The 144,179-nt window shown below is 41.4% G+C and overlaps 2 protein-coding genes and 1 pseudogene across 3 annotated transcripts; 2 read left to right on the forward strand and 1 right to left on the reverse strand.

Moving 5' to 3' along the window:
• Window positions 1-744: 744 nt before the first annotated feature.
• On the forward strand, window positions 745-59,921 carry SYCP2L (synaptonemal complex protein 2 like; the record flags this gene model as incomplete). Its single annotated transcript, XM_082664792.1, has 25 exons — window positions 745-849; window positions 1,252-1,276; window positions 5,697-5,782; window positions 5,893-5,981; window positions 7,713-7,747; window positions 8,873-9,015; window positions 11,025-11,077; window positions 11,944-11,989; window positions 14,075-14,167; window positions 14,266-14,326; window positions 25,501-25,643; window positions 27,213-27,306; window positions 27,784-27,881; window positions 28,743-28,800; window positions 28,897-28,978; window positions 36,466-36,514; window positions 37,575-37,722; window positions 41,789-41,862; window positions 42,030-42,099; window positions 52,263-52,364; window positions 53,404-53,510; window positions 54,392-54,483; window positions 54,690-54,789; window positions 54,895-54,953; window positions 59,608-59,921. 25 exons carry the CDS (start codon window positions 745-747, stop codon window positions 59,660-59,662), a joined length of 2,067 nt encoding a protein of 688 aa, XP_082520918.1. The 3' UTR covers window positions 59,663-59,921.
• A 7,128-nt stretch (window positions 59,922-67,049) lies between these two features.
• Window positions 67,050-93,678, reverse strand: ELOVL2 (ELOVL fatty acid elongase 2; the record flags this gene model as incomplete). Its single annotated transcript, XM_082663167.1, has 7 exons — window positions 67,050-67,175; window positions 75,809-75,943; window positions 76,352-76,476; window positions 79,493-79,664; window positions 84,556-84,633; window positions 88,821-89,008; window positions 93,663-93,678. 7 exons carry the CDS (start codon window positions 93,676-93,678, stop codon window positions 67,050-67,052), a joined length of 840 nt encoding a protein of 279 aa, XP_082519293.1.
• A 6,292-nt stretch (window positions 93,679-99,970) lies between these two features.
• On the forward strand, window positions 99,971-101,419 carry LOC309828354 (large ribosomal subunit protein uL4-like; annotated as a pseudogene). The gene has a single exon. The product of its transcript is annotated as a large ribosomal subunit protein uL4-like (transcript).
• The last annotated feature ends 42,760 nt before the right edge of the window (window positions 101,420-144,179 follow it).

The raw sequence follows: 144,179 nt of genomic DNA on the forward strand, positions 1-144,179 counted from the left end.
AGTGGACAAAGTTTCCAAGGCCCCACTCCTATAGGAGTTGCTCATCACAAACTCACGTCACTAACTTCTTGGTCAACTGATGACTTCTAACTAGGATTTTTTTTTTTTTTTTTGTTAAGAGTGACTAACCTCAAAAAAGACGGTCCAAAGATGGCCTTCGCTTTATTGAATAAGTATGTTCTAGGAAGGTTTATGTAAGTTAATTTTAAATCACACCAGTTCTAGCAATGTAATATGAACTTGGATATATGTTCCTATGGGGAAAAAATCTCCAGTTAGCTGGAAGCTTTTGACAAAAGGAAGGTGGCCAGGCCTGCGGCATGTGTACTGTACTAGCATACTTCCGGAGCACTTTCTAGAATCTGCACGTCCTTTGGTATTGGATGACTTGTTTTCTACAGCCTCCCAGGTAACAGGAATTTCTCCTGTGTAGACAAGGCTCATTTATCTCTTAACCACTCACTGCCCCCTTTACAAGCCTTTCTAGTGTTGATGATCCTGGCAAAGTCTCCAGTTCTTGCTGGTATCTGAGAACTTGTTGCAACTCTGTAGCAGTCTGATTCCATTCTGGAGTGTTCTAGATGGGGGCCTCAGAACCAGGCCTAAGTAAAATGGAAAAGGCTTTAAAATTATAGAACTCTGTTGTGAATTATATAAATTATAGAACTCTGTTGTGAAATTTTATCGAATGAGCAGTAGCTATTCAGTCATAGAGGTTGCATCAGTGTTTCTTCTCTTGTGTACATGGTTTCCTGGTTTGAAAGAACAACAGGATTTCTGACCATGCCAGACCTAGCCTCGGACATATATCTGATTAATGTGACGGAAGACTTTTTTGACACAGCCTTGGTAAGGATGAGGTTGGATGCTTTACTGAGCAGATACCATTGGTAATTTGTAGGAATCTTCAAGTTGTTCATAAAACTTGTGTTTTTCTAAGATGTGGGTTTTACTAAAAGACTCATATTTTATTATTAGAAATATTATATGAAATAGTAACAAATGTATATAACCAATGTTATAGAAAAATGAGGTGATTTATTTTCAAATATATTGTTCACCTGATTGGAGGTGATAGACTGATTTTAATCAAGTAATTGAAAGTCAAATAGGATTTCTCTAAATTTTTTCTCTACTGTAGTTAGTCAACTCCTGCCTGTTAGAGAATTATCAGCATAGCACATTAATGTTATAGATTATAATGCTTTTTAAAAATAATACGAGCTTCACTTTTTTCTTTCTTTTTATTAGATTATTTCCAGAACTAGTAGTAAAGGTAAGTGTATTATTTACTACTAATTGGCTGTTATTAATAGAATATTAATACCTTTCATTAATAGAATATTCCTGTTTAGAGAAAAGAATATTTATCTAAATGATATATAAAAGTGAAGTGGGTTTAACTATTATATTTGCATTAATTGGCCATCTTATGGTATTCAGATTGTGATGCTGAAATGAATTTTGTTGGAAAGTGTGTCTCATTTGCCTGCGGTGAGTCTTTATTTAGCTGCTCCTGCCACCGTTTGGCCATTTAGCTCCAATCAGGGATGGAGAGCCACTTCCGTCATTCCAAAACAGCAAAAGTTAGCTATTACTGATTTAACTTGGAGCCGATTTTCATGCCTTTCTCTGTCTTTTTCAAGAGCTCAAAACAGACAATTTGGAGGTTAGGGCGATGATGTTGTTCAATGTGGCTCCTGTTAAAGGTAACCCAACAAACACTTTGAATTATGAAACTGTGGATTCAAAGAGGCAGAGAAATCGGGGCCATCTTAAAATGCATATGTCTGCTCCCTATTGTCCATCTTTTTATTTTTCTTTTGAAAAGCTGTTATTAAATTGACACTACATTCTACAGTGGATGGTATCTTGTAAATTGAGGACATTTAGTACTAGAAGCTTAAGTGTGATGGCGCTTGGTTGATTTTTAAAAAGAGGTCTCCATAATCTAAGTCAGCAGATCCAAATACTTGCAAGTCAGTTTTTTCTGGACTTCGTAAGTGATAGTTCCTGTCTCTAAAGTTGGTTGATAAAATACCCAGTGGCAAAAACTACTTTGAATTTTGTAATTTTTAAAAATAAACTTTGATCGATTTACAACAGTGTGTGTACACTGCATATTTGAAAAAAAAATACATATGAGAGAGATCTGTTGAGCCTATAGCTGTTGCTTGGACCACTTAATAGGTTCATATAGTCCCTGCAATCACTTCATTGTCCCAAATGGAGGAAACACGGCTCTAGGTGACTGTATTAGTCAGCTCATGCTGCCATAACAAAATACTATGGGCTGAGTGGCTTAAACAACAAACTTATTTTCTCACAGTTCCTGGCTTGCAGAAAGCCACCTTCTTGCTGTGTCTTCACATGGGTAGAGAGTAGGCTGCTCTCTGGCATCCTGTAAAGGCACTAATCTCATTATGAGGGCTCCACCCTCATGACCTCACCTTACTGTATGTGTTTCATTTTTATGATTCCTTTGTTTTGTGCTTTGCTATATGGATTATATTTTCTTTCACTATTTGCTCCTCTCTAGTGATTTGAATGGCTTATGTCCTAGTTTTATTCTTCTGGTTGTTACTCTTAATTTAATTATCAACATCAACATGAGAGTGCCAAAATGATAGCACCTATTTCTTCTTTATGTATGGCAAGGAATTCAACATGTTTTTATTCCTCCTCCATTTTCTACCCAGATTTATTTAATTTAATCCAGGGTTTTAGTCCTATATTTTATATATATATATGTCTTTGTAAATAGTATTTGCTCTTTGCCTTGTATTGCAACCTTATTTACAGTAGTTATTTAGGGCTCACTACCAGCTTGTTTCTGGCCTGATGTTCTCATTCTTGGGTTCTTTATTCTGCTTTGTCTCCATCTGCTGTAATACATTTTGAAGAGGTTATTAGGGTATGTGGGTGGAACATGGTCAGTGCTTTTTATCATTTAAGAGTGTTCCTGTGGCTTTTATCCAATATAACTCTTGCTTTGCAGGGTCCAGAGTCTCCCCTCAAAACTGTTTCACTGTCTTACATTGAGTGTTGTGAGCACATGTGCACACGTGTTGTTTTATGTGGTTCTTCATGAGTTGTTTTGAAATCAGATCTTACTTTAGCTTGGGAAATTTTATTCTTTGATAATTTTATCAGTTAGAGCAGGGCTTCTCAACTTTGGCAATATTGGCATTTTGGTCGGGTTGGATGATTCTTTGTTTGGGGGGAGTGTCCTATACATTATAGAATGTTTAGCAGCATCCCTGGCCTTGACCCACTAGACGTCAATAGCAGTCCCTACTACTCCCCCAGTTGTGACAACATCTCCAAATATTGCAAGAGTGCCATAGGGGAGCAGAAATCACCTCTAGTTGAAAACTGCTGAGTTAAAGTGCTTTCAGTGTATGTAACAGGATATCTAGTTCAAACAGTCTTAAGTGCTAAAGATGACTTAATTTGCTGAAGGAACTAAAAAGTCAGAGACAGGAAGCTTCAGGAGCAGTTTGGCTGTAGCGAGGCTCTGTTTCCTGCAGTTCTTTCTATTTTGCCTCCTCTGAGTCTTGCCTTTGAGCTCAAGTTGGTCTCCCTTGGTGGTTACAAGATGGCGGCCAGCAACCAGAGCCGTGCTTCCTGGTTCACATCTGGGGGAGAAACGTTCACTTTCCTGAAGCGGCAGAAGAAAGCCCTAGCTTGGCTCTGCTTGTGTCCCCCCACCTCCACCCCCTTAATGAACCGATCACTGTGAAAAGATGAATGGGATGCCCCTGCATCGTTTAAGCCAATGAGGATCCACCCCTGGAGCTAGTTAGTACCACCCAAGAGCATAACTGTTACATCAGAGAGGAGGTGGGAAAGGATGATGACAGTTACTCTTTCTATTCTCTTCTCTTTCTAAGATTATCTATTATTCATCCATTGCATCTTTTTTTTTGTCTTCACATCTTTTTCCCACTCTTTTTTTCCTGTGTATTTTGAGAGCAATTGCTACTTTTTTCTTGGAAGCCGATGCTTTAATTCTGCTCTCGTTGCTTCCACTGTGGACTTCAGTTCTGCTCTCACATCTTTGCTTCCTTGAAACCCGTGGGTGGTGGTGATCTACCTCTGCTCTCAGATTCATTCCTCTCTGCCTTCCTCTCTACTTTGCATAGAACAGTTTCCTGGGCTTTTTAACCAACTGGTTGCCTGCCAGGTTTAGCGAATGACAGGAAATTGGAGGTAGGAAGGCCATTTCTCCCGCTCCCTTCTGCTGAGGTGCTATCTCTGGGAGTGACTGCATAGTTCCTGGGACTCTGGCTTATTTGTGGCTACAGCATTTGCTAGGTGACCTTCATTCCCGGGGTCTGGTAATACCACTTCCTCCCCGTGGCTTTCCAGGGATGTATAGGGGGTGGTAGTGGCTACCTATGTTTTTGTAACTAATTCCCTGTATTAAATTCTCTCAGATTGAAATATCTAGAATGGCTTAGATTTTCCTATTACTTATTTCTTTCTCACTTCTGTGTTCATCTTATACTGTTGCCTTCTCTTACAAATCTAATTTTTTATTTCATAGAATTCACATTCTTTTGAGTTTTGAGATGATAAACTAGATGCTTTTGATTTGGCTTCCCAGCTTTTCTATCATCTTTTATTTCCTGAAGTAAGCATTTTTCAAAGTCACTTTTTTGTTACCTCTTAACTTATTATGCTCCTTCCTTTTGCATAGGGCTATGTTTGTTAGTTTCTCTTTACTACTCTTTAAGTGAAAGGGTCGAATGACATCTGATACTTGCTGGTTAACAGAGTGCATAAATGTCTCTAGGGTCCCCTGCTGTCCACCTGGGTCACCTGGGCTCTGTTACAATCTCTCTCTCAAGTTCTAAGCCGGCAGGCAAGTTTTGGGCTCAGCCCCTGGCCATGTTTCTTGTTTTCAGAAATCATTCAGCAGTATCAGTGTGGCTTTTTTGGACTGAAGAGGGATATTTTTAAAATTTCTACTCTCTGATTTGGATTCCCACAATTTCATGAGTTTTATGGGGATTAAAAAGTATGCAGTGTGTGGTTAAAAGAAAAAAAATTCACATATCCAAATGGCACCTCTGAACCTATCAAAGTAATGTTAGGACTTTACCATGAGTTTTTGCAGTGTACACTACCACTGTCATATCTAAACACAATATGCATAAATGAAATGATAGTTTATTGTTTAATAAGCACAAAGCATTACCACATACATTGTTTTGTTACTACGTTCTGATGTAAGTAGCCATTGAAGTTTCTATGATTAAGCTATTTAACAAAGACCAACGCTTTACTTGAAAATTCTTGCTTCCGTTAGCATAAGACCGTTATAAAATTTTTCTTTCTATAAAATACACAAATGTAAGAAATGCACAGAAACAGTGGGAAAGTTTGTGCAGGAGCTGCCCTTGCACATCGTTCATTCTGGACAAAAAAGTAGCTTTGCCTGAGATGCAGTGATCACAGACAGTCACACTTTGCACGCACTGCTGCTGTTTACCTCAGTGGGCGTCTGTGCCGTGCAAATCGATTGTGGCCTGGGGGTCTGTAGATCTTGAAGCAGGCTGTGATTTGTCCTTTGCTCAGACTACATCATTTCTGAAATGTTTACTGACCATGGCTGTTCTTCCTGCTATGTAGGAGTCCTTTCCTTATTCTTTTTTAGCATCAGTTTGATTCTTTGAAAATTCTGCTTTCAGGGAAAAGTCAGATGTTGGGTTCCTTCATATTTACCTTAGGATTTCTGGTGACAGAAGAGAGTGTAAATCATTTGATCCAGCAGGAGGTGAGTTGCAAATAGTGCTGGTAGCAGTTGCCCTGGACCCCGTGGAGAAGCTCGTGCCCAGGTCTCCGTTTTCTTTCTTCCTTGTGAAAACCTTCCCCAACTCCCAACAGGCACTGAGGACCTTGAACTTCCTTCTGCAAGGTGTACCTCGGGAGGAGAGAAAACAACTTGTCTTGTCGGAAGGCTCGTGTCGTCTTATGTACGTGACCTTGGCCTGATTAGGTGGTGATGTAAGGGCAAAATCTTTCCGGGTTGTGGCACCTCAGTCTTCGTTCTCCTTGGGTGTTTGGGGTTGTTGGGTTGTTTTTTTTTCCCCCATCAAATTTGTGCGGTGAAATGCTTTCTCAGGCTATAGATTATTTTTCATTGTGAATGTGAACCGGATTAGTGACTCCTGGGAGAATGTTAAGAGTACAGACTGTGGTGCCAGACCTCAGGCTTCAAATCCTAGTTTGGCCACTTATGCTGGTTGCTCCTCTAGAGCACAGTCTTAGCTCACTACACCTCAGTCTACTCATCGGTAAAATGGAGTCAACGTTAACGCTGATCAATAGAGTTATTGCACAGGTCGAATCAGGCGATCCATTGAAAGCCATTAGCACATTACCTGGTAGAGAGCGAATGCTCAAAGGTTACCAGCTCTTACCTATATCAATAGGGCATGTATTGCTTTTCAAGGGATGGATTTGGGGGGTTTTGGTGACCCACTCACAATTATGTAGTTCCTGGGACATAGAAATTTGGAGAGAAGGTTGTAGTGTGTGACCATGGGAAGCACAACACCAGCACCCTGTTTTGAAATCTGAACCTAAACCTGTGACCGTGTGCTGACCACCAACCAGCATTGGTGACATCCCTGTGGCACACCGTCATTCGAGGGACATGCAGCCATGACTAGCAAGAGGCAGGGTGACCCAGTTTATCATAGTGTCGACCTGAAAGACGTGATTGGTGAGCATGGAGCTCATCCTGTTTGTCCATTTAATTTGTCTTTGCAGGATGCAGTGTTTTCTCGTAATTTTTCCTACAAAATATTCATTGAATAGATTAGTTAATCATTACCCTTAGTGGTGTACTTAGATCTGGAGAGAAGCCGACCTGATGTTTGCTCCTAAGTCTTCAAACTAATGCAATGGTCCTGCCTTACTGTTTGAGTGTTCTAGTCTAGTTCTTGAGTGTTCTGCACTTCAAGTCAAATGTAAAATCTGCAAACATAAAAGTAAGCAGAACTCTCAGTGGTGCTGTTCTAAGGCTTCTATTTAATTGTGACAAATCAATCCATTCATTATGAGAAACTGAACTACTACAAGATTTCTTAAATCCATTCTTTAGCGTGAGAGTTATTTCAGATATTAAAAAATCAACATCACTTGTTAGCACTTAACTGAAATTCTTAAGTGAATATGCAATATGGGAGTCTGTGTTAATTACAATAATGTGATAACTTAATCCCATTACATCTCTAACTTAAATTTATCAGTTTTTAAAGTAAGTTCCAAAAGCTTATAGGAAAGACCTACAGCACCTACTGTATCATTTCTTCCAGGTGTCAAACTATGTATAAAAAAGAAAAGAAAAAGAAAAAGAGGGTATGCATCCTCACAGGCTGGTGAGGTGACTGTAAAATTCCAGGAGCTTAGCATTTGATGAAGCCTCAGAGATCATCAAATTATAATTCACTTTACAGAGGGAGAAATAGAACCTCAGAATGTATAGTAGCTCTAGCTTCTTTGTAAAAAGTATATGTAAGTCATTAATATATAAACTTGACAGTTTTTCCAAAAAATATATTTGTGACATTGAGGAAATTTTGACAATGAATTTGAAATACTTTCAAAGGTGTACATCTTGGATTAAAATTTTAATGCCAATATAGTAGTGTTTTACTTATGTTCATCTCAGTAAAATGAAATTTATCTAAATGTTTCAGGAAAGACCTTGCAAGGACAATCTTGACTGTGGGTGGTAAGAAGTATTAAAAATTTTAAATGTTAGAATGTTAAATATTGGACATTGGGGGTTTTATGGGCATCTTGGAACTATGGGGAATAAGTTTTGGTCAAATTAAAAATAGAAGTTAGGATTTTTATATTTAATTTATGATGAAAGAGTTAAGCATGCTAACTCCATAAAGAATAATTAATGAATATTCCTTTACTCACCAATGAGCGTAGTCAAATTTGATCCTTTTTCCACATTTGCTTCAAATCCTTTTTTAAATAAATCAGAGTTACAGGTAAAGCCCCTGTGTCCAGATCCCCATCCAATTCCCCTCGCCATTCGTAGAGGTGATCCTTTGACTTGGATTTGTTTTTCATTTCCAAGAATATTTTTGTACTTTTATGCTGTGTATTCACAAGCAACATACGTTATTGTTTTTGCAAATTTAAGTTTGTGTATCCAGCTGCAACCTGCTTTTTACCTTTAAAATTGTTTGAAATCTAAACATGTCGATATGTGTAGTTTTGTTTATCTGCTGTGAAATACTACAGTTTCTTAGGATTTTATTTTTATAGATGTATTTAAGGCTGGATAAAGCTGCTTTTTAAACAATTGAGGTATAGTTGATGTATACTGTTATATAAGTTACAGGTGTACAATATAGTGATTCACAATTTTTAAAGGTTATACTCAGTTTACAGTTATTATAAAATGTTTGCTGTATTCCCCATGTTGTACAATATATCCTTGTAGCTTATTTTATGCCTAATACTTTGTGCCTCTTACTCCCCTACTTCTATCTTGCCCCTCCCCGCTAGGGGTAACCACTAGTTTGTTCTATCTGTGAGTCTTGGACAAAGTTGCTTTTGATGAATGTTTTAATATATCTAAAATATAAATTGCAGAAATATCATTTTTTAAAAATTTGTTGTATACTGACCTATCATTTGGATTTCCCCCTACTATTTCTTACAGATGAATTTAGATGATTGTAATTGCTCCAGGATATGTCTTTCTGCTTATAACTATAAGACACAATCTAGTCTTCTAAGATGGACCTTCTTAGAGCAAATGCTGACCTGTGGAACTCAGTTTTTCTTTTGCTCTGTGCCCAGAATTATCCATGTCTGCCGTATGTTTAATCTCTAGATTATGACCAGCAGGTGGCTCTTTGTGAAGCATTGTGTAGACTGACCATGAAAAAATCAAGGGAAGACTTTGTCCATCAGTGGTTTGAAGATGATACCATTGCTGAGGCTTTCAAAGAAATTAAAGATCGAGAATTTGAGACGGTGAGATTCTTGGTCATGAAAATTCCATTTAATCAATATTTATGAAGCATCCTTTCAGCGCCTTCCTGTATGTTGGGCTCAGGGGAGGATTTTTTTCTTAAATGTGATTAGGTCGCCATTCTTAAACTTCCTGTTTCCCACTTATGTGAAATAACTTGAGGGTAATAGAAACAGAATATTTGTGGACCAGATACCAGCATACAATTAGGACATCTTTACAGGAAACTTAGCCTGGAGCCAGAGCTGTGTGAGTTTGATGGATCCAGTCAGAGACAGTGGTCATGGAGCGGGAAGTGGTTTTCAACAAACCTTGAAGGGTAGGGAGAGTTGGAGAAGAAAAGAATGTGCATTTGGGCCTTGCAGAGAGTAGCTGGCATGATGACAGGAGGCTGAAACTGCAATGGGTGCTCTGGTAGCAGAGGAGTATTATAGGGTGCTTGTGTTGTGAGCCCTCCAGCCTTCACAGTTTGGAAGAACAATAATTTTCGGTGTCTTCCATGCAACCCGGCCTCACTGTGATTGTGTCCTCAGGTAGCAAGACGTAGTTTATGGCTTTGCCATATACTCACCTTTATCCTAAAATAGCTAAAATGTTTTCCCTCTCCTTTAAAAAAAGTTCTTAAGGTGAGGGTGATTCTGTAGGAAAAGCTAACATTATTAGTAACAGTGCTCATGTTGAACAAAGCCTTTCTGGTCAAAACTGCTGAGCACTTGGGATTTTATTAAATCCGAACCTTCAAATATATTATGAAATACGTTAAATTTAACTTTAAGCCCGTTGCCAGATCTGCAGTAGTTGTTTAGCCAGGATGCAGTTTGATCTAAGTGGGAATACCATGAGCTGGGTTTGGGTCCCACCTCCCCGACTGATGTGATGTATACATTTTGGCAAAGTAGTTGACTTTTTTTTTTAAAAAATTTTAATTGAAATATAGTTCATGTACAATGTTATATGTTATAGTGATTCACAATTTTTAGAGGTTACAGCTCCATTTATAGTTATTATAAAATACTGGGTATATATTCCCTGTGTTGTGCAATATGTCCTTGGAGCTGATAGTTGACTCATGAAGCCTGAGTGTTCTTATCTGTAAAATGGGGATAAGACCAACTTCAGAATTGTGGGAATTAAATGAGAGAAACTAAAAGTGCCTGAGATGTTGTAGACACTCCAGTATTAGTTTCCTTTCCCCTCTGTGTGATTCTCTCATCTGCAGGGAAATGAGGGGAACATAAGACAAAAGTAATTATCCCCTTTCTCAAATCACTTTCCCCCTAGAGCCATCAGCTTCTTAGTAGAACTACTTTTAGATGGAAGTTCACATTAATGTCCATTTAGTGCTGAATCTAGACACGGAGTGTGAGGACTGTTTGACTACAACAGACAGTCCTTGCTAACAAAAGGGATAAAAGTCTGGATCGGTATCTCTTTGGTTGTAGAAATTTGGGGGTAACAGTCTGCCTCCCTGGTCTCTGTTGGTTGGGAGAACTATAAATGTATTCTTAATTCTTAGAACCTTTAGCGGGAGAGAGATTCCAGGAAGGAACAGGTTAGAGAACTCCTGATAAGGAAAACCTACAGTGGTTAAGTACACCAGGATAAACCCCAAATTGATAAGTTTCATGGGTTTGTGGTTGGCTTGTGCTGGGGAGATGGTAGGGAGATGGATGCCCTGTGGGTTAGTCGAATATTACAATCCAGGTCATCAGTAAGAGGTATTTCTCTTGCTTGTTCCTGTACATAAAACTGTTGGAGACCTAAGCATTCCTCAGCTGCAAGTCTCATGGCTGGGGGTTCAGAACATGAGTCTGGAACCTCCCCTTTGTGACACAAAGTATTATTTTAGTTGTCGTGATTAATAATGAATCCTTGTGAAGCCTTGTGATGTCACTGGATCCTGGAAATGTAGTAGCAAACACTGGCCTCTACATGCTGCAAAGGGTAGTATTTAAATTAAATATCTTGATTTTTTTTTTTAACAAAAAAGTTTGCATTATTTACTTTGAAGGATTGTAGACGGTTTCTCAATCACCTAAATGACAGACTTGGTGACCAAAGAAGGTAAGATGTTTCTCTGAGCTTTACTTTATTGACTAATTCTATTCTGAAAATGTCTAATATTAAAAAAAAAAATCTAGGCGGCTTCCCTGGTGGCGCAGTGGTTGGGAGTCTGCCTGCCGATGCAGGGGACATGGGTTCGTGCCCCGGTCCGGGAAGATTCCACATGCAGCGGAGCGGCTGGGCCCATGAGCCATGGCTGCTGAGCCTGCGCGTCCTGAGCCTGTGCTCCGCAGCGGGAGGGGCCACAGCGGTGAGAGGCCAGCATACTGCAAAAAAAAAAAAAAAAAAAAAAAAAAGAAAAAAAAAAGAAATCTAGGATCTGTTTTAGGAGAGAATGTAGGATACAGAATTTACTGAGCATTACTAAGTTATCCATTGAGTAGAAACCTCAGAAGATTAGACACATTCTGCCTAGTGATTCATTCGTGTGTGTTTAAAAGTGATTTCTATCAGTCTTTAACATACTTATTTGTGATTTGGAACAGTTGTAACTTTATATCCTCCGGGGAGATTTTATGAAGAATGATTTCCTATAGATCTGAGGTTACTCGGGAAAGCCGTATTATGGACAGTTAAGTCCTTGATGAGAAAATATTGGCTGAATTCACTCCTTTCATTAGGACTTTTGCCAAGCAGCTGGGCTGAGGTATATATGGTACCGGAAAACCTGGCTTGTGGACTGCCAGACGGAGATTTGAATTCTGCCCATGGTAGATCTCCATTTGTAGGTTTGAGAGCCCCTTTCATACTTTGTACCAAGGGACATAATGGCGTACCTAGTTATACGTGCTTGTTTATAGAACATCCGTAGGTCGTGTGTGCGGTCCATATTTTATTTTACTTTTTAATTGTGAGGTGTTTTGCAGGGTCTATTCATTTCCATGCATTGCTGCTTTTGCTGATGATTTTGAGGTATGTGTGTCTCTCTTTCAGGGGCTGTGAGGGTGGGGGGGTGTATAGTGAAACTCATAAGTAGGTTTACATCAGGCCAAACGGCTCTTGCTACACAGAAGGGCTTTTTTAAAAAAGGAAACTTGCTTCTCCTCTTAGGCCTCAACTCTGAAGCTTATATTGAAGAGCCCTAGTGTTACTCCTACGTAAAGGAATTTTAGGTTTATACTGCATTCATGAGGTCAGTTACAGGAACCTTGCCTTATTCTATCCTCTTGAGCAGCATTATTCATGCCCGGATTGGAGGGAATAGGGCAAGTCCATTGCTTCTTTCCACCCGGTAGACGCTTCCCACTCTATCCCCAGCAATTAGGGTCACTCTCCTTTCTCTAGATCATTCTGCCTTGTACTTTATAGTCCAAAATGGAACAGTCTCTTTTCACCCCCTTCTTTGGTTTCTAGAGGCACAAGGTCCTTCCTGTAAAAGTGCCCCAACGTGCAGCATCTCGGTTTCCGGGTAAACTTTTCATAGGTCTCTGAACCTGGACTGTGCTGACGTTTCCTGGATCATGTCTCTAGAATGTTCTAGTTAACCATTTCATTGTTTTGGGTTGAGGGCCCCCTTCTTGGCCTCTGTGAGCTGAGCCGTTAGCTCACGACTACATTGTACATTCTTTCTCTCTAGAACTAATTTTGGAAGCCTGATGCCTATATTTCGAGTCTGTTTTTCTTTCTGGTTGTCTGAGGATTCCAATCTCTGCTTGGAATTTAAATTTCCATCAGCTTCAGTAGGGGTCCTTACACTGGCTTCCCGTGATATAGACTTGTGTTAAAACCTTTGTTTCTATAGATGCCAAGGGGAGAAGGGGGTGGGTGGTGGTGGTGTGATGAATAGGGCGATTGGGATTGCCATGTATACACTAATATGGATAAAACAGATAACTGATAAGAACCTGCTGTATAAAAAATATAATAAAATTTAAAAACCCTTTGTTCAACTCTATGGCTGTTAAAGAGTAGACACGTATGCTGGAACAATGGCCAAGAAATGCTATTTACTGGAAAACAAGTGGAAGAATAGTTAAGTCTAGTGTTTGTTCCATTGCTGAGGAATAAAAGCTTGGTATATACTTCCTGAGTATGTCTAGAACACATCTGGGAGGAAGCAAAGGCATTGTTAATGGTTCCCATGGAAAGGTACCTACGGGAATTTGAGGGACAGAGGAGGAGATATTTATTCTCTCTATTAGCATCATATTGTTTGAATCTGTCTTTCCTTTTTTTCTTTCCGTCTTTCTTTCTTTCCTTCTTTCTTTAAGAGAATATGTTTATTTTATAATGCAGTCATTTCTTGGTACCCATGGGGGACTGGTTCCAGGACCCCTCGTGGATACCAAAAACTGCGTATATTCAAGTCCCATATATAAAACGGCTTAGTATTTGCATATCATGTACACACATCCTCCCGTGTACTTTAAATCGTCTCTAGGTTACATCTGATACCTAACACAGTGTAAATGCTGTGCAAATAGTTGTCAGTACATGGCAAAATCAGGGTTTGCTTTTTAGAACTTTCTGGAATTCTTTTTCCTAAATATTTTAATCCACATTTGGTTGAATCTTTGGATTTGGAACCCGTGGATACAGAGGGCTGACTAATCAATTAAAATAAAGATAATTTGAAATCTTCAGGTCTTAGCCTTATTCTAACACGTGGTAAGTTAGATGGCAAGTCACCATTTATGTTTGATCACAGTACCTCCTTTGCTAGAAGTTTCTATCCATAGGCAGTGTGGATTGTTACTGCTTTAACATAGAAGAGTTTTCTCTGTGATTGGCACCAGAAAAAAAAAGTTTGTGTGGTTAGAGTTATCTGACACATTTAAACATCTATTAAATTGCTAAGTATAGTAGGGTTTTTCCAGAAATAGATTGGTTATATAAAATTGAAACCTTCCTCCTATTTTGCAGAAATGAGTAAGGCAATAAACGGTGACCCTATAATCTTAAAGTAGGGCTGTTCTCAGAAAAGCAGTTCTGTTTTTAATGGAGTAATTTTCACTTGACCCTTTCCTATGATATTAATACTGAAATTATATCTTACAGATGAGAAAACCTGCAGATGAAAAATTAGAGAAATTTTGGATTGATTTCAACCTAGGAACTCAGAGTGTAACTTTTTATATAAACAATCCTGAGGTAATCATGTTCGATTCCGGTTTAGAACTAAGTGCGTAGAGAGTGTTCATATCCAAGTATGTGTTATGTGCTCATGAATTTCACTTATTTTTTCCAAGAGCGCTTTATGGGACTCAGTAAGACTTTTGAAGGAAGCAGCGATTAATTTCAGCATAATAGGTAAGATGTTAATTCTAAACTACCCCGCATTTAGTCCTGAGTATTGTTTCTGTTTACACTTGCAGTGTATGTTTAGTTAATTCCTGAGCAGACTTTGCTTGCACTTGACGTGGAGGGGAGGTGGTGAGTGCTGTGGACAGAAGGCTGTGCTCAGGGCAAAAGATTAGTGAGTCCTCCACTCTGTAACTTTGAGTTTCCATGACTTGCCTGGTTTTCTCGTTGTAAAAATGATTATGGTTCCTCAACAAACTGAAAATAGCATCACCATATGATCCAGCAGTTTCACTTCTGGATATATATCCAGAAGAATTGAAAGCAGGACTCGAAGAGATTTGCATATGAACGTTCATTGCAGCCTATTCACAAGAGTCAAGAGGTAGAAGCAGGGGCTTGCCTGGTGGCACAGTGGTTAAGACTCCGCACTCCCAGTGGAGGGGGCCTGGGTTCCATCTCTGGTCAGGGAACTAGATCCCACATGCATGCCGCAACTAAGAGTTTGCATGCCACAACTAAGGAGCCCGTGAGCCGCAACTAAGGAGCCTGCCTGCTGCAACTAAGACCCGGTGCAACCAAAAAAAAAAAAAAGGGTAGAAGCACCCCAAGTGTCCATCGGCGGTTGAATGGACAAAGCAAATGTGATCTGTACCTACAATGGACTATTATTTAGCTTTAAAAAGGAAGGGCATTCTGACACTTGCTACAACATAGATGAACTTTGAGGACATCATGCTAAGTGGAAAAAGCTAATCACAAAAAGACAAATACTGTATGATTCCACTTACATGAGGTATCTAAAGTAGTCAAATTGATAGAGACAGAAAGTAGAATGGTGGTTAGTTACCAGGGGCTGCAGGGAAGGGGGAATGGGGAGTTGTTTAATGGGTACAGAGTTTCAGATTTGCAAGATGAAAAGGTTCTGGAGATCTCTTCTACAGCAATGTGAATATACTTAGCACTACTGAACCGCACACTTAACATTTACCTTGTTAACCATTTTTATGTTTTGTACCACAATTTTTTATTTTTTGTAATTTTATTTTTTTATTTTATTTAAAATTATTAATTTATTTATTTTTGGCTGCATTGGGTCTTTGTTGCTGTGTGCCGGCTTTCTCTAGTTTTGGCAAGCAGGGGCTGCTCTTCGTTGCGGTGAGTGGGCTTCTCATTGTGGTAGCTTCTCTTGTTGCGGAGCACGGGCTCTAGGCACGAGGGCTTCAGTAGTTGTGGCCTGGACCAGGGCTCATACCCGTGTCCCCTGCATTGGCAGGAGTATTCTTTTTTTTTTTTTTTTGCCGTACACGGGCCTCTCACTGTTGTGGCCTCTCCCGTTGCGGAGCACAGACTCCGGATGCGCAGGCTCGGCGGCCACGGCTCACGGGCCAGCCGCTCCGCGGCATGTGGGATCTTCCCGGACCGGGGCACGAACCCTTGTCCTCTGCATCGGCAGGCGGACTCTCAACCACTGCGCCACCAGGGAAGCCCTGGCAGGAGGATTTTTAACCACTGTGCCACCAGGGAAGTCCTGTACCACCATTTTTAAAAATGGTTATAGTACCTGCCCTCCCTTTCCCACATATTTATACTAATAATTGGGTATGTACAAACTATTTAAATATCAGCCCTGACTCCCCCTTCTTTTTTTAAAAATCAATTAATTTTTATTTTTGGCTGTATTGGGTCTTCATTGCTGCACGCAGGCTTCTCATGGTGGTTTCTCGTTGCAGAGCATGGGCTCTAGGCACGCGGACTTCAGTAGTTGTGGCTCACTGGCTTCAGTAATTGTGGCTCGTGGGCTCTAGAGCACAGGCTCAGTAGTTTTGGTGCATGGGCTTAGTTGCTCCGCGGCATGTGGGATCTTCCCGGACAAGGGATCGAATCTGTGTCGCCTGCATTGGCAGGCGGATTCTTAACCACTGCACCACCAGGGGAACCCTGACTCCCCCTTCTTAAATCTCCGTCACCTTTCTTCTCCTCTCGGTAGGTAGAGTTGAGGGGCATGGAGTCAGGAGTGATCTTTTTCTGGGTGGGTAGAAGAAAGGTATTGGTCCAGTTCAGTATTTCAGATATAGTCACACTTGACCAGGATTCCTGAATTGGGTCTCTTAAAAAATGGATGTTTTGAAAGTAACTCAATACACGTAATCATTTTTTAAGTAATTTGCTTTACTAAAGAGTTAAAACTAAATACTATGCAATTATGTGGATTTTATAGTTCTTTTCACAAAGGATTTAGTGCAGCTTGCATATTTGTAACAAAATAATAGAAATAGAAAATTGGAACCACAAACAAGAATAAAAATGTCTGTCAAGAAGGTTGATCTGGCCACCATGGAGATTCAAATTTGGTGCTTAGCGCTTCCCTGGTGGCTCAGTGGTTAAGAATCCGCCTGCCAGTGCAGGGGACATGGGTTTGTGCCCTGGTCCGGGAAGATCCCACATGCCACAGAGCAACTAAGCCCGTGTGCCACAACTACTGAGCCTGCACTCTGGAGCCCGCGAGTCACAACTGCTCAGCCCACCTGCCACAACTACTGAAGCCCACACACCTAGAGCCTGTGCTCCACAATGAGAAGCCCACCCACTGCAACGAAGAGTAGCTCCCCTCTCCGCAACTAGAGAAAGCCCGTGTGTAGCAATGAAGGCGCATGCAGCCAAGAAGAAAATAAATAAATTTAAATAAAATAAAGTTGTACAATTAAAAAAAAAAACAAATTTGGTGCTTAGCTTCCTGAAGGCCAGGGTGAAAAGTATAATGGATAACATGATTCTCATCATACAAGTCCTGGAAAGAACAAATCCATCCTTCCTGGCCTTGAACTCTTAACTTGAAGGTTCTCCCATGGGACTACTTAGGATAAGGTAATCCTTCCTCAGCCCTGAGCGTTCCTTGCTGGAATTTCCTGTGTACATAAGTTAACTTTGGTGTTTTGTTAAAGGGTAATTTTTGAAAAGGTAAAATCATGACCCGCCTACAAATATAAAATAAATGTGGGTAAAAGATTTCATTAATTAGTGAGCAAATTAATAAGATGTAATAACCAGGAGAATCCAAAGAATCACAGATACAAGCAATGCTGAAATTAATTTACAAACAGATGTACGACTAGACTGTTGCATTTCGCAGACACAATTAATTTGAATTTATATGAACAAGAATCACTTGCGTTATTATTTTTAATTTCCCCTGTTACATACTAGAGAAAGGGAAGTTTGGGCTAGATTAGGCAGTAAAGGAAGTGGCAGAAGAGGAGGAGAGCCTTTCACCGTGAAACTGGGAGAATGAAGGGACAGTGAAGACTGCCCACGCTTCAGATGCTAATTGCGAGTCTCAGGTTGACCCCTGTACTTCTGACCAACTGGCTACCAATCAGAGGTTTTACAAGCTCCTTCTCGGGTTTGAAACTTGCTGTAATGGTTCACGGAACTCTGGGAAGCATGCATTTACATTTACCATTTTATTATAAAGGATATAATAAAGGATACAGATGAACAGCTAGATGAAGAGAATACCCAGGGCAAGATCCAGAAGGATCCCAAGTGCAAGGGCTTTTGTTTCTGAGGAGTTGGGGTGCATCGCCCTCCTGGAACGTTTGTGTTCACCAACCCAGAAGCTCTCTGAACGCCATAGCTTGGCGGTTTTTACGGAAGCTTTATCATGTAGGCATTATGGAATATTAACTCAATCGCTGGCCCTTCTGCCCTCCCTGAAGGTTGGGGAGCTGGAAGTTCCAACCCTCTAACCATACCTTGGTCTTTCTGGCGACCAGTCCCCATCCTTTTTTTTTCTTTTCAAGAAATATCATTGATATGTAAGCAAACCCTTTTTTTTAAATTTAATTTAATTTATTTTTTATACAGTAGGTTCTTATCAGTAATCAGTTTTATGCACATCAGTGTGTACATGTCAATCCCAATCACCCAATTCATCCCACCCCCACCCCCCCGCCGCTTTCCCCCCTTGGTGTCCATGTGTTTGTTCTCTACATCTGTGTCTTGATTTCTGCCCTACAAACCGGTTCATCTGTACCACTTTTCTAGGTTCCACATATATGCGTTAATATACGATATTTGTTTTTCTTTTTCTGACTTAACTTCACTCTGTATGACAGTCTCTAGATCCATCCACAACTCTACAGATGACCCAATTTCATTCTTTTTTATGGCTGAGTATTATTCCCTTGTATATATGTACCACATCTTCTTTATCCATTAGTCTGTTGATGGGCATTCAGGTTGCTTCCATGAACTGGCTATTGTAAATAGTGCTGCAGTGAACACTGGGGTGCATGTGTCTTTTTGAATTATGGTTTTCTCTGGGTATATGCCCAGTAGTGGGATTGCTGGGTCATATGGTAATTCTATTTTTACTTTTTTAAGGAACTTCCATACTGTTTTCCATAGTGGCTGTATCAATTTACATTCCCACCAACAGTGTAAGAGGGTTCCCTTTTCTCCACACCCTCGCCAGCATTTGTTGTTTGTAGATTTTCTGATGATGCCCATTCTAACTGGTGTGAGGTGATACCTCATTGTAGTTTTGATTTGCATTTCTCTAATGATTAGTGATGTTGAGCATTCTTTCATGTGTTTGTTGGCAATCTGTATATCTTCTTTGGAGAAATATTTAGGTCTTCTGCCCATTTTTGGGATTGGGTTGTTTATTTTTTTAATATTGAGTTGCATGAGCTATTTATATACTTTAGAGATTAATCCTTTGTCCGTTGATTCGTTTGCAAATATTTTCTCCCATTTTGAGGGTTGTCTTTTCGTCTTGTTCATGGTTTCCTTTGCTATGCAAAAGCTTTTAAGTTTGTTTAGGTCCCATTTGTTTATATTTGTTTTTATTTCCATTACTCTAGGATGTGGATCAAGAAAGATCTTGCTGTGATTTATGTCAATGAGTGTTCTTATGTTTTCCTCTAAGAGTTTTATAGTATCCAGTCTTACATTTAGGTCTCTTATCCATTTTGAGTTTATTTTTGTGTATGGTGTTAGGGAATGTTCTAATTTCATTTTTTACATGTAGCTGTCCAGTTTTCCCAGCACCACTTATTGAAGAGACTGTCTTTTCTCCATTGTATATCCTTGCCTCCTTTGTCATAGATTAGTTGACCATAGGTGTGTGGGTTTATCTCTGGGCTTTCTGACTTGTTCTATATTTCTGTTTTTGTGCCAGTACTGTGTTGTCTTGATTACTGTAGCTTTGTAGTATAGTCTGAAGTCAGGGAGTCTGATTCCTCCAGCTCCGATTTTTTCCCTCAAGACTGCTTTGGCTATTTGGGGTCTTTTTTGTCTCCATACAAATTTTAAGATGTTTTGTTCTAATTCTGTAAAAAATGCCATTGGTAATTTGAAAGGGATTGCGTTGAATCTGTAGATTGCTTTGGGTAGTATAGTCATTTTCACAATATTGATTCTTCCAATCCAAGAACATGGCATATCTCTCCATCTGTTGGTATCATCTTTAATTTCTTTCATCAGTGTCTTATAGTTTTCTGCATACAGGTCTTTTGTCTCCCTTGGTAGGTTTATTCCTAGGTATTTTATTCTTTTTGTTACACTGGTAAATGGGAGTGTTTCCTTAATTTCTCTTCACATTTTTCATCATTAGTGTATAGGAATGCCAGAGATTTCTGTTCATTAATTTTGTATCCTGCTACTTTACCAAATTCATTGATTAGCTCTAGTAGTTTTCTGGTAGCATCTTTAGGATTCTCTATGTAGAGTATCATGTCATCTGCGAACAGTGACAATTTTACTTCTTTTCCAATTTGTATTCCTTTTATTTCTTTTCCTTCTCTGATTGCCGTGGCTAGGACTTCCAAAGCTATGTTGAATAATAGTGGTGAGAGTGGACATCCTTGTCTTGTTCCTGATCTTAGAGGAAATGCTTTCAGTTTTTCACTATTGAGAATGATGTTTGCTGTGGGTTTGTCATATATGGCCTTTATTGTGTTGAGGTAGGTTCCCTCTATGCCCACTTTCTGGAGAGTTTTTTTTATCATAAATGGGTGTTGAATTTTGTCAAAAGCTTTTTCTGCATCTATTGAGATGATCATATGGTTTTTCTTTTTCAGTTTGTTAATATGGTGTATCACATTGATTGATGTGCATATATTGAGGAATCCTTGCCCTGGGATAAATCCCACTTGATTATGGTATATGATCCTTTTAATGTGTTGTTGGATTCTATGTGCTAGTAATTTGTTGAGGATTTTTTTTTTTTTTTTTTTTTTTTGCGGTACGTGGGCTTCTCACTGTTGTGGCCTCTCCCGTTGCGGAGCACAGGCTCCAGACGCGCAGGCTCATCGGCCATGGCTCACGAGCCCAGCCGCTCCGCGGCATGTGGGATCTTCCCAGACCGGGGCACGAACCCATGTCCCCTGCATCGGCAGGCGGACTCCCAACCACTGTGCCACCAGGGAAGCCCTGTTGAGGATTTTTGCATCTATATTCGTCAGTGATATTGGTCTGTAATTTTCTTTTTTTGTAGTATCTTTGTCTGGTTTTGGTATCAGGGTGATGGTGGCCTCATAGAATGAGTTTGGGAGTGTTCCTTCCTCTGCAACTTTTTGGAAGCATTTGAGAAGGATGGCTGTTAGCTCTTCTCTAAATGTTCGATAGAATTCATCTGTGAAGCCGTCTGGTCCTGGGCTTTTGTTTGTTGGAAGATTTTTAGTCACAGTTTCAATTTCATTACTTGTGATTGGTCTGTTCATATTTTCTATTTCTCCCTGGTTCAGTCTTGGAAGGTTATACCTTTCTAAGAATTTGTCCATTTCTTCCAGGTTGTCCATTTTATTGGCATAGAGTTGCTTGTAGTAGTCTCTTAGGATGCTTTGTATTTCTGCAGTGTCAGTTGTTACTTCTCCTTTTTCATTTCTAATTTTATTGATTTGGGTCCTCTCCCTCTTGCTGAGTCTGGCTAAAGGTTTCTCAATTTGTTTGTCTTCTCAAAGAACCAGTTTTTAGTTTTATTGATGTTTGCTATTGTTTTCTTTGTTTCTATATCATTTATTTCTGCTCTGATCTTTATGATTTCTTTCCTTCTGCTAACTTTGGGGTTTTTTTGTTCTTTTCTAGTTCCTTTAGGTGTAAGGTTAGATTGTTTATTTGAGATTTTTTCTTGTTTCTTGAGGTAGGCTTGTATAAACTTCCCTCTTAGAACTGCTTTTGCTGCATCCTATAGGTTTTGGATTGTTGTGTTTTCATTGTCATTTGTCTCTAGGTATTTTTTGATTTTCTCTTTGAGTTTGTTAGTGATCTCTTGGTTACTTAGTAACGTATTGTTTAGCCTCCATGTGTTTGTGTTTTTTACGTTTTTTTCCCTGTAATTGATTTCTAATCTCATAGCGTTGTGGTCAGAAAAGATGCTTGATATGATTTCAGTCTTCTTAAATTTACTGAGGCTTGATTTGTGACCCAAGATGTGATCTATCCTGGAGAATGTTCCGTGTGCGCTTGAGAAGAAAGTGTAATCTGTTTTGGGATGGAATGTCCTATAAATATCAATTAAATCTATCTGGTCTATTATGTCATTTAAAGCTTGTGTTTCCTTATTAATTTTCTGTTTGGATGATCTGTCCATTGGTGTGAGGTGTTAAAGTCCCCCAGTGTTATTGTGCTACTGTCGATTTCCTCTTTTATAGCTCTTAGCAGTTGCCTTATGCATTGAGGTGCTCCTTTGTTGGGTGCATATATATTTATAATTGTTATATCTTCTTCTTGGGTTGATCCCTTGATCATTTTGTAGTGTCCTTCCTTGTCTCATGTAACATTCTTTATTTTAAAGTCTATTTTATCTGATATGAATATTGCTACTCCAGCTTTCTTTTAATTTCCATTTGCATGGAATATCTTTTTCCATCCCCTCACTTTCAGTCTGTAAGTGTCCCTAGGTCTGAAGTGGGTCTCTTGTAGACAGCATATATATGGGTCTTGTTTTTGTATCCATTCAGCAAGCCTGTGTCTTTTGGTAGGAGCATTTAATCCATTCATGTTTAAGTAATTATCGATATGTATGTTCCTATTACCATTTTCTTAATTGTTTTGGGTTTGTTTTTGTACATCCTTTTCTTCTCTTGTGTTTCCCACTTAGAGAAGTTCCTTTAGCATTTGTTTTAGAGCTGGTTTGGTGGTGCTGAATTCTCTTAGCTTTTGCTTGTCTGTAAAGCTTTTGATTTCTCCATCGAATATGAATGAGATCCTTGCTGGGTAGAGTAATCTTGGTTGTAGGTTCTTCCCTTTCAGCAATTTAAGTATATCATGTCACTCCCTTCTGGCTTGTAGAGTTTCTGCTGAGAAATCAGCTGTTAACCTTATGGGAGTTCCCTTGTATGTTATTTTTCATTTTTCCCTTGCTGCTTTCAATAATTTTTCTTTGTCTTTAATTTTTGCCAATTTGATTACTATGTGTCTTGGAGTGTTTCTCCTTAGGTTTATCCTGTATGGGACTCGCTGCGCTTGCTGGACTTGGGTGGCTATTTCCTTTCCCATGTCAGGGAAGTTTTTGACTATAATCTCTTCAAATATTTTCTCGGGTCCTTTCCCTCTCGTCTCCTTCTAGGACCCCTATAATGCGAATGTTGTTGCATTTAATGTTGTCCCAGAGGTCTCTTAGGCTGACTTCATTTCATTCTTTTTCTTTATTCTGTTCCGCAGCAGTGAATTCCACCATTCTGTCTTCAAGGTCACTTATCCGTTCTTCTGCCTCAGTTATTCTGCTATTGATTCCTTCTAGTATATTTTTCATTTCATTTATTGTATTGTTCATCTCTGTTTGTTCTTTAATTCTTCTAGGTCTTTGTTAAACATTTCTTGTATCTTCTCGATCTTTGCCTCCATTCTTTTTCTGAGGTCCTGGATCATCTTCACTATCATTATTCTGAATTCTTTTTCTGGAAGGTTGCCCTTCTCCACTTCATTTAGTTGTTTTTCTGTTTTAGCTCGTTCCTTCATCTGGTACATAGCCCTCTGCCTTTTCATCTTGTCTGTCTTTCTGTGAATGTGGTTATTGTTCCACAGGGTGCAGGATTGTAGTTCTCCTTGCTTCTGCTGTCTGCCCTCTGGTGGATGAGGCTATCTAAGAGGCTTGTGCAAGTTTTTGACCAGTCCCCATCCTTAAGTCCTCCAACCCCCAGTCCTCTAACCCCCAGTCACCTCATTAACTTATAAAATACTCATCACCCCGGGCATTCCAAGGGTCTTAGAAGCTCTGGTGTCAGGAACCAGGGTCAAAGACCAAATATTAGAACAAAAGATGCTCCCAGCACCCCATCACTTAAAATGAGTTTCAGAAGCTCTGTGTCAGGAACAAAGGCCAAGATCAAATATATATTTCTTATGGTGTCACAGATGGGAAGAAGCACAAACGAGCAGTTTTACAGTCACAACATTGGAAAGATAGTATACGTTGAGTTGGAGGTGTCTCCTATCTGTAGTAAAGGAAAGGGATTTATAAACATCTTACTAGAAATGTAAATTCAATATAATCATAAGTTAAGAGTAACTTAGTTTATATAGTCATTACCTGTTACTGTTCACTTAAGGTATGCAAAATATCATTGGTGTTTATTCTGAAGTTAATATTTTTATAGACTTCCATGGATTTTCTGACTGTGGTACCCCTAACATTACATATTTTAAGTTTCTGAACCTGAACTTTGCTGTTGAGGTGATTTTCAGTAACCAACTTGCCAAACTTAATATTCTACACTTCATAAATATATCACGTTTTGGGGAGACTTTAAAATTCATAAAGTGCCTCACAGTAGCAGGAGGAAGTAGGTGTGATGTTTTAGTTTTATAGCCGAGGCAACTGAGGCTTGTGTAGCAAACACTACAAGCAAGACTTGCCTTTTGTGTGCCGAGCCCTTCCTGCTAAGGGGTTGACTGTTTTAGGAGCCTGTTGAGGGCAGCCCTCGGGCTATTTCTTCTTGCCCTTGTACGGAGCCCCACAGCCCAACTAGCTATTTACATTTTCAGACCTTGTTTAGAATTACTTTTGCTGCAGGGATTTAGAGACGTTCTCTGCAGTGACTGAACGTCCAGTAAGATCAGCATTTGGGGGATTGTTGAACTTTACTAGAGGCCAGCACTGTTGTATAGAAATAGGATCTGAACCATATATAAAAAAATTTCTAGTAGCCTCATTAAAAAGTTTTTTTCAAGTGGACTAATTTTAATAATATATATTTATTTCACTCAGTATGTCCAAAATATTAACAGTTTAACATGTAATCAATATGAACAATTAATGAGATGTTTTACCTTCTCTGTTTTGGTACTGTGTCTTCACAAACTAGTGTGTATTTTATGCTTATAATGCAATTCATGTTGTACTAGCCACATTTCGAGTACCACTGGCCACAGATCTAGACCCAGGTGTGTCTCTTTTTTCCTCTTTTCATGCTCATCAGTTTGGGACCCTGAGCTTTGCCTGCTCTTTCATGGGTTTTACTCTTTTCACCCCTGCTGCTTCCAACACAGCTTGTACTTCCTGTGGCTTATTCTTGGGCTCGCTATGAACTGTGGTCTAAACTATTTTCTCTTCTAAAACCAATTACTATTTGTCAGTAAAGGGCTGATGTCCTGGTAGGAGGCCCTCAAGGAGACTGTTGTCTGAGAATTAGGCCTCTCTGGAGGATGTTTCCATTTCTCTTCTTTAAGTGGAATCTGTTGAGATGAGTGTGGATTATTCCAGTTTGTATATTGAGAACAGTGGATTTTATTTTGAATTTTAGAAAGGATGGGGATCTGAGAGAGACAGATAGAATGAGAATGAGTGTTGTGCTTAATATATTGAGAAGTAAAATACCTGTTACAGATGATAGCTTTGTATTCACAAATGTTCTTTAAAAAATGGATTGAATTTTAGAAGACAAAATATCTCATTTGCTATGCTACTAAGTTACTTCTATCTCTGCTAGATTAACTGCTTAAACATATTTGTGTGTGTGTGTGTGTGTGTGTGTGTGTGTGTGTAAAAACACACATGTGCATCTAATAAAAATAATTTCAGAGTAACTTTATTCAAGTAATTTCTTTTCAACTTCTCATTGTGGAAGAATCTGGACAGTGAACAAATATCCCAGTGCAGTTATTTAAAATTATAAAATTTAAAAATATAACCTTTCAGTATGTTGATCTACATTGGTATACTTTATTTTTGCTAGAAACTGAGATGAAGATGCTCAAAATTTACCTGAAGAAGCCTATTAATATCAGAAACAAAGAAGTGATGAAAATAGAAATTCATTTTGAATTGCAATTCAACATAGCACAAGCTTCCATTAAAGCTTTAGGAGATGACAAACAGGTGGCATGTTTAATTCTTCTTGATTATTTATCAGTAAATATGTTTTAGTATGATTTCCTGTCTCTTACATTTCCATGTTGGGGTTTTAAAAATTGAGATATAATTGACCTAAAACATATTAGTTTCAGGTGTAAATCATGATGATTCCATTTTTGCATATATTGTGAAAAAATCGCCACAATGAGACTAGTTGACAACTATCACCATTGTTAGAAGTCTTTTTTTGAACCAAAAAAATTTAGAGAATTTAGTCTCTGAGCAACTTTCAAAAATGCAATATAGTATTAACTATAGTCACCATGTTGTACCTTACATCCCCGTGACATATTCATTTTATAACAGGAAGTTTGTACCTTTTGACCCCCTTCACCCATTTCGCCTACCCTCAACCCCTTCCTCTGGAACCACCAATCTGCTCTCTGTATCTATGAGCTTGTTTTTGTTGTTGGTTTTGAGATTCCACATACAAGTGAGATCATACGGTATTTGTCTGTCTCTGTCTGACTTATTTCACTTTTCATAATGCCCCCAAGGTCCACCCATGTTGTTGCAAATGGCAGGATTTGCTTCTTTTTTATGGCTGAATAATATGCTGTTTTAAATATAGATGGATAGATACACACACATATATATGTGAATCCAGCTAAATGTTTGTCAATTTTGTTTATATTTTCAAAGAACCAGCTCTTAGTTTCATTGATCTTTTCTATTGTTTTTTCAGTGTCTTTTGTTTATTTCCGTTCTGTTCTTCATTTGCTTCCTTCTACTAACTTTGGGTTCATTTATTTTTCTTTCTAGTTCCTTGAGGTGTAAAGATATGTTGTTTATTTGAGTTATTTCTTTTCTTTATTATTATTATTATTTTGGTCACTCTGCACAGCATGCGGGATCTTAGTTCCCCAACCAGGGATCGAACTTGTGCCCCCTGTATTGGAAGCACAGAATCTTAACCACTGGACCACCAGGGAAGTCCTTCTTTTCTTTTCTGATGTGGGCATTTATCACTATGAACTTCCCTCTTAGAAATGCTTTTGCTGCACCTCATAAGTTTTGGTATGTTGCATTTCCATTTTCATTTGCCAAAAGTTTTTTTTAATCTCTTTTGATTTCTTCATTGACTTGTTGGTTTTTCAGAAGCGTGTTATTTAATCTCCATGGATTCATGAGTTTTCCACTTTTCTTCTTGTAATTGATTTCTGGTTTCATACCACTGTAGTTGGTAAAGATGCTTGATATGATTTCAGTCTTCTTAAATTTATTAAGACTTGTTTCGTGACCTAATATATGATCTATCCTGGATTCCATATGTGCTTGAGAAGAATGTGTAATCTGTTGCTTTCGGGTAGAATGTTATGTATATGTCAAGTCCATTGGATCTAACATGTCATTTAAGGCTGATGTTTCCATATTGATTTTCCATCTGAGTGATGTATCCATTGATGTAAGTGGGGTATTAAAGTCCCTTCCTGTTATTGTATTGCTGTCTATGTCTCTTTAGGTCTGTTAATAATAAATTTTTAAAAGGATTACTGCTTTTAAAAATCATGTGATTTTTGGTTTTCATTTCAGGTGAGGCCTGACCAGACGAAAATCTCCTCAGACCGTTCTGGTGAGTTTGAGAAAGAAGACACTGAGATTCCTAGCAGCCACGAAAGAGAGACAGGTATATTGGGAAATAACAAAATTTCTTACCTAGATTGCATAGAGAAGCAATGATAAAATATTACTTGAAAGAGGTCACTGAAAACCTTTGGTCATATAGGAGTAATTAATGTGTTATTATACCTTTGGAGAAAGAAAAGTTGCTGATTAAACCTTGAATTATTTTCTCCACCTGATACAGTTTGTCTTGGGTCAATTGGAAATGACAAAAGAGAAATTATGATGGGGTGGCAGGAGGCAAGTGTGTAGGGCCCTGTCTACCCATGAAGCTGGCCCTGCACAGGTTACATATCTCTTATGATTTAGACCCAAAAGCAGTTTTCCAAGGTGCCCATAGCAGGTCCTAATTACCAGCTCTTACCAAAAGATGGTGATGTACTTGCAGTATGAATCTCATGAAGAGCATTTGGAGGGTGTACGCAGCATTGTGTATGGTTATTGTTACCATTCTTTATTGCTCTTTTCTTAATGTGTATAGACCAAGCCAAGGAATCTACCGAGCTGGCAGAGTTAACCAGTGCTGAAGATAACAATTGCCCAACAACTCTCCCCTTAAATAACCCGTCTGAGCCTACTGTGAGTACAGGGAACTGGGGACAGGATTCTGAACTGTATCCACCAGGATGCTGGCAGGTGGAGGCTGACTCTCTGGCTTGTTGTCCATTTTCTCCTGGTCAACCATCTCTCTCTTTTTTCACTATCCCCTCCTTTAAATTACTTTTGCCTGCCGTGTTTGTTTTTTCTCGACTTTCACTCATCTTGGCTCTCCCGCGGAATGTGTCACTTGGCTGGCTTTGCCTCATTCCTTCATTTGGGATCTGGAGACTGAGTTTGGGAAAAGCAGCTTAATGTTTGGAATCAGACCTGGTTTTCACTTAGTGATTATGGGAACTTGGGAAAATTACTTAACATCATTGAGCCTGAGGTTTCTCATCTGTAAAGCAAAGGTAATAGCTGGTTTACAGTGTGGCCGTCTTAGGATTAAAAGCATAAATACATAAAGCACCTAACACACTGCTTGGCCTGTATTGGTGTTTAGTCCATTTTCTTATGTTTGATTACATGCACACATTATACAGAAATGTGACAGTGTTATGATTTTTTTAAAAACAAATACACCAAAGATTATTCCTCCAGATAGATTGTCTTTTTGGGAACTCGTACATAACTCGACAATTATGATGCTGTTGAAGACATTTTTGTAAGTCTTCCTTTGATGTTTCCCTTAGTAACTCTGAGACACTCTGTGATTGTCTTTGATGGTGGCAAATCTTCTGAGGGTAGATATTGACGTTTCTGGAACAGCCAACAGTCATTTGGAGCTAAATCTAATGAACAAAGAGCCTGATACCCTACTCTTTAAATGCTTTTCTTTGGAATTGTAAAAAATTTCAAAGACAACATAGTTAAACTTAGGTATATATGTTTTTCCTGCAGCAAACAAATACAGCTGATAATTCACCTGAAAAATCGAAACTGGATGATACACAAAAAGGTCAGATTTTTTTTCTGTCATAAGACTTGAATGGTATATTTAAATGTTTACTTGAGATGCTTAATAATTTTTGTTTTTCATTTTCATGCTTGGAAGTTACTTCAAAACTCGAATATTCTTTAGATTTACAAGAACCACCAGCAAAAATGCAGGTTCCTGAATTAAATGATACATCTAGGTACGTGATTTTCAAAACTCATAAAGCGTGTAGATTGCTGTTAATGTGACTCATTAATTACAATTCAACTGTCTAGGTTTTTCCCCCTTTTTTGCATCTGGTTGTGCTCCACACAAGGAGAGAACATTGTGTGCAGTTTTCTGCAGAATGATTTGAGCAGGGCTGGAAAGTTCTCTTGACCGATGCGTCTCTACCATTATAGTCCCAATGTTATCTTCGGTGATGTAGTTTTCTGTAGCAGAACACTGAATATCCCTCGCCAGAAAACATGTATTACTTGGCATTGTTTTATTGCCACTTTCCATGTAGGCCTCTGAAGAATGGGTCATACCTGTGATTTTTTTTTTACAGCTTTATTGAGATATAACTGAAATAAAATAAAGTGTACATATTTAAAGTGTACAATTGGATGTATACTTTAACATCAAATTTTTGACACAGTTTTTTTTTAACATCTTTATTGGAGTATAATTGCTTTACAATGGTGTGTAGGTTCTGCTTTATAACAAAGTGAATCAGCTATACATATATCCCCATATCGCCTCCCTCTTGTGTCTCCCTCCCACCCTCCCTATCCCACCCCTCTAGGTGGTCCCAAAGCACCGAGCTGGTCTCCCTGTGCTGTGTGGCTGCTTCCCACTAGCTATCTATTTTACCTTTGGTAGTATATATATGTCCATGCCACTCTCTCACTTCATCCCAGCTTACCCTTCCCCCTCCCAGTGTCCTCAAGTCCATTCTCTACATCTGCATCTTTATTCCTGTCCTGCCCCTAGGTTCGTCATAACCATTTTTTTTTTTAGATTCCATATATATGTGTTAGCATACTGTGTTTGTTTTTCTCTTTCTGACTTACTTAACTCTGTATGACAGACTCTAGGTCCATCCACCTCACTACAAATAACTCAATTTCGTTTCTTTTTATGGCTGAGTAATATTCCATTGTATATATGCACCACATCTTCTTTATCCATTCATCTGTCGATGGACACTTAGGTTGCTTCCATGTCCTGGCTATTGTAAATAGTGCTGCAATGAACATTGTGGTACATGACTTTTTTTTAATAATGGTTTTCTCAGGGTATATGCCCAGTAGTGGGATTTCTGGGTTGTATGGTAGTTCTATTTTTAGTTTTTTAAGGAACCTCCATACTGTTCTCCATAGTGGCTGTATCAATGTACATTCCCACCAGCAGTGCAAGAGTGTTCCCTTTTCTCCACACCCTCTCCCACATTTATTGTTTGTAGATTTTTTGATGATGGCCATTCTGACCAGTGTGAGGTGATACCTCATTGTAGTTTTGATTTGCATTTCTTTAATGATTAGTGATGTTGAGCATCCTTTCCTGTGTTTGTTGGCAATCTGTATATCTTCTTTGGAGGACTGTCTGTTTAGGTCTTCTGCCCATTTTTGGATTGGGTTGTTTGTTTTTGTGATGTTGAGCTGCATGAGCTGCTTGTATATTTTGAGATTAATCCTTTGTCAGTTGCATCATTTGCAAATATTTTCTCCCATTCTGAGGGTTGTCTTTTCATCTTATTTATGGTTTCCTTTGCTGTGTAAAAGCTTTGAAGTTTCATTAGGTCCCATTTGTTTATTTTTATTTCCCTTAATCTAGGAGGTGGGTCAAAAAGGATCTTGCTGTGATTTATGCCATAGAGTGTTCTGCCTATGTTTTCCTCTAAGGGTTTTATAGTATCCGGCCTTACATTTAGGTCTTTAATCCATTTTGAGTTTATTTTTGTGTATGGTGTTAGGGAGTGTTCTAATTTCATTCTTTTGCATGTAGCTGTCCAGTTTTCCCAGCACCACTTATTGAAGAGGCTCTCTTCTCTCCACTGTATACTCTTGCCTCCCTTATTAAAAATAAGGTGACCATATGTGCGTGGGTTTATCTCTGGGCTTTCTATCTTGTTCCATTGATTTATATTTCTGTTCTTGTGCCAGTGCCATACTGTCTTGATTACTGTAGCTTTGTAGTATAGTCTGAAGTCAGGGAGCCTTATTCCTCCAGCTCCATTTTTCTTTCTCAAGATTGTTTTGGCTATTCAGGGTCTTTTGTGTTTCCATACAAGTTGTGAAATTTTTTGTTCTAGTTCTGTGAAAAATGCCATTGGTAGTTTGATAGGGATTGCATTGAATCTGTCGATTGCTTTGGGTAGTATAGTCATTTTCACAGTGTTGATTATTCCAATCCAAGAACATGGTATAGCTCTCCATCTGTTTGTATCATCTTTAATTTCTTTCATCAGTGTCTTATAGTTTTCTGCATACAGGTCTTTTGTTTCCTTAGGTAGGTCTGTTCCTAGGTATTTTATTCTTTTTGTTGCAATGGTAAATGGGAGTGTTTCCTTAATTTCTCTTTCAGATTTTTCATCATTAGTGTATAGGAATGCAAGAGATTTCTGTGCATTAATTTTGTATCCTGCTACTTTACCAGATTCATTGATTAGCTATAGTAGTTTTCTGGTAGCATCTTTAGGATTCTCTATGTATAGTATCATGTCATCTGCAAACAGTGACAGCTTTACTTCCTCTTTTCTGATTTGGATTCCTTTTATTTCTTTTTTGTCTCTGATTGCTGTGGCTAAAACTTCCAAAACTATGTGAATAATAGTGGTGAAAGTGGACAGCCTTGTCTTGTTCCTGATCTTAGAGGAAATGGTTTCAGTTTTTCACCACTGAGAACAATGTTAGCTGTGGGTTTTTCATATATGGCCTTTATTATCTTAAGGTACGTTCCCACTATGCCTACTAAATGGGTGTTGGATTTTGTCAAAAGCTGTTTCTGCATCTGTAGAGATGATCATATGGTTTCTCTCCTTCAATTTGTTAATATGGTTTATCACATTGATTGATTTGTGTATATTGAAGAATCCTTGCATCCCTGGGATAAACCCCACTTGATCATGGTGTATGATTCTGTTAATGTGCTGTTGGATTCTGTTTGCTAGTATTTTGTTGAAGATTTTTCCATCTGTGACATACAGTTTTTGACATATGTCTACACCCAGGAACCATCACCACAATCAAGATAAGGACCGTATCCGTCATCTCCGAGAGTTTCTTCCTGCCCCTTTGAAACCCCTCCCTCCTGTCTTTCTGCATTCCCACCCCGACCCTTAGCAATCACTGGTCTGCTTTCTGTCACTATAGATGAGTTTGTAGTTTTAAAAATCTATTTAAATGGAACCAAACAATAAGTACTTTTTTTCTAGCTTCTTTCATTCCGTGTAATTATTTTGAGATTCATCATGTATCAACAGTTTATCCTTTTATATTATTGAGTAGTATGGAGAATAGTGTATCCACTGTATGGATATACCACATTTTGTTTATCCATTCTCCTGCTGATGGACATTTGAGTTTCCAGGTTTTTGTTGTTACAAGTAAAGCCCTGAGGATTCATGTGTAAGTCTTTGTATGGAGATGTGTTTTCTTTTCTCTTGGGTAAATATATAGGAATGGGATAGCTGGATCATGATTGGTATATGTTTAACTTTTTTAAAAAGTGCCAAAATGTTTTCCAAAGTCTTTGCAGCATTTTACATTCCTCCCAGCAGTCTCTGAGGGTTCTATTTGATTTATTTTTCTTTTTGGCTGTGCCATGCAGCATGTGGGATCTTAGTTCCCCAACGAGGGATCGAACCCACACCCCCCTGCATTGGAAGTGCAGAGTCTTAACCACTGGACTGCAGCAAAGTCCCAATCTTTGAGGGTTCTAGTTGCTAGACATTTTTGTCAGGAGGTTCAGTAATACAATTTCATTGATGCATGGACTGATGAATGAATGAACAGATCCAATACTGATGTGGGCTATTTCTTCATTCCTCTGACAGAACCACACAATCCCCCAGAGGGTCCTCAGTGTGTTATAATTTCCTTTATTTACTTCATTAATTTTTATATGTTATTGTGGCTCCACCTCCCCAATACCATTCTTCTTCTGTGAGTTACTAGATATCTCTCCTATTGTTTTTCTGTGTCAGCCTATATTGGTTTTGGGCTTTAAGGGTTTACAATTTATATATGAACAGTGCTGTTTCTCCTTTTATGATGTTAGTTTAAAGCACTCTGTCATACTGTGAAATTTGTTCTTTCTTGACCTTAAAAAAATGAGAGTTTTGGGGCTTCCCTGGTGGCGCAGTGGTTGAGGGTCTGCCTGCCGGTGCGGGGGACATGGGTTCGAGCCCTGGTCTGGGAGGATCCCACATGCTGCAGAGTGACTGGACCCGTGAGCCACAACTACTGAGCCTGTGCGTCTGGAGCCTGTGCTCCACAACAAGAGAGGCCGCGACAGTGAGAGGCCCGTGCACCGCGATGAAGAGTGGCCACCACTTGCCAAAACTAGAGAAAGCTCTCGCACAGAAACGAAGACCCAACAGAGCCAGAAATAAATAAATAAATAAAAGCTGAGCTGATGTCCTTCTGAAAAAAAAAAAAGAAGAGAGAGTTCTAAGCCAGGAATAGAGCCTACATTTCTGTCAGGCCATGAGCCAGGAAAGAAAAAGTAGTGTTTTTATACCATCGCTATAGCTAGCCATTCATTGTTCAAGGATCTCTTTCAACTAGAAGAGGGTAGAAACCTGCCCTACCCCTACACTTCCTTCCCATCACACTTTCTTGTCCAGGCTTTTTTTTTTTTTTTTTTTTTTTTTTTTTTTTTTTTTTTTGCAGTACGCAGGCCTCTCGCTGTTGTGGCCTCTCCCGTTGCGGAGCACAGGCTCCAGACACACAGGCTCAGCTGCCACGGCTCACGGGCCCAGCTGCTCCACGCATGTGGGATCCTCCTGGACCGGGGCACAAACCCGTGTCCCCTGCATTGGCAGGCGGACTCTCAACCACTGCGCCACCAGGGAAGCCCCAGTGTCTCATTTTTTAAGATCCTTGGAGCAATCCAGGTTTCTTCCGACTTCACCTCTTCCTCTCACATCTGCCTCAGAAGGAGTGGGGCGCTGGCAGGGGCTTCCAGCATGGTTTGGATGTGTGCTGCTGTAAGGCAACCCTGCCGGGGCTGTGCCTTCCCAGTAACCTGCTGCCACTCTCTGTGCCTGTCTGATCCTCCGTTCAGCAGTGAGAGAATTCTTCAGCCCCACTTGAATCTGAGAATCCTTTTTCTCATTCTGAGAGGCATGGAACATTGTTGCTCTTGCTCCTGGAGGTCCAGATTCGGCTTTGGGAAAGGGCTGCATGCTTGGTCCTACGGAATATTTCCACATAGAGCAGAAGGGTAGGTCTTGGACTTATGGAGGGTACATAATTCCCCTAGAGCATCTAACAGTAACACCACAGACTCTGAGTTAAAGATTCCTGACTGGAGTAATCTGTTCATCTCCGGGTCTCTGTTTTTTTGTTCTGCAAATGAGTACTTCAATTAAAAGGGACGTTCAGATGCCAGTATTGCAAAGAAATCTTGGGTACTGCTCAGAGCTTTTTAGCTCTTTCATGTTGGAATAAAACAGCACCTGTAGCTGCTTATAAATTCAGACTGAAACCGCAGAATGCATTTCGGGACTCAGTAGAGCATAGGTTCTTAGCACAGAAAGAATTCAGCAAGAGGCAGAGTGACAGGTAAAGAAAGAGTTTATTAGTATAGGAGGCTTGTGAGGGGTACAAGAGGTGCGAGAGGGCTCTGCTCCTAGCACTTAATGGGTTACGTTTTTATAAACAAAGGAAAAGTGGGGAGGGGGAAGAAATCCACTTTCTTCCTCATTCTTGAGTAGACATCAAGCTTCCCTCATCACCTCCTCCTCCATGTCGGACAGGGGAGTTTTCTTGTCCCTAGTGGTCAAACCAGGACGGTCATGGCGCTATTCAAATCAGCAGAAGGATGATAATGTATGCTAAAATATGGTAAGTCATCTCAGGTTTCAGTGTAATGAGGGTCTTCTACTTTGGAATGTCACCTTTCCCTTATATTTTTGTTTTTAGCATGTGCAGAGGAGCATGTCCTAGGGATCATTAACTTACCTCAACCAGCAGGATGCAGACATCATTGACTTGATGTATATTTTTGTTGTTAGTTTCGTTGTTAAGCAAGCCTGCTTTGTTTCATGATTTTCCATTGCTTTCTTGAGTGATCATTAACTTACAATGGTTTCCCAAAGCTCCCTGAAGTTCCCTGTCTATCTATAATCCCCTAGTGGGATTTTTAACTAGCTATTTGATTTTCCTACTGTATCTCTATCAAGACTAAACACACACAAACTAACAGTGTAAGACTAACTTTTTTTTTATAGGCATTTTATTTTATTTTATTTTTTTACATCTTTGTTGGAGTATAATTGCTTTACAATGGCATGTTGGTTTCTGCTTTATAACAAAGTGAATCAGTTATACATATACATATATTCCCATATCTCTTCCCTCTTGCGTCTCCCTCCCTCCCACCCTCCCTATCCCACCCCTCCAGGCGGTCACGAAGCACCGAGCTGATCTCCCTGTGCTATGCGGCTGCTTCCCACTAGCTATCTACCTTACGTTTGGTAGTGTATATATGTCCATGCCTCTCTCTCGCTTTGTCACAGCTCACCCTTCCCCCTCCCCATATCCTCAAGTCCGTTCTCTAGTAGGTCTGTGTCTTTATTCCTGTCTTACCCCTAGGTTCTTCATGACATTTTTTTTTCTTAAATTCCATATATATGTGTTAGCATAACTTTTAAAAAATTGTGATAAAATAGGCATAATGTAAAATTTACCATCTTAACCGTTTTCAAGTGTACCGTTCAGTGGCATTAAGTACCTTCACGTTGTTGTGCAGCCATCACCACCATCCATCTCCTGAGCTTTTTCATCTTCATCTTTCTGAAACTTGGTCCCCATTAAACAACTCCCCTTTAACAAAATCAAAGGATATAAGATTAACGTAAAAAAATCAAGTTTCTTTCTATATGGTAGCAAATAGAAAGACTTGTCTTTTGGTTTTATGACAATAGCAAACTGTATTTGATAAGGGGTAAATATCTGAAGTATAATATATAAGGAACTCCTACAATTCAGTAGCAAAAAAAAAAACACCTGATTAAAAAAAATGGGGAAAGGACTTGAATAGACATTTCTCCAAAGAAGATATACAAATGGCCAATAAGTATATGAAAAGATGCTCAACATCACTAATCATCAAGAAAAGCTTGCCTTTTTAGCACCCAGCTGATTCTAAGGCAGAGCCAGGCGGGAAACACGGCTCTGTATCATTGTCACACTCACTGCTTACTTGCTGACGTTACCCTGCCAGCCTCTTCTTTGGATGCCTGACAGAGAAGGGCTCAATAAAGTTTTGTTTTGTGTTAAATAGCCAGTTGTTGGCAGGCAGAAGATGTATGGAGATGGATTGCAAGGTAGGAAGTTTGTCTCAGAATGGGGTACTTCCCATGAGTTGGGCTCACAATCAAAGGACGTGTAAAAGGAAAGAAAAAGTGCTGTGAAGTTGGGAAAGGAGAAGATGTTGGTGAAACAGTTCCATTAATTCAATGTATTTTGCTTTTAGGGAAGATTCTGCTTTGGAGGGTGACAGAAAGCAAGAAACAAGGATGTCGGTAATGGAATCACTTTCATTGTTTTGGGGCAGTCCTTCCCATGTTTTAGTTATTTGCATACCATCTTCAAACTTTACCATTACTCTGCTCTTTGTTTCTCAGTTAAATTTATCTTAAGCTTGTTTTATTTATTTATTTTTCTTTCCTCACTTCTATTTTTATTTTTTAATAGATCTTTATTGGAGTATAATTGCTTCACAATACTGTGTTAGTTTCTGTTGTACACCAAAGTGAATCACCCATATGCATAAAGCATTTCACTTTGAAATGGAAAGTCAGCATTAGTTGTAACAAATAGTTGGTAAGCCCCCAAATAAATATGACGGAGAATAACAAAGTTATATTGAATTGTACTTTTCCTTGTATTAGGCCTTGAGCCAAAAGTCTGTTCTTGCTTCGTTAAACAAAAAAAAAAGATTATGAAGTAGAAGAGAAATATTAAAGACCTACTAGCAGCTGAGATTTACTCTGAATAGAATCAGAAGTGTTAATGAATTGAAAAGAAATTTTTTGCTCTGAGTCAGTGACGTGGTTTTGTTCCTGTGTGTGCCCGTTTCCATCTCTCCGTTGTTGTTCTTGCTTTGGGAAGCAGAGTTTAAGTCTATTGTCAGTACGTTAAAAAAAAATGTATAGACAGTAAATGAAATTAATTTTTCTAAAATAAGAGATCATGGGCTTCAAACAAATTAAAGCTCTTTCTGACTTTCTTTTAGCGGTGGTTCTCAGTCCTATGGGTTAGTGTTTTGAAGTTAGTGTTGGCCCAGTAGTCAGGTGCATCAGCTTTTGGAAAGTTATCTACCATCTCTACAGCTACAAGTATTTGATGAGAGAGGATTGTGTCTCTTTTACTATAGCCGCTTGGTGGAGAACTAATGAAATAATCATCCTCTTTTTCTCCCTTCTCCTTACTTCTGTGCCCTTTCATTATGGAAGAAAGCCCAGTCTTCTAGAAGAAGGAGTTATTTCTCTTTTGTCTAACTTCATAGTCATATGTTTAATTGCACATAAATGGTACTAACGTCCTTTTAATAGTTCTCATTTATCACTGTGTTTGTAAAAGTCTAATTATAGGAAACACCTCTTCTCGGAGAGTAATGAAGACTCAAGTACTAGTGCCAGTGAACTGTCTTGGACCAGTAACCAAAAAAGGAAATCCCTAAAGTCATATACTAATAGAAAAAAGATAAGAACCAGAAGTAACATAAAAAGTAAGTTTGGGGCTTCCCTGGTGGCGCAGTGGTTGGGAGTCCGCCTGCCGATGCGGGGAACACGGGTTCGTGCCCCTGCCCAGGAGGGAGGATCCCACATGCCGCGGAGCGGCTGGGCCCGTGAGCCATGGCCGCTGAGCCTGCGCGTCCAGAGCCTGTGGTCCGCAACAGAAGAGGCCACGGCAGTGGGAGGCCCGCGTACCACAAAAAAAAAAAAAAAAAAAAAAAGTAAGTTTGGTGTGTGTTTTCTTTCCAGTCACTTTTCAAATAAATTATCAGATATTAATTTTTCAATACGTGATGGGAGCAGTGGGTGCCAAAGAGATGTGATCATGTGGTCCTCCTTCCCTTGTAGATGGGAAAGGGAAAATGTACATATGTAAAACAGTATGAAAGAATATGGAATTGACCAATAATTGTTAAATTTGAGCCGTGGATAAATGGAGTAAGGAGTTCAGATAAGAGGAATCTGGCGTAAGCTGAAATCAGGAAAAGCTTCAAGGAAGAGCTGGGTGGGACCTCAGCTAATCCTTGGGAGAAGAGTAGGATTTGAAGAGGTGTGGAGAAGGGGAAGCATTCTAATTAGGTAAAACTAGAAAGACGTGAGAACAGCATTCAGAACAGGATCTGGAGCAGAGAATTCATGCTGGGTAGTGAGGAACAAAGGTGGGTAATTAGATCATAAGAGCTAGACATTTCAGCAAGCTGTGGGAAGTGGGAATTGCTTCTAGTGTGTATTTGGGTATTTCTTATAAGCAAACTTACCCACTGTACTCTTATTCCCTTCCATTCTAGCCTTGCCACTTTTCCCCCTCAGTAGTGGCAGTGACCTTGAGAAAGATGAAGTAAGTAAATTTTGTCTGGGCTGCCGTGTGCCCTCATGGTGTAAGCTTGAAACAAGCTGATCTCTTTCAACCGCCTTTATTTCTCAAAAAACTCCTTTCTGAAATATGAGAAGAATAAACCAGTGGTTTACTAGTATGTGAACCACTTTCAATAAAAATTTCAAGGACTTCTAAACATTTTATATGAATCTTGGGTAAAAATTTAGGATCTTTTTTCATCGGTTGCAGATTTGTTGCAAGATGTTTATTATGAACTAAGCTTGAAATCTGGGCTCTTCTGACTTCCTGCAAATGTATGCTTTTTTGAATTTATATTTTAAAATAAACTTCCTGGTTTAATTCTTCCATTAGTTCTCAGTTTGTTGACATGTTACTCCCAAAGATTTTAATGATTTAAACATTTAAGTCTTTATTTTGCAAGCAGTTGAAATGCCTTCAGCCATTTCAAATATTGAATAAGCCTTGAAAGTTTCTTAATTCCTCTCACTTATCCTTGTTTTATATCAAAGTAGTTAAGAACATGGACACGAGTGTCCTCCGGGCCAATTCAGAGCTTAATTTATCATGCTTTTAGCTGAATTACCTCTCTAAGCAGTTGGCTTTTGTCCTTTGTCAAATGAAATTAGATAGATAGTATATATAGTAGAGTGTGTGTATATATATACTGTATATATGATATTTTATATAAAACATGTAACATATATAATCATGTATGTATGATATGTATTATATATAATTGTGCACATATACTTTATATGTACAAACTCTATATACTTATATTAAAAATACATATATGTACATATTACACATCTAATATATGTACATACATGTATGTACATATATTTTATATACATGTATCTACACACACACACACACACAAACTGCAGAATATAGTGCGAAGTCTTTAAGAGTTTTCGAAGGGCAGCTGCTGGGATTCTCAGGGCATGAGCAGCGCCCTGCTTGCGTGTACAGAAATAGAATGTTGTTAGTGCCCTAACAGTAGCTCGTCATCTGCCCTCCCTGCCCGACCTGCCTTCTGCCATCAGCCTGGGGGCGCAGGGTGCCGCCTTCTGTGAGGCTAAGGGACACTCATGTTCTGAGGTGACCGAGAGAGTTTATAGCTCAAACCTGTGAGCCAGAGCAACTACCTAAATATTTGTTGAATAGTTCAACCTGAGACAAGGAGTTATCAGTTAGAAATAGGCCAAAAGAACAGTTTTTAGCGATATACAGCTTTTTAGAAAAATAGGTACCAAAGAAGAAACAGGAAAGCTTTGAGAATCCATCAATTTAAGGTGTGCAACTGACAAGAAGTCTGTGCTGATTTTCAGTGAGGGCACTGCTGACTTCATACAGACATTGGTATCTAGAACTCACTTCTCTGTGCTGGAGTTTAAGAGAATAACTTAGAAGCAGGGCTTGGCAAACGTTTTCTGTGAAGGGCCAGATACTAAATATTTCAGTCTTTTCGGGCATATGGTTCCTGTAGCAGCCATTCAACTCTGCCATTGTAGCGTGAAGGCAGCCATGGACGATACTCAGATGAGGGGATGTGTTGTGTTCCAGTAACACTTATATTTACAAGAACTTTATTTACAGTGAGCTGTAGTTTGCTGACTCCTGAATTAGAGCAGTGGTTCTCAGACTTTAGTGTTCAGAATGACCGGGATGGCTTGCGGAAATGCAGATTGCTGGGTCCTGTCCCCAGAGGTTTTGATTGAGCACGTTGTCACTGGGGCTTGAGAATTTGCCCTTCTGTCAAGTTCTCAGGTGTTGCCGAGCCTGTGGTTTGGGAGCACACTTTGAGAACTTTGACTTGCAGTCATCAGTTGATGCCTGACCTAATGTGCTTCCAACCCTGCGATCTTATGGTCTTACTGGTTTTTTCAAATGGAGCATATCCAATACCTAATCATTTAAAAAGGATGTTGGAAATGTCTTGGAATGTTTCGATAACATTCACAACCACTCAAAACAAGTTAACACTTTATAAAAAATACTATATTTCAGGCTAAAATTCTAACACCATTACGGAAAGATACCTCTAGACAAAATAATGTCACACCTCCAAAAATTTCTGGAACGGAATTTCAGAGTAGTTCTGCCTTTTTAACTCCTGAAGATTCTGCCCAGAAGATAGGTATGTGATTTTCTGTCAATCTACGTAGAAAAAATTATATTTTGGGAAAGGTAGTTTGAAAAAGAAAAATGTATTTTAATATCTGTTGAAGAAAGTGTGAAAGTATGATTGATCTTCTCTTTTATGCCCTCATTAACAAAAGACAGAGGACATTGTTTTAATTCTGTTTTAACATTTGAGATCAGCTTGTGCATAAGAATTGCTGGTATTCTTCCACTTTAAAAATAACAAGAAGCTCAAATGATGATTTATTGCAAGGGTTGGTAAACTTTTTCTGTAGAGGACCAGAGTAATTGCTTTTTGCTTTTTGGCCCCTAGAGTTTCTGTTGCATCTATTAAGCTCTGCATTTGTACCTCCAAATGAGCCACAGACAAGATGTAAACCAATGGGCATGGCTGTGTTTCCATAAAACTTTATTTATAAAACCAGGTGGCAGACTGGATATGGCCTGAGGGGCCAGAGTGTGCCAACCCTTGACCTGTAAGGTTTATCTCAGCCCCCGCTGTATTTTATGAAAACAATTCACATCTTTTTTAAGTTGGTAAGAGTAGGGATTTTGTTTTCTTCACCTATCATTTTAGAGCATTGCACGTTGGCAGGCACATGATGGCATTAGCAAGCACGTGACTGCCAGCCTCTTAATTTGGCTGCCACTGGAAGAAAAGAAGTGGGGAAAGGAAAACAGGAGAGAGGGAAATATAGCAGGAGAGAGGGAAATATAACAGAGAGGAAGAGGAGTAAGGGAGTGCATCTAAGAGAGGAAAGAGAAGGACCACGTTGAGGTGGCAGAGTCCTTGCTGTGTGTTTGGGGCCAGATGGGCAGGTACTAAAGGTGCTGCCCTAGTAGGTAACTGGCTATTCATTTTATCTACAGACCTGTAACCCCTAATACCCATGCATGCCCTGCAAGATACAAAGTGGTTTTTGGTTGGGGTTTTTTTTTTTTTTTTTTAGAACTGTGTCCTTTTGCGGGAGGTAGGGCAGTGGATGTTGAAATTTAATTTATAGACTGATAGTGAAATGTTATTGCCTCTCAGTGTGTTTATTCCCTTAAAACTATTCATTCTCTCTAATGCTCAGAACTTCAAAGTCCCCCCGCACCAAGCGATCTCTCTTCCTTGGAGCACTCAGATGTTGAAGAAAATGTATCTGAGGTATTGTACTATTTAATTGTTGGTTATTCATCGGGTTTTCCAGAATTAATATTATATTTGCTTAATGTACTAGCTTATTCCTTCTTAAGGGATAATGTAGCACCATGTGTTTCTTATTTCGACATGAATACATGTATTTGTGGCCTTTTTTTTTTTTTTTTTTAAAGACTGTGACCCAAGAGTCATTGGTGAAAAGTACTGGCTTCAAACATAAACTGCAAAACTTGGAAGACAGAGGTGAGAGAATTCTGAACTTCTTTCTGCAGAATAAAGCAAAATTAATCTGATTTTGGCAGACTGGGCTGTTATTCAAATTGAGGCAGATACAATCACTATACAGAGTGACAGTTGCCAGGCCTTGGAGAGGGCAGTGCCATCTGCTTAACCAGCTCCAAATGTGCCTGAAGGTCAAGGGGAGGAGCAGAGGTTTTCACTCAGGAACAAGAACGTCTGTGTCAAGAAGCATATAGCCTGGGACACAAGTCCCATCAACCGGCATGCCTCCTCTCCCACCCCACAGAAGGCAGTCGCCTACTATTATAGTGTTGTCGCTTTCTCCCTTTAGATCTGTTAGCGTTTGCTTAAAATGCTTAGGTGCTGTGACATTGGGTGCCTATATTTACAGTTGTTACATTCTCTTGATGGGGTGACCCCTTTATCATTATGTAATGAACTTCTTTGTCTCTTGTTAAATTTTTTGACTTTAAAGTCTGTTTTGAATGATATAAGCATAGCTATTCCTGCTTTCTTTTGATTTCCACTTGCATGGAATATCTTTTTCCATTCTTTCACTATGAGCCTGTGTGCATCCTTAAAGCTGAGTTGAGTCTCCAGTAGGCAGCATATAGTTGGGTCATAGTTTATCCATATAGCCACTCTGTGCCATTTGATTGGAGAATTTAATCCATTTACATTTCTTTTCTTTTTTTAAATGAATTTTTATTGCAGTATGGTTGCTTTATAATGTTGCGTTAGCTTCCACTCTCCATTTACATTTAAAGTAATCATTGATTTGTAAGGACTTACTAATGCCTTTGTATTAATTGTTTTCTGGCTGTTTTGTTGTTTCTTTTAATTTCTTCCTCTCTTGCTGTTTTCTTTTGTGGTTGATGATTTTCTATAGTGGTATGCCTTGATTCCCTTTTCTTTATTTTTTATGTATCTACTATAGATTTCTGCTTTGTGTTTACCATGAGGCTCACATAAAACATTTTCGAGATACAGTTTAAGCTGATAACTTCTATTGCATACAAAACTCTACCGTTTTTCTCTCCCCACCCACATTTTATGTTTTAGATGTTATAATTTATCTCTTTTTATATTGTGTATCTATTAGAAATTATAGCTATAATTATTTTAAATATTTTCACCCTTTGACCTTTATTCTAGAGTTCATTAACACACCACTGTATTACAATATTACAGTATTCCAAATTTGAATATATACTTTACCAGTGTGTTTTATATTTTTTAATATATTTTCATATTACTAATTAGTGTTTTTTCATTTCTTTTGATAAACTGCTTTCCACACTATTTGTAAGGCAGATCTAGTGGTGATGACTCCCTAAGCTTTTATTTTTCTGGGAAAGTTTTAATCTTTCCTTCATTTATGAAGGACAGCTTTTCTAGGTAAAGTATTGTTGGTTGGCAGTTTTTTCTTTCAGCACTTTACATGTATACATTATCCCACTCTTTTTTTGCCTGTAAGGTTTCTGCAGAGAAATCTGCTAATAGCGTTATGGGTGTCCCCTTGTATGTGAGAAAATTTTTTTCTTTTGCTCCTTTTAAAATTCTCTCTGTGTGTTTGATTTTACACAGTTTCGTTATAATGTGTCTTGCAAAAGATCTTTGTGGGTGAATCTTTTGGGGGTTTGAGAGCTTCATGAACTTGGATGTCCAAATTTCTCCCCAGATTTTGGAAGTTTTCAGCCATTATTATTATTAAAAAAATAACTAATTGATTAATTTTTGGCTGCGATGGGTCTTCACTGCTGCGCGTGGGCTTTCTCTAGCTGCGGCGAGCGGGGGCTACTCTTCGTTGCTGTGCGCGGACTTCTCATTGCGGTGGCTTCTCTTGTTGCGGAGCATGGGCTCTAGGCACAAGGGCTCACTCAGTAGCTGTGGCTCGTGGGCTCTAGAGCGCAGGCTCAGTAGTTGTGGCTCATGGGCTGTACAGCGCAGGCTCAGTAGTTGTGGCTCACGGGCTTAGTTGCTCCACGGCATGTGGGATCTTCCCGGACCAGGGCTCGAACCCATGTCCCCCTGCATTGGCAGGCAGTTTCTTAACCACTGCGCCATGAGGGAAGTCCCTATTTTTTTTAATTTTTAAATTTTATATTGGGGTATAGCCGATTAACAGTGTTGTGATAATTTCAGGTGCACAGCAAAGCCACTCAGCCATACGTATACATGCATCCATTCTCCCCCATCGGCCATTATTTTTTAAAATAGCTTTCTGCCCCCTTTCCCTCTTTTATCCTTCTGGGACTCCAATAATGTGTAGATTGTTTCCTTTTTTTTAAATTGGGATATCATTGACATGTAGCATATTAATTTCAGGTAGCATATTAATTTCAGGTGTATAACAATGATTTGATATTTGTACATATTGTAAAATGATTACAACAATAAGTCGAGTAACATCTATCCCCACAGGTAGTTACATTTTTTTTTTCTTGAGATGATAGCTTTTAAGATCCACTGTCTCAGAAACTTTCAAATACACAATAAAGTATTAACTACAGTCACCATCCTGTCTGTACATTACAGCCCTAGGACTTATTTTGTAATTGGAGGTTTGTACCTTTTCACCCCCTTCACCCATTTGCACCCCTTCACCCACCTCTGGCAACCACCAGTCTGTTCTCTGTACCTATGAGTTTGGTTTTGTATTTTGTTTTCCTTTTCGATTCCACATATAAGTGAGGTCATACAGTATTTGTCTTTCTGTCTGATTTATTTCACTTAGCATTTTGCCCTCAAGGTCCATCCATGTTGACACAAATGGCAAGATTTTATTCTTTTTTACGACTGAATATTATCCTGTTGTATATATATACCACATTTTCTTTATCCATCATTGGACACATATTGCTTCCATGTCTTGGCTACTATAAATAATACTGCAGTGAACATGGTGGGTACATATATATTTTCAAGTTAGTGTTTTCATTTTCTTCTGTTAAATACAAAGAAGTGGAATTGCTAGATTATATGGTAGTTTCATTTTTTAATTTTTGGAAGAACCTCCATACTGTTTTCCAGAGTAGCTGCACCAATTTACATTCCAACTAACAGTGCACAAGGGTTCTCTTTTCTCCACATTTTCACCAACACTTGTTATCTCTTGTCTTTTTGATAATAGGAATTCTAATAGGTGTGAGTTTATCTCGTTGTGGTTTTGGTTTGCTCCAGTCATCGGTGCACCTGTTGGCTGTCTGTATGTCTTTGGAAAAATGTCTGTTCAGATTCTCTGCTCTCATTTTAATCGATTATTTGTTTTTTTGGCTATTGAATTATATGAGTTCTTTATATATTTTGGATAGTAACCCCTTGTCAGATGTACGATTTGAAAACATTTTCTTCCCTTTTGTAGTTTGATTTTTCATTTTGTTGATGGTTTTCTTTTCTATACAGAAGCTTTTTAGTTTGATGTAGTCCCACTTGTTTATTTTCATTTTCGTTGCCTTTGCTTTTGGTGTCAAATCCAAAAAATGATCATCAAGATGTATGTCAAGGAGCTTACAGCCTGTATTTTCTTCTAGGAATTTTACGATTTCAAGTCTTACATATAAGTCTTTAATCGATTTTGAGTTAACTTTTGTGTTTGGTGTGAGATCGTGGTCCAGTTTCATTCTTTTACACGTGCCTGTCATGTTTTCCTAACACCATCTATTGAAGAGACTTCTTTTTTTCCATCGTATACTCTTGGCTTCTTTGTTGTCAATTAATTTGATTGTATATGCCTGGGTTTATTTCTTGGCTGTCTATTCTATTCCATTGATTTCCCGGTCTCTTTTTTATGCCAGTACCCTACTGTTTTATTACATCTTTGTAACGTAGTTTGACATCAGGAAACATGATGCCTCCAGCTTTGTTCTTCTCTCTCAAGATTGCTTTGGCTATTCGAGGTCTTTTGTTGTTCCATAGAAATTTTAGGATTGTTTGTTGTGTTTCTGTGAATTGTTTCTATTAATGGTATAGTTTGTTTATATTAGTGCTATCACATAGTCCATATAGGCTTTCTTACTCTCTTTTATTCTTTTTCCTTTGTTCTCCTCTGACTGGATAATTTGGATAAATGATCTGCCTTTGACACAGATTCTTCTTCTTCTGGATCAGGTCTGCTGCTCATATTCTCTATTATTGCATTTTTCATTTCACTTTTGTATTCTTTCGCTCCAGAGTTTCTGTTTGGTTCTTTTTCTATTATTTCTATTTCTCTATTACACTTTTCATTTTTTTTTTTTTTTTTCGGTATGTGGGCCTCTCACTGTTGTGGCCTCTCCTGTTGCGGAGCACAGGCTCCCGACGTGCAGGCTCAACGGCCATGGCTCACGGGCCCAGCCGCTCCGCGGCATGTGGGATCTTCCCAGACCGGGGCACGAACCCGTGTCCCCTGCATCGGCAGGCGGACTCTCAACCACTGCGCCACCAGGGAAGCCCCTAAACTTTTCATCTTGTTTGCTTATTGTTTACCTGATTTTATTGAATTGTCTGTGTGTGTTCTTGTAGCCTACTGAGCTTCCTGAAAGCAACTATTTTGCAGTCTTTACTAGGCAAATTGCAGAGCTCCATTTTCTGTGGCGGTCCATGACTATATAATTATTGGGGTTTGGGGGAGGTGTCACGTTTCCTTGAGTTCTCACGTTCCTTGAAGTTTCGCGTTGCTGTCTTCATATTTGAAGAAGCAGTCACCTCCTTTAGTCTTTGCTGACTGGCTTCAGGAGAGAAATACCTTTTGTCTACTAGGGATTCTGAAGCTTTCTCAGACCTTTCCTATGGCTCTGCCTGCTCCACACTTTGCTTTTTCCGGGGTACCTCTGCAGATCTCGCTTTCTCTGGAATCTGCATGGCCAGGCCAGGTGCTCCCAGCCTCCTGCTGCTTTCCCTAGGGCAGTGGTGGATGCTCAAGCATGTGTGCTTAATCCCCATCCTGCTGAATAGGGCTGGCTGTCTACAAACACTCACAGTCATTGCCCCTGGGGTGTGTGTGCAAAGTGAGCCAAGCACAGGCTGGGGCTGTGTATGGGTGAGGCACATGGATTGGTTGCGCTGTCCATGGTCCAGTTGCGGGGGCATCCGTAGCTGAGGCCTCCCCAGCAGCTCATGAGTAGGCTTCCTAATGGAGTCCCTGAAACAGTAGGATCTGCATCCGTTTGATGCTCCGTGAGAACCCTGGATTCTGTTCTCCCAGCCACTCCCCACCCCCGAGCCATGTAGTGTCCCTCAGTATTCTGGATGGGGCAAGCAAGAAACGGTCTTCTTTGGCAGGGTCCCTCACAGCTGGGGAATACGAGCGCTCCCTCAAACCCTCTCACCTTCCCCAGTGGAGAAGTCATGAGCTAAGAGGGTCTCTCTTGGCCCTGAGCTGTGCTGCCTTTGAGCAAGTGGTGACGTGGCTCAAGCGAAAGTGTCCTTGTTACCCTCTTCAGTGCAGCCAATCTTGCATTTTTTTCTTCCTCAGAGAGTGTGCTACATCTTCCCCACTGGACTCTCAGACTTCCACAAAGGCCACTCTGTCAGTAGGTGATTTTCAAAATTGGTGTCCTTTGGGGGAAAACAGTAGAAAACTCCTATTCTGCTATTTTGCTCATAGACTGTTGTTTTAATGTTTACCCTGGAACTTTGGATATGCCGTGCTCCCAGAACTGCAAGCAAACGGGATGATTACTCATGATTTTGCATTTTGCCCTCATGTACCTTCTTGGAGAGGCCTCCAGAATCGGGAAGGAGTCAGGAGGATGGCTTCTTTGTTCCAATGGTGCTATGATTGCCTAGTTTGGTGCCTGGCACATAGAGGCATTCAGTGAATATTTGCCAAGGAACCAGAATAAGAAACTTAGAAAATGCTGTCATTTAGTGACGAACCTCTGCATAATTCCATATTGAATAATCATTTATACATAGTCACAACTAAGTATTATGAATTGATTTACTGATTTTTAAAATGCATTAATCCAGGCAGAAGTTATTTCAGTACTCCCCGTCAGACTGAGGAATTCAGCGATAAAGATTGTCTTTAATTTTTCATATTCTCGGCATAGTACGCATTGGTAGAAAAAACAAAGGAATTGGCGCTAGGAAAGTGCCTCCACAGGAAGGATATTTTGGTAAAGAAGACTATTCTCGCTCCGGTGAAGGTTGTTGGCCTTTTATCATTTTAAGCCACAGGGTGTCACCTCAGAGTAAGATTTTTTTAAATGCCGTAATTTAGGAGAGCTTGGGTATTAATCCTAGGGTTGATTCTGTGTAGCGCTAAAAACCGTTTTATCAGAAGTATGAGTAAATAAATGTAATATAGACACCACATTATTCTCTACAGCCTGTGCCCAAAATAAGTTCAGAAGCTCCTCAGATGGCAAAAGTCTTCAATTCTCATGGCAATGAAGACAGCTGTGTTCAAAAGCAAGCACGCACTCCTTCTACCAGCCACCCACAAACGAGTTAGCATTCATTTGAGATCACTCTAGTTTCAGCCACGGTGTGTTTACTGCTTGTGTTCATTTTTGAAGTGCTGTGTGTACATAGTTTTAACCCCTTTATGAGAATGTCAAAAAGTCCTGGTTATAAGAGGCATGCCGTTACCATGGAAACAAAGCTGAGCCAACTGCATCACTTAGGACCTGCATCCTTTAACGAGTGCACTGATTTCCCTAGGGGAGCCTGTTCTCTCTGGAGAGCCATTCCTTTGTTTCAGGTAAAGTACTTAACAAGATTGCCTCTTCAAAAAGGGTTTTCTGTGCCAGATTATTTCCATGTCCCTGAAGTGGTCCATACGGATGATCCCTGTTTAGTAGGTTCACAAATTCCAAGCAGCTCATTCAGGGGGCAACCAGCTTATTTACACAGTGTTCCTGGATTCGTCTCTCCATTGAAGGTAAACATTGTCTGTTCCAGCAGACGCCCTGCTTTTCCACGGGTGGTGCATTAGCATGATACATCGAAATTCAAGGCCATGCTTTGAGCTCTTGCTACAAATATGTTGTCAGAAGAGAAAAAAAAAAAAAAAAAATCCGGAAGGGACAGAACAGGCAGCAAGGAAAGAAATGTAAAGAAACGTAGTAGTTGTTCATCGGCGCTTCGTTGGGGCCTGGCTGGGATCCTTTCTAAGTGGTTTCTTTGGGCCCTGACTGGGATATGGACACCATGTGAGATTCAAGCATGAGCTCCATTTATTTTGAGGCTGGAAGAGGACAGTGCTGTGTCTGGATTCTTTCTTTGATTTTTAAAAATCATTTAGCCTTGACACAGTGCAACTCCCTAGAAAATATCCACCCATACTTTCAAACAAACACACCTAATCTAAGAGCAGTGAGAAGAGAGAGTGGCACCTCTCAAAGCTGAGAGCTTTTCTTATGCTTTTCATTTTATTTTATTTTATTTTTTATTAGAGGGGCTGATTGTGGGCTCTTTCTTTTCCAAGTGAGAATGTGACCTCTACCGAAGTTTTCAGTTTATGAAAACTCTATTATAGCAAAGCAACTAAGGTGTCCCATGAAGGTCATCATTCATATATGATCATTTTATCTATATATCTGGTATTATTAATTTAGTTCTTTCTGCATTTGGTCATCCTTTTCTCTCAATTAGATATTTATTATCTCTCTTGTTTTACCTCTCATTTTGCTATTTCCTTTTTGTTTCTTTAATAGAAAATAATCTAAGTTGACATTTAAACCTAAGTTACTCATTTTTCTTAAAAATGTATCTTCTGTTTTACCACAGGGCATGAACTATTTTAACATTGACGATTCTCTGTTTTGCATAATTTTAATAGCAAATTTCTTTTTCTTTTCCTTCTGTCACTTTGATGTTTATGACTGGTATTTCCTACTCTGGTGCTATTTCTAAAAATTAGTATTTTACAGTTCCTCCCAAAAGGTAGTTTTAGCAGATCTTAAAATACTAAATTTTATTAATTTCAGTTTGTTATTTATGTAGTAGGTATTTGGGTCTCTAAGGTTTTTGATATTCCTGTATCTCTACCCTCACTGCTAGTATAAGATAATTAGAATACATTCTTGTTTTACTAAGATCCTTTTTTAGGATATAAGATACATCTTATTTTGTAGAATCTTGGATTTCTGGAGCATTTACTCACTTATTCATTCTTTCATTCAGTGAATGTCTACTGATGTCTACTATGCACCAGCCGCTTTCCTACGTGTTAGATATTCTAGTGAACAAAACAGACAGCATACGGGCCCTCACTGGACCTTACCTTCTAGTGGGGGAGACATAATACCCAAGAAAAGTGAAATATGTAGTATATTATATTGTGATAGAGGCTAAGTCAAAATTAAGCAGGGAAGGGGATTTAAGAGCTAGAGGGTTGGGTTGAAATTTTAGTTTGGATGGCCAGGGGGAAACCTTAGTGTAATTATGGGGGGGTGGGGGGAGGATGCAACTCAGAAGATCGGCAGGTGCAAAGGCCCTGAGGTGAGAGTGGCCCAGGGTCTGAGGAGCTGGAAGGAGACCAGGGTAGAGCAGTGGAATGCAGAAGGGGAAACTTGCCTCTTTGCTTTCCTACCATCTGCCCACCATTTTGCCCAGCTCCCTGCACATAGTAACACTCAAATATTCATTGAGCAAATTCATGAAATTAAATTCCAGAACTTTCAGGGGGGAAATCTGTAGTGACTAGCTAGATGTGGGAGGAGAGAGGGAGAGCAGATGTCTTCCCAGTTAAGTGTGTGTGGCGGGGCTGAGTGTATGGTGGGGAAGAAAGAGCAGCTGGGGTGGGGAGGAATGGAAAAGAGTGGGGTTTTTTTTTTGTTTTTTTTTTGCGGTACGCAGGCCTCTCACTGTTGTGGCCTCTCCCGTTGCGGAGCACAGGCTCCGGACGCGCAGGCTCAGCGGCCATGGCTCACGGGCCCAGCCGCTCCGCGGCATGTGGGATCCTCCCGGACCGGGGCACGAACCCGTGTCCCCTGCATCGGCAGGCGGACTCTCAACCACTGCGCCACCAGGGAAGCCCCAAGAGTGGGTTTTGAGCGGAGATGTTGGGTGGGCAGTTGGAAACACAGGTTTGCTGCTCGAGAGAGCTCGGGCAAGAGAGGCATTTGGGGGATGCCAGTTGAAGGGATGGGACTGACGAGCTCCTCCCGGGAGCTGGCCTTGGACAGTCTCCGTGTGGGGATGCAGAGAGGTATGGATGCTTTCTGTAGGCAGAGCCTCAGGCCTTGACGGTGGGAGAGAAGAGGATGGTAAAAAGCAGCAGTCGGGCCTGGTGCTAGTGCACTATTGACAGGGATAAGATGCCACTGATGAGACAGAGGGCCCGGATGGGGTGAGGACATGTTTGGTGTGAACTGAACATCAAAATAAAAGATATTGTACTTTTTATTTCCCTACCCCTATCTTTCCCCTCCCTGCCCCCCTCTCCCCACTGGAACCAGTTTCTTCTCCACATCTGTGAGTCTGTAAGACGTACAAACTATGAGGTATAAAATAAGCTACAAGGATATATTGTACAACATGGGGATATAGCCAATATTTTATAATAACTATAAATGGAGGATAACGTTTAAAAATTGTGAATCATTGTATTGTACACCTGTAGCTTATCTCACCTTGTACAGCAGCTATACTTCAATTTTTTTAAAAAAGAAAATGTTTAGTAAATGCTGAACTGAAAACAGAATCTGTATTTAAATCTCATCCGCGGAGGCTCTCAGTCACTTGAGCTCGCGAGGACCCAAGATGAGCTCCTTATGAGGCAGCTGTCAGTTCGGTGCCGAAGCTCCTGTGTCACCAGCAGGTGGCGCCCTCCGCGGGGTGAACCGATGAGCTTCCAAGGGCCAGTCGGCCTGGAAACCTTGCCCCCTTGCTCTTTAGTCCAGAGCCCTGGAAGTGGGTTTGATGCCAACCATTACTGCTTTTTGTTTGACGCAGGCTGTATCCTGCTCAGGGGAGTGTTCCTGAACGTTACTGAGCTCGTCAAAGGGAGGCACGTTCCCGTGGGTCCTCTTTCAGGCACCGGTAGACTGAGTGCTTTGATACTTGCGTTGTTCTTAGTCAACATGCCACATGATAAGCAATTTGTAACAAGCAGGGAATGAGTTTCGCTTGCTGCTCATCAAGGCTAGATACTAACTGGCAGAAAGAGAGCGAGATAAATTTAGGACCCAAGAAACGTGTGTGTGTGGTTATCAGTGAACTGCGCTTGCCTTCAGACAGAACAGATGGTCATTTCGCTAAGGGGAAACAGTCGCGATTGGAAGAAGGTGATGCTCCAGGATGCCTTTCCTCAGTGGCAGAAGAAACAGACTTGGCAGGTAACGTTGTGCACCCAGCCAGCCGGTCAAGAAAGAATGTGGCAAATGTGTAAGCCCTGAATGTCCCAACGTGAATTACGAGGCAGTTCCAGTTTTAAGATCGTAGTAGCTGCAGGACCCTGAAAACTAAGCACTTTGTCCTTTCAGAGACAAGTGCATTGCTGCACAAATTGTAGATAAAAGCAAGCACTATCTCCTCCTGGCAATTTGATTTCTGCCTCTTAATTCTTAGTGGCGATTTTCAGGGCCTAGGTCTCTGCTTTAGGTGATGATTATTAGCTAAATTTTTGAGTTAAAAATATGCACTCTGTACAAATGAAGGAGACTGATCTGAAAAGGCTGCATATGTGGCGGTGGCCTTCAGGATGAGTGACACTATGATACTTTGAAACAAAAGGCTCCGAGAAGGCAGATTTGGAAGCCCTAAGGTACTAGAGGGCTGTGGCTTAGAGCCAGGCAGCCCGGGTTCCAATCCTGGCGCTGTCGGTGTGAGCTTGCACCGGCTACGTGATATCCGTGTTAAAAGTGGGCATTAACAGTGCCTGTCTCACTTGGATTTTGTGAGAATTAAATGAGTTGATACATACAAATCCCTTAGAACAGTGCCAGACCCCTCATGAGCCCTCGTAAAACTCCTTGGCTCCCAGAAGCTGTTATGCCAGCATTGCCCCTAGAAATGCCCTACCCGTCACATCCTCCTAAAATCCTCTTACCACACCTCAGCCTGCTTCTTAGCCGTACTCTCAGTTGCTCTGATTTAAAGTGCTGGGAAAGTTTGGATGAAATGAGCACTTGCCAGAGAGTGAGTTTTCGTGGGAGCAGCAGGAAGCATCCGCTGAGGACTCTTGCCTCAAGCTGGGCTGGTGGGTCACGGCCAGAGTCAGCCCCGCTGCAGTCACAGCCGGGCAGCCAGTGGGGCGGCTGTGGATCGCATCTGTGCTTCCAGATGACTGTCCACACTCTGGGCAGCGGGGGGACCGAGCACACCTATTTTGAGACCTGTGTTAGTTTTATTTCATGTTCTATTCTTCTTGTTCAGAAGGCATTTCTACCTCATCCTTAAAAGTTATTCCAGAGAACTTGAAAGGTTCTGCAATGATCACCACCTTTGAAAACTTCACTAGAGAACTGAAAAGAAAATACGAGGTAACGGTCCACTAAAAATGAAAAGCTAGCTCGCTATGTGTTTAAAGTAACAGGTTCATATTCATTAATACCATTGTTGTCCTTCCTGTGTGAAGGTGTCCCTGAGTCTCTGGGGAGGTAGGTTTGTCTTAGCTGTGGTCACTGACTTTAGTGCCTTTGTGAATTGTGGAAATAAGACAGCTATTCCACGTCCATTTGCTACCATGGGACCAGATGGACCGATATGGAAAGGTTTGGTTTTGTTGATTGCATTCTCAGAAAACTGGACAACCAGGAAGCAGTGATTTGGTCACAGTGATAGACAAGAGAAGGCAAGGCGGGGGGACCATGTGGATGAGAGAGGTGTCTGGGAGAAAGAAGGAGGTGACCGTGGGCAGGTGGTCAGCTGAGTGGTGGCCAGTTGAGACACCGCACATACAGCCTGTCACAAAACCTTGCCTGCAAGGTGAACTTTGAAACCACTTCCATCCCCTCCATTTTGTCCTACTATTTATAAATCCCTACTGAGTTATTTATTAGCACATTTGAGAAAAGTATCTTACCCTAACATAGATTCATTGAACTAACTTGGAAGATCTCCAATCTTATTCTCTGCGGTACCAGTGTAAGCTAATTTATCATGGAAATTGGTTCATGATATTCAATATGTGTATCAGTAGCTTGAATATAAATTTTACTATTTTTAGCTTATTGTCCTTTATGGGTATCAAACCTGAGGTAATACACGAAGTGTGTGGCATGGTGTCTTATTACAGTTCTTCAGTGATAATGTTTGCTGTGAATGTTATGTGCAGGCAACATCTTTTTAATACAAAGCCCACACCCAATTTGGGTAGTTATGTTTAAGCCAAACATGCTCATTTTGTTATTGTGTGGTTTAGCTTAGGTACAGAAGGAGCCCACTTTATTCAGAAACTGCAAAGCAAGCACCAAATTGCCTAACAAAACTTTTAAACCAGATACATCTGTGCAGGTAAGTGTTGGGTTCAAAACAAATTTATGGATTTGGGATCCCTCACAAACAATATTTCCAAGGGGAAAGAAGAGAAAGGAGACGTATATTTTTCAGACAAGAACCGTCTAGAGAAAAATATGAAGTTATCTTTGCAATAAGAGTAAAAAGGTCTTGTGTCACATCCAAGTGGTCCCAGTGAAATTCGTTGCTTTTGTTTTTTTCAGACTGAATAAACTAGAACAGTTTCACACTTTAGTTCTTCAAGAGCTGAGCAATCTTGAGAAGGATATTGGGGGTCTGCAGCGCCTTGAGGAGGATGTTCTGGTAAGTTCTTTTTGTTTGGAACATTCTCTTTGACTTAAGAGGGTCTGTTCCCGGGTAGGGTAACTGTCAACCGCTTCAACCAACCAACCTTTTGTTCAATTTTAGGAATTTTGGGGGAAACAGTCTGATGATCTGAAATCATTCTGTGAACTGCAGCTGCTGAGGTATTTATTTATTTATTTTTTTAACAAGCATTCTTTCTAGAAGTATCTTAGTTGATACTAACCAGCCACTTCCGTGGTTCTCTCTGGGCACAGGGCGTGCCCTGGGATGTCGCTCAGGAAGTATACATTTTGAAAAGCATAAACAGGACCATCCGAATTTCAGTGTTTTTTGATACAAAGTGTTTTCTTTTTAAGCAATATTTTAAAAAATTAAAATAGATTTTAAGAAAAATATAGAGGTTTCTGTGTGAACAGTTGATTTTCATTTAAACTGAATTGTGTTCTTGAAAGAACATATTCTATACACCTTATATGTATGTAAATATTTTAAACATATATATGTATTTTCAAACAACACATGGGTTTATCTTGCTGCATGTTTTCACTGTGATTAGTCAGTTATAATCTGAGGCTGCTGTTTCTATCCGTTTGGACCACTGTTCCTCTTTCTAGAGTGTAGGGAGTCGGGGAATGGAGAGTGGAGCCCTTCACTCCACTGCCTGTGCCCTGGGAGAAATTCTAGTGTTTTCTTCCTGCTTGAATTAAAAGGGATCCCTATATAAAGTTATAATGGGTAAAGCTTTCTCTACCAGTTGAGCATCCGCTTTTATCACAGAAATGTAAGTCACGTGGTTTTAAAAAGGATATTATTTTTTTCCTTTTAAAATATTTATTTATATTTGATAAATTTATATTTATTTATTTATATTCATATATTTATTATATATGACCAGGGATCGAACCCTCGCCCTCTGCATTGGAAGCTCAGAGTCTTAATCACTGGTCTGCCAGGGAAGTCCCCAAAAGGGTATAATTCTGATCACATCATGTATTTCAAACCAGAACAACAAAAACTGTCAAAATTTGAGTTATCCATTCTGCTATTTACTCCAGTTAACATAATGAATAATAATGGCAGCATAGTCTATAGATTTTCAAAGTTCTTTCATACACACATCGTCTTCCATGTACCATTATACATGATGAAAGTGGATATCCATTTAAAATCTCTTCACTGAATGCCCTTGGTTGGTTATGAATGGTTCTCAAACTGGTTGGAATAAGATCTCCTAACACTTTTAAAATTTATTGAGGATCCCCAGAGAGCTTTTGCTTTGTGGGTTGTATCTGTGAATATTTTCCACATTAAAAATTGAGACTGAGTTTTTTAATGTATTTATTTAAAAATAACAGTAATAAATCATTACATACTGATGTAAATAACAGAGTTTTATGAAAAATAATCAGACTTTTCAAAACAAGAAATTTGAGAAGAGTAGCATTGTTTTATGTTTTTGCAATCTCTTTAATGTCTGGCTTAATAGAAGACTTTATATATGCTCTGGATTCAATCCGTTGTGACACCACACAACACGTGGCCCCTAGAAAACACCACTGAACATTTGTGAGAGGGGAAGAATGAAGAAAGCAAATAATGTCTTAGTACTAGTAACATTATTACCAAAATAGTTTTGACCTCACAGAATCTTTGGAAACATAGTCTCCTTCGGGGTCCCAAAGGTTCACACTAGAACTTTGACATCTTTGAGAAACTGAAAGTTCTTGGATCATAGTAGTATAAGGGGGACAGTTACTTGAAATGAAGCTGGGAGCATGACCGACTCTCTGTGACCATGTTTGTTTGTTTGTTTGTTTGTTTGTTTGTTTATGGCTGTATTGGGTCTTCGTTGTGGTGCGCAGCCTTCGTATTGTGGTGACTTCTCTTGTTGCAGAGCACGGGCTCTAGGCACATGGGCTCAGCAGTTGTGGCTCACGGGCTCTAGGCATGCAGACTTCAGTAGCTGTGGCTCGTGGGCTCTAGAGCGCAGGCTTGGTAGTTGTGGCACATGGGCTTCGTTGCTCTGCGGCATGTGGGATCTTTCCGGACCAGGGCTCGAACCCGTGTCCCCTGCATTGGCAGGCGGAGTGGAGTCTTAACCACTGGGCCACCAGGGAAGCCCTCTGTGACCATGCTGAGGAGTTTGAACTTTATACTAAGGGTGGAGGAAAATATGGATGGGTTTGAGCAAAGGCATTGGGTGTGATGGTGATATAATCTGATTTATATTTTAAGAAAATCTTTCTAGTTGCTATGTTGGAAATCGATTGGAAGAGGGAAGAGTAAAGGAGGAAAGCTTGACTGGAGGCCTTTGGCGAGGGTGAGAAATGGAGAGATTCCAGATACGTTTGGGAGCTGGAATTAGTAAATTACTGACAGATGGAAGCAGTAGGTAAAGGAAGGAGAGTTAGGGATATGCCTCCTAGGTTGCTGTCTTCTAGCAACCAGATCGTGCTGCCACTTAGAGAAGGAAGACTGGGGAGGCTTGTGTGGTTGGAGCAGAACCTAGAGTTCATTTGCTAACATTTTAACTTTCAGTTGTCCACACACCTCCAAGTTTTGATGAGAACCTGGAAAAATGGACAGTTTTCCAGAAAAATACAATTTAATAAAACAGACTTCTAAACAGATGTGAAAACATAGGCAAATATTCATAGAAGAAATAAAGTTGTTAAAGAACTTCCCTACAAACATGTATATGGTCCAGATTGCATCACAGAGGAATTCTACTGGCCCTTTAAAGAGGGATCACTTTAGTGCTGCGGAAAGTATTCTAGCACCTAGGAGAATAAAAATTCTCAATTTTTAAAAAATGAGTCTTGCATTGCAATACCGAAACAAGAAAAATTGCAGAGAGACCCATGGAATAACCTCACTTATGATCACGGGTGGTACCATCAGAAGTCAGTCACATTTTAGTTAAAAGAAGGAGGCAAGGAGATATTTTCTTCCAGGAAGAGGCTGAGGATTTGGGGGAATTTGTTGCCAAGAGATTGAGTTGTAGGGGCTAGAGAGGAAGAGCTCAGGAGGGTGGAGAAGGGTAGATTGGGACAAAGGAGGAGATGTACAACCAGCAGCTGGTGAGAACGGATGACAGTGTGGGTGACAACGGCTGTCTTTTGGCAGTTACGAAGGGAAAGAGGGATTTGAAACCAGACAGGATTGACTCTGAGAGACTTTTAAAGGAGAGAGTTTATAGAATTGCCACTGTGATCCCTAATGCTTCCCAGATCGGCCAGTAGCTCATGGGGCTACCACTCCAAGAGCTTTCTGGCAGTGTTGTCAGGCCCACCGAGTAAATAAATATGGACTGTGTAGAGCAACTGCCACCTCTTCTGTTTTTGGACACAGTCACTTTAAGGACAGCCACCCTCCCACCCAGCTAGATTCTTCGAATACTATCTTGTTCATTCCTACAGCATTTAATAACGGGGCTTGTTGAGCAGATATCAACTTTGAGATTTTCTTCAAGCTAGAGGCTGGAATTAGATTCCCTAAGTGGACCATATCCAAATACATTTTAATAAGAATGCAATTTCATTTATCTTAAAGAATTTAGTATTTCTCTTTTGAAAACGCGTGTTCCGTTTCATTTTATTTGAGAGTAAATGAAGTGGGTGGTTTTCTAAAAACTCCTTCAGTGTCCAAAGTTGTGATTTGAGATTTCTGACACAGCAGTCATTCCACTTCTAGGAAATGACCTTAAAGATGAAATCGGACTGTGCAAAGACATGTAGACCAACATGTATTACAAACTACTCTAATAGGGAGATATTGGAAGGTATCTAGATGCCCAGCTAGTGTTTGGTTAAGTAGATTGATACATTCATGTGATATACCATGTTGCCATCAAAAAGAATGACTTAGATGATATTGACTTGAAAGGTGTTCAACATGAGTAAAAAGTAAAAGCTTGTTGCAAAGCAGCTTCTATAACAAAAGCCCACTTTTTCTTTTAAAGATTGTACCAATTTACACTTGGTACAATGGGGAAGCCCTCCCCTTATTTTTAAAATTAGGGAAACAGTTTTCACGGAAGCCAAACCAATAGACTTTTGTCTCCATCTTGTTGAGTCATGTAAACCTCCCTAGTTACAAGGGAATCTGGAGTGGCAAGAATTTAACTGAGCATATTACTGTCCTCCTGCAAAGTGGGGTTCTGTTAATAAGGAAGAAGGGGAGAACAGATGTTGGATAGGGAACCAGTAATGTCAGTCATGCCTAAATTAAATTATATGTGCTGAACACAGGAAACAATGGAGAAATAAATTGCACAGGTGATTCTGTCTGCCATTCTTCTCAACGAGCATGCGCCCTAGTGTTTGCATGAGGATGGGAGACTGTGTTGCCTCAGTTGACATCAGCTCCTACCTACCTCTTGTGTGAGCATCCAGCTGGGCTCAATGACAATCTGGTTATTAACAACATGCATTTTTTTTCATACAAGGTGGCCCCGAAAGCCAGCCCAGTCACTTTATCTGGTCCTTCACCCAAGAAATAGCTGTCTTTTCTCCAACACCAGAGGGAAAAATAACCTAGTGCATTAGACTATCAGGAGATGGCATGTGTGTCTTGAAAGCAGCACATGTTTAAGAGAATTTTGAGAGCAATTTTGACCGCGGGCAGTTTCCCCCATTGCACTGACTGACCTTAGCTTCCGGTGGCCATGTAAGATGCAACTTCAGTGAATATCTGAGTTAGGGATGGAGAGGATGAAAAGGAGAGACGTTCATTTTGGCGTGCTGAGTTCTAGAGACCAGGAAGGGGCTAGTTCGGGCTCCACTAACTACTGTTCTCCTGTTCCTTTTCCACCAGTCTGAGCCATGGGAAGGAGATAAATCTACCTCAAGCCACAGAAGCGGTGCCTTAATGCTCTGTGCTCATTCACTCCAAACGGAATTCCTGAGACCAGTCAAGTTGGAAGAGTCTGTAATATGTTGGTAGTTTGTCCATTTGTTTACAAAGGTTAAGCTTTTGTATTAAAATTTCGTCAGAAAATAGGAAATTCAGGATGTTTAGCAACTTGGAGTGATTTGCTTTTTTTTTTTTTTTTAATGATTTTTTAAAGGAAAATTGATTTTTGAGAAGTGTCTTCAAGTTATTTGGGGGCAGGGAAACCTCAGCATCTGTATATATACTACTTAGTATATCTCTTTAAGGGAGGGTTTACTTTTATTTTCATAGCTCAGATGAAAATGGTGTTGTATTTTGAAATAGTTACTCTTTCATTTGATCTGCAAATGTTCTAGTTTCTGTAGAACTTTAACAAAACTACCAGCTTTAGAAGAGGAGAAATATTCATCTTTCAGTAATTACTAAATGCTCTAATAAAGTCTGGTGCATGAAGTTGTATATACAGTTGAGTGAATTTATTTTAGGAAAATGAAACCTATATAAGTTCAGGCCATCTGCAAAGTAACTTTGCTCATGATTGGATAAGTACAATTAAAGACTGTAGACTGAAAACCAGCTTATACCTTATATAATTAAGTTACATAATATAGCTTATTTATAGTTTAATCAGCCTAAAGCAATCTTTACAACCCCAATTTGTCATCATCTTTCTTGAAATTTTTTAATGAGCTATGTTATAGTATATTGTTTTAAGCTTTATAGAGTATAAAAGTGTTTAATTAACTTCATTTTTAGATGTGATTAACATTTAACTCAGTGGACTTTGAGTAAAGCAGATTACCCTCCATTAAAGTGGGTGGGCCTCGTTCAATCAGTTGAAGGCCTTAAGAGCAAAGACTGAGGTTGCTGGAAGAAGCAGTTTCTGTTTCAAGATTGCAGCATAGAAATTCTGCCTGAGTTCCAGCCTATTGGCCAGCCCTGCAGATTTCACACGTGCCAACTCCCACAATTTTGGGAGCCAATTGCTGGAAAATATCTCTCCCCCATCTGTAAGTTACTTATACATATATTTTGTAAGTCAGGATATCTACATGTATATCCTATTGGTTCTCTTTCTCTGGAGAATCCTGACTGATACAGGGTGTCTCAAAACCAGTGTAGCTGATACCTCTCCAAGGAGCCTAAGGAATGAAGTGTGTGTGTGTGTGTGTGTGTGTGTGTGTGTGTGTGTGTGAGCAAGGTGGGCAGGGGTCGGAGTGGTTAGAATATGTGGACAGTGTCAGTTCGGAATCTTGGTGCTAGAAAACTAGTATGTTAAGTAAAGCAATAAAACTCCAACAGGAGAAAAACCCAGCTTTGCCTTTGGTCAAGGAGAGCTGGAAAAACTTGTTGCCACGTGGGTTAGGATCTGTTGAGCGGAGGCCCCGCTGTACCTGGTCAGGTTCTTATGTTTCTGGTCATTTAACCGTTTGATTCTCCCATTTATGATATGGTCATTATTACTGACCTGATAACAGAGAAACAAATGCCATCTGCGTTCCAGAGCACTGGTCACTACTGGCTGAACTCCTCTTACCGGGAATTCAGGTAAGCTAGGTGCTTGCCTTTTCCATTGGGTCACTGGATTTCTTTATGTGGCACAGGCATTTTTAATTGTTTATAACGGGACATGGTGGCTGTGTAATGTGTCGGCTAGGCTGACCTGAATTTCCCAGAATCCCTGCTCTTGTACCTTTCTGGTGAGAGTGGACCACAGAGAGAGTCCAGTGGGAAGCTTGCAGGGCAGAGTAGCAGGTTTGCCATTTTGTGTGCACATGCCCTGTGGCCTGTCTGCTGACTCCCCTCAGTGCCCTGAGGCAGATGCTGGGCCTGCAGCTACTCCGCCTTCCCATGATCCTCTGTCAGCTCCTCCTCTGGGCCAGGTGTGTGCATAGCTCTGTGACACAGGCCCTGGCTTTTGCAGGTCACCCTCATCCCCAAGGTCAGAGGCAGCTGGGCTGGCAGTCTGTCCTCGGGAGCTCCAGCTCTGGGCTTGCTCTCGGGTCTTCCCCACTCCATATCTATCCCCTCTTCCTGTCTGCCGTGTAGACTTCAAGCTCCAACATCAGACCTGACGACAACAGCCTTACAGAGGCTGCTTAATCACTTGCACAGCTGTGTAAGGTCAAGTTCTGTAGGGACATATGTGGGTATCACCTAGTGGTTCTGCTTCTCAGCTTGGACACTAATAAACAGTGCAATCGTTTGTCTTTTTTGGTTATCAAAAGAAGAAACAACTTCAAATAGACTTCAAAAGCGTGATTATTCTCACTCGGTGGTGGTGTCTCAGTTGTCTTGGTCATTTTTCTCGAGCCAGGAGTCGTAGCACGGTGTTGTGAGCTGAATCAGGAATAAACAGTGGCCTCGGCATTCATCTTTGGTTCCCCACGTGAATGAGGGGAGACTGAATCCTGACATGTTTAACAGCATAAACAGCACATTCTTACCATTTTGTGATAAGCCCCGTTTTCCCTCTAGGGGGTGCCCACTGGACGAGAGCTCTTTGAGCAGAGACCTTGTCTGATCTCTTCACCATTTTATTCCAAACCCTAGTGCGATGCCTGGCACGTGGGGGGCACTGGAGGAAGTGCCTCAGCATTGCGGAGGGGATCGTGACTCCCATTAGAGTCCTGGGTGTTTAACCTCTGGAGTTTCCTTGGACAAAGTTTCCTCCTTGTCTGTTTGGAGAATTCCTCACCCATCAAGACAGCTCAGGCACTGTCTCCTTTGGGAAAGTTTTCGAGGTAAGCTGTTTTCAGTACTTCCGTTATTGTATAATTAAACGTTTCTCCATCTACATTCCCAGACTATGAGCTCTAAGGGCACGTATTTCATCTGGGTCACTTCTGTATCCCGAGTGTAATATACAGCACGGGAAGGTAAGGGTTGATGAGCTTTGCAATTGAACATTACTATTTCTAGTAGAGTCTATCAAAGCCCATAGGATTAAACTAGCCTTAAAAAAAAAAAAAAGCCTAGTTCTACATGGACTGTCTTTGGTAGACGGCTTAAATCTTTCAGAGAAATTTGCCACTTGTAATATTTATCATTGGGGTCACAGTCAACAGGAAAGTTCATTTCCCTCGAAGTACATGACATCAGTCCAGGCAAAACTGTGCAGAATTTTTTTTCAGTGCTCAGATCTCACGAATTGAGGTGCCTCCCGGGGTCAGCTAGGTTCACAGGCCAAGTGTAAAAGGCTGCGTGGTGGTAATTGGCAAGCCCAAGAGTACCGCCCCATCTCAAGGGAACAGACTGGTGCGTGCAAATGCCATGGTACGTGCCGGAGCTTGGAGAGCGCCCACGAGGGCTGTGCTGTCTCACCCCAGCTGGGCTGCCACAGGGGATTTGGCCTCAGATGGCATCATAATGGGCTCCCAGTGGGTTGCCCGTAAGAGCCATACTGACTGCATTTACAGAGCGCTCAATGAGGGTAGGACTTTCAGACTTACGTGTCCTTAGTGTCATCCCAGGGTTCCCTCAACACAGCTTCTCAAGACAGAAAAATGACCTACAAATCAGTAGTTTTTTCTTTTCCCCCCCATGACTGAAAGTCATGTGTTACTTACTGAAGGTCAAGGGATATTTTAGGTGGAGTGTAGTTTAGGTGTCATGAGAGTGATTATTTCTTTACCTGCCCTGGAGTAGAACTCTTCTTTAATGTGAATGTAATTTGATTTTGAAGAAAACCTAAATAATGAACTTAAGTAGTAATAATAAATTTAATAATAAAAACACACTTAACTTTCCCTTATTCGGAGACACTAAAACTTAGGTGAACCTTTATCATGTATAAGCAGCTGCTAGTTTGCAACCACAGTTACTGTGCTTTAATGAATTGGTTCCACCCGTTGTTTAAAATAATGAAATCCCAGCAGATTAAGGGGAGGCTCTTTAGCCCCATGCAGAGAGGGCTCCACGCCCTTAAGTCTCTGCCAGGCTTCACCAAGGTCAAGCCTCAGCTCACATGCCTCTACTCCTGAGCTGCGGTGGCCTCCCGTCTGCCCGTCTCTGCGACGGGAGAGGCCAGGGCTGCAGAGCATGGTACCATGCTGTTTGTGCCTAATCTTCTCTCTCCAGCCAATCCAGTTTTCCTGCCTGGGTTACCCTGTAAAGCGGTTTTTGTGGTAACCCTTATATCCTCTGCTTAGCTAACTGGCCTTAACTTTTCCTTATGAATGACCATTTTCTGAAACAGTTTAACTTGGTGTATGAATACTATGTAAAGGTAATAACAATGTTACAATAAAAGCCCACTGCTTACTGAATTCAACATCTAAAATTAACTGCTAAAATGTCACTTTAAAAAATTCCTGAGTAATAGGTCACTTGCAACAGCATGTAGAACACATTTTAAACTTCTGTGAACCAAACAAAAAGAATCAGAACATACTTTAGTGTACAAATCAATTTATTATACAACAATTGTACAGAATGCTTTTTATCTACAAAGAAAAATGGCTTCTCTTGCCTCCCCGGCTGCCCCAATCATGATACGTTCTTAACATATAAGTATTTTCAAAGGAAAACCAAAAAAGTGATATCCTTATTTTCCAAATAAGGAAGTCCCCAGAAACATAAAATGATATGGAAATACTAGAAAGAACTAGACTGGTCTCTTACACAAAGAGCTAGTTCTCCATCACAGGAAACAGCATTTTGCCTTAAAAATACTTCTCTAATGGGGAGGACTTCCCCGCTGCACAGTGTGCCTAAATAGTTCAGTATATAATTTCAATGGGTTGAAATTTCTATATTTAACTCCATTAAATAACATTCCATTTTGTTACTTAAAAAAATTGGAATTAGCAACATATATGCTTACAATATTCATTTAAATGTTTTCATACCTATGAGTAAGAGGACATTTGGGGAAAAAACATTTCTTTTTTTAACAAATTATACAGATTTTTTTTAAAGCTGTGCTTTAGGAAAATCATATTAAAAGTAAACGTTTAAAATTGTAACACTTAGAAACAGGTGAAGACATTTACCTGACTCAATTTTTGTGACTACGACTTTATATAGCTCTGTATTTTTTTTTACCAGCCCTTGAATGGTTTAAGGCAATAAGTGTTTCATTAAGCTTCTCTAGAATTAAAGACCAAGCTGGAAATAAGCATCCTGAAACCTCTAGCCAAATTTGAGCTTGAAAGTGTAAACCAAGTTTTTTCCTTTGATCAGAGAGGTTTCCTGCGCTTTCTCCTTCGGCTGAAGGATGCTGCCCTCCGTGTTGTGCAGATATGAAGCCCATCAAAGCATCCAGAACTGCAGGCATGAGGCCAAGTGGTGAGCCCAGGGCCTCACTGACGATTAAACATACGCTGGAGCCAGTGACTGACCAGTGATGTCTGTCTTCTGAGTCTCATTTTTACCTGCGGTGAGTGCACTTTGGTAACAGATTTTAGCTCATGTCTGAGACGTAAAACTGAACTAGAGCCCAGCTGCTCCAGGGTGCTTCGTCCTCAGTCTGTCGCGGGTTCTGTCACAGAGGAGTGCTGAGCCATGCTCGAAGCGAGCCCTTGTTTTAAAGGGAGTTTCTGGGAGAGAACGAGACGTATAACCGTGCAGGTATGATGTGATGGAAGCGGAGATTAAGCACCCTAAAGCAAGTCAGTTTTAAAAAGCTATTTCGAAAGATCCAAGAGTAAGGGGGCATCAGACAGAAGATGTCTGTTCGGTAGAAATGGGTCAACTGGCAGAGAAGGGGCTACAGGGCACGACGCCCTCACCGTGAAGACTGGACTAAGGTCAGTCACCTTTCAGTGCAGCAGAATCCCAAGGGGCTTTTACAGGAAACAGAAGAGTTGGTTTCCTCAGTGTGTGTGTCAGTACCGAAGTGTGTTGTTTTGTTTTCCTGTAGTTTAAAAAACTTTTTTTTCCCAAATACTCATAAAAAAAAAGAAATGCCCCCAAAAGGACAAAGTCGTTCCCAAACAGACTGTAATGTGTTGGGGCAATGGTGAAAATGCCTTTCTGGCACTTAAGCCTCTGATATCCACGTTATGACCTAAAAACTTCTTAAAATAAGGTAGGAAAGAAGATAAAGTGTCAAAGTTGGCAAATCTTGTTTTATAGGGTATAAAAATGTTACAGTATATCAATCTTCATCAGATCTTCAGAAAACATCCTCAGTTTCCATTCTTGGGACAATTTAATAGTAAGTAATAGCCCCACCGCTGGGAGAAGGGAGAGGGTCCTGCTGACCTTCCTCTGCTCCCGTGCTTCCCAGTGGAGCTCGTGTTACTTGGAGCAGGGAAAGGAAGCGCCGAGCTTGCCAAACTGGTGCTTTCCGTTGTGGCTCGTCCCCAGCCCGTGGCTCGGTGCCAGAACCTTCCCATAGCCCTCTTTTCCTATTTTCAATAACGTAACCTGCAAAGAGTGACAGCAAAGTATTTGGGGATAATACTCACAAGGAGGCGCATAAGAAATCATCGGCAAGTTCAATGTCTATTTTGCCCCCAATGCTCATTAATTCTGACTTATTGATAGTCCAGTGACATATTCTAAGAAAAAGGGCCCACTGGACTCGAGTCCTTGTCAGAAAGGAAATGGGCAAGTCAGTTCCTGCTTTTAAAACTGAGTATTGCATCTGTATCCTAACCTGGGGCACCTTAACATCGGAGGTAGATGTGAATATATGAATAATTAAGGAAACCCAATTAAAACTGAGGAACTACTCCTACCCAAGCCCCTGAGCTGTGAAGGTTTGGTAGAAGATTTTTCTTCAAAGTAAAAAAAAAAAAAAATACAAACTTTATTACCATGTCACTAAGTTGAGAATTAGGAGTAGTTGTGGGAATTTGACACTCCAGGGGACCGACGAGACAGAAAAGTTTTGCTGGGTTTTCCATTTATGTGACCATTTGAGTATTTTCTGGGGTTGATTCGTAAAGGAACAAATGGACCTGATTACTTTATGTACTAAGAGTTATTGCTGGAGATATATTAGAGCATACCCTGTATTTAGAAGACAATTAACATTTTGTTTTAAACATTTTAAATCTGAACAAAACTCTAACTTCTTATTTGCAGACTTGCTGTGAGAAACAGTGCTCCCTGGGTCCTGGCTTTGTAGGTGCAGAAGGCTTTATCAAGACAGTGTCTGGTGAGGGGTTAGGTCAGTGCGGGAAGGAGAGAAGTCGCACCAGTTCTGAGGTCTGCAGAGTTGTCACCTCACTGCTGATGGAAGCATTTCAACAGATTAACCTATTAGCAATATATTAATACATTCCCGGTACAAATGATTTATAAACTCAAAAGAAATTAGTTTATGCTAAAACATATATAACTTTCAATTCAGTCTCTGCTTTAAAACAAGCGAATCTGTTAGGCTATTATATATGCTTTGTCTTACTCAGCATTTATTGTGCTTTCTTGTTTGTTATTCCATTTGTCGCAGTGAAGTAGGCTTTGGAAAAGCCATTCTTAACTTCTTGCCCTGCATGTGGGTCTTCCCCATCTTTCTTCATTGGCTTTTTCCGGTATGTCTGTTGGTTGTGTCCATGGTGAAGAGAGAAAGAGAAAAGGATCTTTTAATAAGACCTTGTCTATAATGTGACATATGGTCTAAAACAGTGCATGATCTTCACTGGGTACTGAACTTTCTAGTAAGAATTCTTGTTTGTAACATGACATTTTTTAAGCTTTGGGTTAAAAATAATAGGGTAAAAAACAAGAGGGATGCATGAATTCCAACAATGAAAAGTTGTTTCTTTCGCCTTATCCACATCAGGTTAGTATTTATGTATTAAGTTTTATGGGATTAGCATTCAAATTATTCTGCATTAGTTGCTTACTTGGAAAGAATATGATTTTCTTGAACTTTTTAAAAAATCAAGGTACAGGTGACATACAACATTGTTAGTTCAGGTGTACAACATGATTTGATTTGTATATGTTGTGAAATGATCACAGTATATGTTGTGAAATGATCACAAAGTCTAGTTTACCATCACCACATATAGGTACAGAACTTTTGTTTGAGATGAGAACTTTCAACATCTAATCTCTTAGCAACTTTCAAATATGAACTACAGTATTATTAACCAAAGTCACCATGCTGTATGTTACATCCCCATGACTTATTTAAGGATGTAATTTAAAAAAAATACAATTCAAAGGAAAAAGTGCTGTTACTTTAAAAGTACTAGATGGGGACTTCCGGGAAGATGGTGGAAGAGTAAGACTCGGAGATCACCTTCCTTCCCACAGATACACCAGAAATACATCTACGCGTGGAACAACTCCTACAGAACACCTACTGAACGCTGGCAGAAGACCTCAGACCTCCCAAAAGGCAAGGAACCCCCCACGTACCTGGGTAGGGCAAAAGAAAAAAATAAACAGAGACAAAAGGATAGGGACGGGTCCTGCACCAGTGGGAGGGAGCTGTGAAGGAGGAAAAGTGTCCACACACTAGGAAGCCCCTTCGCGGGCGGAGACGGCGGGTGGCGAAGTGGGGGAGCTTCGGAGCTGCGGAGGAGAGCACAGCAACAGGGGTGTGGAGGGCAAAGCGGAGAGATTCCAGCACAGAGGATCGGGGCTGACCGGCACTCACCAGCCGAGAGGCTTGTCTGCTCGCCCGACGGGGCGGGCGGGGCTGGGAGCTGAGGCTCGGGCTTCGGTCGCAGCGCCGGGAGAGGACTGAGGTTGGCAGCGTGAACACAGCCTGCAGGGCGTTAGTTCACCGCGGCTAGCCGGGAGGGAGTACAGGGAAAAGTCTGGACCTGCCGAAGAGGCAAGAGACTTTTTCTTCCCTCTTTGTTTCCAAGTGCGCGAGGAGAGGGGCTTAAGAACGCTGCTTAAGAGCGCTCCAGAGACGGGCGCGAGCCACGGCTAAAAGTGCGGAGCCCAGAGACAGACATGAGACGCTAAGGCAGCTACTGCCGCCATCACGAAGCCTGTGTGCGAACACAGGTCACTACCACACCCCCTTCCGGGGAGCCTGGGCAGCCCACCACTGCCAGGGTCCCGGGATCCGGGGACAGTAACTCCCCCGGGAGAACGCACAGCACACTTCAGGCTAGCAACGTCACGCCAGCCTCTGCCGCCGCAGGCCCGCCCCGGCACTCTGTGACCCTCCCTACCGCCCCCCCCCGCCTGAGTGAGCCGCATCTGTGGAATACCTGAATAGACAAGGAGTCATCCCAAATTACGGAGCCGTGTGGATGAAAGGCTCTTGGTGCTGCAGCCAGGAGTTAGTGCTGTGCCTCTGAGGTGGGAGAGCCAACTTTAGGACACTGGTCCACAAGAGGCCTCCCAGCTGCACATAATATCAAACGGTGAAAATCTCCCAGAGATCTCCATCTCAACACCAGCACCCAGCTTCACTCAACGACCAGCAAGCTACAGTGCTGGACATCCTATGCCAAACAACTAGCAAAACAGGAACACAACCCCACCCATTAGCAGGGAGGCTGCCCAAAATCATAAGTCTACAGACACACCAAAACACACCACCAGACGTGGACCCGCCCACCAGAGAGACAAGATCCAGCCTCATCCACCAGAACACAGGCACTAGTACCCTCCACCAGGAAGCCTACACAACCCACTGAACCAACCTTAGCCACTGGGGACAGACACAAAAAACAACGGGAACTACGAACCTTCAGCCTGCAAAAAGGAGACCCCAAACACAGTAAGATAAGCAAAATGAAAAGACAGAAAAACACACACACAGCAGATGAAGGAGCAAGATAAAAACCCACCAGACCTAACAAATGAAGAGGAGATAGGCAGTCTACCTGAAAAAGAATTCAGGATAATGATAGTAAAGATGATCCAAAATCTTGGAAATAGAATAGACAAAATGCAAGAATCAGTTAACAAGGACCTAGAAGAACTAAAGATGAAACAAACAATGATGAACACCACAATAAATGAAATTAAAAGTACTCTAGATGGGATCAATAGCAGAATAACTGAGGCAGAAGAACGGATAAGTGACCTGGAAGATAAAATAGTGGAAATAACTACTGCAGAGCAGAATAAAGAAAAAAAGAATGAAATGAACTGAGGACAGTCTCAGAGACCTCTGGGACAACATTAAACGCACCAACATTCGAATTATAGGGGTTCCAGAAGAAGAAGAGAAAAAGAAAGGGACTGAGAAGATATTTGAAGAGATTATAGTTGAAAACTTCCCTAATATGGGAAAGGAAATAGTTAATCAAGTCCAGGAAGCACAGAGAGTCCCATACAGGATAAATCCAAGGAGAAATATGCCAAGACACATATTAATCAAACTGTCAAAAATTAAATACAAAGAAAACATATTAAAAGCAGCAAGGGAAAAACAACAAATAACACACAAGGGAATCCCCATAAGGTTAACAGCTGATCTTTCAGCAGAAACTCTGCAAGCCAGAAGGGAGTGGCTCTACAACAACTGCTAAAGGAACTTCTCTAGGCAAGAAACAAAAAAAGGAAAAGACCTATAATAACGAACCCAAAACAATTAAGAAAATGGGAATGGGAACACACATATCGATAATTACCTTAAATGTAAATGGACTAAATGCTCCCACCAAAAGACACAGATTGGCTGAATGGATACAAAAAGAAGACCCATATATATGCTGTCTACAAGAGACCCACTTCAGACCTAGAGACACATACAGACTGAAAGTAAGGGGATGGAAAAAGGGATTCCATGCAAATGGAAACCAAAAGAAAGCTGGAGTAGCAATTCTCATATCAGACAAAATAGACTTTAAAATAAAGACTATTAGAAGAGACAAAGAAGGACACTACATAATGATCAAGGGATCAATCCAATTAGAAGATATAACAATTGTAAATATTTATGCACCCAACATAGGAGCACCTCAATACATAAGGCAAATACTGACAGCCATAAAAGGGGAAATCGACAGTAACACATTCATAGTAGGGGACTTGAACACCCCACTTTCACCAATGGACAGATCATCCAAAGTGAAAATAAATAAGGAAACACAAGCTTTAAATGATATATTAAACAAGATGGACTTAATTGATATTTATAGGACACTCCATCCAAAAACAACAATACACATTTTTCTCAAGTGCTCATGGAACATTCTCCAGGATAGATCATATCTTGGGTCACAAATCAAGCCTTGGTAAATTTAAGAAAACTGAAATGGTATCAAGTAACTTTTCCGACCACAACACTATGAGACTAGATATCAATTACAGGAAAAGATCTGTAAAAAATACAAACACATGGAGGCTAAACAATACACTACTTAATAACGAAGTGATCACTGAAGAAATCAAAGAGGAAATCAAAAAATACCTAGAAACAAATGACAATGGAGACCCGACGACTCAAAAATCTATGGGATGCAGCAAAAGCAGTTCTAAGAGGGAAGTTTATAGCAATACAATCCTACCTTAAGAAACAGGAAACATCTCGAATAAACAAGCTAACCTTGCACCTAAAGCAATTAGAGAAAGAAGAACAAAAAAACCCCAAAATTAGCAGAAGGAAAGAAATCATAAAAATCAGACCAGAAATAAATGAAAAAGAAATGAAGGAAACGATAGCAAAGATCAATAAAACTAAAAGCTGGTTCTTTGAAAGGATAAACAAAATTGATAAACCATTGGCCAGACTCATCAAGAAAATAAGGGAGAAGACTCAAATCAATAGAATTAGAAATGAAAAAGGAGAAGTAACAACTGACACTGCAGAAATACAAAAGATATTGAGAGATTACTACAAGCAACTCTGTGCCAATAAAATGGACAACCTGAAGAAATGGACAAATTCTTAGAAAGGCACAACCTGCCAAGAATGAATCAGGAAGAAATAGAAAATATGAACAGACCAATCACAAGCACTGAAATTGAAACTGTGATTAAAAATCTTCCAACAAGCAAAAGCCCAGGACCAGATGGCTTCACAGGCGAATTCTATCAAACATTTAGAGAAGAGCTATCACCTATCCTTCTCAGACTCTTCCAAAATATAGCAGAGGGAGGAACATTCCCCAACTCATTCTACGAGGCCACCATCACCCTGATACCAAAACCAGACAAGGATGTCACAAAGAAAGAAAACTACAGGCCAATATCACTGATGAACATAGATGCAAAAATCCTCAACAAAATACTAGCAAACAGAATCCAACAGCACATTAAACGGATCATACACCATGATCAAGTGGGGTTTATTCCAGGAATGCAAGGATTCTTCAATATACGCAAATCAATCAACATGATATACCATATTAACAAATTGAAGGAGAAAAACCATATGATCATCTCAATAGATGCAGAGAAAGCTTTTGACAAAATTCAACACCCATTTATGATAAAAACCCTGCAGAAAGTAGGCATAGAGGGAACTTTCCTCAACATAATAAAGGCCATATATGACAAACCCACAGCCAACATCATCCTCAATGGTGAAAAACTGAAAGCATTTCCACTAAGATCAGGAACAAGACAAGTTTGCCCACTCTCACCACTCTTATTCAACATAGTTTTGGAAGTTTTAGCCACAGCAATCAGAGAATAAAAGGAAATAAAAGGAATCCAAATCGGAAAAGAAGAAGTAAAGCTGTCACTCTTTGCAGATGACATGATACTATACATAGAGAATCCTAAAGATGCTACCAGAAAACTACTAGAGCTAATCAATGAATTTGGTAAAGTAGCAGGATACAAAATTAATGCACAGAAATCTCTGGCATTCCTATACACTAAGGATGAAAAATCTGAAAGTGAAATCAAGAAAACACTCCCATTTACCATTGCAACAAAAAGAATAAAATATCTAGGAATAAACCTACCTAAGGAGACAAAAGACCTGTATGCAGAAAATTATAAGACACTGATGAAAGAAATTAAAGATGATACAAATAGATGGAGAGAGATACCATGTTCTTGGATTGGCAGAATCAACATTGTGAAAATGACTCTACTACCCAAAGCAATCTACAGATTCAATGCAATCCCTATCAAACTACCACTGGCATTTTTCACAGAACTAGAACAAAAAATTTTGCAATTTGTATGGAAACACAAAAGACCCCGAATAGCCAAAGCAATCTTGAGAACGAAAAACGGAGCTGGAGGAATCAGGCTTCCTGACTTCAGACTATAGTACAAAGCTACAGTAATCAAGACAGTATGGTACTGGCACAAAAACAGAAATATAGATCAATGGAACAGGATAGAAAGCCCAGAGATAAACCCACGCACATATGGTCACCTTATCTTTGACAAAGGAGGCAGGAATGTAGAGTGGAGAAAGGACAGCCTCTTCCGTAAGTGGTGCTGGGAAAACTGGACAGCTACATGTAAAAGTATGAGATTAGATCACTCCCTAACACCATACACAAAAATAAGCTCAAAATGGATTAAAAACCTAAATGTAAGGCCAGAAACTATCAAACTCTTAGAGGAAAACATAGGCAGGACACTCTATGACATAAATCACAGCAAGGTCCTTTTTGACCCACCTCCTAGAGAAATGGAAATAAAAACAAAAGTAAACAAATGGGACCTAATGAAACTTAAAAGCTTTTGCGCAGCAAAGGAAAACATAAACAAGACCAAAAGACAACCCTCAGAATGCGAGAAAATATTTGCAAATGAAGCAACTGACAAAGGATTAATCTCCAAAATTTATAAGCAGCTCATGCAGCTTAATAACAAAAAAAACAAACAACCCAATCCAAAAATGGGCAGAAGACCTAAATAGACATTTCTCCAAAGAAGATATACAGACTGCCAACAAACACATGAAAGAATGCTCAACATCACTAATCATTAGAGAAATGCAAATCAAAACTACAATGAGATATCATCTCACACCAGTCAGAATGGCCATCATCAAAAAATCTAGAAACAATAAATGCTGGAGAGGGTGTGGAGAAAATGGAACCCTCTTACACTGTTGGTGGGAATGTAAATTGATACAGCCACTGTGGAGAACAGTATGGAGGTTCCTTAAAAAACTACAAATAGAACTACCATATGACCCAGCAATCCCACTACTGGGCATATACCCTGAGAAAACCATAATTCAAAAAGAGTCATGTACCAAAATGTTCATTGCAGCTCTATTTACAATAGCCCAGAGATGGAAACAACCTAAGTGTCCATCATCGGATGAATGGATAAAGAAGATGTGGCACATATATACAATGCAATATTACTCAGCCATAAAAAGAAATGAAATTGAGCTATTTGTAATGAGGTGGATAGACCTAGAGTCTGTCATACAGAGTGAAGTAAGTCAGAAAGAGAGAGACAAATACCGTATGCTAACACATATATATGGAATTTAAGAAAAAAAGTCATGAAAAATCTAGGGGTGAAACAGGAATAAAGACACAGACTTACTAGAGAATGGACTTGAGGCTCTGGGGAGGGGGAAGGGTAAACGGTGACAAAGCAAGAGAGAGGCATGGACATATATACACTACCAAACGTAAGGTAGATAGCTAGTGGGAAGCAGCCGCATAGCACAGGGAGATCAGCTCGGTGCTTTGTGACCACCTGGAGGGGTAGGATAGGGAGGGGGGGAGGGAGGGAGACGCAAGCGGGAAGAGATATGGGAACATATGTATATATATAACTGATTCATTTTGTTGTGAAGCTGAAACTAACATACCATTGTAAAGCAATTATACTCCAATAAAGATGTTAAAATGAAAAAAAAAATAAAAAAAAATAAAAGTACTAGAACCTGGGATTTTGCCTTGATGTGCGTTCTCTCATATTCCTCCCACTTTTTTTTTTTAAAGCAATGGCATCAACAAGGGTCAACACTGAAAAGCATACACTCAATTTTAAAGGACTATGACTCCGTGTCAACCAGCAGATGGAGCCACAGCTCCAAGCGCCACTGCCCCCTGCCGGGCTACGGATTCCCTTCACGTTTCAACACCAAGATGCCTGATTCCCTTAGCCTTCCTGCAACATTGAGCCATTTTTTGGGGGGGATGGGGGGCAGCAGGGCTGGGTGGTGGCTTTGTTTGGTTCTCTCAATGGTTATTTCTTTGGATATTCTCAAAGGAAACTTTTATCTCTTACAAAAGACAAAGCATTGCCAGTCCAGTTTCAGAAACACAAGAGCTGAAAAGCTGTCAAAAGTTCAGTTCCCACAGTTGTCCTCTGTGTAAAACCACTATGCATTTGCTGAAGGTCAACCCAGACTGAAAAATCAGCAAAGCAAGAGAAAACAGTTGAATACAATTTCAAAAGTACTGTTTTGAATAAACTGTATGTTCTCATTTTTCTTATGAAGCTTTCTATTTCCGCAGCCCACAAAGGAGAGCAATTTAAAATCTACAGCCACGTGAGGCCTGTGCTGTTATCACTGCCATCGGTTCTCTTAAAACAGTCTCTTTGAAATTGCATTTTGAAAATCTCTTCCACTGAAACTGTTAGTTAAAAAGCAAATGACACAAGAAAAAGTCAGTGTGACCTTTCCATGCTGGTTCGCCTTAAAATAATTTTTCCCCCCAAATAAACAGTGAGTCTACAGTGTAGCAGTAGATGACATGGAAACAGTTTTTTAATATTAAGTTCATTTAGTCCATGTGTTCCTCCGTTCATACAGAATTCCTGGATCTGTGTTACTGTACACAGTGTTTAACTTTCAGAGGGCAGACTTCGGTAGCATGGTGCAAATACATGATTCGAATGCATTTTTTTTTTTTTGCGGTACGCAGGCCTCTCACTGTCGCGGCCTCTCCCGTTGCGGAGCACAGGCTCCGGACGCGCAGGCTCAGCGGCCATGGCTCATGGGCCCAGCCGCTCTGCGGCATGTGGGATCTTCCCGGACCGGGGCACGAACCCGTGTCCCCTGCATCGGCAGGCGGACTCTCAACCACTGCGCCACCAGGGAAGCCCTCGAATGCACATTTTTGATAAAACTACATGCATGCATTGAAAAAGGTCTAACAAAAATGCCCACCAGACCATGAACAGTGGTTATCCTGTGAGGAGGACACAGGGAGGGGAGTTGAGAATGCAGGTCTCACTCTGTACTGTGTGCACCTCTGTTATTTGAATTTATCAACAAGCCTGTGCTACCATAATAATCGGTAAAATTAAATACATAATGCAAAAGTGCTCAGTCTAGTGTTTTACAGTTGAATATTTATATTTAACTTACCTGAACATAGAAGTTTAAGAACAGGATGACCAGCGTCAGCATATAAGAAGACTGGAAGATGAGACAGCCGAAGGGGAAGCCGCAGGGCCTCACGACAGCGCTCATGGTGTGGGTGACGGTGAGCACGAACTGCACCTGCAGGGGCGGCAAGGGTGGAACCACTCTGCATTCAGGCAGTTAGCAATCGACTACTCGTACTCCCTACCTCGTGCAGGGGTAAAACAAACAAGACAACGCTGAAGCAGCCCACCGTCCTATCCAGAAATCTTGTTTGAAATTAGGAAGTGTATAAAATTGGCCATGATTAATTTTCTCCTGGAAAAATCACAGTTGAAATCATTTAGGTAAAAATGCTTTAACAGACATTAATTTCAAAAATATTCACACAGACGTTTTAACACACAAGGTTTAGCTCTTAGAAGTCCATTTTTAGAGGAAAATAGGCAGCCTCATCGCACACAGAAAAGCCTCTGACCTCCAGGGCTGGGACTGAGGACATGCAGATGCTTCACATGGAGAAAAGCCGACAGAGGGATGACATACCAGCTGAGCCTGCGTGAGATACTTCTTCCACCAAAGATACTTGCGCATAGATGGAAACACGGAAAGGCCATAGTAAGTGTACATGAGGATGTGGATGAAGCTGTTCAGGGTGGGTCCAAAGAAACCTAGAAAAGTACAGTATAAATTACTGTTCTTCTAGAAAGTACGATCGTTCGTTGTCAAGTAATACTCTTCCTGTGCATCATAATTGAAGACAAATAACAATATGGCACTAACAAAATTCACCCTGACTCCTGTGCCATTATCCGGGGATTCACCCAAGGTCACCTAGACAGAGGGACTAACCTGGGGTAGGTTTTCAGTCAGTGCCAACCAAACAGGTAACGCCTGATTTGCAAAGGCTTTGCTGCTTCTGTCATTACCACCATCCAATCAGGTGGCAGAATCTGAGGAAGTGTCTTTGCTTTAGCTAAACCTTTGATGAGCCATTTTGATTGTAGAAAGAGCCTTCTTCGTTCATGGCTGGACAGGGTGCTAAAGCGCCAGGAAAATGTATTGCTCTTCGTAGTTCAGTAAATAAGATCTACCTGGCAGGAACCTAGAACCAGAAGATGCTGCAGAAGGTAAGAGAATACAGGGGAGAGAAAAGGCCCAGCAGGATGAGAGGCTGGGGCAGGGGAGAGGCGGGCCTATGGGACTTTCCCAGTAGCCAAGCCACCTCCTGGACTTCTGGAACAAAGAATGTCTAAAATCCAGTTTTAGGATATCGCCTGTGCTGAGCTGTGCCATGGAACTCCCCTTCCCCTGCTATCACCTTCATGAAATCTGACATCAACGTGGGTGAATCGTGTTTCAGGAAACCAAGGAGCGAGGGCTAAGTTCTAGGTTGGGTCAACCAAGGGTCAAAAGGACTGAGCTGCAAGAGGTAAGGTGCCGGAGACGGAAACAGGGAACTCGTTGTAAGGATGACATCAGTCAATGCAGGCAAAGGGCTCGGAATGGTGCCCAGCACAAAATGAGTGCTATGCCTCTATGAGCTGTCAACCCTGTGGGAGAGGAGACAGGCTGTGGAGCCAGGGGACCTCCTAATAGTTCTGTCCCCTTGGACATACTAGTTTGTAAATTTTGTTTCTCATCTGGAAAATAGGTATAGAGTAATTATCTCTTAAGAGTGAGATGTGGTTAAATGAGATAATACTATATAAACTAAAAGGCACTGCACATATGTTGGTGGTTAACTAATCAATTTAAATTCTCCTGCCTGCTTTCCCAATCCTGGATTAGCGATCTAGACAGATCAAGTCAATGAATAAAAAACAAGAGGAACACCAGGAATCTACCAGGTCCTCATACACAGGCTGGAATAGCTTGTCAGGGCAGTGAATTTATATGAAAACATAAATATAGTTTCAGAGTACCAGGCAGCACAATATTAGTGATGTTTCTTTACCAACCTGAGTTTTCATTTCCATCAATTAATAAAAGAGTAGTTGCTAATTTTTATAATATTCTAGCTTGAATAGAAATCATCACACAGAATTCCTGTGAATGAAATACGATGTCTTTACAAAGTGATTATTCACGACCAACTTTTAGATGCTTTAGTTAGTTATAAATGAAACTTGATCATCGTAAAACATACTTAACCTTGACAACAGTCCTGCGGTATTGATTTCAGCCTATATTTTGATTACAGTGCAAGTCTGTTGTAATCCTAATAACCAAGACTGGAGTGTGTCGGTCTAGGAGGCATGTGAAAGCGTCTCTTTTCTCTCTGCTGCACCCCCAACAATTTTTCTTCACACTGGAGTTTAAATTTGCATCTTCACAGTCAATGATGTATTGCAAATACCCTTGGGGTTTTTAAAAATACCATCTCCACAAGCTTCTAAATCCTAGGACAAAATTATTTTAAGTTTTACGTGTTCTGATTTTTCACAGAATACTTTTAAATTCTTGGGTACAAGACAATAAATATCAAATAGAAAAGTACTGTTCTCTCGAGCTCAGTGTTTCTCAAACTGCAGGTCATATAACCGACACATCAGTCAATTGTGAAATCAATATAGTGAGAGTTGTCATTAGCTTTCTGAAAAAGTGGGATCAATTTTTTTTTTTAAGTGCATCACAGGCCTTCCCTGGTGGCCTGCCAACGCAGGGGACATGGGTTCGAGCCCTGGTCCGGGAAGACCCCACATGCCACGGAGCAATGAAGCCCGTGCACCACAACTACTGAGCCTGCGCTCTAGAGCCCGAGAGCCACAACTACTGAAGCCCGCGCGCCTAGAGCCCATGCTCTGCGAGAGAAGCCACCACAATGAGAAGCACACACACCACAATGAAGAGCAGCCCCCGCTCGCCACAACTAGAGAAAGCCTGTGCGCAGCAGCGAAGACCCAACACAGTGAGAAATAAAGTGCATCACACAGAGCTGGGCTAAATACTGTTTCATGAAATTTGTTTCATACAAAATGTATACATATGAATGAGGGCATTGGGTTGTGATATAAAACGTATTACTTATTGAGCTCTCAATTAAAAAAAAAATTGAAAGCCACTGTTCTGGTGGGTCACAGTGACGTGACTTTAATTTTTCAGAACGGAAAAAACAAGCCCCCAAAGTTGACGTGACTCAACCTGTACCACAGCTAAGTGGTGACTGTGGAAGGTGCTGTATTTATTTACAGCTGCAGTTAATGAAGTAAAACTGCTCCAGCTGGGGTATGGGTTTCCGGCCATCGGGCATTTGGTGCATGGAAAAGGAAACATTTTTAAAATTTATCGTAATACTCAAAGATTTTGCCAGGATCAAAGACAAGAAACGGGGCTTCCCTGGTGGCGCAGTGGTTGAGAGTCCGCCTGCCGATGCAGGGGACACGGGTTCGTGCCCCGGTCCGGGAAGATCCCACATGCCGCGGAGCGGCTGGGCCCGTGAGCCATGGCCGCTAAGCCTGCGCGTCCGGAGCCTGCGCTCCGCAACGGGAGAGGCCACAACAGTGAGAGGCCCACGTACCGCAAGAAAAAAAAAAAAAAAAGACAAGAAACGAAACGGCCACTGGCAAAGGTGTGCTTCCCCGTGTGACAAGCAGGCTGGGCCGGGCCCAGTTCTCTCTCCTGAAGGTGTGCGATGCTCAGTATAGGAGACCCATCACAGAGAACTGAAAAACTGACGTCACTTACTTTGCCCACAAGGTATCCAGTTCAAAACGCACCACCAGATGTTAAACATAGAGGCATGATGGTATACGTGAAGAAAGGTAATCTGACTGGTTTTTTTCCGCAACACAAAAAAGATCGTGTCCAGGAACTCTATTAATTTGGAGAAGTAGTACCACCATAACACTTCGGCTACCTGTACGAAATGTAAAACGGGGAAAAGACAAGGTGAGGCGTGCTGCCGCCGCAGTGCTGCCCGCCTCTGCATTGCCCCCGTTTGAGCTTCACCAGCGCGCCCGGCTCCCAGACTATCGAGAAAGCATCTCAGCTAGCGTCTTTGCCTCCAGCTTTTCCTTATTCCCAACAATCCAGCCCCTCTGGTGAAAGGAATTCTCTTTCCAAAATACATTAACTGATCAAGCGGCTCCTCTGCACCTACAGAACCAAGTCTGTGATTCTTCGGTTCATACAGTTTCTCCGCGGGCCCGCGGGGCTGCTGTGTCCACTGTCCTCCTCCGAGCACACACCCCGGGCATCCTGTGTGCTGTTCAAGTGGTCGTTTCCTCTCCCTGGAGCCCTGCTGCCCCCATACGCCCCATTCTCATGCGTCCAGCACGCCTCCCCTACCCCACGTCTGGCGTAGTCCTGTCATCCTATTAGCACTCCTCTCAAATGCCACCTTGCTCTGGAACGTGACCGCAGCCTCCTGTCTCAGGCTGAATCATCCCCTTCTTCATCTGTGGTCCCAAATTACTTTATGCCTCTATTATCAATAACCACAGTCACGAACAAGTCTCCTTCCCACTAGGCTCTAAGTCACTCCGAGGCGGAGACGGTCTCCTTCACCTCCGCTCAGGGCTTGGCAGGTCACTACCGTTGTTCCACTGATTTTGATTCTTCTCTGCTCCTTTATTGTTCATATTTTGTCCCTTAAACATCATGCTCCCCGAGAGCAGTCTAGGACGAAGCCTTTCATGTCTTTTCCTCAGAAGATGAAAACTCCAGGTGCTTCTCTGCCCTTCAACCCCCAGCCCCAGCAGGTCACAGCGAGGGCTTGCTTCCCTTCCAAGTCCCTCACACAGTCCCCATCGCAGGGAGGCGCTTTCATTAAAGGCACTGGGCTCTCAGCACTCACGGTTAAACAGAAGAGGAGACACTGTAAGAGGAGCTTTGAAATTAGAATTTAATGCTCTACTATTTACTTCCCATGAAGACACTCATAAGGTGTGCTGGCACCATTGTAAATGTTTGAGGGAATCATTAACCTTCAAAAATATTAAACCAGGGCTTCCCTGGTGGCGCAGTGGTTGAGAGTCCGCCTGCCGATGCAGGGGACACGGGTTCGTGCCCCGGTCCGGGAATATCCCACATGCCGCGGAGCGGCTGGGCCCGTGAGCCATGGCCGCCGAGCCTGCACGTCCGGAGCCTGTGCTCCGCAACGGGAGAGGCCACAACAGTGAGAGGCCCGCGTACCGCGAAAAAAAAAAAAAAAAATTAAATCATAAGTAAACACATACATACAACAGTGGCTTTTAGAGAACTGTATGGTACCCCAAAGTGTACTAGTCTGTGATAACAGATGAAACGGGTGCAGAGAAATCTACACATCTTACTTTTTGTATTATAGCTTTTGAAGATGTTTAAAAATGCTCATAAAATTTTAATTAAAAGGTTTCTACCACCTCTTATTAATAACCTATGTTTGTATTATGGAAATTTTCAAATATTCACAAATGCAGGAAGAGTAAGGAATGCAAACCCTCTGGTATCTATCCCTGAACTTCAAAATTTTCAGTATGATTCCAATTTGTGGAATTAATTTTGTTTCTTACCACTTTTTTTTGGGCAGAGGGGAATGTAACATAAGCAAATATAAAGTGTATCAGTTTATCTATAACACCTTCTAATAGATGGGGAGACTTGAATATAACCACTGAGACACTATCTTTTTAAAAAATTTTTATTATTTTTTTATACAACAGGTTCTTATTAGTTTTCTATTTTATACATATTAGTGTATATATGTCAATCCCAGTCTCCCAATTCATCCCACCACCACTACCACCCCCTTCCCCCCCACTTGGTGTCCATACGTTCATTCTCTACATCTGTGTCTATTTCTGCCCTGCAAACCTGTTCATCTGTACCATTTTTCTAGGTTCCACATGTATGTGTCAATATACGATATTTTTTTTTCTGACTTAACTTCACTCTGTATTACAGTCTCTAGATCCATCCACATCTCAACAAATGACCCTATTTCATTCCTTTTTATGGCTGAGTAATATTCCATTGTATATATGCACCACATCTTCTTTATCCATTCGTCTGTCGATGGGCATTTAGGTTGCTTCCATGACCTGGCTATTGTAAATAGTGCTGCAATGAACACTGGGGTGCATGTGTCTTTTTGAATTATGGTTTTCTCTGGGTATATGCCCAGTAGTGGGATTGCTGGGTCATATGGTAATTCTATTTTTAGTTTTTTAAGGAACCTCCATACTGTTCTCCATAGTAGCTGTATCAATTTACATTCCCACCAACAGTGCAAGAGAGTTCCCTTTTCTCCACACCCTCTCCAGCATTTGTTGTCTGTAGATTTTCTGATGATGCCCATTCTGACTGGTGTGAGGCGATACCTCACTGTAGTTTTGATTTGCATTTCTCTAATGATTAGTGATGTTGAGCATCCTTTCATGTGCTTCTTGGCCATCTGTATGTCTTCTTTGGAGAGACGTCTGTTTAGGTCTTCTGCCCATTTTTGGATTGGGTTGTTTCTTTAATATTGAGCTGCATGAGCTGTTTATATATTTTGAAGATTAATCCTTCGTCCATTGATTCCTTTGCAAATATGTTCGCCCATTCTGAGGGGTGTCTTTTCCTCTTGTTTACAGTTTCCTTTGCTGTGCAAAAGCTTTTAAGTTTCATTAGGTGAGACACTATCTTATCTAATATTTAATAAAATTAATGAATCTTTAATATCTTCTAATAGTCCGTCCACCTTCAAATCCACCTGATTTTCTCAAAAGTGTCTTTTTATTGGTTTGTTTAAATCAGGATCAGGGTCCAGCTTGCATTTATTTGACGTGGTTCTTAAGTTTCTTCTAATCAGTAACAGTTCCCTTTCCCTGCTCCCTCGTTTCGTTTCGTGTCTTTTCTTTCTTAAACTAGATCAGTTGTACAGAACTCCTAATATGGATTTGGATGACTGTTTCTTCCTCGTGTGGTTTAACTTGTTTCTCTACCCGCGGCACCCCCCCCCCCCCGCCATTTTCTGTAAACAGCAATAAGGGTTAGAGGCTTAACTGGATTCAGGTTTAAGGTTTGGGCAAGAATACAGTTGACCCTTGAACAACACAGGGGTTAGGGCGCTGACCCTCTGCACATCGAAAATCTGTGTACAACTTACAGCCAGCCGTCTGTAGCGTGGTTCCTCCGCGTCTGCGGGCTGTACAGTACTGTAGTATTTAGTACTGAAAAAAGTCTGCGTATAAGTGGACCAGCGTGATTCAAACCCACGTAGTTCAATGGTCAACCGTACTTCAGACGTGGTTCTGGGTACTTCCTATGGAATCACATCAAGAGGTACCTAACTTCTGATATTAAAATCAACAGTGAGTTTGGGTGTTAACAGCCTAATCTAATAATTATGAAGTTTCCATTCAACTTTGGCCCATTACTTTCATCACTTACAGATGACCACTGTCTAGGATCCATTACTTCACTAGAAGTTGCAAAATGGTGATTTTCAAATTCTCTTCCTACTTATGCATTTTTCTCTTTATAGAGAAGAGCTCTTCCTCTTTAGCTATTTGGAGACTTACATATGAAAGGCAAGATAAATGTTTGATTATCGTCCTTTAATTTTTTCGTCTAGAACTTCTTGGTGTTCTAGCAACCTTCAAAAGGTAACAATGAGGGTTTTTTTTAGTATCATTTTAAACTCGGTTTTTCATAAATTTAGTATGTCAGTATTCCTTTTGACACTCCAACTGTCCCACCTTTAGCCGTGGGAGTCCCTTCAAGGTGGCTCCTACATCTTCTTGTCATGACCCTAGTGGTCTTGGGTAGCTTCCTTGCTCTGTCACAAGATGTCCTGGATTCTTCTCATCTACATTTCCCACCCCAATCAGGAACTGGCCAACTCTCTAAGAATCCTAAACCCTTTTGGTGGATTACATTTAGAGAGCACAATCTTGGTATCATTGCTGGGTTGTCAGAGACTAACTAGGCCTTTCCTGTACACAGAGCTAAAAAACACATTTGTTTTTAGAAAGAATAAAGTTAATTCTGCTATTTCCAATTTGAATCTGTAATTAGTGAGTTTTAGTTTCTTTTCTTCTATGTTTCAAATACTAGTTGTAACAATAGCATTATTATATAGCTTACCCTAAGTGTACCTATAACAACAAGCAATACCAATATTTTTATTAGTAATAGCAGCCCCCCACGTTACTGAATGCTGTTAAGATGCATCTCACTTGGGATATGTAGTCAAAACACTGTCTTAAAGGCGCCTGAAATAATTCTTCTTTGGGTGGTTATGTCAACAACTCAATATATGGGTATATTAATTTAGTTTATTTCCGAGATATCTGGGGGGAGGCTGCCTTGTAATCTTTTAAAATTTGTTTTACAATTATGTAAAAACACCAACTGGTTCTGAAATATAAGACAAGGTACATTCAGAGAAGTCTAGCTTCCATCCCTATCCCCTCTGACCTGTTCCCTCCCCCAAAAGGAAACCATTTTGTTAGCTTTTGGTTTATTCTGCCATTGTTTCTTTTTAAAAACATAAGCAAATATACACATATTCCTATCATTTCTTGCACACAAGGCACTGTACTGTAAGCACGGTCTGCAGGTTGCTCTTTACCACTGAGCTACATCCTGGAGATTATGTTGTAACAGGACAGCGGTCATCCTCATTCCACTTTGCAAAGGGACCCATTGCACGGATGCACCATGGTTCATTCAGTCTGTCCCCCAAGTAAGCATTTCTATTAGGACGGAAGACCGTTTCTTATCTAACCCCAGCTTCCATCGTCGTATCTCGAAGGAGAAACGGTTACAGATGGTTGACTCACCCGGATGTCGGCTTCCCCTGCACTGGTAAGATCCTGACACTGTAAGTTGTAGCCTCCTTCCCAACTGGAGAGAATAAGCTGTCAAAGAAACAAGAGGAGAAAAAAAAGTCAGTGTGAGAATTTGGACGAAAACTGAATTTCCCATTCATGTTTCTGATTGGCATCTATTCAAGACTGAGTTCTTCCCAGAACGAGTTTGACTCGATCCTGTCCCCAAACACATGATATCAAAGGATCTAATTCCTGCTGTTGAACTGATGTATCAGTGGTTACAATCCTTAGTTAATGTAATTTACTTCTAACCTCCACATCCATCAAAAACAGAATTTAGCTATCATTTTGAGCACCAAACTATTTTATGTAAGGAATTTATCTAATCATATGTTCTACAAATAAAATGTAGAAGTAAAATGTAAGCAAATGTGAGGAAACTACACTAACATGTTAAAACGTTACATTGGCTTATATAGAAATAGTTACTTGATCATCTCAGTAATTTTATGAGTTATGTATTTATTACCATTTTACAGATGTGAAAACCAGGGCTCAGAAACGTTCTTAAATCACTTTCTCCGTTTTATCGATGCGATGCGGTAACCAGACATTTGTGCGATTATGACTGATTAATGTCTGTTTTCCCCATTACGCTCAAGAAACAAAGAGCTCCACAAAGTCCACGCCTCCTTCTTTGCTCATCTCCGCATCTACAGTTCCTTGCCCAGTGACTGGCACGGAGAAGGTGCTCAACCGCTATATGATGAATGGATTATTTGCTCACAATCACATGGCTAGGTAGTGGTAGAAAAATGACTGGATTCAGGTCTTCTAATTCCTTGTCTAGTATTCTTTCTACAACATCATAAGAAAATGAACTTTGTGGAAAATTCTACAGAAGAAGTTTTCTCCATTCTTTCCCACTATTACTAAGAAACTTAAAATTCTAGAATATAATATAAGGCCTTTGGCTTTGATTTACATGAGATATTATACGTGAAAGCCTACAGTTTTCTGTTGCTTTATCAGAACTGTGTAAAGGTACAGCACTGTTACAATACACAAACAGAGCAGGGAGGGACAGATGTTCATGAACTGAACAGTAAGAAGAGAGGAACTACTAAGAACACTGGGAATGTTCTAGAACCTGTGCAAGTCTTTGCTCTACTATCCTTATCGACTTCTCTATCCTTCTAACAAAAACACCTTTCAGTTAACGTCATGACAAGTACAGACTATCAGGGTAAGTGAATCTGGTGAAAGTGAAGGAGACTGACCTTTCCTGATGGGGCCTATTACAGATCAAGTCACCCCCCAGGTACCCCACAGCTTTACGTGCTGGTTCTCAAAGGGGAACCCGTGACGGGCCACAGGGAATCTGGGAATACCTAGAAGTGCATGTAAGTTTTTGTGTGTCTTTTTCAAAAATAAAGTTTCCTAACTTTGTAGAAAGATTAAAAACCTCTATGGTCAGGCTGTCGTTTTGCAGTCAGGGGCTCTAGTATCAACTCTGTGTAGTAACGATACAGAGGCGGGGAAGGACAGGCTGTACTCTGCTTTAGCCAGCTCTATCCAGGCCGTCCCCATCCCCACGGCACCTCTGCAGGACTATCTGACAAACTAAACGGCAGAAGTCAGCATCAGGCTGCGGGAGGCTCTATCTGCTCACCTTGGACCCTTCCCAACGCCCTAGCTGGGTGGGCTGGCAGAAACCACCCAGCCTACGTGTTGAAGAGAAGGGAAGCAGGCTGGCAAGCAGGGTTAGCCTTCAGGAGGTGTGGACTGACTCGCTCCGAAACAGGATGAGGGTCCGCTCCCCACGTCCACCACCTGAATCCACGCCACTGGCGCCCGCTGACTGTAGCCCTGCAGTCATCTCCTAAACGGACCCTCTGCCCCCAACTCACTGAGTCCACTTTCCACGTAGCAGCCAGAATAACCTGTTTAAAAAGGGAGATCCTGTCACTCCCCCGTTAAAGTCCTCCAGGGGCTTTTCATCACGCTTAGAACAACGGCCAAACTCCTGACAAGGCCGGATGTAACCTGCCCTCAACCTACCGCCTTGAAGCGGCCCTCCGTCCGCTGTCCTAGCTCCTAGCCGCACGGCCCCTACCCACGGTCCTCGAGCACCTCAAGGCCTCCACACTTGCCGATCCTCCTGTGCCGGCGCCTCCCCAGAGCTCCGCACGCCCGGCTTGCTCTCATCACCCAGCCTCAGCTCAAACATCACCTCCTCAGAGAGGCCGCCGCGCCCTGCCCTGCCCCGCCCCGGCCATCGCTCCCTCGCACACGCAGAGGCTGTGCTCCAGAGCCTAGAACACAATCTGACACAGTGCAGGGACTCGACACATTTGCTGCAAGAGTGTTAGTAATTTTAGTGCAGCTTTCTGGCCTAAGCAGACATCTGGCCTGGACGTAACAAGTGAGCAAGGTTAAGGTAAGCTATCCTTTGACCAGAGTCTAACCAAACATTCCCCATAGCGTCAAAGAGAAGACCTTGTGCCCTAAAAGAGGTTGCCGTTGGGGGACTAGGAGGCAATCAACCAACAGCAGAGATGGAAGAGTGTGAAAAGAGAACCACTGGACGAGCCAGAGCTGAAACCTGTGGTGGAGAATGAGCTCCACGCAGACCTTTTCCCTAAAAAATACAAACCATGTACCTGGCTGTCCAAACGCTGCACTGCTGTGCCTGCTGACGGTGCCTGAGGCTCACCTGAAGACCAACGAGGCCCTTCCGCAGTGACTAACTGCTACTTGCACTAGCCTGTGAACTCTTCAAGCACAGAAACCACGTCTAAACATCTTTGTGGCCCCTGGGCTGCACCGAGCAGGTGCTCGTTGAATGCAGGCTGAACAGAACGGATTCGTCCTTACACTCGTGAGGGAGTGAAGTAGGACAGACATCGTATCTCCATTTGAAAGCTAAGCTGCCTGAGGTTCAGGGAGCCTAAGTAACTCCTCCAAAGTTGCAGAGAAAGCGAAAGGCTGACACTTGAATTCGGATCTTCTGCCTCCACTGCACCGTTGCTTCCAGCAGGGATTAGAGCTTCCAGCGCAGACAGATGGTCAGGCCGGCTCCCCTGATGCAGCTGCCACTTCTGGGAACCACCCAAGGAAGAGTAACTCTCCCTCTGTCATACAGGGAGAAACTAACTCCGTAAATTACTATCTTGCAAGCTCATCTAGTGAACTAAAAAGTCTACCCAGAGAAACCTAAAATAGAAATTCCCCTTTTAGAGTCAGGTAAATCAGGGAGCACCTATGTGACATAACCTTAGAGCTATCAGCATGGCTTTCCTGACCCCAAATTCTGTCTCCTGCACTCTGATGCCTCAAATTCCATAATTAGAGTTTCATGACAGTCATTTGTAGATACTGGTTATTAAGCATTATTAGAATGGTGCATATTAGACTAATGTGCAGATTAAACTCTATGGGTGAGATGGCCTGTATTCTAGGCAAGAGTTTATTTTCGTTTAGAAGCCAAGGACACCAGGAAGCCAGCTATACCTGTGCCACTGTCAGCCATTTATAACTTATATGAATGAGTTTATCCTAACTTTTCCCCAAAAAGACTGTTCTGTTTTAGTTCTCTCTCTCAAGCACATTTATTTAACACTTTTCGATTTTCTCTTGTATTATAGTAAAATAACCTTTGGTTGTAATAGGCAGGGCAATCATTACTTGTTCTTTTTCTTGTGAAATTACTTAGGTTTGGCACGTTATAAAGGAGCAGGGAAGACATGATGTAATGTGGGGAGCCACAGCCGAGCTGGAATGTCACCCCAGGCCTCTGGAAGCCAGTCCTGAGGATACACAGTGACCCAGAGATGGGAGGAGTATCCTTTAAGGGAACGTATATTTGCATTTCGGTCAAGCTAACTGCATTTGATATTTAACTTAAAAAAGTTACTCAACAGCTGTCTGTTCTCAGGCAAATCAGGTTAACTTTTCTAAGCCTCCGTATCATAATCTATAAAAGAAGAAAACTATATATGATCTTTAAAGGCCCATTCAGACCTAAATTGTGATTTTAAATTACAATGAAAGACTAAGGACTAAAGAAATAGGTCTAAATTGGGCTAAAAAACATTCAAGTTAGAAACAAAGACTTCTAGGACTTTTGGAAGGAATAACATCAGATACCGGAACCTTGAGATGTTAAAGAACAGTACTGATAGCAACCGTGGATAGTTCTAGAACGCCAGATGTAACTGCTTCTAAAAATCACTCGGTCACTGTTCCCCAGCGTCGGCTACACAAATACTTACCTCTGCCAGCATGTACGCGGAGAGAAGTGTGATTCCAAGATTGTACAAGGTGAGGACGCCCCTGAGGGAAAGAGCAGGTCTGCTCCTCATGTATCTGTTGCCCAGCCATATGGAAAGCAGGTATAAGACAGTGAGAGAAAAGGTGGGAAGGTAGGAGTCCAACAGGAACCACCCTCTGACTCGAGGATCTGCAAAGAAACACACAGTGAGAATCCCGCGGGCACCCCACGCGCTCCGTTGGGAGACACGGTCACGTGTGCTGTATTTGCTCACCCAAGTTCGACAGGGAACTGCAGGCTACAGCGTGAGCAAGCTGGGTCTGAGTTATAGTTCGGAAGAAGAAACCAGTGGGGGCTGGAATAGTTAAGGAGGGGCCCGTGGAGCAAACAGGGCTTCAGTTGAACGCTGAGTGGCAAGGACAAGTAATAAAGGTGGGAAGTCACAGTTCTTGAACGTCTAACTTTGGAACAGTGACCGTAGTTACTCTAACTCAGTAAATATGAAGTATTACGCCACTTTATGGATGTAACAGCAGCTCCGAAAGCGTCAGCATTTGCAGAAGGCGCTCCGGTGGCTGCGAACTCACGCCCGCCTCCCGTCCATTTCACCTTTCTGCTGCCTCCCGTGGAGAAGCTTTGGGTCGGCAGGAGAGCAGACACAATGATAGCGTGTCCTAATTCCTGGAACCCACACTCCCTGGAATTTGCTTAGGATCACTGTGCATAAACCAGGAACGGCTGAGCGTTCAGCTGATCCAAATAGAGCAGTGGGATTACAGAAGGGCAAGCACGAGGAGCTGCAGACGGCAAAGGCGGAGCCTCGGATTCAGAGGCGAGAGCAGAAAATCAACCCGGGGACCCAAACCTGATCGTGGACCAAAAGTACAAGCAGCCAGGAGGCAAGAACCTGGACAGAAGTGTCCCTCTGTTTATTTAGCTTTAAAATTTTAAAACCTAAGTAAAACACACATTGTAGATCTATAACATAGTAATTAGAAAATAACTGTAGGCACAAAACGATTTTTGTTCTCTGCTCCTTTCTGTTGCTTAAACAGAGAAAATGATTTGGCCCAGAATTATGAAAACCGCATGCTGTTTTTTTTTTTTTTTTTTTTCCTGTGGTATGCGGGCCTCTCACTGTTGTGGCCTCTCCCGCTGCGGAGCACAGGCTCTGGACGCGCAGGCTCAGCGGCCACGGCTCATGGGCCCAGCCGCTCCGCGGCATGTGGGATCTTCCCGGACCGGGGCACGAACCCGTGTCCCCTGCAACGGCAGGCGGACTCTCAACCACTGCGCCACCAGGGAAGCCCCTGCGTGCTGTTTTTGATCTCTGTAAATAGAGCTGTAGGAACTGGTTTCTCCCTTTTCCTGATTCCTCTGGTCCCCGTGGTCCCAGTTCCCCTTTCTGCTCCCTGCCACCCCATCTACCCCCAGCTTCTCTACACCCCCCATCCTACAGAGCACCATTTCTGTGAGCAAAGTGCCTTCTCAAGCTCTGTCCCACTGCTTACTCTGTAAAGACTTCTCCTTATTCTGACAGAGATAAAAAGGTGAGAGAGGAGCATTCACGCAACTAACAGATACTACCTTCGGCACAACTGGCTCACAATAATCCGTCATAAATTTCGCGCACTGGGCCACTTCCTAACATCCACCTCCACATCCTACGTGCCACGCGGCCTAAAGCCTACGTGTCCTTCGACCCCCAGGATCAAGGTCCTGGCCTCTGAAGGAAGCCATTCCCCACTGCTCTTCCATAACTACAGCTACTCATCTGCATGACAAAATAGTTATTTTACAATTTACAAGTTATCATGGCTATAATGCTGTTACTATAATTAACATTTACGGAGCACTGATTCTGTGCCCCACACAGTCCTAAAGCCTTGGATATACATTAACTTCTTGAAAATCCTCAGAACAAGCTAATGATACAGGTGATATTATTTTTAACAGCTTTCTGGAGGTGTGGTTGATAAAGTCCTGCACATATTTACTGGGAACAGTTTGCTGAGTCTGGACATCTGCCAACCCCCGTGATGCCATCACCACAGGCGAGGTGACAGATGAATCCATCACACAGGTGGTACGATCTCCACTTTATGATTGAGAAAAATTGGGTAAAAGAAGTTAACTAACTTGAACTACACTGCTACCCTGCCTCTTGTTAATGGTATTATGGGTTGAACTGTGTCCCCCAGAAAGCTGTGTTCAAGTCCTAACTCCTGGTATCTGTGAATATAACCTTATTTGGAAATAGGGTCTTTGCAGACGTAAACCGGTTAAGATGAGGTCGTACTGGATTACGGTGGGCGCTGCTCAGTGACCAGTGTCCGTCCTGACAAGGAGGGCAGACTGGCTCTCAAGGAGGAGAAGGCCCCATGGAGACAGAGGCAGAGACGGAGCCACGCAGCTGCAAGGCAACAGTAGAAAACAGCGAGGGCCGAGGCAGGAACAGGCTTCCCTGAAGCGCGGAGGGAGCAGGGCCCTGCCGACACCCCGACTTCCAGAGCCGTGGGAGAATAAACTGCTGTGTTTCCAGCCATACAGTCTGTGGGGTTTTGCTACGACAGCCCCAGAAACGAGCACACGTGGTTTACTTCCTTGCTTTTCGACTGCCTCAGAGGTGACAGTTCTACCTCCCAGCCACAGTGCACGCTCCGTGAGACCCGACTACGTCTTATATTTCTACTCTGTCTCTCTCGTAACTTATCGCCACTCAGTGCAGAGTTGACGGGAACAGTCATCAAATGCGTATCGATCGACACACTGAGTCAAGCGCGTTTAGCTAATACAGCGCCCGAGGCTGGCGTTTTCTTTTGTCCCAGCCCTGTGAATGTTTGCCGCCGTTGTTGGGGAAGACCATAACTGTTCCGACCAAAAGATGGGACCAGATACTTATATCATTTATTATCTTTGGGGCTTGAGATGTTAGCTCTGCATCTGGGTCACGTATTTGCCTAGAACCATCTCCCTTGATGGTACCAACGTGGCGTAGGTAAAGTCAGAAAAGGCTTGGGGACACCTGTGGGTTTAGCAGGGGGCCTGCCAGACAATTTAAGTTTGGGCCACCCCTCAAAGGGGAAGTGGGCACTAGATGGCCTGGAGGCTAGACTCCCTGTCACTGTGGAGGTCACCTGATCCAGCTGTCAACTGTCAATCTCACAACCTCCTTGCTACAAAGGAAACTCCCACAAAAATGACCACTGCTGAGCAGACAACTGCAATCCTAGCCTTAATTAATCCCCATCCACAGTAATAAGAAATCATCCCAGGTCACAGTGACCTTACCAGTGGCAAAGTTCAGCATGATCTTGGCTCAGAGACACTGATGGCTCTAGTGCAAATGTCACGTAGAAAGCCGGTCACCCAGAAGCCCCGCATGCCTGTTAGAGTATCACGCTGCCTGCTACAGCGGTACAGCAGAGAACACATCACATAAAGCAGGTTACGAGCTACAGGTCCCACCCTGCCTGTAGGATCATCACAAGGATAAAACGGAAAACGAGACAAAACGAAAACCAAAGGCAATGTGAAAAAATATACATATATGTTAAAGCTCTGTACAATCAGTACCATTTCACTAAAACTATATAAATAGTCATTCACACAGGATAATTTATGGAGCCTGTATGGAAACTGGAGAGTGGTCTAAATCATCTCGGTGTGATTCTGTTTAAAGATTTTGAGAAACAGGAGAACCTCATTTCCCTCCCCCTCCCACCCAATAATGCTGAGGACAGAACTTGTAGATTTTCCAGCTTTGTGAACCAGCAAGGCTCAAGGGAAACAAAACGTGCTGTGGAAAACTTATTCACTGATTTGCAAAATACAGTGTCTCACAGGTTCCTAGGACTGTAATACACCCTGGAGATAACAGTCACGGATCCTGCCCTCGTGGGAGAAAGAGCTATTAATAAAGCGTATGAAGGAAATAAACAGAGGCTGAAATACAGCGTGATGAGAGGCTTTCGATTTGCCACTCTCGAGGGCAAATCTCTGCCATCCTGGTCAGGGAAAGCCTGTCGGGGAAGGTAACGTTCACAGGCCGGCACCTGACGTATGAGGAGGAGCTGACTACACTGGGGAGCCGGAGGTCTTAGCGGGAGGAACAGCAAATGAACGACTGCTACATGTCGAGGAAGTAAGAGATGTCTAGAGCAGCAGTGGCGTCGGAGAGGCAGCTGCGGCTGCACAGTACACGACTGCGTGGTCCGCGGTGAGGAACTGGGTTTTCATCCTGAGGACGCCGGAAGATGCTGGTGAGTGTTAAGCCAGAGTACCACATTCTGTGATTTAGGCTTCTTAAGTATTATTGCAGCTGACACTTAACAGATGATGAGAAAGGGGCAGACGCATCTGGATGCCCCGCAGCGGTCCGAGTGACCGGTGGTGGAGGAAACATCGGGACACTCAGACGGCTGAGCTGCGGAGCCCGACCTCGTGGCCCTGGGCCGATGAAGCCCACACTGCCTTAGAGGGAGTTGCCCAGGGCAGGTAAGGGCAGAAGGGCTGCCTGTGACTGTGCGCGTGAGGAAGTGGGAGGAGGGTGGGCGGCGGGGCGGAGAGGATGCAGCAGACCTGGAAGGAAAGGCACCGCCACCTGGCGGCCGGAGGCAAGGAGCGCACCGCGCGCTGTTCCCGCTGCCGGAGCCTGAATCCCGGGAGAGGCTGAGCAGGAGGGAGGGGCGCCTCCGCACGTTCTGGGAGAAGGACATCGAAGGTGAGGGCGGGTAAGTCCCTCCATGCCAAGTACCACTGTCAAGACACCAGAAGGGACACCATCCTCCTCTCTAACTAAACCATGTGCCTTCCACATTGAGTTCTCAAGCAGCTCACTCACCCCGAGGTCCAAACATATTGTCCAAAAAGGCATTGATTTCACCATCAAAGGCCTTTAGATGCTCCTGAAAAGAGAAAGAAAAAATGATTTAAGTGGGTGTTTTTGGAATCTCTCAAAATGAACCACTGCCAACAACATGAGGCTGACAGACTCTCCAAGGGTCCTGGCCTTGAGGACTTTGACTGCAGAGACTTAAGGAAAGTGGACCAGTGAATGCAGCCTCACCTTCACAAGCCTGTAAGGATTTGGAAGGAAACAATTCCTCTTTCATTTTCTTAGGCAAGAGGAGTCCTGGAAGACAGGTTTGGTACCTTTAGACACTGAAGGGTTACTGACCATCCCATTTCCCCGGACAATGCTTTTAGAGGCGTACTTTTCCAGAAGCAACTTCTATTGCTGCAATTAACAGGGGTTGTGTGCAAGCAACGGGGGAAGTCTACACCTGCATTACATAATTATTAAATGAAAATTCAGCTGAATTGTATTTCACAAAGCTGAATGTAAAGCCATAAAGACGACGTTTTTCAAGGAAGGAAATGAAGCACTATAGCTATTTTCCCCACTACCTTTATGTTTTGTTTTCAAAACATTTTCAGTACATTAGCATCTATTTAACAGTACAGTAGACAGCATCACTAGGGTATCCCAGATTAACTACCACTTTAACTGGATTCAGGTTGAGATTGGAGAGTTTCTGCTAAGAATCTTAATGTTGATGAACCGGCTGCTGGCTCTTGACTTGGCTCCCTTCACGCTGCTCTGACATTATACCTCTCAAAATACCTGCTCAGGTGTTCCCTACCCCTGCTGCTAAGGTCTAGAGCACCTCCCTCAAGCAAAGGTAGGAAAAGCTGGATCACTGCACAGTGCTCCTAGGAAAGGGATCTGTGAGGGGGATTTTGGGCAAGTGGACCGGTCCCTGACTGCGTGAGTTTCCTGGACGGCCCTCAGGAAGTTTGTACAGAACGTTCTCCATAATCAATAGCTGGAGTGCAGTCAAAAGCATCTTATTCTCAAAGAAAACATAGGTGCAGAAGAGGAGAATTAAGTTCCTGCCATCTGTAAAGAAGACGTGCACGTTGGTGACTGGCATGTACAGTTTGCATCTGTCCCTTATTCGTGTCATTGATCCGAAGAGAAATGTCAAGGAAACTTAGGTCTCTGGGAACCTTAGGAAGCTTGGGAAGGAGGATAACGATGAAAGCCTAGCACTTATTAGCACCCGCGACTTGCTGACCAGTGTATTAGGACCTTTATTATTTCATCATATCTCTATGAAAAGTATCTGGGCTAAACCAACTTTGGAAGGTTTTAAACAGTGTCTTTACTTTTGGTTTCCATAATGGTCATCTTGGGAGACCTCCAGATTGGAGAAAGGTCAACTATCTAACATCTCAGTGTGACAGAACTTTGTGTTGCCGTTAGAATAGGGCAGATCTGTCCAGAGGCCTCTCATTCCTGAGCAAAGAATGTTAACCTCAATGATGTTCCCACCCTCATGACAGACACCAATAAAATCTTCATTGCCACATCTACCCACAACATTTAAACTTTTCCAATTTGTTTGCTGGGTTCAAAATCCATCTTCCATCTGTCGAGCTAAGAAAACTCTAAAGGTCACAAAGCTCGTATTATTTCTATTATCTTGCAGAAATTTAGTCACAGTGGAGAAAAACAGAAACAAAAGAGGGGAAGACATGAACAGAAAATAAGAGAATGAAAGATGAATACGAGCGAATTCTTTCAGTCATTAATTTACTGATTCATTCACTGATTTTCTGGACATTACTATGCACCAGCACCGTGTTAGATGCTGAAACATGAAGTCAAACGAGGCATGGTCCTCATCTTCAGATAGGGTAACAAGCAAGTAATCAGTAATTACGGACCAGTTTTTTAAGGAGGATGAGAGGGGTTTACGCGACGTGCTGTAAGAAGGGAGAGAAAGGAAGTATTATTCAGCCATAAAAAGAAGGAAATCCTGCTATTTGCGACAACGCGGATGGACCTTGAGGGCATTACGCTAAGTGAATAAATAAGTAAGAGAAAAACAAATACTGTATGGTCTCACTTATGTACGGACTTTAAAAGAAACAAAACAAAAAAACCAAACTCACAGATACAGAGAACAGATTGGTGGTTGCCAGAGGTAGGGGCTGGGGGATAGGAGAAACGGGTGAAGGGGGTCAAAAGGTACAAATTCAGTTATGAAAAAAATTAAGTCAGGGGGTGCAGTGTGTGCAGCATGGTGACTAGAGATGACAATACTGTATCGCATATTTGAAAGTTGCTAAGAGAGTAGATCTTAAAAGTTCTCATCACAAGAAACAAACTGTAACTGTGAGGTGACGGATACTAACTAGACTTACTGCGGTGCTCATTTTGCAACATATACAAATACCAAATCATTATACTGTACACCTGAAACAAAAGAAAAGCCAGGAGATTTCATGCAAATCTCTTATAAAAAGAGAAGCCTTCCAGGAAGAGCTGCTGCTTTGCTGAGTTTTGAAAGACTCCAGGATGTCGTCTAGATGGAGAAGGAGGGAAGAGATCAGCAAACACACGGAGACATGACTCACTTGGGAAATGCTTATGGCCAGGGTCTCTAGGGACCTATCTGACAGAAATAAAGCCAAGGCTGGGAAAGTCAGAAACCTGAAAACAATCACCTCTTTGGTTCTGGGTTATTTAATACAGTTAGTGAGGATGTAGTCCAAAAAGACAATGATGAGAGGACATCAGAAGAACAAATCAGAGTTCACCCTGGGTCAGTATAAGGTAAGAGAAAGTACAGAGAAGGGGTAGCGTCAGCCAACTAAGGACGAACTGTTAGCAAAGGATGAGATCAGAGCGTGGGTAACGGGCTCCCAGCTGTACCCTGGGTCCTACGCATGGTAAACGCTGAAGTGTGCTGGACACTCTCTCAGGTGACCCCTAGGAGCTGAGAAAAACCGACTACCAGCAGCACTTCGTTCATTCAACCCACATTTCTGAACAGCTGTTATGTACATAATACTTTCCAGACACATGAAGAGAAAAGGGATAGAGTGCTTGCCTCAAGAGCTTACAGACAAACTGGTAAGTGAGACGCGGAGAAGGGCAGACACCCAGCAGCTGAGGAGGCGGAGATACACAGAGCGGCCACACTGACGAAGACGCCACGCGAGTGAAGACCTAACGTGGGTTTTTAAAGATGGTGAGAGCTTGGATTAGGAGAGGGGAATAGTTCCGCCCTTAGACCTGGGCAAGACGGCTGCCGCCCTGCACCCCACACTTCAGAGGGCACCACTCTGGGCATCTTTTGGCTATTCCCCTCCACACAGGAAAAGAATCCTCTCAGCCGGGGAAACGCCTGTCCGTGGCCATAGCTTCCCCCTCCGGACTGCGTTCCAAGTTCCCCAGGCCACAGAATTCTCTGCCAAAGAATAATTCTGAGCTCACATCCAAAACAACTTTAGCTGTATCCCCTTGCCCGTGTAATAAAGCCCACGTTCCATGACTTTGAATTCAGTTTGTGCCTGTGTATAGCTACAGCTGAAGCATGGGAAGGCTGGGAGCAGGTAGGGCCTTATTTAAAGGTGTATCCCTGACTGCCGACCACAGATGATGAGAATGTAAGATGGTACAACCACACCGGAAAACGGTTTAGCAGTTTGGCAAAAACACAAATATTCACCTACCATATGATCCAGCATGCCACTTCTAGGCCACCCAAAAGAAAATAAAGCACATATCCGTGCAGAGACTCATATACAAGTACTCAGGGCAGGTGAATGGGTAAACAAACTGTGATATAACCACACAATGAAACACTACTCAGCGACATAAAGGCATGAACTACTGATGCACACACAACATGGATGAATCTCAAAATTATGATGTTGCATTAAAACTAGACCAAAAAAAAAGAATACACACTCTCTGTTTCCATTTATTTTCTGGCCTTTCATGTAAAAAGTTATCTATGTGATAGAAAATCAGTGGTTGCCTGGGGACTGCAAAGGAGAGGAGCAGAATATCCTTCAAATATGTGGGTGAAATAAGGACATTTTCATACACACGTAGGTGAGAGAATTTGTAGCATCAGAACTGCACCGCAATGTATGCTCAAGATGTTCTTTAAGGAACAATCTAGAGGGAAATGGTTCCATATGGAAAGTAGCATTTATGGAAAGGCATAAAGAGCATCAGAAATGTATCTTTCCAGGCTTCCCTGGTGGCACAGTGGTTAGGAATGTGCCTGCCAATGCAGGGGACACAGGTTCGAGCCCTGGTCCGGGAAGATCCCACATGCCACGAAGCAACTAAGCCCGTGCGCCACAGCTACTGAGCCTGCACTCTAGAGCCCGCGAGCCACAACTACTGAGCCCACGTGCCACAACTACTGAAGCCCCAGGCGCCTAGAGCCCGTGCACCGCAACGAAGAGTAGCCCCTGCTCGCCACAACTAGAGAAAGCCCGCACACAGCAACAAAGACCCAATGCAGCCAAAAATAAATAAATTAGAAAAAAAAAAAAGAAATGTATCTTTCTGATCAAAGAGCCCTAGACCAGAGCAAGCTAACCTCCACCTACCTCATCACGTCCACTGCAACGGCCATCATCACCCCCCACACCCTGCGTATCCCACCCCAGGAGCAGTGCTGTGCACCACCCAGTGCTGCCCTGCATCTGCCCCTTGTTCTACTGCCAGAAGGAACACCACTTGGAGGTAGCGGGGACCCATCAGAGGCAGACCCACCGGGCTGACTTCTTATGGAAAGGTGAGATGGTCTTCCCGGCCACGTGACATGCATCTCTCAGCACAGGTGGACTGGATCACCATGCACTCCTGCCTCTGCTCCCATGTTCTGAGAGTACCTGGGACACAGGAGAGCCGTGAGGGGCACACCTAAGTTTTGGCCACCACGGTGATGACTGAGACTCAACATAAATCAGGGGCATCTCAAACAGGAGGCCACTTCCTGGTCTGTTCTTGAAGGTGTGAACTCTGATTGCTGCGGGGACTGCCTCAGCCTCAACACCTGGACGGCTCAGACTTTCCTCTGCAAAGGCCGTCTTGCGATCGGATGAGAATCGCTATCACCATGAAGCAGGGCCGTTCTACGGAAGCCGAGCCAGGAAGCAAGGCAGAAATAAACCTGCCACCAGAGCTCCGCTGGTGCGTCCTCTGGTCTCTAAGCGCTCTCTAAACCAGATGCCGGTTTCTCTCTTCCTTTCCTTCTCCCCCGTCCTTTCCTTCATCATGTTCCTTGTTCCTCTTCTCACATCCCCTCCCCTTCTTCCTCTTTCCTCCCTCCTTCACTCATTCCTTCTTCACATTCCTTCAGTGTTGTTTTAGGCAGTTACGGTTTTTAGTATTTATCACGGGCATTATGTTGTATAAAAATCCAATGATTCTAGCTCTTGGGTTGGTCCTATTTTGTTGATGTTTTTTTCCGGACACACAGGCTCAGTGGCCATGGCTCACGGGCCCAGCCGCTCCGCGGCATGTGGGATCTTCCCGGACCGGGGCACGAACCCATGTCCCCTGCATCGGCAGGTGGACTCTCAACCACTGCGCCACCAGGGAAGCCCTGTTGATGTAGTTTTACATGACATTTTAAGAAAACTTATTCAGTCAGAATAGTTACCTATTTTTCCATGACCAACCCCCTTCCTCACTGCTTTTTAAAACGAGCAAAAGCCATTAAGATTATGAAACAGACTCTTAAGTTGGAAGAAGACACAGTATCCAAACCTTTACATTGTTTTTTTTTAATATTTCAGAGAAAACTAAATCTGAAGTGTTCGATGACAGCAGGTGAGGAAATGGGATCTGACAGCTCAGGTTAACCAGACATGACTCTGAAAATCTCAGGGGCAAGGGACAGACGAGAGCCCCATCCCCCAGTCAGGCCCCTCTCCTGTTCCCCAGGCTCGGGATGGCTGTCAAACACTGAAACCCCTCTTGCAGGCCCCTGAGGGATTGCTCCCAGCCAGCTGCCCATGTGTTTGAAGAATGGAAGCGCGTTCACATTTGTGAACGATTCTGGGAGGTTTGGAGGACGGCTAAAAGCAGATGTGATAAAATCTTCGCCTTTCATGCAGCTGAGTTCTCACGATATCACTCACGCATTTTACACTGATCCCCCCAAACTGCCCTGCAGAGGCCCACCCACTCAACACCTACTTTCCACTACCATACCCTGGAGGGAGCAGCTGACTATGGTAGGCTGAGGGGAGGCACGAGGTAGGGAACTCTAATTCGCTTATGGGAACTCTAAATCGTTATAGAAATTACTCCATAGCTTTTCCTGTGGGAGCCGCCGGGTTGGGAGGAGTGTGGCCTTCTCCTCTCCCCGCCATGGCGTGTGCTCGTCCACTGATATTAGTGTACTCTGAAAAGGGGGAGTCATCTGGCAAAAATGTCACTTTGCCTGCTGTGTTCAAGGCTCCCATTCGACCAGATATTGTGAACTTTGTTCACACCAACTTGCGCAAAAACAACAGACAGCCCTATGCTGTCAGTGAATTAGCAGGTCACCAAACCAGTGCTGAGTCTTGGGGAACCGGCAGAGCTGTGGCTCGAACTCCCAGGGTTCGAGGTGGCGGCACTCACCGTTCTGGCCAGGGTGCTTTTGGAAATATGTGTCGTGGGGGCTGCATGCTTGCACCAACCAAGACCTGGCGACACTGGCACCGCAGAGTGAATACAACGCAGAAGCGACATGCCATCTGCTCTGCGTTGGCTGCCTCGGCGTTACCAGCGCCAGTCATGTCTAAAGGTCATCGTACAGAGGAAGTTCCTGAACCTCCTTTGGTGGTTGAAGATAAAGTTGAAGGCTACAAGAAGACCAAGGAGGCTGTTTTGCTCCTGAAGAAATTTAAGGCTTGGAATGATATCAAAAAGGTCTACGCCTCGCAGCGGATGAGAGCTGGCAAAGGCAAAATAAGAAATCGTTGCCGTATCCAGCGCAGAGGACCCTGCATCATTTATAATGAGGACAATGGTATCATCAAGGCCTTCAGAAACATCCCTGGAATTACTCTGCTTAATGTAAGCAAACTGAACATTTTGAAACTGGCTCCTGGTGGGGCATGTGGGATGTTCCTGCATTTGGACTGAAAGTGCTTTTCCACAAGTTAGAGGAGCTGCATGGCACTTGGCGTAAATCTGCCTCCCTCAAGAGTAACTACAACCTCCCCACGCACAAGATGCTCAATACAGACCTTAGCAGAATCTTGAAAAGCCCAGAGATCCAAAGAGCCCTCCGCGCACCACGCAAGAAGATTCATTGCAGAGTCTTGAAGAAGAATCCACTGAAAAACCTGAGAATCATGTTGAAGCTAAACCCATATGCAAAGACCATGCGCCAGAACACCATTCTTCGCCAGGCCAGGAATGCTTTCTCACATTACCTTGGGCAACTGGGATTCTCACAAAATCCGGATGGATAGAGCAGTAGCAGCACTAGAAGCCAAATCAGATGAGAAGGGGATTCCAGGCAAGAAGGCTGTGATGGGAAAGAAGGGAAAGGAGGCTGTTTGCGTTAAGAAGCTGAAGACGCCGAAGAAGCCAAAGAAGGCTTTGGTGGGAAAATAGGCTGCAGTGACCAAGAAACCAGCAGCTAAAAGAAGCCCACAGAAAAGAAACCCACCACAGAGGAAAAGAAGGCTGCTGCATAAACTTAAATTTGTTTATTCGGTAAAGGTCAAATCATTTTGGACAGCTAATTTTGAATAAAGACCTGATGATCCAAAAAAAAAAAAAAATTACTCCACAGAACAAATAATGAGACTGAAACTAAGTCAGGTGATGAGGAATCTGGGGGAACATTTGTAATTTGATTGCCACATATAAAGGTAGATATAAATGAACTAATAACCACAATGGTGAGTAATAATAGTAGCTCCTGTTTTTCAAACACTTAATATATGCCAGGTATTTGATGCATATTAGCTAAAATTTTCACAATAGCCATGCAAGTTAGGTATTTCCCCCAATTTACAGAGGTGAAAACAGACTGAGCTCAAGAGTGGACCTGGGGACTTCCCTGGTGGCACAGTGGTTAAGGCTCCACTCCGCCTGCCAATGCAGGGGACACGGGTTCGAGGCCTGGTCCGGGAAGATCCCACATGCTGCAGAGCAACTAAGCCCATGTACCACAACTACTGAGCCTGCGCTCTAGAGCCTGAGAGCCACAGCTACTGAAACCCACACACCTAGAGCCCGTGCTCCGCGACAAGAGAAGAAGCCACCGCAATGAGAAGCCCGCACACCGCAACGAAGAGTAGCCCCCGCTCGCCGCGACTAGAGAAAGCCCGCGCGCAGCAACCAAGACCCAACGCAGCCTAAATAAATAAAATATTAAAAAAAAAGTGGATCTGTTGTGTTTAACTTGAAGTAAGTTTGGTAACAACTGATCAGTGTTTTCACACCATTGTGGGGAAAGGTGTCCGAACTGGGACCGATGGGCTCCTTGTGGAGCTCACGCTGCTTCTTGTGCTGGGACATATTTCAGGACACCAAGCTGATGAAGAAAGCAGGGCTTGATAGTATTTGCATCCTAGGTAATAACCCTGAGGCTGTAGGCAGTTTCACTCAATTAAGGAGATGAAAGGGCTTTAGAGCAGAAAATCTTGCTGCAGTTTTGTTTCTGGGCCATTTCACCCCACACGGCTCTCTCATTTCATTCAGTGTCCGGTCGAATGGCGACTCCTTCCATGTTCCCCTAATTACTGAAGAGGAGGAAAGCCCCTGCTTTGTGGCGTCCTGATCTGTCTCCATCCCCTCACCGGCTCTGTGTTTTCTTTATGACACTTAGCATTACACAAACATTCACTGGCTGGTTACTGTCTGGGCCCTCCACCAAAACATAAGCTCCAACAGGCCATTTTATCCCAATTCCAAGAACAAGGTCTGGCACCTCATGGGCACTTAATGCTTAATGAATGTGTTGGCAAAACTCTCATTCTTCTAAACCGTCACAGTACTCACCTGATACTTATTTCATATCACTTCGCATTCTTAGCTACATTTTTGTATATACAATCTGGTTTCCAGTATATTTTGAAAGATCCTTAACACTTGGTATATCATCAGGGTCTACTGGACCGAATTTTATTCTCTGAGGTTTTTTTTTATACAAACCAAAAAATTTGTATATTTTTAAAGTAGAATAAAACTCATTCTATTTTGCAATTAAAATACGAGTTCAATGGACTCCTATAAATCTAAGGTACACTGTGAGATCTTAGTGATCTTATTTTTCCTGTATCTTAAAACATTTGCTATTTAATCATCCTAGGAATTAGCTCACAAATACGCAACCATTTCAATCTGTGCTAAAAAAAATATATGAAAATGTAAGAATGATAGAATTGCCTAGAAGGACAATGCAACACCCACAGAAGCCATCACTATTACATCATCCTTCATTTTCACTCTACCTGACGTATCGCATCACTCTTTAAGAGGGTATAAAAAGAAGTTGAGACATTTTCACAGCTTTTTAAAGCTTTCATTGAACACAACTGAAAGTTTTCATGCTCTTAAGCTCTAATGATCACGTGGTTCACCTGGGGATCTTGTGAAGGTGCTGGTTTTCATTCAGTTGGCCTAGGATGGGGCCTGAGAGTCTGCATTCCTACTAAGCTCCCAGGTGTGCATGCGACCACGCTTGGATTGGAATGATCTAGACCACTGTCTCTTGAAATTTGTTTCAATTATAATCAAAGGCACATAAAAAAATACCTAATCATAAAAAAATACCTTATCATAAAAAAACCAAGTTCTTGCTTACTTTCTACAAAGGTATCAAGTATTTTATTGCATATTCTACTCTATGAAATTCAAACTTGCTGTATACTAGTTATGTCACCATGCATTTCACAGGCACTTTAGTAATTAACTGTCTCCACAAGCCCATTAGACAGTATCCACATTGCACAAACAGAAACAATCACTGGTTTGGTTGTATTCTTCCTTATATCTGCTAGATGTGAATACAGTATTCTGAAAGTAGCCTACTAAGGGAAGAATGCAGAGAGACTGATGACCTCTCTTGATCAGGATATTGTATTTCTATTAAAGTATCAGAAAACTGCATTCACACATCACATCAGTTAGTCACTGTCAACATCACCAGACACTTCTCATGTTAATTGCTGTCAAATTCAAGCTTTATCCATCCTATATTCATACAACTGAATTTTTTTTTTTTTACTTAATGGAATTTTAGACCTTTATCCCTTTTGAATTTATCTTCATTTTCATCCCCACCTTTGTACTGATAAGATTATCTAAACTCCTAAATATTTATTTTCCCTTTGGTTTAGTCATTTTTAAAACGTCGGCACCTACCAATAAAGATGTTTAAAAAAAAGAGTCGGCACCTTTATTCACATTACTAATTAAAAGAAGTGGCATAGTCTGGGTGTTATGGACTGAATGTTTGTGTCTCTCATATTTATATGTTAAAGCCTTTACCCCCAATGTGATGGTATTTGTCGACAGGGCCTTTGAGAGATAATTAGATTTTGATGACCTCATGAAGGTGGGTCTTTATGATAGGATTAGTGCCCTTATGAGAAAGGGACCCCAGAGAATTTCTTCTTTCTCTCCCCCAGCCCGGTGAGGGCACAAGGAGAAGGTGGCTGTCTGCAAGCCAGGAAGAGGGCCTTCACCAGAAACCAGCCACACTGGCACCTGACTTCCAACTTCAGGTGACAGAACTGAGAAAATAAATTTCTACTGTTGAAGCCACCCAGTCCAATAGCCTTGAAGAATGCCTTTCTGTAAGCCTTAAAGAATGACTTTTTACAAGAAAAAAAATCATGGCTTGAAATCATCTAATGTAAAGTATGAGCTTCACATTAGCTGATTTGGTTTAGATAAATAAATACTTTAACAGCACTCTGCCTATGCATGTATAGGTGCAAGTATATATAATGTAAATATAGGAAAAATTTTGGAAGGGCACACAAACTTAAGAATGATTATCGCTGGGGAGGAAAGGAGAATGACAAGGGTAGTGGGAGAAGGCCAGGACAGACTGTCTTTACCCTGTATGTGTCTTATGTCTTAGTTTCTAATAAGGAATCATTAACAGTATATTAGTTGTGTAATTAAAATATTACAATGAAAAACTAAGGGAAACGTTAACGGAATGATTACAGAGGAAAGTTGTATAAGTTCCTCCGTAAGTCTAAACAAACTAACAAAAAAACAATCACAATTCTTAATAGGTCGTTCTCTTCCTATTCATCTGAAACAAAAGATGAAATAGATGATATCATGACATTAAATGACTAGAAATGTTACTCTGTGAAATTCTTGTCTAAGTACATGACAAGTAACTTAAATTTTCATCAAATAATGTATTTTATTATTTTGTATTGATACAAACAGATTAGTCATTACTGTAATCAGCTCAAGGCCAGTTTTTGAAAAGAAAAAATTGACAAACCTTTAGCTAGGCTAACTCAGGAAAAAAAAAAAAAAAGAGAACTCAAAATCAGAAATGAAAGACAGACATTACAACTGTTATCACAGAAATAACAAAGAATCATGCAAGACTACTATGAACAATTTACACCAAGAAACTGAATAACCTGAAAGAAATGGACACATTCCTAGAAACAACCAATACTGAATAACAGAAATCTGAACAGACTAGTTATGAGTGAAGAGCTTGAATCAGTAATCAAAACCCCCAAAATACAGAGAAGCCCAGGACCAGATGGTTTCACCGGTGAATACTGCCAAACATTTAGAGAATAATTAAGGCCAATTGCTCTCAAACTTTTCCAAAAAATGGAGAGAATACTTCCAAGCTCATTTTATGAGGCCAGCATTGTCCTGATACCAAAGCCAGATAAAGACACTAAAAGAAGATCACAGACCAATACCCATGATGAATATAGATGTAAAAATTCTCTATAAAATGTTAGCAAACTGAACACAACAGCACAAAATAATCATACATCACGATCAAGTGGGAATTGTCCCTGAGATGCAAGGATGATTCAACATATGCAAGTCAATAAATGTGGTACACCACATTAATATTAGAATGAAAGATAAAAATCATATAACCAGGGGCTTCCCTAGTGGCGCAGTGGTTGAGAGTCTGCCTGCCAATGCAGGGGACACGGGTTTGTGCCCCAGTCTGGGAAGATCCCACATGCTGCGGAGTGGCTGGGCCTGTGAGCCATGGCCGCTGAGCCTGCGCGTCCGGAGCCTCTGCTCCGTAACGGGAGAGGTCCCAACAGTGAGAGGTCTGCATACGGCAAAAAAAAAAAAAAAAAAAAAAAAAAAATAATCATATAACCATCCCAATAGATGCACAAAAAGCATTTGACAAAATACAACATACTTTTATAATAAAAACACTCAACAAATTGGGTATAGGAGAAACATACCTCAACATAATTTAAAGGCTATATATGACAAACCCACAGCCAACATCATACTCAATGGTGAAGGGTTGAAAGCTTTTCCTCTAAAATCAGGAACACGACAAGGGTACCCACACTCACCACTCTTATTGAGCATAAGAGCAGTAAGGCAAGAAAAATGAAATAAAAAGGCATCCAAATTGAAAAGGAAGAAGTCTTTGTTTTCAGATGATCTGATCTTATATACAGAAAATCCTAAAGACCCACCAAAAAACTCTAGAACTGATGAATTCAGTAAAGTTGCAGAATAGAAAAATCAACATATGGAAAACATCTGCCTTTCTCTACATTAACATCTAAACATCTGAAAAAGAAATAAAATAATTCCATTCATTTTAGCATCAAAAACAATAACATACCTATGAATAAATTTAACCAAAGAGATGAAAGATCTGTACACTGAAAACCACAAGACTCTGATGAGAGAAACTGAAGACACAAATAAAGATACCCCACGTTCATGGATAAGAATTAATATTGTTAAAATGTCCATGCTTCCCCCAAAGCCATTTACAGATCCAATGCAATCCATATCAAAATTCCAATGACATTTTTTTCACAGAAGTAGAAAAAAAGCCTACAATTTGTATAGAATGACAAAAGATCCTCAATGGCTACAGCAATCCTGAGAAAGAAGATGAAAACTAGAGGCATCACATGTCCTGATTTCAAACAAAAATATAGCTACAAAGCTATAGTAATCAAAACAGTAAGATACCAGCACAGAAACAGACACATAGACCAATGGAGCAGAACTGAGAACCCAGAAATAAACTTTCAGATATGTGGTCAACCAACATCTGACAAGGGAGCCAAGAATACTCAATGGGGAAAAGACAGTCTCTTCAATAAATGGTGTTGGGAAAACTGAATAACCACATGCAGGAGAGTGAAATTGGACCCCTTTCTTACACAAATCACAAAAATTAACTCAAAATGGAATAAAGATTTAAATATAAGACCCAAAACCACAAAATTCCTGAAAGAAAACACAGGGAAAAAGCTCCTTGACATTTATCTTAGCAGTGATTTTTTGGATATGATGCCAAAAGCACAAGCAAGAAAAGCAAAAATAAGTGGGACTACATCAAACTAAAAAGCTTCTGCACCACAAAAGAAACAATCAACAAAATAAAAAGGCAACTTACAGAAAGGAAGAAAATATTTGCAAATCATATATCTGGTAAGGGGTTAATATCCAAAATATATAAAGAACTCATACAACTCAGGAACTTCCCTGGTGGTCCAGAGGTTAAGAATCCGCCTTCCAATGCAGGGGACGTGGGTTTGATCCCTGGTCGGGGAACGAAGATCCCACATGCCACCGGGCAGCTAAGCCCATGCACCACAGCAACTACAGAGCCCATGCACCGCAACTAGAGAGAAACCCGCGCACTGCAATGAAAGATCCTACATGCCACAACTAAGACTGGATGCAGCCATAAACAAATATTAAAAAGAACTCATACAACTCAATAGTAAAAAAAACCCAAAAAAACCCCAAAAAACAACAATCTGATAAAAAAATGGGCAGAGGAACTGAACAGGCATTTTTCCAAAGACAACATACACATGGCCAACATGTATATGAAAAGATGATCAACATCACTAATCAGAAATGTGAAACCATAATGAACTATCATCTCACACCTGTTAGAATGGCTGTTGTCAACAAGACAAGAGTTGAAAGTGTTGACAAAGATATGAAGAAAGAACACCCTTGTTCACTGTTGGTGGGAATGTAAATTGGTGCAGCCACTGTGGAAAAGAGTATGGAGGGTCCTCAAAATATTCAAAATAGAACTACCATATGATCCCGGAATCCTACTTCTAGATATATATCCAAAGGAAATGAAAACAAGATCTCAAAGAAATTTGTGCCCCCATGTTCACTGCAGCATTATTTACAAAGGCCAATATATGGAAACAATCTAAGCATTCATCAATGGGTGAACAGATAAAGATGTAACAACACACACACACACACACACATGAATATCAGCCGTGAGAGAAAAGAAAATCCTACTGTTACAGCAACTCAGATGAACCTTGAGGATGTTAAGCTAAGTGAAATAGGCAGAGAAAGACAAATACATTGAATATAAAAAAGCTGAATCATAGAAACAGAGCAGAGTGGTAGCACCAGGGGCTGGGAGGTGGGGGAAATTGGGAGACACTGATTACAGGGTACAAACTTCCGGTTATAAGATTATTAAGTTCTGAGGATCTAATACACAGCATCGTGAATACTGTTAACAATACTGTATTTTATAGTCCCTGAAAGTTGCTAAGAGTGTGGATCTTAAATGTTTTCACCACAGAAAAGAAATGGTAATTACGTGATGAGATAGTGTTAGCTAATGCTACGGTGATAATTTGTTTTTGCAATAAATGTGTCAAATCATATTATACACCTTAAACTTACACAATGTTATATGTCAGTTATATCTCAATAAAGCTGGAAAAAATAGTAATCAGCACAACTCTCAAGAGTAATTGGCAGTGTTTGGTTAAATCTTTGAGTCTTATATTACATACTCTAAGCTAACAAAATTCAACTATCTTCAAAAGATCGGTAGCTGTTCAGTATTTTGCGACAGGTCTTTCAGAGATGCCTTCAGAGAAGGGTACCAGAGGGTCCTTCAACTCTTCAGTTACTCCCCTCCGCTTCATCCCCTAACATACACCACAGCAAGAGGTGTCTGCGTGAAGAGTGGCCGATTCCCACACTAAGAGAAGGATTTTTCTTTGATCAAAAGAAACCCATTTAGGGCTTTCTTTAATGCGTTTGTAGCCGTCTGTTCTCAAAACACCGGTCGGATTACCATTTTGTTAGAAGTAAAAACAGAATTTCTTTTTCCCTAGTAGGTTAAAATTATACAAAAAAATCAAAGCCCCAAACCAAGCGAAGTCCAGTGACAACCTCATTTTTTTTTTTTTTTTTTTTGCGGTAAGCGGGCCCCTCACCGCTGCGGCCCCTCCCGTTGCGGAGCGCAGGCTCCGGACGCGCAGGCTCAGCGGCCATGGCTCACGGGCCTAGCCGCTCCGCGGCATGTGGGATCTTCCCGGACCGGGGCACGAACCCGTGTCCCCTGCATCGGCAGGCGGACTCTCAACCACTGCTCCACCAGGGAAGCCCTAACCTCATTATTTTTTATCATTACCAGTGTTATTATTATTTCAATACAGTGCAAATAACACAGTACAGAACTCAGGAAGGAAAGTCCACTCTATTAGTGATCTGCACTAAGATAGCCCAGACATATACACCTGCATTTTAACCCTGATTCCTTGACATCCAATTGGATGTTACAGGAAGAATCTGCATTGTTTGCCATAAAATCTGAGGATTTTTTTTTAAATTTAATCTTTTTTTATACAGCAGGTTCTTATTAGTCATCCATTTTATACACATCAGTGTATACATGTCAATCCCAATCGCCCAGTTCATCACACCACCACCACCACCACCCCCCACCGCTTCCCCACCTTGGTGTCCATACGTTTCTTCTCTACATCTGTGTCTCTATTTCTGCCTTGCAAACCGGTTCATCTGTACCACTTTTCTAGGTTCCACATATATGTGTTAATATATGATATTTGTTTTTCTTTTTCTGACTTAACTTCACTCTGTATGACAGTCTCTAGATCCATCCACGTCTCAACAAATGACCCAATTTCATTCCTTTTTATGGCTGAGTAATATTCCATTGTATATATGCACCACATCTTCTTTATCCATTTGTCTGTCAATGGGCATTTAGGTTGCTTCCATGACCTGGCTATTGTAAATAGAGCTGCAATGAACATTGGGGTGCATGTGTCTTTTTGAATTCTGGTTTTCTCTGTGTATATGCCCAGTAGTGGGATTGCTGGGTCATATGGTAATTCTATTTTCAGTTTTTTAAGGAACCTCCATACTGTTCTGCATAGGGGCAAAATGTGAGGAATTTTTAAAAAAATCAAATAACTGTTATAAAGTTCTTTAGCCAACTTGGCCAAAATTCACCTAAGCTTCCTCTCCTTCCAGATGCCTATGTGCACTCTCCGCCCCAGGCACATTTAATTATCTGAAGTTCCCCCAATGAGTATCTCTCTATCCATCCTTCCCCGTCCTCACCTCCCTGCATGTAGGTGTTCTTCCTTTTGCCTGGATGACGCCTAATTGTCTTTTGGTTTTTCCTGACCACTCACCTTCTCCCAAACTGGTCAAGATCCTATGTCTGGCATACACTAGGCACTCAATAAGCATTTGTGGAATGTATTTATCATATATATATGTATATATATATATATAAATAAATGAGTTTGCCAGTATCACACCAGAAATGGGCTTGCAAACTTCAGGGGTCCACTTCTGACCTCTTTTTCCTTTGGCAACATTCTTCTTTGACAGGTTTAGAGAGTTATCAGGATTATTATGTGTGAATATGTACATGGCAAGTAAAGAGTGTCGGGGACTGGACTTCCCTGGTGGTGCAGTGGTTAAGAATCCGCCTGCCACTGCAGGGGACATGGGTTCGACCCCTGGTCCGGGAAGATCCCACATGCCGCAGAGCAACTAAGCCTGTGCGCCGCAACTACTGAGCCTGCACTCTAGAGCCCACGTGCCACAACTACTGAAGCCTGCGTGCCTAGAGCCTGTGCTCTGCAACAAGAGAAGCCACCGCAATGAGATGCCCGCACGCTGCAATGAAGAGTAGCCCCCGCTCACTGCAACTAAACAGAAAGCCCGCGTGCAGCAAGGAAGACCCAATGCAGCCAAAAAATAAATAATTAATAATTTAAAAAAGTGTTGGACTTCCCTGGTGGTGCAGTGGTTAAGAATCCACCTGCCAATGAAGGGGATGTGGGTTCGAGCCCTGGTCCAGGAAGATCCCACATGCCATGGAGCAACTAAGCCCGTGTGCCACAACTACTGAGCCTGCGCTCTAGAGCCCACGAGCCACAACTACTGAAGCCCTCGAGCCACAACTACGGAAGCCCGCGTGCCTAGAGCCCGTGCTCTGCAACAAGAGAAGCCACCACAATGAGAAGCCCGCGCACGGCAACGAAGAGTAGCCCCCGCGCACAGCAACAAAGACCCAATACAGCCAAAAATAAATAAAATCTACGTTTAAAAAAAAAAAGAGCTTTGGGGATTAGGAAGAGAGAAGAGAGACTGAAAGACATTTGACAACGTATCCCTGTATTTTAAAGCAGAGGGATACTGAGACAGCAGTAACTCCAAAATTGTAGAGACCCATGCCTCAGTGAAAACCACCTAGAAGGACTCTTAAATATCTTCTTCGTTCTAGATTTTTAAGAGATAAATACCAATGTTTAAAAATTACTAATTTCAATGCAGGCATACCTTGGAGACATTGTGGGTTCAGCTCCAGACCACCGCAATAAAGGGAGTATCACAACAAAGCAAGTCATGTGACTTTTTTTGGTTTCCCAGTGCACATAAAAGTTGTTTATGCTGAGGCCTCCCTGGTGGCGTAGTGCTTGAAAGTCCACCTGCCGATGCAGGGGACACGGGTTCGTGCCCCGGTCCGGGAAGATCCCACATGCCGCGGAGCGGCTGGGCCCGTGAGCCATGGCTGCTGAGCCTGCGCATCCGGAGCCTGTGCTCCGCGACGGGAGAGGCCACAACAGTGAGAGGCCCGCGTACCGCAAAAAAAAAAAAAAAAAAAAAAAAAAGTTGTTTATGCTATACTGTAGTATATTAAGTACGCAACAGCATTATGCCTAAATAATGTATATTCCTTAATTATAAAATATTTTATGGTAAAAAATGTTAACCATCATCTGAGCCTTCAGCAAGTCACAGTAGTAATATCAAAGATCACTGATCACACATCACCATAATGAATAATGAAAAAGTCTGAAATATTGTGAGAATTGCCAAAATGTGACACAGAGACACGAAATGAGCAAATACTGTTGGAAAAAATGGTGCGGATAGACTTGCTCGATGCAGCATTGCTACAAACCCTCAATAAGTAAAAATGCAGGATCTGTGAAGTACAAGAAATCGAGGTCTGCCTGTAACGCATTTTATATAGTCTTCTAGTATCTCTAGGGCGTATACGCGTTTAGTCACCTGCTGTGTTGATACACTGTAAGGCGGTGCTGCCGGCTCACCTCTTGGCTCAGAACTCTCTGCGGACGGGTGGGGCAGTCAGTCCTCTTTGCACAAGAGCCTGGGCAGCGTATCGTGGGAGGGCACTCACCCCTATGAGGTGCATCGGGAAATGGTCAGATACAGACAAGGCATCTCAGTAACACAGCTCTGGACATGAGGAGTAATGCTGAGTAAAGAATCTGTTACTTGGGATTCTTCATGGCTCAGTTCCCTGTGGGACCCAGGGAGAGAGAATGCAGTGATGGAAAAGGTACAGGATGTACTTAAATCTACATACAGTACTGGGGTCGCAAGAGAGGAACGCTTTGTGATCTCTCCCAAAGGAACAGAAAAGAAGAGACAGAAAACAACACTTGGTTATGGGCGTATGGCGAGGGCAGACGAAGGGCGGGGAACTGCGGGGAGTTGGGGAAAGAACGGGTGAGACGTAAGTGTGTAAACACAAAGTACTGTGAGCTACCGCTCACAGATGTATCTCGCGAGCGCAGAACAGTCCCTGGTTAACAGACATGACGTAAGTATACCGGATTTGTTAAGTCATGAAAATAGATTATAAACACTTTAAAAATAAATTCACAAAGCTTAATTTGTGAATTAATTTGTTGGTTACACAGAAGTTCACCAAGTTTAAGGAAACTGAAATCTGACTAAACAAATACAAATTTTTAATCATGAATATAATTGTATTAGTTACCCTGCTGCCAGTCATTTTGCAAGTTATGGCCTTCTCTCCAAGAAAATGGACACAAAATCCAAACACATTATTTCTTTTATAATATTCTGGCCTCATTAAAAGATATTAAATAACTTGCCTTAATTTCAAGGGAATAAAATGAAATCTGCCATACAGAAAAACAGAGGCAATTTCACAGTTAGAAAATTCGGTGGTTCAATACTGGATATGTGAGGAACCAAAAAAGCTGCTACGATGGCGACGCAAGATATTTGTAGTGATTATTACAACTTCTATTTCCCCGTGAAGTTGTGAGTGAATACCAAACTCCTTGGAGATTTAACCCCAGGCCAGATAGTTGTATTCAGGACACCTTGGAACTGTACCAGCTTCTGAATTTGGGGACATGGGGAAGAATACAGCTCTTTCACAATTACCAGCAGCAGTGAAAGGAGATTTTGTTTGTATGTGCTCTGGTTATCAAGTACTGAGCAGAGGGGAAGCAGGTTGGCTTTTCTGCATGTACAAGTGCTATCCTTTTGAATGTGAAAACAAAGGAAAGCTTTTAATGGTTTCTTGGAAAAGACATGGGCCAGATTTTATTTCTAAATTTTAAGCAATAATCATACCTACCTATTCTACCTATTTATATATCTATATTCTAATCTATTTCTATATGTTCTAAAAATATCTACAGTATTTCCGGATATTCATGGTAATGTCAAAAGATGTGTTCTTTTACTGCTAATACTAAGAGACAATCTGTGTCACACGGATAGACTCTGTTATATTTTCCTTCTTTCAAGCTATGGAACCAGCCGATACTGGGAGTTACTGAGCCATCCAGACTCTTTCCCTGCTGAATGAAATCCTTATCACATCCTTCTTTGGTTGAAGTATATTATTGTGACAGTTAGTTGCTCCACACTTCACTGTATAAAGCCTTTTCTAAGAAGTAAAGGAAAATCATACCTTTTCCTTAACATTTTAATCCAGATGTCAAATCAAACTGAGCATCGTTAGCAGAGGCTCTAAGAGGAAAACAAGTCACAGGAAGGCAAAATGCAGCCTGAGCACTATGTGAAAAAAAAAATGGCCTTTTTAACGGCTACCTGACATCTATGATGGTTAGGGAGTTTTACAAATAATTTTAGATATCTCATGTTATTTTGAGCACCTTCTGGGGTCTCACCTCAATTAATTCATCAACATTCAGTCATCAGCCCAACACGGTCTCCCAAAACACTGGGCTGATGATAAAGACAGACAACTCTATGGGGGGGGGGGTGGAAAAAAGAGAGCTGTGACAAGTATTAGCTATTTGACAGGTGATATAAAGCAGAAGACAAAATGATTTGTTACAATTATACCCCGTGTGTGGCAAAGCCCACTGCTTTTGCCAAGATACTGTGTCAAAATAAAGAAAGTTATGTATATCTAAGCCTCTGACCCCCATTTTTTGAAAATTAGCATTGCATCACACATCTTCTCACCTGGTTCTTCCTGAGCTACTGTCTTGAATACTGCTAGATGAGCACTTTTATGATATATTACTATCCTTAATTTTATTGATGAATCAATTTCTATTTGACAGAGAATAGAGAGCATTATGTAGCGTGTTTTCTCAATTTTCTAAATGACAGATGCTTCAAGCCCTCCCCCGAGGTCCCTACCCTCCATCTGCTCCCAACCAGACAGTCATCCCATCCCATTCTTTGCCTATATAAGAATTTTGAAGCTACTACTGGAGATAAACATAAAACATACTAATTTACTTTATTATATAACTAAATTAATATATTTTTAGCTTCATATATGGTGCCAGTGTCTGAAGTATGTCGGTCCAATGGGTAATTTGGGAATGAACTGGACAGATGGGACTGAAATCAGTGAAGGTGAAATTTGCAGCCTTTCATATTAACACTGAATAGTTTGGTAAGTTGGGTTACTTCACTCATTTTCATTCAACAATTTTTTAGTTTAACTTCACGCAAGCAAGGTCTTTCGAATGCTTATCTGCAGTGTAACTTTTAATAGGGTAGAAGAAATGTTTTAAAGTGAATAAATGCCTATTTGAAACAATTATAAATGTATCATGAAAATGAGTCAAAGAAGCACAACCATTTAAGTCATGAATAATGAGAATGTTACCAAATTTTCTTTTAAAAGTGAGTGCACCAATCTATTCCTTTGTCTATTAGAAACTGGTTGACTTCTACAAGATAAAGCAACACACACAAAGCATACTAATGGTTATCTTCATGATCTTATGATTTTAAAAGTATTTTCTTGGCAGAAGTCTTCACCTAGTTTTTGCCTTTCAGCACTCAAAGGTTATTTGATTTTTCTTTTTAGATACAGCTAGGCTTGTATCATTATAGAGAACGTTAACTACTACAGCTAATGCAGCTATAGAAGGTTTACAGTGTTTTTCCCTCCCAGTCTCTAAACGAGAAAAGATAAATTCAGTAACACCAATGGGTAGTACCTCTGGGCAGTGGAAAGGGTGGGTCAGAAACATTCCGGAGTTTTATTTAGGAAGGTATTTGATGCAACGCTGTTTTCAGGAAGATTATGTGAGCACTTGCACTTCACTAGTGACCTCACTTGATTAGTAGTTCTAGTTGTTTCTCAAGTTGTGGCCCAAGTTAGTCTCTAGAGACCGTTAGGTCTGATTGTGTGAAAATGTGTGTTGGATTTAGATAAATTAGAAAAGTTAAAGAAGGAGATGTTAAACTATGAATTTTGTTTGTTTTTTTAAAAAAGAAAGTCTGGCCAACTAGCTTGCGTACTTTTAAAAAGCCCAAGGACTGAAAATGTAGCCAGTAGCAAGCAGGGCAAAGAGGTCGGATAATGCCGGCTCGGCTGGGCAGCACATGGTAGGAAATCTTTTGTGATCCTTCTCAGCTGTGACTGGAGGGACCAGCCAACTCTTCTACATTAATCCTGGACTTGGGTTAAGTGTTATATTACAGATCTCTGGGACAGCCACCAAGAAGCTGATTTTTAAAAAAATATTTATTTAGGCTGTGCCGGGTCTTAGTTGTGGCATGCATGTGGGATCTAGTCCCCTGACCAGGGATCGAACCCCAGCCCCCTGCATTGGGAGCGTGGAGTTGTACCACTGGACCACCAGGGAAGTCCAAGAAGCTGATTCTTAAATAACGAGCCTCCTTGGTTTCACCAGACAAACTAGAAATGGTGGGGAAATGGAAGCCGTTTATTTTCTTCATGTCCACTGTCTCATTGCTATAGAACCCAAGTCCACCAAGACACTATCATGAAGTAGCAGCTGATAACAATCGAAGGGAAAACCTTACAACACACACACACACACACACACATTCATTCGCCACTTTCTCTCTTCCCTTTGAAGGACTCAAGCGAGGAGTAGTCTGATTTTCACCTAATTGTTCATTCTAGTTTGCTATTCCTTCAATCTCTAGAATTTCCTAATAGAAGAGTCACCTAAATATGTTCACAGAGAAAGCTATTTAACTCCATGACAGCAACGGTTATTTTAGCTTAGGATAAAATCTTTTCGAATAAAACATACTCATGTTAAACCCATGTGGGTAACTTGCATGCACTTAGCAGGATGCCAGAACGTAGGATGAACCCAATGTTATATATGTATTAATTAAAGGTCCTATTTAACAAAAATGGGCTTTCCCTATTCCATGGAATCTCCTAAAGGAGATGCCCATACATTTACTCACGTAGTAAACATTATTGCTTCACTCTAAAGTCAGTAATTGTCATAATGAGGCAGAAAACACTAAAGACGAATTAAGAGACCCAGGCTCTTGCTTTGACTCTGGCGCCAACAGGTATTGCGGCCTTGAACCTCATTTACATAACACAGGGAAAAAAATCCGTTCTTATGATGACTGAATTAGCTGCTGTTGAGTATCATCCATCCGGAAACAAAGATTTTATAAGACAAGGAGTCACGGAACATGAATAAGCCTAAAACGTCCAATTACATTTCAGAATCAGTAAAGTACATATACCTTTGCAGTAAGTCCAATATGATCACTGGGTGAATGATACGAAATTTTGTCTTTGGCTACACGCAACCCAGAAATAACAGGATTTACTGCCAGTTCATAAACTGTAGCCTGATTTCTTCATAGGAACTCTAACATAACTATATGGAATATTAGTATTATTATATCTAACAGTAACTATCTGACTCTACGGAGTAACCATCTTTCCTTATACAGAGATGCAATATCTTTAGGTTAAATAATATTTGAAAATATTTGAAAAGTTTTGATGTAAGTACTTCTCCATTTCTTAAGCTTAGCCTTCTATGTTTTATGAAAAATAACTTTAAAAACGTATTAAAGGTTAACACGTTTCTTTGTAAGGATTCCTTTCCTACCACACAGCACTATAATTAGCACTATAATTAGCTCTGCATGGTCCAGACTTTATGAACAGAAACACAGAAAGGAAACACACAGAATGATTTTTTTAAACCTCAGATGAATCAAGGAGCACTTTATTGGCTCTCATAGTATCAGAGAGTCACAGACATCTAATTCAGCTTCCCACCCAAAGCTGGAAATAATTGCTTCCCACAATAATTCTGCTAGAAATCCACACACCTTACTGGAAAAACTCTAGAGAAAGACTTCTCACTATTTGCAAGGTAGCACAGTCTATTTTTTAAATGTTTCTCATTTTTAGGAAACCAGTCCTTATTTGGGGCTAAAAATCTTTCTCCATTCAGTGGTTACCCATCAATCCTAGTTCTTTCCTCTAAAATCACATACAAGTAGCACCATTTTTTTTTTTTTTGCATGAGGGCCTTTTATAGAAATTAACATTTTAAAAAATAAATTTATTTTATTTATTTTTGGCTTCGTTGGGTCTTCATTGCTGTGTGCAGGCTTTCTCTAGTTGGGGCGAGCAGGGGTTACTCTTCGTTGCGGTACACAGGCTTTTCATTGCAGTGGCTTCTCTTGTTGTGGAGCACGGGCTCTAGGTGCACGGGCTCAGTAGTTGTGGAGCGCAGAGGCTCATCAGTTGTGGCGCATGGGCTTAGCTGCTCTGCGGCATGTGGGATTTTCCCGAACCAGGGGTGGAACCAGTGTCCCCTGCATTGGCAGGCGGATTCTTAACCACTCTGCCACCAGGGAAGTCCTGAGAGCCCTTTAGATATTTGACATTTCACACCAAGCCTTCACTTTTCCTAAACAGCCTCAGTAAATTCACCTCCTCCCACTCTCCTCTCCCTCCCCAACTTTGTCATCTGGACTTTCCTGCTTCCCTTTCTTCCTCCTTCCACAAGGGTTAATTGAATATACCATTACACACATGTCCACATACGTGACATGCACTCTAGACCCTCACCTTCTTCAGCATTCTCTTCTGCATTTATTCTAGTTAGTCAATATTTAAAAAAAACAAACAGAGCCTTCAGATGTGAACAATGTCAGAATGTGGTAGAACTTATTACCTCTCTTACTGTGAAAGCCATATTTCCATTGATATAACCGATTCCTTCTGCCTGTGCCTAGTTTAGAAGTGTCTCCAATACCATTCCTCCAAACGGGCCTAAGTTGGACTTTTGTTGTGGGGAATCTACAGACACATAGATTTCTCTATCAACCAAATGATAGCTTACAGAGCTTCTTTATGGCAATGCGTAAGTTGCTTTGTTGATAGCATGTCTTTTTCTCTTTGGGGATTTGGTTCTGCTTTAAATTTGGATGTGGCATTTAAACTCCATAATAGCTTAAAACAGGTCCTTGTCCTAGAACACTGTATGCCTCCCTTGTTGTGGCTGCCCTGATAAATATAAAGTTAAATCAAGCAGTAGCTTATCCGACTCTTCAGTTTGGCCACCTTTTATAAAGAGATTTTATTCTTGGCTAGAAGCAGGTAGGGACAAACAGGCTGATCTGTGGATGGCTTCAGTCCAGAGTAACTATTTCCACCAGCAGAGGATGCCTACAAATTGTAATAATGGTTGTAGGCTCCCTTTTCCTTTCTTTTTTACTTACTGATTGGTTCATAAAGAAAAGCATTACACTCTCCCTTCATTAGTTACCTACAGCTGTCATGAAGCATGCTTTTAATGTTTTTTTTCGTTTTAAAACAATATGTCAAGAATTCCTAATTTCAGAATTACCCCCAATGTCACTTATTTCTTCATTATAGAAATTACAGGTGATAATAATAGCAATAATAAATGAAAACAGAATGTGTTTATTAGGTATCAGCCATTGTATTTATTAGGCATATTACATATTATTATCTTAATTCTCTCAGCTAGTCTATAAAATAGGTTTTTTCACCTCCCTTGACACATCAGGAAAGTGAGGCTTAGAGAAGTACAGCAACTTGCCTAACTAGAGCTAGCGAGCGATGACCCACCACCGCTTAGAGGAATGCTGTGTCTTCTTGCCACTCACTCACGCGGTGATCATTTGTAGCCAATCCTGGGTCTGGTGTGTGTGGGGTTAGGGTTACAAGAGGTAGCATGACAGTCAGGGTGGTTCCTTGCAAAGAACGGGAGTCTTACCAGTCTAGTCTTGGTTCTGACACTAAGTAGCTGCATAACCTTGGGCAAAATATTGTCTGAGTATCATCTTCGTTATTTATAAAATGAGAAAAGTCATTCTAACTTCACAGTGAAGCTTAGATGACTTCATATTTGTAAAAGCATCTGGGATGGGCCTGTACACCATGTAGTCGCTTGACAGACCTTCATTCATTGTCCTGCACTTTCAGATCCCGATTGAGCTGCACACTGTCACATCCTTCTATCTCCTACTGCCATCACCCTTGGATAATCTAGAGGGAGTGACATCACATAGGAGAAATGTACCTTCTTTAATTAGGGCTTGTCTAAACAGTGATATCTTTACAAAAATTTCTTAATATCTTTTTTAAAAGTTCGAAGAAATGCAGTAGTCTAAAAAGGAGAGTAACAAAACTCCAGTTTGAGTTTTAACACTGGAAAAAGACCCGAGGGATATTCAAGGTAAATACTCTCAAAGACAACACTGGGTAAGTCAGCTGTTAGAGAAGGGAAAGTGAAAGGATGCTATGTCGGTGGTTCAAAGCCCTCCACAACTGCCTTCCTATTAGGACACACAAGTACAGAGTATAATTTGAGTAAAAATGCTCTCTTTACGCTTCTTTCCCCAGACTGTCTCAGTTTCCCTATCTGCAAAAGGGAAGCGACAGCACCAACTCCCAGGTTTGCTGTGAGGATGAGGAAATACAGGAAAGGTTCCTGTAACAGTACCTGGAACTCTGTCTTACTATCAAGAACTCAGTAAATGTGATCAGTTGCTATTGTTGTATTTGGCTATTCCTCTCTTTCGCACATGGGAAGATACACTTATTCCTTTAATTAACATTGAGAATGACAAACATGCCCTTCTACAATTTGTCCTTTAGTTCTCTAAAAGTGCATGGCTGCCGAGCCTGACCTTGAATGGTCTTTCAGAGTTGGTTCAGTCAGCCAAGAAGGACGGACTAGGGTCTAAGAAAACAACAGCCCATCCTCCTGCCTTGTGGCTAATCTGTCCCACGTGTGCTATTCATACCAGATCTCTAACACAGATCCCAAATCCAAATCCACTTTTAACTTAGGAAAAAGCATAAAAATGTAAAGAACAGTAAAATAAATATATCACATGTTAAAACTATCATTTGTTTCAAATCTTTTAAAATTTATTAATTTGATAAATATTTACTGAATATACCTAGCAGGTGCTGGGAACTGAGAAATAAAATTGCTAAAGCTGTCCTTCCCTTGTATCTCTCTCTAATCCTGTGTCCCTTGTTCCTTCCTCAGATATAACTACTGCAATAAATTTGAGGTCAAGCCTTCTTGTTCCTGTTTTTATACATTTATATACAGATATTCAAACAAAAATGTAACAATACGACTTTAAGGATGTATATAAATTATATCATACTTGATTTCGGCAGCTTGATCTATTCATGTTGATACATGAAGATCTAGTTCATTCACCGTAACTGCTGTATAGTATCCCATCATATGAATATTCTATAGTGTTATTTATCCATTTCTTTACTAATGGATATTTTAGGTTGTTTCCAGTTTTCTGCTTTTACAAACAATGATGCTTTATACAAATTTCCTTGTGTTAATAACTAAGAATTTCTCTGGGAATAAATCTAGTTGTGGAATTGCTATGTTGCTTATTAACATTTATAATTTTAGTAAAAACTACCATATGCTCTAAGAAGTTATAGGACTTGCTACTGTCAGCATTTTAAATTTTTGCCAAGTTCGTGGATGCAGCATGGTTCTAATTTGCATTTCCTTATTACTACTGAGGTTGTGCATGTCTCTCAATGTTTATTGACTGTGGTTTCCTCTGCAGTGAGCTGTCATTTAATAAGCCTCATCCATGTTTCTAATGGGTTGCTTGTCTGTTTATTGACTTATAAAAAGTCATTTGTATATATAACAATCTATATTGTCATATAGATGGCAAATACCTTCTGGTCTGTTGCTTGTTTTTTTAATCTCTGCCTATGGCGTCTTCTGTCATCTCAAAATTTAACATTTTGATACAGTCAAACCTGTCACTTTTTATGGTTTGTGTTTTCTCAGTCTTGCTGAAATTAACATGGGTATCAGGAAAGTCAATTACTATAATGAAACAAGCAGTGGGGTAGAAAATATGAGACACAGGTATAAAGTGGGTTTGAATCCCCAATGCACCATTTACTAGCTATTGGACTCGGAACAATCTGAGTCTCCGTTTCTTCTTCTTTTTTTAATTAATTTGTTTATTTTTGGCTGTGTTGGGTCTTTGTTGCTGCGCACAGGCTTTTAATTGTGGCGAGCAGGGGCTACTCTTCGTTGCGGTGTGCGAGCTTCTCATTGTCATGGCTTCTCTTGTTGCGGAGCACGGGCTCTAGGTGCGCAGGCTTCAGTAGTTGTGGCACGTGGGCTCAGTAGTTGTGGCTCACAGGCTCTAGAGCTCAGGCTCAGTAGTTGTGGTGCACGGGCTTTGTTGCTCAGCAGCATGTAGGATCTTCCCGGGCCAGGGCTCAAACCCATGTCCCTTGCATTTGGCAGGCAGATTCTTAACCACTGTGCCACCAGGGAAGCCCTCCGTTTCTTCTTAATTTACACATCTGTCCATTTATCCAACAAGTGTTCTTTGGGTGTCTATTACACGCTGCCACCATTCTAGTGTGGAAATTGCAGTGGTAAACAAGACATACCAAGTTCTTGCCCTTACAGCCTTATACTGCAGTGGGGGAGATAGATAATGAACTAAATAATTAACTAAAAAACATACAACTGGGCTTCCCTGGTGGCGCAGTGGCTGAGAGTCCGCCTGCTGACGCAGGGGACAAGGGTTTGTGCCCCAGTCCGGGAAGATCCCACATGCCGCGGAGCGGGTGGGCCTGTGAGCCATGGCCACTGGGCCTGCGCGTCTGGAGCCTGTGCTCCGCAACAGGAGAGGCCACAACAGTGAGAGGCCCGCGTACCACAAAAAAAAAAAAAAAAATGAGATGCTGTGAAAGTGTTCTATAAATTGAAAAGCATTATACAAACATATGGTATAATCGTCATTACCATGAGGAACATTGTGGAAAGTTCTTCTGAAGTTGGTAGCAAATTGAAGGTGTAATTATCCTATTTTGGGGGGAAAATGAACTGATAGGGAATCAAGCCATACAAAATAACTCTACCAGGGAGGAAAGGGTTTTACACTGGAGGGCATCATGGACTTTGACCAGAAACCTGGGGACTTCGTTCCATCTGGTTCAAAGCCCTCCTCCACCCTTGACTGGACCAGTCCTCTTAGCAACAGCTTCACGCCAGCCAGGCGGGTCTATTCACTGCCCGCAACACGTCCAACGAGTCTTCCACTTTTCCCACCTAATCTTTGCCTCTTCTAACACTGTCTTCTCCTAGGTCATGAAAAGTAAGCCCCATATTGTCCACCTATTCCGGTTTTACACATAACGCTTAAATTTCTAATCAATTTCCACTACTTCCAAACGGACAGGGAAAAATTCGGAAAAGAAGCAGTGTACATATATATTCTCTTTCCTCATTATTTCCAATACAACACACAAATCCAAAAATCTGCTATTTTTAGGGTTTTAGTACCTGAAGTAATGATGATCCAGTGGCAAAGGCAGAGCCTGGAAGATCTGTTTTCTTGTACATTTTTCGGGGTTAAAGCATTCGATTAAGCACAATTAAGAAGCTCAAGACATAGGCAATTTGATGTGGGCGGTTGGGCAAACAGCTAAAGTTTAATCTGATTATGTGGAGCTCTTAGGATTTTCTAAAGTTGTGATTCAAATCCATGAACCAGTTTTCAAAATACACTGTTTTGTGATTGCATCTATAGGTGAGAACTTTTCAAAAAGAAAAACTGTTCTGAAACGAGCACAGAACGAGCTTTTCATTTTTCATTAATTAACAGAACTCATGCAGCCTAAAGAAAAGGACCCAAAAATCAGAGAATTAAGTTTTTATCACGTTTTCATTCTCTCCAGAAAAAGTCCTGAATGTTAAAACTAAAATCTCAGGGGCTTCCCTGGTGGCACAGTGGTTGAGATTCTGCCTGCCGATGCGGGGGACATGGGTTCGTGCCCCGGTCTGGGAAGATCCCACATGCCGCGGACCGGCTGGGCCCGTGAGCCACGGCCACTGAGCCTGCGCGTCTGGAGCCTGTGCTCCGCAATGGGAGAGGCCACAGCAGTGAGAGGTCCGCGTACCGCAAAAACAAACAAACAAACAAAAAACCCTAAAATCTCAGGAATATGAAAAACCTTTTAATGTAAATATATGTAGATTAATCAAGTTAGATTTTTAAAGATCTCTATTCCAGGCATAGAGAGAAAAGTTAGGTTTGTAAAGATAATATGATTAAGTTTCTATGGGTAACAGCCACCAGTTTTGAGCACCTACTCTCAGCTAGCTTGTATATCATGAGGGGCTTTATATACTAGCTTATTTGACCCAATCTTCACCATGTGCTATTATACATATTTTATAGATGAGATAAATTGAACCCAGGAATGTGTGGTGAAAACCCAGAGATAAGTTTTCAAAAGTTGACAACATGAAAATAAGAGAATTAACATATTAGTTCAGCCCCTTTATAACCTCCTTATCCAGGCTCTCCCAGCCCCAGATATTATGGAAACCAGATTAAATCTTCCTAAATAATGCTTTCATCATTTGACTCTGCATTTCAAAACCTGGTTCACAAAATCTAGAAGAAACTTCCCAGCCTCAGATTCAAGACTCTTCAAAATCTGACTTGATCTGTCCCATAATCTCATTTGTCCCTAAGCTTCAAACTCAACTCTTTATTGAGCACCTCTTTATTCTGTGCTAGCCTCTGCAGACGTGGCCTTGTCCATAAGCTGCTCATAGTATAGCTTCTTCTCAAATATGTTATTGCTTTCTGGTTCCTTACCAACTATTTCCCTAAATGGAATGTTCTGCTCGATTCTACCTTTCTCCTTTTTCCTACACATCAAAATCCAACCTGTTCAAGATCCAGCATTGATCCCAACTCCTTCATGATCATACACTAAACATTTTTGCTAGAAAGTGGTCACTCATTCCTTTGAGCCCCTAGAGCACTGGATTCCAAATTCGTGTGCACCCGATTCCTGGCGTACAGATTCCAAAGCCCCTCACTCAGATTCTGGGTCAGTACATGTGGCTTCACTGAGTCTGGGAATGTACATTTAAATACACGTCTGATTCCTAAGTTCATGCTCCTTCTACCCACCCTCGCTCTCAGACAGCTGGTTTGATGTTTTCTCCTGTCACGGAATTGCCTCGTCCTCTGAGTACTCTGGTGTCACAGACTCAACCTCGATCTCAGCTTTATCAATCCTGACGATTTTGCCTCTTCAATGACCAGTCACACCTCCTGGTCTTGACCACATTTTTGGCCTGATAAAGAGGCAAAAGCTACCTATGATGCAGGGTTTAGATTTCTTTTTTTTTAAGTAATAACACAACTAGTCACCTTATTATACTAAATCTTCTTAATGGATAAAAATGTAACACAGGCATAAAGCACATTTACTGGCCTGAGTGACTCGAAACCTCAGCTACTGACCTGTTCATATGCTCACACTAGAGGACACAAGGTTCTCCCCCGCACTGCTGACTTCTTGAAGCAGTAACTGTCTTTTCCATTTAGGTTGACAGTGCCGAGCACACTGCCTATTACTGATCATGTGGCTGAATGAAGGAACCAATGGGTATACTTAATCAAAAGTTTACTAAGGCAATGAATTTCCATGTCCCCTTAGTATCGGCTTTTAAACAACACGGTACTCAACGTAGAGAACGTTTCTCTTTCCTTCAAAAAAAGGATTAATGTAAACTATCAATTCCACAGTTTACACCAAGGACTTAAGACTATTACAGACACTGTTCTATCTTACATAAAGCAAACACCGACAAGGTTAGCGTTCTTCAGGATCTTGTGGCCCAACTCATGAGCACTGCCCCTCAGGCAGCACTCTACCTGCTGTGATCGGCTACAGGCCTGCCTGTGGCTGGTTGCCCTGGGATCCAGTGTCCATCCTTAGACAAATCAGGCGTCAGGGAGGGAGGTCACATGGTATGAAATATGGCTGCCCAAGGTCTGACTCTTCTGCCAGGGCTGGGGACAAGGCAGTCTCTTTTGGAAAATTCTGTGCGCAGGTGTAGTCTGATGTGCTATCATGGGCCCCTGGTTCAACTGTAACTCCTGGCACTGCTGCTGTTGAGGTTTCCATCCCCCTGTCACATCTACTCTGAGGAGTGGCTGTGAGATTGAATGTGATCATTGATACCAAAGTGCTTTGAAAATCATAAGCACCTCACAAATGCAAGATGTTATTACCACGTTTAATAAATATACTACTATGAGTGACAGAGAGAGGAATGGGAACCCAGATTCCAAAGGAAATAGCTCATTTTTCCCAAGAAAAGGAAATGACTGAAGTTCTACCAACAAGCAGCTGTGTGAACTCAGATTAGTCGGCCACTTCTCAGCTGTGTGACCCTGGACAAGTCCCTGCCTCAGTTTTCTTACTTCTAAAATGGGAACATTTGTGACTGTGCTTCCTCCCCCTCAGGGTGGGGTCAGGGGCTGGAGCCTGCCCTCCATTCCCCACCCCAGTGCATCCTACTTTCTTCATGTCAGTCCCTTCATGGGTTGAGGACAGATTTGAACTAGGAAATCTTTATCATCCCCCATCCCTTCCAGCTCCTAAATTGATTCTAACCAACCCTCTCCGGGTCCACCCTCCAACCACCACTCTGGTCCTTAGAAACCTTTCCTCTAAAAGCCCCACGACACAGAGAAAAACATCATGCACCCTGTTTTATAAGTTATGCATTTGTGAAAAGTTGCATTCATGTCACGCTTTTGTAATTCTATACTCCACCCCCCCAAAAAAGATTAATGTTCTTTGCAGAAATCTGTTACAACAGGGATGTTTCCACTTACTTTTTAAATTGTGAAAAGAAAAAGATTTACAGTATAGTAAACCTAATTTACAAAAAAAAAAGAAAACACGGCAGCATCTTAGTAGTAGCGGCAGGACCTTTAAGGGGTCAATGTAATAATCACATTATTGCTGAGTGAAGAAACACGGCTTACATAACAGTGAAGCTAGTGTGCTTTGAGTTTGTAGCAGACTTCAGGTAGTAAATCCCAAAACAACTTGTGACACGTGCCTTTTCTTTTTAGGAATCTGAATAGATAAGAGGCCAAAGGAAAGGTAATGCTTTCCTTAAAAATACAAAGAACTAACAACTCCCCAGCCTATGGATAAAAGGGATGTGAAACAGCCTCCAAGTGCATTTCTGACAACTGAATATTTTTCTGACAACCCAAAACACCCTTCCTCTTAGGAATAACTTCACCACAGACATTAAAACAGTCATGAAATCTGCATTTCCAAAAGCCAAGGAAGCTGCTCTTCCCTGTAAGAATTTAAGGAAAGCCTCTGGCATGGGAGCAGAGAAGGTCAAAGAATAGCCGTCCTTTCTTCCCACTGTGCCTTGGAGAACTCTGCAGAGACCTCCCAGAGGCCAAGAAGAAAGTCAGCTGATCAGGTCTGATCCCTCTGGAAACTGAAAATGGCCTAATTGATTTTTGCATTATGGATACCTTCCGATTTCTTTAAAGGCTTGAGTTAATTTTTAATCCAACTGTTCAGTGTGATGGTCAATAAACTTTTTGACCCTTCCAAAAAAAAAAAAGCGTCTCCCAAGTTGCCACAGTACCTGTTAAACTCAAAGTTTCTAGTAAACCAAATCCTACTTAGCCTTACAGAAAAATCAATACTTTAAATTTTTAAAGTATTGGAAATAAACCCAAATGATGAACTCTCATTATGAAACAAAAATTTATGTGCAAAGCTAACACTGGTCTCTCTGATCAATGTCTTAATACTGCAGTCATTCTACTCAAAAAACAGACTAACTTTACTTCCTTTGTAAATTACTTAATTGTCTACTGTATGGGTGTTCCCCTACTCATTATACTGGTAAGTAGATAAAGTTTGATATGTACACATGTTGTTCATATCACCCCATTTAAAATAACACTTTCCTGGGACTTCCCTGGTGGCGCAGTGGTTAGGGTTAGGGTTAAGAAGACTCCACACTCCCAATGCATGGGGGCCGGGTTCCATCCCTGGTCAGGGAACTAGATCCCACATGCAGGCTGCAACTAAGAGTTTGCATGCCAAGACTAAGGAGCTCTCGTACTGCAAGTAAGACCGGGCACAACCAAATAAATATCTAAAAAAAAAATAACACTTTCCCTCATATGCTCCATTTTCCATGTATACGAAACAGATCTTTAGGTTTTATATATATTTAATACTTTTGAATGTATCTGTGTGTATATACACCTCTATCCCTATTCTTATAATTCATGAGAAAGAAATTACATGGGGAAATCATTCTGATTTTTCCATTCTTATCTATAGGAATGAGAAAGTGCTCTTCTTTCATCGTATTTGTATGAGAAGACACATTTGCACTGGTTCTAGGATAAGGCTATACGGATTAGCGGAAGAGGTGATATTTTTGGAGTCAGAAGGTTTATACCTGGTTTTGTTACCTCTAGTATGTGACCTTGGGTAAAATCATTTATCTTCTTTGAAACTCAATTTTCTCACCCGTGAACTAGTATAGTGACACAGGACTTAGTCTCTCCCAAGTCTTTTGTGAGGCTTCAAGAGATAATGTGTGTAAAAATGCATTAAAAAACATTTTACTGATTAATGTCAAATACTACTATCCCTGTACTGAAGTGGTAACTCAAAGCCAAAGAATGCACCATATGTAAAGTAAAAATAATTATTCAGTAAAATCATGAATCATAGCTTTGTTTATATTACTATTAAAAGAAATATTCATTTTTCATTTCAGTAAGAACTTAATGCTATAATTATAGATTTCATTATGTAAAAACAATATAACCTGGCCCAGTCTACAAATTATGAAATGCAAATAGAAATGCATACACGTTTTGATTTCACTAAGAACTTACGAAACCATACGTTTCATTATTTAGAAATAATGACCTAACCTGGCCCCTTCCACAAACATAACGATTGTGCAGTGTAAATATAGTTGTAGGAATACACACACATTATCATTTACTAAGAGGTTACTTGGGCGTATATGCATTGGTGAAACATCTGTGTTACTGAAACACACCTAAACTGAATTGTGATAAACGACTTTAAATGCATTAAGAGAGATTGTTCTTTGAAGGGACTGTGCTGTGGATATGTCTGCAAAGCAAATGTTCATTTCCCAATTCATCCTTGGCATGTGGGAAACAGGACGTGAAGAGAAAGGAGCACCGCCCTGGGAAGCAGCAGATCTGGCCTTCACTCTATCCACAATCATTTAGCATTTACTGTACGTCACAGGGATTAGTCTCGGTGCCTGAGATACATCACTGAGCAACGCAAACAAAAATCTGCCCTCGTGAAGCTTGGATTGAGGTAGGAAGGACGACAAATCACACAACGTAATAAGTAAATTATTAGAAAGTTCTGAGCTTTATGTAAACGAGGAAATTCTAAGCTCACAGTGTTATGAAAAAAGAGGGCAGCGTAAGGAGAAGGGCGTGAACACAACCCGGCAGTTTCCAGTTTTAAGTAGAGAGGTTAGGGTAAGTCTAATTAAAAACGTAGCAGGAAGCCGCCACACAGCTCTCAGGAGAAAGACTCAGCCTCAGGGAACAGCCAGTGTAAAGGCCCCAGAATTTGATACTGACAAAAGTCTTTTGAAACAGAGAGTAACGCATTTTGCTGATGAGTAAACAGTGCCCCAGAGTGGCTTGATCAAGGGCACAGAGCTGGTCCACAATAAAGCCAGGACAGGAAGCCAGGTTTCTTGCTCTTGGTCCAGTGCCTTTCTTCTGTTTTGTAAGCTTTGCTCACCAGGCACAAAGGAAAGCACCCTGTTCCTCTAAGGCACTGAGTAACGTAGGGTGTCATCACTGTTTAGGAGGTTGCTGTTACTCTCATTAATCAGGTCCGTAGATATTTCTTGAAAGGTAGATAAAGCTCAAAAATAATTTCATCTTCCCTTCCTATGGTTTATTTTTCTCCTCCATTTACCTAAGCTTTTCAGGTAAAGGGAGGGTCATCCCCCACCCCTTGGGTGAGTCATCTTAATAGCAGAGTATCAGTGAAAGTAAGTGTTATTTCTTTGGACGTTTGATAAAGGAAAGGTGTTCAACATGGAAATAAGCGATAAAATAGAAAGCTTTTGTGACTTAACATGAAAAAGAGCTGATGAAAGAATGGAGAGAATGTGGAGGCCGGTGACCCGGAGGAGAGAAGCGGGCAGGAGCAAAGGGAGGGGTGAGACCTCCGAACACCAGAGGACCAGAGTCCCAGCAATAAGCTACGAAGTGAAAATGATGATGAAATAACAAGCTTCAAGTAAAAAAACAAACAGACCGCAAAAGAGGAAACCTGTAGAAAAAGCCATAATGGAAAAGGGGCTGGAGAGAAGAGATTGAAAGATATTTTCAAGTAAAAATATAAGAATATTAGACAATAAACAATATAAAGAAAAAAGAGAGTAAGAATCAGATTTCTGACACAGTAGCCTCCAGAGCTGGTGGAATTACTAACAGCAAGAGGGAACAGGGGCGAGTCTGAAAGGTGAGTAGCTTTCTTTCAGTCGTGCTGGGTTTAAGGTGGCAGTGAGGTTGTCACGAGTGGAAAGGGTCTAGCAGATAAGAGGTACATTTGGAAGACGTGTACCATCTAGAGCTGTTTTGTCTCAATACAGTAGCCTCAAATCAAGTGGCTGTTGAGAAACAGTGGCTAGCCTGAATTGAACATGCCGTAAGCATAACACACACCAGATTTTGAAGATTTCATACGGAAAAAAATATATAAAATACCTAATTTTTAACATTTATTACATGTTGAAATAATATTTGCATGAACTGGGTTAAAAATGTTAAAATTAATTTCACCTGTCCCTGTCCTTTTTCATGTAAGTACTAGAAAATTTTAAACTACATTATGTGGCTCGCATTATATTTATCCTGGATAAGTGCTGATACAGAGCAATGCTAGGTATGTGTTAGTATCACATATGGGGAAGAGAATTCTGAGCAGAATCACAGACATCATTTAGAGGTGTCTCGACTGCAAACAGATACGGGAGACAGAACAACACATGTCATTACAATAGTTAATATTTACTGAACACTCGCAGCACTAAACTAGCCACATTAAGTGCAGTATCTTATTTGTTCCTCAAACCATCTTATGAAATAACAATACTGATTCCTTTCACAGAAGAAAAAACTGAGGCCTAAAGAAGTTAAGCTGCCCAAGGTCATAGTTAAGTGCTGGTGCTGGGATTCAAACCCAGGCTTGACTCCACACCTGGAACTCCAAACTCCAAATTGCCACATCAACCCCAGAACAATTTACACTCTGCAATTATGAAATTGTTAAATTTTAAATGGCTACATTTAAACTAGCAATTTATTTTAATGGTTCATTGTCAGAGTCAGTGAAACACTAGCCATGTCCTAATTCGATTAAGAAAAAGCACAAGTGAGCAAATTTGTAACTTCAGAATTATCACGAACTACTGATGTTGACATACTTTGGCCATGTTGAGCCTAAGTAAGAGCTTCCAGGGCAACTTCTTGCCTTCGGTCACCATCTACTCCTAATACCCAAACCCGACAAGTTGGACGGTACACATCCGGTTGCCGAAGCGAGGTGATCCTGGGTGCAACCCTGACCAGCAGGGCCCCGCCTCCTGAAGATAAGTGGATCACATCGTTTATCCAGTTAACTAATTGTCAACACTCTCAGACTATGAAAGCACCTGGACCTCCCCAACTGTGATTGAAATGTTTTGAAGGAATCAATTATACCTCAACTAAAAAAACATGTCTTGAAGGCAGCTAGATTACATTGCAGCCTTTTGTTGAAGAACCAAAAGGTAAGCTTACCCAGCTGGGTACGTTAAAAATGGATTTTGTACTCCTTGATAATGCTTTGCTTTTGAAAGGAAAAAAACGGCTTGACATTTTGACTGGAGTCATAACACAGCAAAATCTCCTACAAATATAAACTTGGTTAAGAATGAGGTGTCTTTCATTTGTGTGTGGTTGGTTGGTTTTAATTTCAAAGACAAACTTACTTTTCTTTCCTTTTTACCTTTAATTTCACTACCTATCTGGACAAGACAGTAATCATAGAACCGCAGAACTTGTACAGCGATGGCTACAATTACATCATTTTCAGAAACTTTCCCAGGTAGATTTTATTAAGCAGTTTGGCTCAGATTATAAAAGCACACTTCCCCAGGCTTAAAACAAAGGACTGCCATAAATTTACACTCTGGAAGTGGAAAAACAAAAGGGAATTTGAAAAATATGTTTTGGAATAGGACTAGCAGAAACATCGTGAGAGGCTGTTCATGTTGCACTAGGACCCTGAGGGGTGGCTCTGAACTGAACCACTACTTTATTTATGGATTATAACCCCTACATCACACTCTCTCCGTCATTTTTTTTTTAAGTGAGAAGCCTTGGATTTGGACATTAAAAAAAAAAATCTCCTCTGAAGACCCGAAGTTTCTGAAAAATGCCTTTTCTGCAGGTAGTATCATGACTGCATAGAGCAGTTTATAAGAGCTTGCCCTTTATTTTGGCTCTTTTAGGTTAATTCCCATGACTCTTCCATACAGTTAAGGAGATATTCTTGGACTTGTTCCCTCACTCGTTACAATTCATAATAATTTGGAACAAAGGTGCAGGACCTGAAGAACACAGCCAGTTAGCCCTAAAAATGCTTTGTCCACCCAGGTGCCAAGGTGTCAAGAGCATGGTCAGCTATACTCTTATCACTGAGGGCCACCAAACTGAGTCCGTCTTCTCCAAGAGCATCCCTCCTCTCAACTTCACCTGTGATTCTCATCATTACAACTGTTCACTGGATAGATAATCCCGTAGTGGCACTACTGTTTCTCATTTGTACATTATAACGTTAGCCTCAGCATGCTGCTTTACTGGGCTAATTCTTTTAATTTACTGAACACCTGCTATGTGTCAGGCACTGTTGTAGGTACTAGTAACAGAGCCGTGAACAACATGACCCCAAAATCTCTGCCCTACTGAAACTCACATTCTGGTGGGGAACGTGTTCAATAAACCCCACAGACTAAATAGATAGTATGTTAAATAATAGTTGCTAAAGAAAAAAAAAACGAAGCAGACCAGGGTAATATGAACTGTGGTGGGTTGGATGGGAAAGACCGGAATTTTAAGAAGAGTAGTCAGAGAACGCTTCCCCCGTAATCAGGGAAGATAGCGTGTACCTGAAACCGCAGAAAAGACAAAATCTAGGGTTGATTGGTGTCCGCTGAAGCGGGGGGTGGGGGGGAGGAGATTCGCATACGAACAAGCCCTGAAGTGGAGAGGAGACCATATGGGAAGGAGGAGAGAAGCAAAGATAGAATAGGGACCACTGAGGACAAACGAGCCTTCACATTTTGCTCGGACTTAGAGCCTGGCACACACTTTCCTTTTTTGCAGTCGCACAACCAGGCTCTGCCGCCAACACTCTCGGGCAGTTCCTGGGGCACGGGCACGCGGGGACACCCCACCCCCTCTCTCCAGGAACAGAGCTTAATGCCCATCAGAAAGCGTTATGAATTCGGGGTGGAGTCGGAGCCTGGCAAGCTGGGGGAGAGACGAACTATCGGAAAGAACACAGTAGCGGTCCCTCCATCCCGGTTCACACGTGGAAACCCATCCCCCGACCCCACCGTGCAAACCCGGGGAGGTACGGGCCGGCGCACAGACACACCCCAGGGACTGTAGGCACCGCGCGGGCAGGAATTCAACCGTTAGCGCCCCAAAGCCTGAACTTCCCGCGGAGGGATCGGTCCCACGCTAGGGTGGCGCCGTTCCCCGCGCCGGGAGCGGGGGGCGGCGGGGGCCGCGCGAGAACAGCCGCCGCGGAAGGAGGGGGCGGTTCGGCGGGCATCCCAGCTCCGGCCGGCCGCGTGCATGCAACAGGGGGCTGGACGCGGCGGGCGCCTGAGGGGCCGGTCGGGGCCGCGGACCCGGACCAAGCGCCCGAGACCCGCGGTCCCCCTTCCCCCCACCGCACCCAAACGTTCACCGCCCCCTCCACAGGCCCGCGCGGCCCGGCCCGGCCCGCAGACAGCGACGGGTTCCAGCGGTCGAACCCGCAGCTCCCGCACCGCCGCTTCCTCGGCCCCTTCCCGCCCGGTCGCGGAAAGAAAGAAAGAAAGAGGCAGGCGGCGGCGCACTGCCCCCACTCACCATGATCCGCGGCGCGGCGACCCCAGAGTCCGGCGATGCGCTGTCCAGGGTAGCCGGCGTCCCTCTGCCTCGCGCTGCCGCCGCGCCCGCTCTTCTTACCCCAACCCACGCCCGGCGCGCGCACGCCAGCCCGCGCTTCCCCGCCCCCTCGGGCTCGCGCCGCTCCCGCTCGGCGCTCCGAGCCGCAGGGCCGTTTTGGGAGCCCGCCGCTCCCCGCCCCCTCCCCTCGCACGGGCTCCGCCAGCCGCTGCGCTAGCAGGGCGGCGGGAGAGGGGCGGGCAGATGAGACGGCGGCCCCGAACGGCTTCGCACGCGGCCCCCGGGAGCCCGTGTTCTCCAGCGCCGCTTCGCGCGCCCTCTGCCGGCCGGGCGGCGATTTGCAGGCCCAGCTGGCGCCCGCGGCGCTCGGCCGCTGAACGTTCGCGGAGCCTGGGCGAGGACCCATTCGTCACCCGCCACTGTCCCCCGCCCCCAGAGGCTGCGACGGCCGCGGAGCTGGGGGAGTGGGGCTGCAGAGGGCTAGGGCATCGCCCTTCTCTTAGCTGGCTCCGTGGTTTTCAAGCATAGGTTAAAGAGAGACTAGCTGCTACTCACGTAGGTTTGCATGATGTGGTGTTTCAGATGTAGGGGTCAATCGGGTTCCTTTTGGGATGAGGTCAGTGGCGGGTCAGTCTCAGCAGGAGATTCCTTGTCTCACGTGAATCTACCTACAGAGGATGATCTTAGTCTATGGGCTTCTCAGCTGAGGCCACTAATGGTTAACTCAACACTTAATTGTGAACAGAAAGTAAGGGATCTTATCTTAGATACTAGGCTTTTAATTAAAAAAAAATTTTTCTCGCCCAAGTGGAAGATGTGAAAAGGTAGACTTTCCTATTTTAAGCATTAAGAATGTGTGCTGGAAGGAAATTCACCCAGGTATCAAATATTGATATTGTTTCCCACCCCCCCCATAGCCATATTATGAAATGATTTTTCTTTATATTTTTTTCCTCATTTACCAGGTCTTTTACATGCATTATTTTATTTTTTAAATCCACAAAAGTAGCTTCCACATTCTTTGGATACTGAACTAGAAAAATACTGGATCTCAATTTCACTGTGTGATTAATCTGATGTAGTAGAATGTGAATTCTCAAAGTACCCTCAGACATTATTGTGTATAAATTGCACCTGAGGACTTAATCAACTACAGAGACCTGGAAGCATTAAGGTGGTCTCAGGTGAAGACCAGGAATACAAATTTTTAACAAGCATCACAAATGATGCTGATGCAGGCAGGTAGGCCATGGACCACGTTTTGAGAACACAAGTCCATCATCTAGGAAAGGCTTTAGTCTATTTTTCTAACAACATTAAGAGGCAAAAAGTGTGATAACCAGCCTCTAAGCATTCTGCTGTTTGCTTGTAGGAATTATACTACTGATGCCATCTATACCTGGCAAAGATCACCAGGTTCACATATGGAAGGAACCCTTAAATTTTGAATTATTCCTGTACTTCCCACTACCATGTAGCTTGATAATCATTATTTTACGTTTATTATTTAAAAACACATATCAACCCACAGGTCCAGAAGGAGGTCTAAAAAGTCACCAATATATTATCTATTACTTAAAATATTATTTTATGGCTTTTCTTGTCACTACAATAAAGGAACATAGGAGATGCAAATACCAGAGGGTATTTTTTCCCACCAATTAATTCATTAAATAGAAAAACGAAGTGGTTCTACCTCTATAAACACAGAACTGGGATCATACCTTAATATTATGACCAGAAATAAAATTAATTCCCACTTATTTATCAATAAAAATATCTTAATGTGCCTTCAAGATGCTTTTACAAGATTTTTCTTCCTTTTATTATTCTCTTCTGTGGATTACTCACTTATAATTTATTGTGACTTTAAATCAATGCTTTTCTTCAGAGGATTTGTATTTTTAGACTAATGATAGAAACAGCCTCTGGAAATCACATTCTTTCCCTGGCCATATACTCTGCCTTTGTGTAAAGAAAGCTCTGTACCTATGTGTATGGTCAGGCCATTCAAGATGGCTGTTCCCTTGCTCTCTGTACATCCCCTGCTCCACCAGTCCAGCTTCACTCACATGACTAACCAGTCCTCTTAATTATAAAACTTAATCAGTAACTGCCTACATGCTTGCCCCTTGCCCCAGCTGCCCATTTCCCTGGTAACTGATGAGGCAACCTGGTATCAATTCCCCCTATAAATGGTAGCCTCTTTCTCCCCTGGGTAGTGAAGGTTGTTGCTGCGTCCTGCCTGCCATCTGCTGTACATGGTAGGGTACAGTTTCTCCAGGACCTTTTGTTTCAGATTTGTAAGATCCCCTATCTGTTAAGACCTTGATGTCTCTGTTGCTGTTTCTGGGCTCCTTCTTTGGTCTCCAGGCTGGGCAACTACGAGGCATGCAGGCCTGCGGGGTGCAGCCCAACACTACCAATTTAGAAATGAAAAATAAGAAGAGTAACGCCAGACGAAGCCACACTGGTGCAATTCAATTACCTCCAACAAATTTAGGACATCTTTTACTCAGTATTATCAGGGCTAAGGATTTATGACAATGATATATGTATATACTGCTCGTTTGGTTGTTGTAGAGTAACAAGTGGACAGTCATTTCTTCATATCAATCCAGGTAAAAAGAGATTTATGTTCATTCATTTAAAAATATTTACTGAGTACTGTGTTCCAGTACAATATTCTAGAGCAAGGGTTGGCAAACTACAGCCACGGCCAAATCTGGCCAGCTGACTGTTCTTTGTAAATAAAGTTTTATTAGAACACATTTATGTCCATACATGTACATATTGTCTGTGGTGGCTTTCACGCTGCAATGGCAGAGTTGAGTAGTTGTGACAGAAAGACCATGGCCTACAAATCCTCAAGTATCTACTATGTGGCCCTTAACAAAAAAAAGTGTGCCAATTCCTGTTGACTCTAGATGTTATAAATAAGGCCTTGAACATGATAGGTCCTTTTCTTTCATGAAGCTTCTATTTTAATGGGAAGGAAGAAGACAATAAAATAATTTTAGAGAAGTGCTGTGAAGAAACACTATTATGAGAGTGTGACGTGGAGGAGGAGACACTTTAGATTGGATGGTAGGAAAGGTCCCTCTAAGCCAATGATGTCTGAGTTGAGATCTCAGTGGCAGAACAAGCCAGTTATGAAGCCATGAGAAAATCTAGGGGAAATCCTTCTAGATGAAGAAAACAGCAAATGAAAATGCTCTGAGACAGGAAAACTTGGGCCCTACCTTTGAGGACCTAGGTCCCTAGGGATCCTGGCCCTGGCAGGATGGTCTCAAGTGATGTGTACTGGTCAGTTCAAGAAACCCTACTGGGGTCATTACTTTGTACTCTTATAGCCATTTGACTGTATTTATCTAAGCACTGAAAAGGAAAAAAAAATTAACAGAAGGCTTTAATGTGATTGGTCCTTTTCAAGGAAATAGGTCAGAACTCAGAAGGAGAATGGATCATGAAGAATTTTTTGAATGAAATATTTTGGTTCTTTCACTAAACTAGATAGAATAGTACATGACAGTAATCTTGTTATAGTCTGTCCACCACTCCATAACTAGTTCCATTAAAGGTAATTTGTAATTAATTTAGTTCTACAACTACTTCAGCTTATGTCAGAATTTGACTTAACATGTTAATTCATGGACTTCCCTGGTGGTACAGTGGTTAAGAATCCGCCTGCCAATGCAGGGGACATGGGTTCGAGCCCTGGTCCGGGAAGATCCCACATGCCACGGAGCAACTAAACCCATGTGCCACAACTACTGAGCCTGTGTGCCACAACTACTGAAGCCCACATGCCTAGAGCCCATGCTCCACAACAAGAGAAGCCGCTGCAATGAGAAGCCCACGCACCAGAACAGAGTAGCCCCCGCTCACCACAACTAGAGAAAGCCTGTGCACAGCAATGAAGACCCAATGCAGCCAAAAATAAATAAATAAAACAAATAAATTTATTTAAAAAATGTTAGTTCAGACTATCTTTACAGCTTGTGTCACATAGTAGACATTCAATCAATATTTAAGGCAGACTTGCCCCCCATCTTTTTTTTTAACCCCATGCCACCTAAGGTTTCTGTGACATTCTTTTTTTTTTTTTTTTTTTTTTTTTTTTTGCAGTACGCGGGCCTCTCACTGTTGTGGTCTTTCCCGTTGCGGAGCACAGGCTCCGGACGCGCAGGCTCAGCGGCCATGACTCACGGGCCCAGCCGCTCTGCGGCATGTGGGATCTTCCCAGACCAGGGCACGAACACGTGTCCCCTGCATCGGCAGGCGGACTCTCAACCACTGCGCCACCAGGGAAGCCCTCTGTGACATTCTAATGAGTATCTCATTAGATTCAAAGATCTTTGGAAAGTATATTATCATTGGCTAATGGAAGTGTAGTCCCTGAACAAACACTAATTTAATGATATCATTTATAGAAACAATATTGTGAAAAGATGTGGCCATTACCATTTCAAAGCCTACACTGTGCCAGCACTTTAATACGTAGTGGTCATGGTGGATGGCCTCTTTCATCGTGCAACTTTGGACTCACCCTGCTGCCCCAATCCTTGCCTCACCTCCAAACTCTCTAGCAAATAGTGCATAGTTTGGACCTTGCTAAATAAATTGCTGCTGTTGACTGTACACAATTTTATCATCCAGACTCAGCTGCATCCAGCAGCCAGACTGTCTCTTGGAACCTTAGCATGCTGTCTTGTGACAGTCCTCAGAGCATACTAATAAGTACAAAGGCCTGACCACCTTTTGAACCCCTTAAACAATTTAAAACAAACTGATGTCTGGGGAATAGGTCAATAACCTTTACTCCATTTCTGGAACAGAGAAAAAACAAATAGAAAACACACACATACACACAAACACATGTTTTCACGAGACTAAGATACTTTACTCTGCCAGAAGATAGGTTGTGAATCAAAATTTTAAGTGTGAAATAGAGACCAAGGGAGAAGACATAATCTCAGAGGCCTCTTAACCATCTAATAAAGTCTTCAAGAAAAGAAGGCAATAGCAACTTTGAATTCTACTGTCTGCAAATGAGGAGAGCTGAGGAAATAAACTGTTAGCTTTGAAACAAAGCAGAAACTCTTGCTGCAGCCCAGCTGTGGTGGGGGGGGGGGCGGTCTTCTCAGACACGTGGCCTTGTTAGCATCATTGGTGGATGTCTATCTGCACTCTTTTTATCTAGTGGTATATCTTGAATTTACTGACACTGAGTATCTATCCAAAGCCTAACCGAGAGAGGAAATTTTTACGGGAATTTTTCATTTTTGTAGTGTTATCGGAATAGTCTAAATCCACCCCTGCATTAAGCTAGATCTTTAGAAAGCTGAGGACGTGGACTGAATCCAATTGGCCCCCACTAAATTGTTTGACTCAAATGAACTCTGCACGATACCATCATTTTATTAAATACTGTGAGAAGCAGCCCTATGAAATATTTTGTGTTTATCTCAACGTAGCTAACTTTTAAAAATATTATTCTCCCTGCTAGAAGGGACCTGAAGTAGAGATACTTAAAACTTATTTTTCTCTGGCTTTAGTATGTATGTTTGTACTAGAATAACTTTCAAGGGTTCTAGTTGCTAGAATAATCATCATAATAAATTCGAAAGAGTTAATCAAGTAGCAGATAACTTTGGGAAGGCCAAACCTCATTCACTCATTCATTCATCCATTCAACAGGTTTTTCTGAGCACTTCTCATGTGTGCATTTGCCACCAGTATGCCTTCTTGGGTAAAGAGTCTACCCATTTTCTTTTATTGGGTTGTTTGTTTTCTTATTATCAAGTTTTGAGAGTTCTTCATATATTCTGGATATGTTGTAAGTCCTTTATCAGATGTGCGTGGTGCAAATATTTTCTTGTAGTCTATGGCTTTTTTTTTTTTAACAATGCCTTTCAAAGAGGTCTTAATTTTAATGAAGTCCAAGTTTTCCTTTTCCTTTTTTTTTTTTTTAATGAATTGTGCTTTTGGTGTTGTATCTAAGAAACGTTGTCTTTCTAAGGTCACAAAGATTTCTCCATATGTTTTCTTCTAGAAATTTTGTAGTGTTATGTTTTGCATTTATGTCTATGTGATTTTCAGTTAGTTTTTGTATTTGGTGTAAGGGATGAGTCAAAATTCCTTTTTTTTTTTTTTTTTTTTTGGCATATACATGTCCAATTGTTCCAGCACCATTTGTTGAAAATACTCTTTTCTTTTGAATTGCCTTTGCACCTTTGTCAAAAATCAACTGACCATATATGTGTGGATCTATTTCTGGGCTTTCTATTCTGTTCCATTGATGTATGTGCCTATCTTTTCAGCAATACCAGGCTGTCTTGAATACCGTTTCTTTAGAGTAAGTCTTGAAACCAAGTTTTATAAGTTTTCCATTCTCTTTTTCAAAATTGTTTTCACTATTCCAGCTCCTTTGCTTTCCCATATAAATTTTAGGATTAGCTTATCAACGTTCCACAAAAAAAATTCTTGCAGAAAGTTTGATTGGGATTGTGTTGAATCTATAGATCAATTTTGGGAGGGGCTTCCCTGGTGGTGCAGTGGTTGAGAATCCTCCTGCCAATGCAACGGACACCGGTTCGATCCCTGGCCTGGGAAGATCCCACATGCTGCAGAGCAACTAAGCCCATGCGCCACAACTACTGAGCCTGTGCTCTAGAGCCCACGAGCTACAACTACTGAGACTGCGTGCTGCAACAACTGAAGCCCATGCTCCTCAACAAGAGAAGCCACCGCAAGGAGAAGCCCGCGCACCGCAACAAAGAGTAGCCGCCACTCACCACAACTAGAGAAAGCTCGCGTGCAGCAACGAAGACCCAACACAGCCAAAAAAAAAATTTGAGAATTGACATCTTAATGATATTGAGTTTTCCAATCCATAAACTACTATTCCTTTCCATGTGTTTAGATCTTCTTTGACTTCTTTCATCACTGTTTTGTAGTCTTAAGTACATCTGGTATAGATTTCATTAGATTTATACCTAAGCATTTAATGTTTTTGGTGTGATTGTAAATGATTTTTTTAAAATTTCAATTTATGGTTGTTTGTTGCTAGTATATAGAATTATCATTGATTTGTGTACATTGACATTATATCTTGTGACCTTCCCAAACTTATTTATTCATTCTAGAAGCTTCTTTTGTACATTCTTTGAGATTTTCTATGTATATTATCATGTCATCTGTGAATAGGGACAGTTGTATTTCTTCCTTTCGCATCGGTGTGCCTTTTATTTTCTTTTTTGTATTCATTATACTGACCAGGATCTCCAATATGTTATTGAATAGGGGTATGAGAGCAGACATCTGTTCCTTGTTCCTGAAATCAGGGGTAAAACTTTCAGTCTTTCACTATTAAGTACGATGATTGTTGTAGAGTTTTTTGGTAGATGTCCTTTATCAGGTTGAGCAAATTTTCTCTTTTCCTAATTTGCTGTGAGTTTTTATTTTTAATAAATAAATAAAATGTTAAATTTGGTAAGATGTTTTTGCCATATTTACTGAGCTAATCATATGTTTTTTCTTCTTTAGTCCATTGATATGGTAAATTTCATTGACTTAGCTTTGAATGTTGAATTAACATTTCATTTCCTGTATAAAGCTCACTTGGTCATGATATATTATCATTCTTTTTTGCTTCTGTGATCTTGAGAGTTATTGTTCTGTTTTCTTATAATGTCTTTGTCTGCTTTTGGCATCAGGACAAAGCAGGCCTCAATACATCAGTTAGGAAGTCCTCCCTCCTCTTCTGTATAATGGAGAAGTTTGTGTAGAGCTGGTACCATTTATTCTTTAAAATGTTTTGTAGTACATACCATTGAACTCTTCTGAACCAGAAGCTTTCTTTCTTAGAAAAATTTAAAATATGAATTCAATTTCTTTAATAGATGTAAGATCATTCAGGTTATAAATTTCATCTTGAGTGAGCTTTGGTAATTTTTTTCTTTCAAAGAACTGGTCCATTTTGTGTAAATTGTCAAATCTGTGGCATAACCTTGTACGTCCTATTTCCTTATTGTACTTTAAATGCCTGCAGGATCTATAGTGATGTTCCCTCTTTCATTCCTAATATTGGTAATTTGAGTCCCCTCTTATATCCATGGTCAGCCTGGATGGAGGTTTATCAGTTTTACTGCCCTTTTCAAAGAATCAGCTTTGGTTTCATTGTTTGTTTTTCGGTTTTCAGTTCCATTGATTCCTGCTCTTCCTTTGTTATCTCCCTTCTTCACTTGTTTTGGGTCAGTTTACTTTCCTTTCTCCAATTTCTTAAGGTAGAAACTTAGATTATTTTTTTTAAATTTATTTATTTTATTTATTTATTTTTGGCTGCGTTGGGTCTTCGTTGCTGTGCACGGGCTTTCTCTAGTTGCAGTGAGTGGGGGCTACTCTTCGTTGCAGTGCGTGGGCTTATCATTGTGGTGGCTTCTCTTGTTGTGCAGCACGGGCTCTACGTGCACAGGCTTTGTTAGTTGTGACTCATCGGCTCAGTAGTTGTGGCTTGCGGGCTCTAGAGTGCAGGCTCAGTAGTTGTGGCGCCCGGGCTTAGTTGCTCCATGGCATGTGGGATCTTCCTGGACCAGGGATCGAACCCATGTCCCCTGCCTTGGCAGGCAGATTCTTAACCACTGCACCACCAGGGAAGTCCCAAACTTAGATTATTGACTTAAGATTTTCTTCTTCTCTCATGTAAACATATAATGCTGTAATTTTTCCTCTAAGCATTGCTTTAACTACATCCCACATAACTTGATATGTTGTGATTTCACTTTTATTCAATTCAAAATATTTTCTACTCTCCCCATGATTTCCTCTTTTACCCATGTGTTATTTAGTAATTTTTTATTTCCAAAGATTTGGGGTTTTTCCAGATATCCCTTTGTTATGGATTTATAGTTTAATTCTGTTAAAGTTTGAAAACACGCTTTGTATGGTTTCAATTCATTTAAATTTGTGGAAGCATTTCATAATATGAATCTATTCATTGAGCCCAGATTATGTCCTATCTTGGTAAATTTCCATGTGTGCTTAAAAAGGATGTGCATTCTGTTGTTGGGTAGAATGTTGGTTTCACTCAGTGTCAGCTAAGGCAAGTTAGATCTTTTATATACTTAGGTTTCCCTAATTTTTTTTGTTGTTGTTGTTGAAGTATAGTTGATTTTCAGTACTGTGTTAGTTTCAGGTGTACAGCATAATGATATCCAGTTATCTTGAAAAAAATTATATTCCATTATCGGTTATTACAAGATATTGAATATAAGTCCCTGTGCTATATAGTAAATCCTTGTTACTTATCTGTTTTATGTATACTAGTTTGCATCTGTTAATCCCATACTCCTAATTTGTCCCTCCCTCCCTCCCTCTCCCCTTTGGTAACCATAAGTTTGTTCTCTATGCCTATGAGTCTGCTTCTATTTTGTGTATAGATTCATTTGTGTTATTTTTTAGATTCCACATATAAGTGATATCATATAGTACTTGTCTTTGTCTGACTTACTTCAGGTTGCTCTAATCTTTAGTTAATCACAGGCTATCTTCAAATAATATACTGCTTCTCATATAATACAAGAATGTTATGAGAGTATATTTCCAATTCCCTGCTTCTACCTTTTGTGCTGTTGTTGGCATATATTTTTTCTTTATATATACCATAATACTAAAATTCTACAATTCATTGCTACTATTTTTGCTTTAGATAGTTATCTTTTAGAGCAATTAAAAACAAATATCTTTTCAAAGGAGGCAAGACTATACAATGAAGAAAAGACGGTCTCTTCAATAAGTGCTGTTGGGAAAACTGGACGGCTATGCATAAAAAAATGAAATTAGAACATTCTCTAATACCATGCACAAAAATAAACTCAAAATGGATTAAAGATCTAAATGTAAAATCGGAAATCATAAAACTCCTAGAGGAAAACATAAGCAGAACACTCTTTGACATAAACTATAGCAATATTTTTTTGGATTTGTCTCCTAAAGGAAAGGAAATAAAAGCAAAAATAAACAAATGGGACCTAATTAAACTTAAAAGCTTTTGCACAGCGAAGGAAACCATCGACAAAACAAAAAGACAACCAACTGAATGGAAGAAAATATTTGCAAATTATGTGACTGATAAGGAGTTAATATCGAACACATATAAACAGTTTATACAACTCAACATCAAAAAAAAAAAAACGCAATTCAAAAATGGGTGGAAGAACTCAATAGACATTTTTCCAAAGAAGACATACAGATGGTCAATAGGCACATGAAATGATGCTTGATATCATTAATCATCAGAGAAAGGCAAATTAAAACCACAATGAGATATCACCTCAAACTGGTCAGAATCGCCATCATCAAAAAGAACACAAATAACAAATGTTG

The sequence above is a fragment of the Grampus griseus genome (genome assembly GCF_964374135.1).
Source record: "Grampus griseus genome assembly, chromosome: 10".
NCBI classification, from domain to species: Eukaryota; Metazoa; Chordata; class Mammalia; order Artiodactyla; family Delphinidae; genus Grampus; species Grampus griseus.